This window comes from Python bivittatus, unplaced genomic scaffold (genome assembly GCF_059951505.1).
Source record: "Python bivittatus isolate LINGU-HERP-01145 unplaced genomic scaffold, Pbiv_v1 ctg000070_np1212, whole genome shotgun sequence".
Taxonomy (NCBI): domain Eukaryota; kingdom Metazoa; phylum Chordata; class Lepidosauria; order Squamata; family Pythonidae; genus Python; species Python bivittatus.
The window spans coordinates 29,889,305-30,033,483 of record NW_028277034.1 but is presented as its reverse complement, the minus strand read 5'-3'; the positions used below and the strand labels follow the sequence as shown (position 1 = coordinate 30,033,483).

Here is a 144,179-nt window from a genome sequence, read left to right as displayed (position 1 = left end):
GGGGCAAGAATGCTGTGGGGGCTCCACAAAGGTACTTCAGGAGAGAACAGCCTAGAAAGCTCATTCACAGAATGGGTGCTTAGTAACTGGCTCTGCCAACACAGTTGTCATTTGAGGGCTGTATCCTTCACACGCTCTCACAAATCCAATGTTCTTTGATAGTTTATCCCATTTAAGTCCATAACTTAAACCCAGAACCTAGAAATTACCACCACCCAGCAAGATCAGGTATGAGAACTTCATTTTTTAATCTTCAGATACATGACTATTTAATTAATAGCTGGTTAATTCTGGCTCATAAATGAAGATTCTGCTTCCACAAGTTATTCACTGGTGGATTAATATCAGCATTCTAAAGTATTCTTCAGCATCTGAGAATATTGTATAGTTATCTCTTGTGCTTCAGAGATCTCCAGCCATTTTGGAGCCAAGGGCAAACATCCTGAGTATCGCTACAGATTACCTGTCCTATCTCTTCATTGTATGGGAACACAAAATTGGGAATTCATTGTCAAACCATTTTAACTTTACACTAAAATTTAACAGTTTAGAAAACAAAAACCTATCCAAATTCCCCCAAACCCTACAGCCCCACTTCCCGCCCTGAAAACTAGCAGAGATTATTATGACTTTTGGTCCCTTCCCAAATATTCAGTGCAGTTCTTGCTTACTATAAGTACTATATTACTTAGTATAAATACTATATTACTTCTATTATGTAATGGGGTGATGTAAAACAAGAAATGCTAGCCCAAAAGATTAGAAGTTGAATGTTGGTATCTTGTGTATTTTCTTAGGTATAGAGAAGATGAGAAATTGCCAGAATTCATCAAAGAAAAGTTGCACTGTCTATCTTCCATTCTGGTAATGTTTACTAATCCAGTTGGCCCCCACTGACAAACTGTTTGGATATAAAAAATTAAAATTACTTAATGGTAATAAACTCCTTTTATACTAAAAAGAAGTAGACTTTCCTTAAAGAACCCAGATTGGTTTTTCCTAACTGGAGTTGATGTACAAGTGTTCTACTTTTAAAACATTAAAGCAAAATGACTTGCATTTCATGTAATTTATAGAAAATCCTGTAACCATCTTGTTTTTTCCTCACAAATGTATATATGTGCATGTTCTGTTTTTGGAGCTCTCAAGAAAAGAACACCTCTGCTATTACGATATATGCCTGTAAATACTTTGTATTTTATGCCATTTTCAGATATGAAGAGTACTGTTTTATGATTGTTTTATATTTTTGTAACTTTTTAATGAGATGTCCCTGCAAAAGTGTTAAAAAATAAATGCAGTGATAATTTAGATCCCTTGCTTTATTTAACAGATGTCTAGGTATGCACAGTGATATTAGTTTGCTAATAAAATTCTACATCTACAGTAGAATCCATAAGCTTTTGTACACTTGCATGCACTCCTAAGTAACAGGTTTACTTCATGGTTTGAATGTTGTATTATTTAATTGGGAAAAGAAACCTAATGTGGCTGAAATGTTCCTGGTGGTGTTCTTTTATAACTTACCTAACTCTAGATTTGTATTCTAGTGTAAAGAGAAATTGAAAGTTCAAATAGGAGTAATAGAACCTATACAGTAAAAAAGTTATTGAGCCAACAGAGGTATTGCCTTACTTCCTTTGCATTGGCAGAGAAAGCTAATATGAACAAAACAAATAATGCTGAAAGAATACACCCCCCCCCCCAACACACACACAACACTGAAAGAGTCCTGGAGAAAACAATCTGGGGTCTCAGTTGCAAAAGCTTCAAAATAAGGAGAAAGAACCCTAAGAGAATATGAACTAAGCAAACTTCATCACAGACCTTTATGAATTCACTACCTAGCAAATATGTGACAATATTTACTTTGTTCAGGTCTATTACGCTTAATCCTTGTTAAGCTAATCAATAATAGAAATAGAAACTATAAATATGTTTTTATATATATTTATAAAGAACCATACCCTATGATGTTGAGGAGATAGCACAGCATATTTCATGACATCAGATAAGATTAACTGCCATTTCTGTTCTCTAAAAACTTAATTTTTTAACCTGATTTTGTTGTGGAAACAGGAAGCATGAGGACTTCCATAAGTACTTTCAATTTTCTTCTTTGTAAAATGATTGTTTCACAAATTGCAAAATGAGTAATAGGAGAAGCTTAATCAATAGTTTCTTAAAGAATTTTACTGGGGCTATATTATGTTTTGATAAGAGAACCAGTTTGGTGTCGTGGTTAAGGCATCAGGCTAGAAATCAGACCACCATGAGTACTAGTCCCATTTTAGGCACAAAACCAGTTGGGTGGCCTTGGGCCAGTCATTCTCTCTCACCCCTAGGAAGCAGGCAATGGGAAACCAGCCTTGAGGGTGCAAAATAATCAGTGTTGACTCCTGGTGACTGCCTGGACTAATCCCTGCAGTTTTCTTGGCAAGATTTTGGAAGTGGTTTGCCGTTGCCTGCTTCTTACGGCTGAGGGAGAGAGATATATAGTGCTTTATAGTTTGAATCTCCAAGGTGCTTCAGAGTGGAGGAAAGCACTAGCATAGCAACTATCTGCTATACTTTGAAGCAACCTCATCTTTTTCTGGGATGACAGCTGCTCTAAAATGTTGCGAACATCTTTTGAAGATTAAACTTGAAATATTGTACAATCCTGGTTTTTACATTGTTCACTTGGTAGAGAGTTTTCATTACATTTCAGTGAAAAACATGCTAATGCTAATACTGTATGTAAAATATAAAGACTGTTTCATGTGCATGCATGTTATTTGATTATGCCTTGACTTGGAGATGAACAAAAACCAAAAAATAGAGGTGTGCACAAAATGGAAAATGGTTTTTCAAACTTCAAATACACACATTCTGCCAAACCATTTTGGATGGGTCAGCAGGAACTAATCTTTGAACATTTTTATTGTACCATGTTTTGGATGAAACAAAGCCAGCAGGGGCCTAGAGTGATTTTTATACACTGAATAAGCCAAGACTGGTGCATGTTGCCCTTTAGCAGTTCCCAGTGTTACATCTCAAAAGAATAATGGCTTGCCTCATAACCTTCCAGTGCCTTCCCTTCCCTGTTGCACTACAGATACCAATGTGCCAACATGGCATGTCCCATCTATCTTCCTGATGTGCTATCTTCCCAATGTTGTCCTTCCCTTTCCTACTTTCCTGATCTACCATTGCTATCTTTGACTTTTCCCCATTCTTATTACCCTCCCACCAAACACTTCAGCCCAGACATCCATGTTTTAGTATGTAGTTGGAATGAAACAGCTCTATTTCATTTTCATTTTGTTTCACAGCCAACTCGAATTTCATTTCAGAGACCAATCAACTGATACCAACTTTCTCAAACACAATTCATGAATTCACCATTTTTATACCCCTATCCAAAATCCTGATACAAAGTGTGCCAAGATACATTTGTGTGTTAAGAAAGGTCTGGAGGTGTGCCGCATCAGTGACACACAAGTAAATGACAGGAAGTGCTGTGCAACCAGAACCCCACCTTTGTGAAATCACCAGGGGTGGACTGCGTCCATTTCTTCTCTTGAGTCTCAGCAGCCTCTGACATCATGGAACTTCTGGTTTTGCGACCTGGAAGTCCTGCCTATGAGATGTACAACCGTGCAAGTTAGCACCTTGTCCGTGTGCTGTGAGATAAAAAAGGTTGAAAACTACTGCCTTGTATGTACCAAATAAAAGAAAGCCAAATCTAAATCAATTTGGTTTGACTATTTCACAAATAGGAAAAAAAGATAACTATTGAAGACTGGGCAATTACCATGTAAGTTTTTTTCAGTTTAATGTAATGAAGACATCTCACAATAAATTAAAGCTTTAGCCTGTTCAGGAAAGCAATGACTAAGATCCTTGGTGTAATGCTGGAAATCTCAAGTATCTATCTCAGTAGGCTCCAATTATTAAATCTGAGGATTCTACTATCTGTTAGTTCCAATCCTTATCTCTGTTACAAGTGCTGCATCAAAATTCTTTTTTTCAAACTTTTAATCTTACTTGAACCCTTTTTTAAAATATACAGTGAATGAATGGATAACCCCAAAATAAAATATGTGCAACAAAATAATTTATCAGGTAGTTTCTGCTATATTTTACTTAAAAAATACTCAGCAGTTAGGGTTTTAGAAAAGCCAGCCAATTATAAAATGCATAAACATTAACCATCTTCATAAAACTCTATTAAAATAAATAGCCTTTTAAAGTTCAGTTTGAAAAACAGTTTCAGTTAAGACATGATTCACAGAATCAAGGTACTTTAAGTACATCCAGTAAATATAATTAGAACTAGTGTCATCTCTTAAAACTATGCATCAAAACAATAGCATCTACTGAATTACAAACTCATTTCCAGTATTGTACTGATGTAAATCTGGTAATAGAAATACTATCAGCACCAGTGTATGATAATTCTATAGGCCACCTGTCAAAGATGCAGAATATTGAAAAGAGCAAGTAATGACTGAAGTAAAACAAGACTGATCAGAGATAGCTAAGAGCTCTGCTCTTGTAGCCTCTCATATCTGACTGAAAATGGAATAAGTCTCTTGTACACCACTTCAAGCAGTAAGAGAGAAAGAGCGACGATTCCACAGATAAAACCAAATGCCCAGCGGGGTCCTAAATAACTGTAGAGTTGGCTGACAAATACTGGGCCCAGGATACGTGCACCACTTCCACAAGCAGTTAGCCATCCCATATAAATACCCTAAAACAGATCAGAGGATTGTGTTCAGTGTTAATGACAGGTCTGAAATATTCAAAATAAATCTATTATTCTCCCATTTTGGCCACAGCAAACCATTATTATCATTATCATCATTATCACTGTTGTCAGTAGTAGTAGCAGTAGTATTTGGATTTATGAGGCGGCCTCATTTTCAAGCAACTCGAGGTGGTATATAGGATAAGTTAAAAACACAGTAGAATAATAAAAGAATAAAATATCAAATAACCAGTAAGGAAATACAAAATTTAAAATAGATTGTGGCATATTAATGGATTCACAAAACCTCTCAGCCCGGGGCCTGGTGGTAGAGCCAAGTCTCTATGGCCTTCCTAAAGCACAACAATATGTTTTTTAGTAAAATTGTTGCTGTCCCAAAAAATCTCCCTGCTCCTCATACACACAACATAATTCAGTAGCTCAGCTTTATTAAATATTTTGATAATCCTAGGAGACCAAAAAGTCCTTTGCTGAAATAAGACTATGCCAGGAAGCAATTCATAGCTGTATAGCACTAAAATTATATATGCCAAATGATTAAATATACTGCTGTTATGTAGTTTTATTGTTTAACCAAAGCATGACAAAAAACAGTTCCAAGTTCGACAATCTACCACTTACCAACTTATTTTCCAAAACTGTTAAACCTGTTAAGAAAATATCAGCCTAAATTTAAATCTCACCTGAGGTTTTGGCCCTAAAATTTTTGAATATAGAGTATATGACATCACATTACAGGCTGGATAACCCAGTCCTATTAGAATGTTGGAAGTGATATACTGGCCCAGATGGATTACTGGAGTATAACGACACCAAGATTGTATACTAGGACATCCTGTTGCTTCAGCCGTATTATTGGATGAAAATTCAATTTGTCTTGTCCACAAAAGCGCAAAACTTTCACCAAAGGTCTTTCTTGGAATAGAATTATTCTTTATGTCTGAAAACATAAATAAATATCATATATGGCCATAGATATATTTATCAAAGATCTTAAAATTATAATTCAAACACTGAAATTTATACCTGCCCACTGGATATTAGGTAACTGATTTCCCCAAGGTAACAAAACAAAGAATCCAACCAAGATAATCACTAAACCTCCACAGAGGATTGCACGTTCACCAGTCCTGTTGAATAATGAAAACTATAATTACAATACCCATATTTTATCCAAGTAAAAATATGTATATAATGCTAGATTTTGCATATCCAAAGCCTGGGGTCCTTTTTTAATAACATAATGGAATATTGCAAGGTAATAATTTAAGTATCAATGATATTACATAAATTGATTACTATTGAAGAAGTGCATTTATACACAGCCACTTGTAGTCTAGGACTTACCACTTTTTTGAAATCAGTTTTTTTTAAAAAAACAAACATTACAGTAAGACAGTGTAATTTGAACATATTACCTTTTAGAAAGTTCTTTAACTGCTAAAAATACAATCACTGATTCAATGCCAACAGCACCAAGGATTAAGCCATTGATAAACACTGCTTTTTTTCTGGTCCATGAATACATATCCATTGTTAATGGTGTAGCTATGCTAAAGAATAGAATAAAAGGCATATTAAATTTGGTCTATAGTAGAGAACTTTCTGAATTTCATATGTTCACCAACTATCCAGTTATAGCCAACATCTTTGGAACTTGATAAAAATCCATGAAGTATTTGTCCTTAACATAAAAAACAAGTGCTACAAATAGAAATGTGTCAAATTCAAAAGCATGTAAAGAAAGATATTGGTCCTTGAAAAAAAGTAATATTAAATAAATTTATTAAAATTATCTGAATGACTGTCTACTATTTCTGTGTCAACAATAAAAGACTGAATGGTTGGTATTATATTGAAAGTATTACTTATCCATTAATTATATTTCGACTTTCATATTATGTTTCCTGGCTATTTAAATAAGAGTAAAATGCAGAAGATTAATAAATAACAAAGTTTTTGGAATACAATTATAGCCAGAAGACTGCAAAAGAGATTATTGGCATTTTACAAAAAATACTACATATGTGAAGAAAAAGTAGCAAGGGAAAATTAATCATCTTCATAAAACTGTGAAGAAAAATTTCTGATTAGGAACATATGTCAATATATTTTAATATGTATGAATTAAATGACAAAGATCTTACCTGATTTTATAAGAGACATTCTGTCATTTGTTTTACAGCTAGGACAATATTACTTTATCCAGTTGGTCTATAAACTATTTTATAAAGTATTTACTTGGTAATTTCTCCCTGATCAATGCATATTGCTATCCTCCTGTCAGAATTTCTCCTAAAAATTCAACCTGTGATTTATTCTGAATTCCAAACATAAGATTAAGTACATATATCTTTACACTCCAAAAACACTTTTTTTCTGTAACTCTATATGGTGCTGTGTAAACACAAACAGCTTCTATATAAAGGTGTATTGCAACAAGCCTTTCATCTTCTTTAGAAGAAAATCTTTGGATGTCACATTAAGAGACAACTTCAGTTCTTATGTACACTTCGTGCTGTTGTAGAACTATAAAATCTGAATGAAACTTTGGAGGGTAAGGTATACTTACGTTTCAAAAACTGCAAAAATAAATAAGATAACAAAGAAAAGAAAGTTTGTTGATAGAACAGCAACATGGTCAATGTATCCTTGATTATCCTGAACCACTTCGTTATTTTCTGTATTAAAACAAAAATAAAGGCCCTCATAGTATCAATATAGATGGAATTATCAACGAGAGTTGATTATTTCGATTAATTTGAGAAAAGCTTAGTTCAAGCAAGGAAATCTTAAGATGCAATATGTGTAAGATTTATGGACACAAATGCAGTTCCTTTATTCCCCTGTTAATGGCAGAACAGTATAGTTTCCATTTCATCAGAACATGGAACTACAGCTGATCATTTCTATCCAGGAGAGAATCTAGCATTCACACTGCAGCTTTCCAGTTCTTTGCAACTTTTGCATGAAAAAAAGAGCAAAATGTCTGAGTTCATGAATCTTGTTAATCACCCTAACATAACCAATAAAAGTCAAGCTATGTATTCTCCCCTCCCATCTACCACAATAGAAGATGTCTGGGATTTGATAAACTAATTTTTCATTACACATGACTTATGTTTTGCTCTTCTTTAACTAACACAGAAAACTAAAAACTCTAAATTTCTGATCTATATGAAATTGGAACCTAGGGTTTAACCAATTCCAGAAGTCGTCTAATCTGGAAAGTGACTGATGTGATGAAAATTAAAGAAAAAGGAACAAAAGAAAAATTACAAAAAGAATGACTTCTGACTTCTTATACAGCAGATGTAAATGAATCATATGGTGACCTCTTACTCTTAAACTACATCTTAACATACATATTTTGTATAACCTATTATTTTGACTAATCATCAAATCCATAAATCATGATTTCATTTTTTTTCTGTCTCCTGCAAAAAGTCCAAAAGGGGCTTCCAATTGGCAATAAAATTAGTCAATGTTTTTTCTTTAAGCAAAACTGTCAATTTTGCCATCTCAGCTAACTCCATCATCTTCATAATCCATTCTTCCACTGTAGGTAATATCAAGTCTTTCCACCTTTGACCATATCAAAGTCTAGCTGCAGTTATCATATAAAGAAAGAAAGGTCCATGAGCTTTTTCCAATTGGAATTGAAAGTGACTGATGTCAGGAGGAATATACCTGCAGATTTAACACTCGTGTTTTGTTCTGTTGCCTGAACAAAAAGATTGGGCAGAAAGATTTTTCTTTCATTAAGAATCTAGAGGGATATGGAAGGATCAGGTACATTATTGTTCACCTTTTGCAGCATGGTCATTACTGTTAAATTTTTCTTTAGAATTTGGTACTTTAAGATGCTTCACCCTTTACAGTAGAATCTAGTATAAATTTAAACATTAATATTTACCTAGAAGTTGCACTGTAATAATGTTGACACAGGAATTGATACTCACTGCAGATATATACCTATACATGACCAACTGCAATTTCTAGTGCTTCCTTGGGAACCACCAAATCTAATAAAAGTGATTGAGTTTGTAGGTAGTTGCTCATGGAGACAGTTATCACCTGCATCCTTCACACAGTCTCATTTAACACTATTCCTAACTATTTACAGTCATGTGAAAAAGAAAGTACATACTGAAAAAGGAAGGTGTTGCAATGGCCCAGTCAAAGTCCAGACCTCAACCCGACTGAAATGCTGTGGCGGGACCTCAAGAGAGCTGTGCATAAACAAATGCCCGCAAACCTCAATGAACTGAAGCAATGTTGTAAAGAACAGTGGGCCAAAATTCCTCCACAACGATGTGAGAGACTGATAAAGTCATACAGAAGAGGATTACTTCAAGTTATTGCTGCTAAAGGTGGTTCTACCAGCTGTTGAATCATAAGGTGTACTTAGTTTTCCATGCATGACTTCTCCATTTTGGCTTTCTTTTTGTAAAATAAATGATGACATGGTGTAATATGTCATGTGTTGTTGTTCATCTGAGGTTGCATTTACCTAATGCAGTTCTCTAAACTGCTAAGGACCAGATGATTTTTATTATTTCCTGATATGTAAAACCATAGAACTCAAAGGAGGTGTACTTTCTTTTTCACACAACTGTATATTATCAAGTATATTAAAACATTTTATTTCAAATTACCTTCAACTTCAGTATTAATACTTTGTGGTCGTCCCATGTCATCCACATGATGCTCTCTAAAAATTAAGAGATTGTGCAAAAACAATAATTAACTATACCAAATAAACTTTCAGTATGGTAACATTTCAGTGTTGAAATAATGGTATCTGGCACAATTCTTTGTTAACTCAATTATGCAATGAATCTTGTTTTACGGATAAAGTCTTAGTCTATGTAAATAATGAGAATAGGAAATAAGCACTTGTATAATATGTTATTTTAGAGAAATTATGCTCATTGATAAGATTTAGTAATTTGAAACTAAGATCTCATGCAATATTGTTGATCAAGAAATACTAAAGAAATCTTCATTTACAAAATCCATAAATTACTCTTTTATTTCCTGGTTCATAATAAGAACTAAAGAAAAAAACTACATGGACTAAGGAGAAGAGAGATTTTATCCACAGATTGGAAATTTTTTTTTAAATGTGAACGTTCATAAGAAAGATCTTCCAATTACCTAAATACAGCAAATATCAGAACAATATTAATAATTCCTAGAAGACTTCCAAATAAAACTGGTGCTGTGTACATGTTCAGCTGGAGATAAATAATTTTCCATGAGATTCCTTTTTCCCCAATAAGTGAAAAGAGAGTCTGAAAAACTAATAGAAAATATAACAGTTTATGCAATAAGACTTTAACAGCATGTATGCTTGATACTAATTACAGAAAAATTATAGAAATTTTATTGTGGCACCTAAAAAATCTAAAAAGTAAATGAACAACAGAAAAAAATCAATTAGTAAAGTGTTCCGATGATAAAGAAAAATCCCAAATAACAAACTATATATCATTATTCTTTTAGTAGTATGTATGAATTTTTATCCTTGACATACATTGCATCAGCTTTTGTTTATCACTAAACTGTCTGCAAAAAAACTAAAAGAAAATTGAAGTCTGAAATCAAATTGGGAGTACATCCTTTTCCTTAGAACTAAAGCCCTCTTTATAATAGTTCAGTATTATTACTATAATGTTTTTCATATAGCAGATTAAAATTTAAGTATGTACACACAGATTAAGAAATGGGAGTGACTATTTCCAATTAGAATACAATGTTTCTATCTACAACTGAATAATGAGTCACTTGAAGAGAATGAGAATACAGTGTAGGCTGTACCTGGTCCCAGTATGAATCCCACTGCTTGGCAAGCACTAGTGTTTGCCATAGCATTAGTTCTTTCAGTAAGAGAGGTAGAACCGGCAATATATGAGCGAACTACTGCTACATTTCCTAAAAGGAAAACAAGATGATGTTTACCTGGCACTCCTAAGGCACTTATGCATTTTTAATCATATGCATAAACTAGCTAAAAGCCCAATAATATAGTATGCACAATCTTGGTCTTTTGTCTGCTCACCAAATCTATCTTCAATATACCTCATAACTACAGAAATTAAATATGCTAAAGAATATTTGTCCTGAAAGCAATTATTCAGAACTATCAAACAGCTTGGGAGAAACTTGAAACTAATCAGCAGAAATTATTAACCATGCTTCTTTCATAGCATCACTCAGGTCTGAAATCTAATTAGAGTAAATTACCTTTGAGCAACTGCAGTAACTTCTTCACATTTTTATTCATACGAGGAAAATCTCTAAAACTAATATAACTAGTGCTTTTAGGGTGGTGTCACAATGAATCTTTATTACTCTGGTGAGTCTGTTACTCAAAACACTGCACTTTGGGGTAATCACTCAGTTTATCTAATCCTACAGAAAGCCATGGCACAAACACTACTAAATGGGATACCGGGAAAATATGTATCAACAGCATTATACATTTACTCAAGAAGTTCTGAAAGCCAACTTGAGGTAGAAGGGACATTCTGGGCATTTGTAAGATTTTGATTCCTCTAACAAATAGCTGAACTTCCTTAAATACATAGAGCTATTAATCTAGCAAACTTTAATTTAGATATTTCTAAAATTACCTGCACCAAACCCCACCAGTGCTCGAGCAGCTAGCATGTAGTATTTGTTGTGTGAAGGGGGCAAATGGACATAGGCATAGAGGAAGTTGGCAGCTACTGAAATAGCAGTTGAAACCACAAGAGGTTCTCTTCTTGGCCTGCAATTAGACCACGTTCCAAAGAATGGAGAAGCTATCATTTGACCAATGCTGTATGAAGCAATAATCCAGCCCAGAAAACCTGGATCTGCAGTTTTATCTATCTATGGAAAAAAATAAACACAATTTCAACAACAGCATTTTATTAATCAGTATGACACCCTAATAAAAAATATTCAATTCTATCAGATATTGTCAAGCTACTAAAACATGGGCAAATGTTTATGAAGATGAACGTTTTAATTAGAGAACACAGAATATACTAAAAATTGCAGACTATTAATTGGTGAGTAATAATTAAGCTTATTAATAACTGATGGAAGAACGCTGTTAAAATAGTATGGAAACAGATTTTAAAATTAGCCTATGAAGTACTACCCTGACACATTCTAATATCCACAAAAATAATATTTTTAGCAGTATCAATATAAGGAGATAAGAATATACATTCCAAATTGTAAATGAATGGTTACTGAATAATTTATATAATATTTAGTGGTTGGTACAGAGTGTGGAAAGAATCAATGGCAAAAGATATTTAGAAAGGTTGGTGTCATCTTTCTATTTTCCTCTTTATTAGCTAGATTTATAAACACCCTTTGCTTCAGAAGGTAAAGGTGGCAATCAAAATATCATCTCTGTGGGGTAGGTTAGGGTGAGGATATTCATTGGCTCAAAGTCATCCAATGAGCTTCCATAACTTACAGTGGACCTTAACCTTTTTTTTTTTTTTTACAAAAATCAAATCAGAACCATAAATCACAAGATAAGACCCAGACAATAGTTGCAGTTCATCCTCCTCAATTAAAACCATTTCATTAGTAGGGGGGAAAACATGGAGGAATATAAGCACTTCCCTTCTTAGTATACTATTTATTTCATTTCTATACCACCCTTCCCAGCTCAGAGTAATTTAATTTTACATACATTAAAACAAAATAAATTAAGATTTACACAAAACATATTAAAACACTATCGTAAAAGTCAGACTGAAATAGGTCTTTGCAGAACTTCTGAAGGCCTCTAAAGATGGAATCCTGATATCAATAAGGGCTTTCTACAATCCAGGGGCAACAACTCATAAAGCTTCTTCTATGTTTCCACCAATAGATGAGCTTGCAGCACCTAAAATCTGATCCTTCCTTATGACCCTACTGGGTAGTGGTGCTCATGGAGAGAAAGACGTTCTCTTAGGTAGTCTGAACCCAAACTATTTAGGCATTTAAAGGTAATAGCTAACTAACTGAGTTAGCTGAGTTACTGAGTATTTAAGTACCTTAAAAAGTCTCTCTCTCTCTCTCTCTCTCTCTCTCGCTAGCATTGCAATAATCCAGTCTGGAGGTTTGTCAGCAATATAGCTACTCCCACCGTTGATGATCAAGAGTCAACAGTTTCTGGCTGACCAAGCCAAAACTTATAATCATTGGCTGCTCCAACCTTTCCTCTACAATATTTAAAATAGAAAACACAGCACTTATGGACACTGCAAACTACTGGATTGATTTTCACCCATGTTCCCCACAAAAATCCTAATGGTTAAATATAATGATATTTTGCATTTTAATTATTGTAAATAAACATCTTTTCATTTGGCTAAATGAACTTACAGAAATATCATCATATCATTATTTTTTTTTTTTTTTTTGGTGCCTTCGACTCAGTGTTGACTCCTGGCAACTGCCTGGATAAGTCCCTGCATTTTTCTTGGCAATGATTTTGGAAGTGGTTTGCCACTGCCTCCTTCCTAGGGCTGAGAGTGAGTGATGGCCCAAGGTCACTCAGCTGGCTTCGTGCCTAAGGCAGGACTAGAACTCAGTCTCCCAGTTTCTAGCCTGGCACCTTAATCACTACATCAAACTGGCTCACTATATAGTACAGTTTCCAGGTGCCTAAGTTAACATCATGTAAGTAAAAATTTAGGTGTTTAACAAACCTGTTGAAGATAGGGCCATATTGACATAATGACAATAGAGAAACCTGCAACACAGAGAACTGAAGTTTATTTTTCAATGAAGAGGAATTCAGTCAATGATAGGTGCATATGTGGAACTGCTGTACATGGAAGTATATTGCTGTGAAAAGTCTTTAACATAGTATATATGTTTAAAAGAGTCTCTTTTAATGAGACTCCAAAAAAGTCTTCATTATTTATCATCCATTATACAACATAATCCAGAAACTGGTCTGGTTTCCCAATCAGGTGGCAATGGTCAGGTCTTAGAAAAGTAGATGTACACTTAGAAGGTTCTTTGTACTGTTTCACCACAAACCACAGTATCAGGGAAAAGTCAGGGCAAATACACAAAGAAAGGATAGTTTATGAACGCTGACCACTTTTTTAAAAGTGAGGAAAATAATGGAATATCTTCCCCAACCAGATTCCAATACACGGAGAACTAGTCTACATGTTACAACAGATGCTCCACTGCATCACCTCCATACTATGGCCACAGGACATACTGGAAACAGAACCATGCTATTGATTCTGCTGATGACCACCTGCTTCAACTAGGCTTGATTCCACCTGGTCACTGTAATTTTAAGAACAAGTTCCTGAGTTTGCTTGTCGTGACAACTGTTTTTCCTTTGGTGTTAAATATTTTAATTTATAATGCTATAGTCCAGTATTATTTTGTTTTTACTGAATCCTACATAAATTACTCTGCGTATGTTTAACTTACAAATGAGCCAAGAATATTACATAAAGCAACAAACACAGTTTGCCATATAAGGAATTTCTATAAAATATTTTAATCAATAGCCAATGAAATAATGAAGATAAAGTAACAGAATAAAACAATGATGGCTGGTTAGCAAATTTTACAAACCAACACTGCTGAAGAACATTGTAAGGTACATTATTCGAATGGATCTCCATCGGCTGTTGTATTGTTGCAATGTCTCCACAGCATCCTTAGATCTGTAATAAACAATACTGTAATATTAATGAGATTAATATTAACATTTCAATTACTTGTTATTCTTTAATAAATTCTGTAAGGTAATTGGAAAAGTGTTAGGACAATCTGTTACTATATCTACATTTATTCCTATCTTGATATGATAGAAATCATTCTCTAATACATGTCATCATTTGTTGACAATTCCTTTACATTTTAGAATGGTCCAACTGGATAACTGCTATACAAATTATTACCGTATTTTTCCAACAATAAGACGACCCCGTGTGCAAGACGACCCCCACTTTTCCAACCCAAAATTAAGAAATCAATATTTTAAAGATAGTGCAGAACACATTTTTATTTAGTAATTAGTTAACATTTACCTGATACACTCGGTGGGAGGAGGTCCAAACCATCTCTCTGCAGCTCTATTTCCAGGCTCTCTTGCATAACTGATTACATTCAAGCACGAGTGAAACTGCTGATAGCTTGTCTCTGCAAACAGCCTTCCTCTAATTGGTTTGTTCAGTATCAGCTGACATCAGTTACATCAGGCTCGTGATTGGAGGAAGTCTGTTTGGGAGACAAGCTATTTCACATGTGATTGGAGGCTAGCAATAGGAGGAAGCCTCTCTGCAGAAACAAAGTATGGGCAGTTTTGCAACCACGCGATTCTCGGCTGACTTCCTTGAATAAGACACCCTTCAATTTTTAGGGTAAGGATTTTAGAAAAAAGTATCATCTTATAGTCGGAAAAATACGGTACATGCATACAAATCTGATATCAGAATGAATGTTGCATTATAACACCCCATCACATGCTAGGCATTTCTGTTAGTGCAGACTAGTAAAATCAGTTGTACGCTAACAAGGAAGCTAGCATGGAAAAGTACCAGCAACAACCTGGGGAAAAGCCTCAAATTTCAGGAGGCAAGCCCCCGCAGCTTGTCACGTGCTCAATCGAAGCACATGATCCCTTGTGTTTCATGTATTATCATATATGGTTATGGGCTTGTATTAGGTAGTGTGACGTATATATGCTTAACCCAGCCCTCTGATGTACTAACCCAGCCCTCTGATGTACTAACCCAGCCCTCTGATGTACTCAATAAAAGAGGTTTCCAGACTCCGGTCTGGGTGCTCTCATCCCCCTCGAAGGAGAATCAGTTTGGTGTCTTCTTTCCCCTCACTCGTGAGAGGCCCGCTGTAACTGCGTGAATGTTACAACTGGTGACCCCGACGTGATCCCCAATAACTGGGTAATCGTCCGTCGCCCTCCGCCTGAGACCTCCGATACTCACGCCCGGGAAAGGGCTCGATGCATCCCAGCCGCCTGCCGGCTCTCTCGTAGGTATCAGAGGCGGGTTGTCCAAGCCCCAGGTTGCGTACCTCCACAAACTTGGAAACCTTCTCAAGGCCCCTTCTCCCTCCGCCTGAGACCTCCGGTGCTTACGCCCGAGAACGGGCTCAACGCATCCCGGCCGCCTGCCGGCCCCCTCGTAAGTATGGGGGGTGGGTTGTCCAAGTCACAGATTGTGCACCTCCACGAACTTGGAAACCTTCTCAAGGCCTCTAACATTATTCTTTCTAATCGAGGCACCCCATTGCCTCCAATTAAGAAAAAAAGGCTAGCTGAACTGCTAAAATATGTCTGGCTCAAATGTCCGGTCTATCCTGAGGCCGGGTCAACAAAAGCCACATTGTGGAGAAAGATTTTGAAGTATTTAGATGAGCCACCAAAAGCTCCACAGCAAATTATTGTCTCCTGCCGTATTCTTTTAGAAGCTCTGGAAGTTTACGATGAGGAGCCGAGGATGGCTGCTGCTGAAATCACAGCGCCTTCTCTTTACGAGGGCCATTCACCATCGGCCCCCCCTCTCCCTCTAACATCAAAAGGAAAGGGATGAGGAATTTAGGGCCATTTGCCATCGCCCCCCCCCCCTCCCTCTAACAACAAAGGAAAGGGATGAGGAACTTTTCCCTCCTCCAGCAACTCCAACTGCCTGACCCCTGGTACGCGCCATGATAGAGGCTCGTGCTAGAGGGGAATTAGATTTGGAGGATATGCAATCTTGTGCTGCCTTCCCTGTCTCATATATTCCCGATCCCAACAACCCCAATAACCCTCCTACCCAAGTGTTTGCTCCTTTGTCTTATAAAGTTGTAAAGGATATTAAAACTGCTGTAACTACTTATGGCTTACAATCTCGCTATTCTATGGGCTTGTTTTTAACACTTGCAAATTCTTCTGACATGATGATTTCTGATTGGCAAATGCTGTGTAATATGATTTTAACTCCTGCTCAGTATGTTGTGTGGTGGTCAGAATATCAAAAACAAATTGCCCTTATTGTGCAGGATGGTTTCCCTGCAAATGTAACCAATGATCACTTGCTGGGACAAGGAATTTTTACAACTGCTGCCGCTCAAATCAACTCTCCAAGGGCTTCATTTCCCTTGGTTTCACAAGCAGCTGTATCTGCATTGTGGAAAGTTGATGATTCCTCAGCCACCCCCACACAATCCTTTTCAAAAATCATGCAGGGATCTACTGAAAATTATTCTGAATTTCTTAGCCGTTTCCAATTAGCCATTGAGCGTCAGATTGACAATGAGGACGCTCGTAATGAATTGTTATTAAAACTAGCCTATGAAAATGCAAATGCTGATTGTCTGGGTCTCTGTGTATTACAAAGAACCTCTCGTGCCTCAGTGCTCGGTTGGAAGTGATTTGTGTGTTTCCCCAATTATTTCCACGCTGTTGACCAGGGCTGTGTGTCTGTCTGCTCCAGCCGCACCTATCTGGAAATCCAGGTAGAAAGCAAAGGGGGCTGACAAGATCCGCGTGCCTCAACAGGCTGTGAGTGTGTGTGTGAGTGACCATAGGCTGAACCTGGGAGCAGCGTCTGTAACATACCCATTAGACTTGGCCACTTTGGAAACAGATCTGCGAGAAGCAAGGAAAGCTGTTGGAAATGTTGGAGAGGAAAGTAAAGAAAAGACTGTGGGGGAGGTGCGAATAATAAGAGATAGGTGGAAAAGAAGTGGGTGAGACAGCAGGAATAGGAATTTGTGGAGTAATCAGGGGCAGAGAGTAGGGTATGGAGAGGAGCGTGTGCAAGTGTGGCAAAAGCTGAAAGAAAACATGGAGAGATGGGATGGGGCTCCTACTAGAAGCTTGTAGGAGCAGGTGAAGCAGTTATAGAGAAGTCAGGGAGGAAAGCATGGATCAGAAGAGGAAGATGTAGGGAAAGTTAAGGAGAAAGAGCAGTTTTTTTTCTGCTCCAGCAGGAACTGAAGCTGGAAGGGGAGGATATGTGAATTGGAATCCCGAATGGCTTAAAAAACCTAGCAGAACTAAGAACAGATATAGCTAAAGTCTTAGAACAAACTGATGCTGTTTCCAAAGAATCCACAATTACATTAAACCAGGGGATCAAGTTATGGTGAAAAAAGGAAAACCAGGAGGAGCCCTGGGACCACGATGGAAGGGACCACATACAGTCCTTGATGTAATTTCACCCCATCTAGTGTACCTGGACACAAACAGATGGTGGCACTGTTCCCAAGTTAAGCCTGTGTAACTTGTGTAAATAGGCTAGGTTATTTTTCTTTTCTATTCCCTTTTTTTTTTGTTCCCCCCCCCCTTTCTTTGTTTTCCTTTGCTTTTTGTTTGTTTGTTTGTTTTTGTCCCCCCACCCTTTTGATTTTATCCACAGGATCCAAGCATGAAGATCTACAGTACATCCAAATTCTCCTGCTGGGACAATGCCTAGAAGCTCTGCAGCACAGTTCTAACAACAATTTTTTTGTAGAACTGGCACAAACAGCTATGAACAGCTCAGCTTTTGCGTAGGGTGACTTTTGGCAGTGGGAGGAATCACATCTACCTGTTTCTTTGGAATACCCTCCAGCCTAGAGACATTAAGAGATGTTACTGCTTTAAAGAATTTCACTAATGACTTGTGGGAGGGAATGTTTTTCACTTTGGATCTTCTCCAGAACCTGAACCATGGACAAACTAGAGGAGAATGACCCTGAATCTTTCAGGTGTAACCAATGAAGAAGTGACTGATATTAGTCCTCCAAAACCGTGTAGCTATTGACTAAGAGCAGGACAAGGCTGCAAATCCTTTCAATGTTTTTGTTGTTTTAACCTTGTAGGGCATTATTTTGATACACAATTTTATACTCTATATATACACAATTTTATATATTTTATATATGCTTCACATAATGTATAACCATACCTGTAACAGTGCACTCTATTTTATTTCTAAAGGGTTAACTTGCTTTTGCTTTGTAAAGAGCACTGGTTTCTTCCTCCCCCTTATCTCTTTGCTGAATGCCCGATTGTCTTCTAATAAGCAATTAGCCGAGTACAAGCTCAATGTTGTATCAAGCTTTTCGCAACAGTTGTGAGGCCCTGCATTCCAGAGAGAGATAAGAAAAATCTTGTATGCCATTCCCTTGGTAACCAGAAGAAAAGTTACATTTAAGTTCACCTTCCTAAGAACCACCTTTCACTTGTTCAGACCGTCCCAAAAATCCCTTGTATGAGGGGATGTATTATCTGATTATAGATTTAAATGTCTATAAAGCCTCTGATGTTTGTGTTGTGAGGTGTGATTCCATCAACATTTTTTGTTAATGTGTTGATTGGGGTCACCCAGCTGTGTCTTGATCAAACTACATTTGCTATTCATCAGAAGTCTTACATTGAGACAAAACTAGCCAAGCTTAAAAATTCTAGCCTCTCACATTTCCCAAGATCCAGAGGGATGGAGCTGGTCATGGCTCACATCTTGGTTACCAGACTTTGGATCTTGGGGAAGGAAAATTGTTCAGACCTTGTTGTTTGTATTATTTGTTTTTATATTAATTTCTTCAATCTTTCAATGTGTTAAAATTGTTTTCTGGAAATATTGTATTTCCATGTCAACTGGACAGCAAACCTATTGGCAAGAATACCTTAAAAAACCTGTAATGCTCTGAGTGGGTGATGAGTGAACCCCATTTTGTGGCATCTCCTGTTTAACTCGATGCCAAGGGGAGGAATAGGTCAGACTTGGTGGCTTCCGTCCCTCTAGCTAGTGCCTGGCAGCCTGGTTGGGAAGGACGTGGGTAAGTGTGTGTGTGTGGCCTTGAAGGAAGAGTGCTGCTTCTATGCTGACCATTCTGGAATTGTTCAAGAATCCATGACCAAACTGAGAGAGGGCCTGAATGCTCGCAGGCGAGAGCGCGAAGACCAACAAGGATGGTTTGAGGGATGGTTTAATCTCTCCCCGTGGCTCACAACCTTGGTTAGCACTCTCGCTGGACTATAGCGAGTACAGTTATAGCATGTACAGTTGGTCCTTGTGTCCTTAATAGGCTTATAAGATTTTTTCAGGACAGACTGGGTACCATAGAAGCACAGGTCAACATGGTCTGCACTCATAAATACCTGCCTCTCCCAACCACGGAACCAGTGGCACCTGAACAGCTTTTTTGCAAACCTCAACTCACCTTTATCAGTGATGAGGAGGAAGCTGCTCTTTAAAATAATAAAAACAGAGGAGATGTTGCATTATAACACCCCATCACATGCTAGGCATTTCTGTTAGTGCAGACTAGTAAAATCAGTTGTACGCTAACAAGGAAGCTAGCATGGAAAAGTACCAGCAACAACCTGGGGAAAAGCCTCAAATTTCAGGAGGCAAGCCCCCGCAGCTTGTCACGTGCTCAATCGAAGCACATGATCCCTTGTGTTTCATGTATTATCATATATGGTTATGGGCTTGTATTAGGTAGTGTGACGTATATATGCTTAACCCAGCCCTCTGATGTACTAACCCAGCCCTCTGATGTACTAACCCAGCCCTCTGATGTACTCAATAAAAGAGGTTTCCAGACTCCGGTCTGGGCGCTCTCATCCCCCTCGAAGGAGAATCAGTTTGGTGTCTTCTTTCCCCTCACTCGTGAGAGGCCCGCTGTAACTGCGTGAATGTTACAAATGAATTTCAACATGGACAAACACTAAGTCCTAAATTTGGGTAGAAAAGATCAAAGTCATGAGCATAGGATGTGGGGGATCAGTACATCCGATGTATTGGACAGTAGTTTATGCACAAAGGATCTAAAGATGATGCAGTAAATGCTGAGAGGCCAAGGTTGGCTTGGATGTAGATGTCAGTTCCTTTCCCCAGATGTATTTAGACCTCCAGCTACCCCAACTGAGAGCAAAGTAAGCTGTCAGCTTTGTATGGTGTTTGTATGATTTGGGGAGTGGGAGCAGCAGGATATCTGGAACTAGGGGCACTGAGTGCTAGGAAGATGCATCCCAGAGAACTGGTTGAGTTATCTGGAGGTGAGATGGGATCCTTTGACCTGGAAAAAGGATGCAGAAGTTGAGGTTCTGGTGTGTTGAGGAGAGAGGGAGGGCAGTAACTTCATGGTAGTGAGGGAACAGAGAGAAACATGGGAGAGGCTTTTAACACTGACGAGATAGGCCAGGACAAGAAACACAGGCATGCATGGGTCCCCTGTATGAAGCAAGGGGATGACCCAGTCAGAGTTTGTAAGTTGGGTGGCTATATAAACTAATTAAAGATAAACAAATAAATGCAATCCTAGGCTGCATACACAAAAGTATAGTCGCAAGATCAAGAATCATAATTCCTCTCTATTTTGCATTGGGCAGACAGCATCTACAATACTGTGCCTAGTTTGGGGTACAGTACTGTGCTTTAAGAATGATAAGGGTCATAAGAGGGTTGGACCAAATGACCACCATGTGACCTTCCAACCTTTAGATGATATAAGTCACTATGACTCAAATGGAAATCTCCAAAAACTAATGGGAGAGCATTCCCAGAAATTCCTGTTATTGACCTCATGGTGGCCATTCTTAAGACCAATTCCATTTTAGAGCCTATGAAGTAGAACTCATCAGGAGACTGAAACCTTTTCTTATGGACAAGCTAGCTAGCAAGCTATACAGTTCAGTAATATCCACATCACGCTTAAATGCTGTTCCATTTTTGGTCCTAAGAAATTGTCTCTCAGAGTTTCTTTCACCTTTTCTCTCCTTTCCCAATATCTAAGTTCTTATTGTCTTTTTCAGGAAAATGCTCCACATATCTGAAGAAGGTGACCATGAGCCACAAATGCTTGTTTGATAATAAACATGTCTAAGATGCCATGCAATTCTTTCTCCAAAAGATTAACCGAGTTATCCCTCTAGGGACACAAAAATAAAAAATGTGCAATTCAATAAAATCAAACCTTATGCAATAAACACTATAAAACACTATTCAACATTATCATACAGTACTCTAAGAACCCAAGAGACCTGAAAAACATTAAAAAAACCATTAAAATATCTGTTTTGATTAAAGTACACACACCCCATTTAAAAATACACAAAAATAGCTTATCATGGCCTTCATACATAAATGTCTTATTAACCATGCAACTGACAATAGGTCAAAAATCTGTTAAGATTTTTAACACAGATATATGTATGTATGTATGTATATAATAGATTTTAAAACAGATAGGATATCACCGTCAGCGGTATTGGTATCTTATACTCTGTTCATTTAGCTATTTCGTAACACGTATTTTAACCTCAGCTTGAAAGCTAGGTTCCACTACCAGCGATTAGGCCTCTCCTTCTTATTCTTCTCCTACAGGCCAAGGGGGGCAGCTTACGACTGCAGTTGTGTTTAAACTACAACTTCCAGAATCTTCATCGTGAGACAACCTGAGTTGGGCTACTGGGAATTTCAGGTCAATCACTTCTGGAGTACAGGAGGATCCCCCGCTCCTTAAGGCCGAAAGGGGCGCCCCTAGCAAATAAGACCTAAGGCGCAGTCGCCCCCGTGCACCTTTCGTCTCCGTCCAAAAGAGGCTGCTCCCACTCCTCAGTTGCGGACTCCACAACAGCAGCAGCCATGGCCAGCTTCTAAGCCTCCGAGCTCGAACTTCCCACACCCGCGAGAGCCGCACCTACGTACTTCCTCTGACGAGAAAGAGAGGGCGAGGAAACATCTGAGCCCTTAATCCTGCTTTCTTCCTAGAGGATGCATGAGCAGACTACCACGTGGCCAACAGTGAACACAATAAAAGGGAAGATCAAAGCGAGAAGGGGGGCAATTCTGGTCACGTGACAGCCGAGCAACTGGTGCAGGTGGGGACCTCCGTCTCATCCCTCGCCTTTAAAACCGTCGTTGCGGTGGTGGCGCTTCTCGCGAGAGGGGAAAAAACGGGAAGCGACGACCTTTGGAGTGTTTCTCCACCCCCTCTCATTCAGTCGGGCGGGACGTTGAATCGCGCGGGTCTGGCAGTGCAGATGGTGAAAGGAGAGTGCAGAGCAAGGGCGTTACGAAAAGCTGCTCCTCTGGACTTCTGGTTTTTCAGTAGGTTCACTCTTTTCTCCGAAGGGGAGGGTGGCATGACGGCTTCCGAGGTTGTGGCCCCTTAAGGTCGTGATCGTGAGAAATAGAGGAGCCAGTCACCTCTGCTTAAAAAACTGAATAGCGAATAAACAACAGGGCGAGTTTTACATAGAGAGGAGGCTGTCCACGATGATAGTCCCTTTCCCAAGCCGCCTGGAGGAAGAGGGTGGACTGCAAATAGGCCAAACTAACTTTTAGGCGGTTGTTTAATTTTACGCCAAATCTCTCCTGTGCTTCTTCGTGAGGCAGACGGCAGCTCTTTGCACGCTGACTTGGGAATGGGCCTATCACGGGCCATGAGGTCAACGGGGGGAGTTGAATTGGATTGTGCTGTATAATGTGATGGCTTATGGGTTTGAACTCTTGCAGTATTGGCGCTTGCTGAAGCGTGTTGGTGACTTGGTTCAGAATGTACTTCATGGACAGTACAAGTTGGCACCTCTGTGTATGCTGTACAAAGCTTTATTTTTGCCCATTGGAGCTCCATTTGAATAAAGTAATGATAGTACTATCATGAATGAATTAGCTCAAGTAATCTTTTAGTGCTACTTGAACAAGCTATCTAAGTTTGCTTTAACAAGTAATTTAATGGTGCTTATATCACATGTACATCTAAAAATGCAAGATTTACTCTGAGGATGTCTTATTGATGATGCTACTTAGATAGCATACTGTCTCACAGTAAATCATTTCCTAAATAATCTGAACAGCATTTGGAATTTCTCATTATTTGAACCAACAGATACAATGAACATACTTAACAGGATTGAACTATCAAGATTGACAGGTAGGAGCAAACAGTGTGATTGTATAAAATGTACTTTAGAATTATCAGCTACTACCTGAGAACCTTGTGAGAAACATGTCTTTGGATGTGTAGTTTCTCTACAGAAAAATGAGGATCTTTCTTTCTGTTATAAATAATACTGTTTGTCATGTTGTTTTCAAGGTTGCTACACTATATTCCTCATTTTAGATTGCCATTTTTTTTTCAAATAGAATTACACCTCAGTATAGGACTATTGATGTATTGTTTATGTAATGGCTATCAAACTGCTTATGGCAATATATATCATTCTTAGCTATGTTACTTTCTTTTCAATGTAATAATGTTGTGTACTACTTCAATATAACTATGCCTTAGACATTAAGAGCATTTTATTATTATGAATAATTTTTGTAGACCATCAATCAAGAAAGTTACATATATTTTACAAGTACTGCAAGTACATCAGGCAAATACAAGACAAAGAACTTAGACACACACACACACACACACACGCACACACACACATATATATAAATATTAAATATATATATTTAAAGTTGCTTTTATATATTTAGATTTGCAGCACAATACAGTGCATGCCTAGTAAGTCCCATTTGTCTTAGTACTGTGGTCACATAAGGATGTATGCACTGACATTTGGGACAGAAACCATTAATTCTTATTGGAGTTTGCTTACACAGTGTGACTCAACTATTCTCATAGTCCGTTGGCTCCTGTTAATTCTAAGATTTTCTTTGCAGAGTCCTGAGAACTACCTCTGGAATAGATTTTGAGTGTGTGTTAAGGGCTTCAGTGGAGAGAGAAAATTACCCTGTTAGTATAAGTATTCTATTGAATTCTGCCTTAGGAATTTGAAAGGGATTTCCCATAACAATATTTTGACTTTTTGGGAGAAAGTTTTTTATCAAGTATCAGGGATAAATGTGATATTTACAGGAGATTAACTTTGACTGGCTATGCAGAACTTGTACTCTTGGAACCAGAATTAACCAGCCTTCTCAGATACAGAAATACATTTTGAATAATACATAATGAACTTAAAATATCTTACAAGTAATCCTCAACTTACGACCATTTGTTCAGCAACTGTTCAAAGTTACAACGGAATGGTGGTTATGACTGGTCCATGTTGTTCCAGCTATCCCAGCATTCCGCGGTCACGTGACCATGATGATCTGGATACTTGGCAACCAGTTCACACTTATGACCTGTTGCAGTGCCCTGCAGTCAAGTGATTGCTATTTTCAACCTTCCCTGCTGGCTTTCCCAGAAAGTTAATGGGGGAGCTGGCAGGGAAGATCACTGGGTTGAGTCTCCCCCACCTGCACACCCTTCCCCAGCTCCTCTGCACTTGTACTGACCATACATGCACCACCGTCCACCCTCCCTTAACCTCCCCCACCACTTATGCACCCTGCACACCTCCCCAAGCCTTGCCCTGCCTCCCTCACGCCCCTAGGCACTGTCCCTGAGCCTTGCCGTGCCTCCCTCCCACACCCTCCCCAACCCTCACTGTGCCACCCTCCCCAGCCCTCACCGTGCCTCCCTCACACCTTTGCACATCCACTCATGCCCTCACTCACCCAGTGGCATTCACTTGCCTGCCTGCTGGCCTGCTTGCAGACTGCCTGGGACTTACAACTTCCTGCTGGCTTCTCCACTGACTTGGCTGTGGGAAGCCAGCAGGAAGTTGCCTTGCCTAATGACTGAGATTTGGTTAATGACGGTAACCGGGACTGCAGGAATTGCGGTCACTAAGCAATGCGGTTGTGCTTTACGATCGCTTAGTGATGAAAATTCCAATCCCAATTGCTGTTGTAAGTTGAGGACTATCTGTATTATTGAATCTTAAAACCTTTCAATTCTTCATCTGATATTGTATATTTGATAAAACAATTAAATTATAAGTTTAATTATGTCAGATTTTCAAAGTTGTCGATTAGAAGCAGGGAAGGGTTGTTCAAATTCATCAAAGAGTAAACCATTTCACTTTGGTAAAATGAGAAAGGAAATTCCACTAGTGAAATATTAACTAAGCAATTACATTATATCAAAGGATAAAATAGTGTGATGGAATGGAATTATGAAGGCCAGACTCAGGAAGAAAAACATTTTCTTTCATCTCCTGAGGCGCAAGGGAGAGAGAAAAGGATGAGACTGGCACCTCCCTGAGGAATTCACAATGTTGTGGCTGGCATTACTTGGGAGCTGGGGTTTCAATCTGGGAAGATTCTTTCTAGAGGTTGTAGCTAATAAACATTGCTGGACTGAATTTACATGGTCTCTTGGAGTTCCTTGGGCTAGGCCTGACAAATAGCTTGTTATTGTTTGCTTTGCCTGATAAGCATAGATGAACACCTTACTGGTATATATATTTAGCTAAAAGAAAAAGTTCCTCCCACTCATTAAAATAGTGCACTTTAGTTATATAATGAAGAAATGTAACTAGTATTAAAATTAACTTTGGTTTAAGAACTGTAAATCTTAATAACTTAAAGCTTAAGAACTATTCCAAAATTAAATGAGAATTATTTTCTCACTTTTCTCTTGTTTTAAAAAAAAAACATATTCATTAATGTTATTTTGAATGTAAGTGGTTTTAGACAAATAGAATTTGTCTACAGCTTAAATTGAGTTGGGTAATGTTAATCTTGAATTGAAAAATGAGCTACGTAGATATGCATTGTGCTGATTTTGTTATAGCTTCGTTCACATTTTGATTTTTATTGTAGAGGACAAGTCAGGCAGCATATGTTTAATAATTATTATTACAGTGTAATGTGAATGGATTATTGTTTGTATTATGGAACCTTCATTAACTCTCTTTTTCCCTCTGGGGGAGATGGGCAGCATACAAATTTAATTAATAAATAAATAAATAAATCTTGCAATTTTTAAAGTGTACCATAAGTGCTTTAAGATACTCATCTACCTAGGTAGATTAATTCAAAAGTTCGTATAGCTGCCAAAATCTGTGTTAATTCTCAGTACAGGTAGTCCTTGCTTAATGACCATTTGTTCAGTTCGAAGTTACAGTGGTGCTGAATGAATGGTAATTACGACCGGTCCTTGAAGTTGCAGCCGTTGCAGCACCCTGCAAGTCATGTGATCAAAATTCAGACGCTTGGCAGCCCATTCACATTTAGAACTTCAAGGTGCGCTTCAATTCTCACCATCCTCCTGTCTCCCCCCCATCAATGCCCTTTTGGCCTCCCTCACTCCTCTGCCCCCAGCTGACCTTCATTGTCTTCTTCCGCTTTTGTAGAAGTCTGCCCGGCTGAGACAGCAGCTGGCCCTTTGCGGGGCATCCATGGTGCCACCTCACAAAGGGCCAGCAGCTGCCTCAGCCAGGTCCATCTCGTCAGCAGCAGGGGGAGTTGGAAGTGAGCACAGCAGGACAGGAAAAACCTCAACGAGGACTGCTGGTCACGTGATGTTTTGCCTAATGACCACTTCACTTAATGATGGAAATTCTGGTCCCAATTAGGATTGTTAACCTAGAACTACTTGTAAACAGTTTTCATCTAGTTTTGGAAAATCTGGAGTGATTCACTGTTCATTTAATATTTCTCTGTTAAACACTACTGTAAGGAGATACTAATTACAAAGTGAGAGAAGTATTTTGCACATCAAAATTTCAGTTAATAATAAAAAATATAAAGCATATGAATTTCTAAACCAATTCTTAAAAAAACCCAGCAACTGCCTAGCATTTTTTACTTATCCCTCTTGTAAACAGAAACCATTTTCAGTCATATTGCTAAAATCTTGTTTTACAGTCTTTTGGGAGCTTTTGAAGCAGGGCCTCTCAAGGCCCAAGTGTATTCCCTATTCATATTAATTAATTAATTAATTAATTTTATTTTATTAAATTTCTCCGCCGCCCATCTCCCCCCAATGGGGGATACTGGGCGACTTACAAAAAACATTAAAACCATAAATATATATAAAATAATACATCTAAAATTTAAAAACAGTACTAAAAAAGGAAAATCCAAGAAGATGGAAAATATTAATATTTATGAACTAACCCATCTATGGGAAACAAAAATTCTTGTAGCTTCTCCTATTGTTATAACATATTTTCTATCTGCCACTGTTTGAACTGTTGGGGGGGGGTTCAACTTGTCAATCCACTAGGATTCCGTTCCTAAAATTAGTGGGCTCTGTTGGTACAGTATGTTGCGTATGCAACAGCAAGCGCTACTCTTTTAACTATCTGTATCATACTCATTGTTACTAATATTAAGTTTGTCAAGCAAAACTGATAAATTGCTGTGCAGAGAATGAAGTATATAATTTACATTGTCATAATTATATTTGGCCTTATTCGTTTATCAGCGTTTGAAATTCCAGGTCTTTGGGAACTTCAAAGGAAGGGAGAATTGAAGCCAAAAGGATTGTCTCTATCCTCTCCACATCTGACTGTAAACATTGTTCTGTTTTAGCTACTCTGCACTTTTCCCAAGGAGCTGGAACTTCATGTGCTGGTTTCCATAGAAAAGTAATTTTGAAGTAATCCCCCAAGAAGTAATCCCCAAGAAGCTAGATGATATGCTAGGGAAAGACAAACAACTTGATCTTATGTGAGTTATACCTAAATGCTAGTAAAAGTTACTACCTAATTCCATTCTTGTACTGTTATTACCAACTTCATGAGTAACTCTTACTGTAAGTACAGGGCCAAGTCCCTGCTGTTTTGGCAACATATTTAGAAGTGGCTTGCCAATCCTTCTTCCTAGGATTGAAAAGGTGTGATTGGTCAAATTCACCCAGATGGCTCCCATGCCTAAGGCAGTACTAGAACTCGTGATATCCCATGAGGGGTCAGTCTCTTTAACAGCTGTACGAAACTGGTTCATCTCTTTCTTGTATAAATATTTTTTTTCAGTGTTCATACATCATTAACTTTTGCTTTTCTTGTTGACAAAGCTATACAGTTTAAGTTCATGTAAATAAATCAATATACTTTTATTGATATGAATATTTATATTTTTTTCTAGATGTGTTTTGCTAATGGGTGTGAGCAAGCTAGATGTCTTATATAGGCGTCTACTTCTCACTAAGCTTTTCATTCAAGGATGGGGAAGACCAGAAGACTTAAAAAGGTAGTTATAAACAGTATTCTAAAGGTAAATATTTGATGTGTCCACTCCAAAGCATTTTTGGTGCTCTTAGTTGAGGCAAATTGTGCAATCATATTATACAAATATAAAGGACAATACAGTAGTTCAAATTGAGCAAGAAAGTGAATTTTGGCAAAGTTTCTATAGTAGAGCTCATTCCATGTAACAGCAATAGGGAGTTTGTGAAATAGAAGTAATACCAGTCCTGATACAGTCAATTTCATACTGTTATAATTACATACTTATTTATAGTATGTAGTCTTTTTTGTTCATAATGTCTGCAACTAATTCCTATTTTTAACAGAATATTTGAATTCAGAAAGATTATTGGAAACAGGGAAAAATGTCAAAATCTTGTTCCAAGGGACTATCCTGTGCACATTAATAAGGTACTGAAAATGAATCATTATAAATGGATTGGTTTTGATTATTTATAACTGTTTAATTCAAAACAGAAGTATTGAGGGCTGACAATAAATATACAGAGAGAAAAAAACTTGTATTTGATAAGGTATACATTGTTAGCAATCTAGATTTATACATTTTGGAAAAATTCACTAGAGTCATCTGTAGTTTTATCTTCTCTTATATTTCTTCCATCTCATGGGAAGTACCCCTTGCTATTATCAATGGACAAGATGCTAGAAGGCAACATAATTTGCATCGACCTTAAACTTTGCTGGAAATAAATTAATTTCAAAATGACATCAGTTTAACATAAAATATCTGCCGTATGTACAGATTGATATTGATGCAGGTAGTCCTTGGTTAACGACGGTAATTGGGATTGGAATTTCTGTCACTAAGCGGTGCAGTTGTAAAGCACAATGTCACATGACCACATCACTTAGTGACTGCAATCCCCGCAGTCTTCATTGCTGTCATTAAGCAAGGTTTGCAGGTCCTTAAGTGAGGACTTCCTCGTAACTTCTTGCTGGCTTCCAACAACCAAAGTCACTGGGAAAGCTGACAGGAAGTTGCAAGTTCCAGGCAACTTGCAGGCAGGCAGGTAGGTAAGTGGCTGCTGCTGGGTGGAGGAGGGCCTGTGGGGGTGCACAGGTAGCTAGTGTGGCATGGTGCAAGCACAGCAAGCCTTGGTATGGTTGATGCAGGTGGCTGAGGGTGCACGAGGGGCGGTGCAAGTGCAGTGAGGCTTGGGGTGGCTGTTGCTGGGTGGGGGAGACATACCCGAGTGACCTGCGACCTTCCCTGCCAACTTCCCCATTGACTTTGCTTGTGGGAAGGTTGCAAATGGCAATCACATGACTGCAGGAGTGCTGGGATGGCCAGAATTTTGAGGACCAGTTGTAAATACCACTTGTTCAGCGCCATCCTAACTTTGAACGGTTGCTGAACAAGTGGTTGTTAACTGAGGACTACCTGTACTGACTTTTAAAACAGAAAGACTGTGCTATATTGGACTGCCAGGAGTCAACACTGACTTGAAGGCACACACACAACGTGAACTTAAATTTCTCATTAGGTTACTTAGGAGAAATAATGGCCTATAATAAATAATAAAACAAATATGATGTTTAGTAGGGTTTTAAAAATGCAATTTGCAAGCTTACACTACTATGGGAATTCACTCTTAATATTAGAAACTTGGAGCAGCGTTAATCTACATAAAATTCATTCTTTTGGCATAGTAGATCTTTACAGGAAAATTTATACCTATAAAGCTGACAAATTTTGCAAAACCAAAAAGTGCTAGAGTAGTTCTAAAGTCATATTTATTTAGTTTTAAGAAACTGCTGAAGATGAGTGGAGTTGTGATTATGAATTTCTTCACTCACTATAGCTATTGAATTTATTTTGGAACACTAATTAAACAATGTTAAAGTCAACTATGACAAAAAAGCTATTATTTATATTTGTATATCTCAGATTTGATTAAGTTACTAGGAGCAGTCCTTGCTTATATATAAAGCATGAATACTCCCAAACCTGTAGTGCTTATGGCTGTTGTCTTTCTATTCCTATGTGGCTATTCAACAGATACTCTGAACTGGCCAATCCAGATTTTAGCAGGAAAATATTCCGTTCTTAGAAGCCAGCAGTACGCATTTATTTATTAGCTGTTGGTTAGGATGATTATGGATGTACATCTGGTTAAGAATGTTGAAATTTTATTCATGAAAATTTTGAAGGTAGAAGGACTTCCTTTCCATCCAAGTTTCTCTCACCCCTACCCAAGGTAATGAAATGCTATATGGACTTGAGCTTAATCACCAGCTAAAGCTAGGAAGGTTTCTCCTGCTTCTAAATTGGTGGAGATGGGGCTTGCTTGTGAAAGGGTGAGAGAAACTGGCAGAAAATAACCCTGAGTGGATTCATACCTTGAGCTAAAGCAGCATACCATCAAAATGTGGCTTAGTTGGTTTGTCTTAACGAGTTGTATATTAATATTTGGTAAACTCTAGTTAAACAAATACTTGCATAGCTCAGTGTATTAACGCAGCATAGCTTTTGTGAACAGTACTCTGTTTAGCAGAACTTGCATTTTTTCCATGAAAACTTTGATAGTGACTGTAAAAATATAATGCTGTATAGGTTGAGGAGCAATCAGACTGCAAGATCCTTGATGGACACTTCATTTCTCCTTTGGCACATTATGTTCCTGATATCATGCCATCAGAATCAATTACTGCAAGGTAAAAATAAACATATATTGTAAGCTATAGAATTTATCATAGTCCATAAATTATGGACTAAATATACTGATAAAGTGATACAAATGCACACACATTGTGAAACATATATGAGAATTTGTCTATTTAATTTGAATAGTTTTTAATTATGTCTTTTCCTTTCATAGGTTTCAATTTATAGTACCAAAGAGATGGAACAGCAAGTACAAACCTGTTTGCATTCATTTAGCAGGCACTGGAGATCATGTAAGCTTCAGTGTTGTTTAGTAAAGGTTTCTTAATACAGTTACATTGGTACTATTTAATTTAGCTTTATTTGACCACGTCTTTTCAGTACTTTTGGAGACGACGAACTTTAATGGCCCGTCCAATGATCAAAGAGGCCTGTATGGCTTCATTATTGTTAGAAAACCCCTATTATATCCTTTTATTTGAGTATTACATACCTTTGAATACAGAGGAGAGAGAAAGTGTTATCTAGTGACCTACTGAATTCAAATAACAATATAGTAATAGAATTGCATCAAAATGTGTGAAACATAAATCTGTTTGATTCTGATATAGATAAGTAGTTTGAACATTCACTGAAATATAGAAACTATAGGCTGTAGTAATCTACTGGAGTTTGGGAGTCTTGTACTGACATTTTGCAGCCCACCCTCATGGCAAATCCCCACACTTGGTTTTTTAAATTTGTAAATTTAGGAAATGATTTAAGTGGTTCTAGCCTACTGAGTTAGCATTTGCTGCATTAAGTAAATGTGTATTCTTAAAGTAACTGTTTTAATGATTGGTTTATTTGATTTAAAGTAAAGAAATAGAAATGTTAAAGAATGTTTCAGAATAGTTCACATTACTTCCTTTAACTTGCATCTGTCTATACATGGATACAGAAAACCTAAGGATCAGTTGTAAGTATTGTAATTGCATCACAGTTTGCTAATTATACTTCCATTTTTGCCAATAACAGCTTTTAATAATGCGCAGAGATGTCTGTTCTTAATTCTAATGCATCTTTGTGTGCCTTCTATCATTTTGTGATCATGTTATGGAAAAACATGTCAAGGCATTGTAATGCATAATACAAATATTGCATTCATCCATTCAGAGATCAAACACTATTGAAGGTTGACTAGGAAATGATTTGGGAAACATTTTCATTTTGAATATTTTCTGCCAGAATGCTAATCTGTGATTCTTCAGATCCTAACTCTCATTAGGCCCAGTCAGCATAGTTAATAAGTCATACTTGATAGAAAACATGCTGTAGCATCAGAGACACTGATTCTGCTTTAATCTATTGCCCTAAATGAATTTATTCTCAGCAGCTGAATATTACATGGTTCAAAAATGTGGGTACTGCATTTCACAGTAAATATTAAAGATGGTTGTTCTTCAGATGATTCCTTTCTCTGCCTACTGAATAAACAGCGGTAACTTAGAGAAATTCAGAAGTAATCTGTTCTCTAAATAGAATCCTGCAAGAATTATTTCTGTGGAGTCTTTGGGGTTCTCTGAGCTTGGTTGTTTTCTTGCAAACATTACCTAGTCGGGTAATGAAACATTTACAAAAAACAACCAAGCTCAGAGTACCCAAGGACTCCACAGTTCAACCCTGAGCTACACATATTCTCTTCTAATTATTTCTGTGCTTTCCTGGATTCTGCTGGATTCTGTTCAGACACCAAATGTATCCACCGTTAGGACCTAGAAGAGGTACAGTTAAACTTACTGCTCCTATAGTCAACAAAGGTGCTATATTGTTGCTTAGAAAAGTATAGTAATTTACCTGGGAAAGCAGGACAAAAGTTGTTCAAATTGTAGCACATTAATACTGTACTTTTAGTTTATATGTGGTTAAAGTCCATAGTGTTTTCTTTTGGCATGTACAACTACTGTGTCAATATGGTATATTGTTTTCTTTATCTAAATGAAGAAAGAACAAATTTATTGTCCATCAGTAGTAATTATTGTTTAAATGGCTTTCTTGTGCTGACTGGTCTAGGTAAGTATTATTGCTTTAACTGATCACATTTTACCATGTTTGAGTAAGAAACAATCAGATATGGTATTTCAAAGGAGCAGCTGTTGGGTGTATTTGCAGCTAAATAATAGATAGCAAGGTCATGTCATCTGAATACAACCATAGTCTGTTAGCTTTCCCTGCCCAAGAGTTTTTAGCATACTGTCTTTTAACCTGTTTTAATAAAACAGATACGTTAATATACTTGAACTTGCTGTTAATATATTTCTTTAAACAAGTAAGTTTGCATTTCTTTCCTTGGGAGGAAAGAAGATCCTGTCTAAAAAACGTCTCTGACCTGTTTGTGATGGGAGGCGCTCTTGTACTAGAATCAGCAGCTCTTTTGCATTGGCTGGAAAAAGAAGGATATGGACCTCTAGGGATGACTGGCATATCCATGGGAGGACATGTAAGAGCTTAAATGTTTAATTACTAATAATGTAATTGAAGTAGATGGTAGCACCCAGCTGAACTTGGCTGATCACAAAAAAGGCCAGATCCAATTACTACTGGCATGGAGACTACTTGGAAATCCAAGACTGTAGACTAGATTAGAAAAACACAAAAAATCCCAGAAGAAGACCATTTAAAATCACTTCTGTTCTAACCAAAAAAAAGGTGGGAAGGTAACATATAGTTATGTATGTATGTATAATCACTAGAAGTTGACCTTCGCTCAAGGGGAACTTGATTCTTAGTAGTACTTGTGTTCTTTAGTGCCATACTACATGTATTGTACTTAAAATGGGAAACATCCAGCATAATGCCATTCTCCCCTAAAACCTGACTTGTAACACATCAGATTGAGAGATGTGTGAGGAATGAGGTGGCTTTGTAGACTAATTCTAATCAAAGCAGTTTAAAAGGTAAAGAGCATTGACCACCACCAACAACAAACAGTTTTATATGGCACATTTGCAGTTACAGTGGTACCTCTACTTACGAACGCCCCTACTTACGAACATTTCAAGATACAATCAGCTCCGGCCCCAAAAATTTACCTCTACTTACAAACTCACCTCGACTTACGAGCCATTTTTCCGCCCGTGCCACGTGGTCCGCGGCCATTTTCCTGCCCGTTCCACGTAGTCCACGGCCATTTTCCGCCCGTTCCACGTAGTCCACGGCCATTTTCCCGCCTGTTCCACGTGGTCCGCGGCCATTTTCCGCCCATTCCACGTGGTCCATGGCCATTTTTCCGCCCGTTCCACGTGGTCCGTGGCCATTTTTCCGCCCAACACATGGTCCACGGCCATTTTTTCCGCCTCTGACGCGTGGTCCGCAGATGCCGGAATGGATTAATGGTAATTACATTGAACCTTATGGGAAAATTTACTTCGACTTGCGACCAACTCGACTTGCGATCAGAGTCACGGAACGGATTAAGTTCGTAAGTAGAGGTACCACTGTATATTACCAGAGCCTGTAATTATGATTGTTTTATATAATAGCAAGTAATAAAACAGTTTCACATGGGATAGGAAGATTCATAATTATGTATCTTTTAAAATCTTTTTTTCAAATTAAAGTGAATGTAATTTGTACAGTATTTGACTTTCTCAGGGAAATACAAATTAAACTTTCAACTTGGCCAGTAATAACTGTCTTGCTGTGGTGTGAACATTACATGGGGCAGCCTTATTCAGGTTGTCTAGGTGTCCCTAGGATATATACATCATCAAATGTCCTAAATTTAAATGAAATTCTATTCATATGTGATCTTACATAAACTTTCTTATGGATCTCATTTAGTAAGGATATTTGGAAAGCAAGTGTAAGGCTTTTCTCTTAATATATTTGAGGAATACAAACTTTTTCTTCAATAGATAAGAGTGCATATTTTATAAGAATATGTATTTCATATAATTTCAGATACTATGTTATATCCATTGCTCTACTTTTCTTTGATAAGCATTAATACAAAAGATGTTCAAATCCTATTGCTTGTCTTCATCTGAGATATGTGTAGCTGAAATTTAAAAATATATTATATGGCAGTTTTTCATATCAATTAATGGAAAACATTTTGTGTTTTGGTTTGTGCTCATGGGAAAAATTATCCTCTTTTACAGATGGCATCATTAGCAGTATCAAATTGGCCTAAACCATTACCATTAGTTCCTTGTCTCTCCTGGTCTACAGCGTCTGGTGTTTTTACTACGGTAATGCATTTTTAGTTAGCAAATAATTATGTAAATTCTTTGAAAGTACCTCTCTTTGAAATATTAAAGCAACCATGTCTTTTTCCAGAATCACTGGGTGCTTTATAAACTGCTACAAGCTGTCTCCATTGCATGTCCACCCAGCCAGTTTGTTTTACTAGGTGGCTGCTTTACTGTTGCAAAGAGGTGCATGATGTGCACTATTATGTACCAATAAAAGAAAATATATGTAGCTCAGGGTTAAACTGTAGTCCTTGGGGTTCTCTGAGTTCTTTTCTTGCAGTTGTTTCGTGTCCCAAATAGATAACATCTTCAGTGCTAGAAAGGAGCGGGGTTTGCTCCCTGTTTATATATAGTAGCTTCTAACTATAGCACTTCCATGCATAGAACCAAAAATATGGATCCAGTATGTAGGCAACACTTTTATCATAATAAAAAAGGAACAACTAGAGAAGACACATGAAACAATCAACAACATCTTCAAAGGAATAACATTCACAAGGGAAGAAGAAAACAACAACACACTACCCTTCCTGGATATCCACATCAGAAAGGAAATGATGGCAAAATAGAGACACAGGTCTATTGAAAAACAACCCACACTAACCAAGTGCTTCATTACCAAAGTAACAATCCAACTTCCCACAAGAGGAGCTGTGTAAGAACGTTATTCAGACCAGCACAAACACACTGTAGTAACCCAGAACAGCAGAAAAAGGAAACAAACCACCTATACAACATCTTCCAATAAAATGGATACCCACACAACTTCCATCAAAAAGTGCCTGACCACTCAACCCACTACAGCACAACCAACACAAGCTATGAAAAGGATAACAGTGCCATACATCATAAACAACCAACAGACTATTACAACCACATGGCATCACCATACCACACAAACCAACTAAAGCCCTCCAAAATATCTTAAGTAAACCAAAAGACCCAGTAGCCCAAGAAGAAAAAACAGGAGTCATCTACAACATATAGTGTAAGGACTATGACAGCCCCTATGTAGGACAGACAAGCAGAAGACTAGCAGAGTGCATCCATGAACACTAACTAGCGGTCAGACGACACAATGAAAACCTTAATCTCACGACAGATGTACAAACTCAACCATAGTTTCAAGTGGGAAACTGTCAGCATCTTAGACCAAACTAAATCCAAAACTGCAAGGAAATTCCTGGAAGTTTGGTATTCAGACAGGTCAGCCATCAACAGGCACATAGAGAAACAGCATTTACACACCATTTAAAAGAGACAATAAAAAGGAAACAAAAAGACTGGAACAGCAATCAACACCCAGATAAGCAGGGATTAACACCAGGATCAACACCAGACAAGCGGTAAACAATATCCTAATCAAGGAACTACCAACTTAGACAAACAAGCAATAAAGAACAGCCTTATCTAGGAACTACCAAGGAAAAAACAACACCGCACCAACAGTGACAGGGCAAGCTATTATATATAAACAGGGAGCAAACCCCACTCCTAGCACTGAAGATGTTGCTTAGTCGTATAACAAAAAGTCTGCAAGAAAATGACCAAGCTCAGAGAACCCCAAGAACTCTACAGCATTACTGCAGAGTTCTGCATTACTGCATTATTGATGTATAATGTCTGTGTGATGTTTTAAACCTTGAATATTATCAGAGCGCTATGTTATGATAAAAAGACTAGCCAATAACGTGTTTTTTAATTGTAACATGGAAATAGGTTCGTTTTTCTTGTGATTATGATGCAATTTTACAAATGTTTAGATCTTTTTAAAATATTTTAAAAACCCTGCCCAAATCCTCCATTTTAAAATTGATTTGTTGCTTAGAAGTCATATGAACCCATTGATGCTTTCCTTTGCTATTGAATCCAGGAAAACATTTGCAGAGTGATGGAAATTTAACAAGTAAAACCCTGGCATAATTAAAACTGATTTTTAAATAGTTCATGTACTGTATAATCCATTGTGCTTTCTCTTTAATTTCAGGGTGTGTTGAGCAAGGCAGTGAACTGGAGAGAACTAGAGAAACAGTATTACACTCAGAGTGTTTATGAAGAAGAAATAATTCAAATGCTTGAATATTGTGGAGTGAGTATAAATTAATTTTGTAACTATAACTCCCGCACTAATTTCTGAGAGCTATTTAATGCCATAGTAGTTAAAACTTTAACAAAAACTCTTTTATATCACTTGGTTTGCATTAGTCTTCTATGAAATTATTTTTCACAGTTATGTGTAATAACCATCCAAATAGTTTTTCTTAAACTTTGAAAATCTCTGAGATATTCAGCTACAATTTTCAAAGTCAGAAAAGGGGGATTATATATCTTAATAGAATTACCCTAACCCTAATCAGAAAACATTTGAATTGTCTTACTAAAAATAACTTGTGCTTATATTATTGGAATTGCTAAACATCTGACAAATCTTTAGTAAATTAAATACAGTGGTACCTCAGGATACGAACGCCTCTACTAACAAACTTTTCGGGTTACGACCAGCTCCAGCCGCAAAAAATTACCTCGATGTGCGAACTCCGCCTCGGGGTATGGTCATTTTTCCGCCCTGACACATGGTCCGCAGCCATTTTTCCGCCCCGACACATGGTCCGCAGCCATTTTTCCGCCCCTGACACGTGGTCCGTGGCCATTTTTCTGCCCGACACGTGGTCCGCGGCCATTTTCCCACCCTGCCGCACGGCGCCACGCCGTTTTCCCACCCCGCCGCACAGCACCCTGCCGTTTTCCCGCCCCTGACACATGGTCCGCGGACGCCAGAACGGATTAACGGTAATTACATTGAACCTTATGGGAAAATTTGCTTCGGGGTGCGACCAAATTTGGAGGGGGGAACGGATTAACCGGATTTACATTGAACCCTATGGGGAAATTTGCGTCGGGTTACAACCAACTCGGGATATGCCCAGAGTCACGGAACGGATTAAGTTCGTATCCCGAGGTACCACTGTACTGTTGTGAGTAGTTTACAGGTTAAAATAATGGAGGAGAAGCCACATAAAAATTCTCAATTCTTTTCCTATAGCGGTTTCTTTAAACTTCAGATAGAATTGGCCCACCCTGCATGAAGTATCAGGGAGATCAGGATGTTTGGGATCTGGAGAATGACATTTTCAGTAGCAGCCCCTTCCCTCTGCAACTCCTTGCCCCCTGATGTGATCTTACTCTGATGGCTTTCCATAAAATGATGAAGACAGTCTGCTTTAGGAGGCATTTGTATAAAATGATCAGCCCATTGGTGGCAACAGTTTCTGTTGCAGTTTCTATTAATAACAGGTGTTTGATATTTTTCATTGCTTATTATATTATGGATATTTTAAGGGTGTTTTATTGTATTGTAAGCTGCCTAGAGTTGCAAGAAGTTGCATATAAATAATTTTAAATAAATACTGCTATGTAAAATTATAAAGAGGAGCAGGATATTGCAAGTTACTTGGAAAGGATAGCTTAACATCATCTTCAAATCCATCTGCTGGTCAAACTAATTAGTTGCCACTAAAAGGGCATGTTGCTAAAGGTTGCTATCACAGACCACATTGTTTCCATTTCCATTTATTTGTATAAAAAGTTCTGGTATGGAATCTATCTTATATGAAAATATTTATGTAGCAGAAATTACTAATCATCTTGTCTATTATCATGGGATTACATATTCCAACAGTGAGCAGAACTGTGCACTTTATACTTTGATGTTCTATTAACACATCTTACCCTTGGTATATCTTTTTCTAAAGAGAAATTAATTGAACGTGGTGGGAACAAATGCTAGAATGGTATACAGTAAAAAGAAAAAAAAACTTTTTTGAAACTATGTTAATATCCTAAATGCTGGATTTTTATTTTGTTTTGCTAATATTAATAATTTTTAGAACACTCTTTCTAGGAAGTTTTTGGCTGTCTATAAACCATAGGCAACTAATTATTGCACTTCAGCAAAAATACTCCAAGACGTGTTTATGTGGATTCAATTCTGCTTTTATGCTGACAACAGTTAGTAAGAGAAATGTTTTTGAATCCATTTTTAACCTTTAATTGTGTAAAGGTATTGATATCATATATCATTGTTGCAGTTTAATAAAGTCATTCCTAAGTTTCTTATCATAAAGTTAGCTACTCTGTTTTCACACTGGGTTCTAATGAGAAAATAACCCAAAACGTAAGAGTATGTTTGTGCTTTTTTGTGATCATTACTCATATTGAAATAATCAGAGTGTTTCTCTTTTATTCCTAAAGGATGACATATAAACATGGTGATAACATGTACAGTAAACCCTCAACTTAACAGACCTTAGTTTGGTAGACTTCAAATGAACAGACAAAATCTGTTTTGGACATTGGTGGTGGCTGAGAGGTAATATCCTCCAAAGATCAGGGAGTAGGAAGATGTGATATGCCATGCTAGGAACTGCTGGGCGGGGGCTTGGTACGCACTAGACTTATCGTAACAGTTGCTACTGATAGGGTTAAAATATACCTTCAGTTTAATGGACACTTTTCCCTATTAGTTTGTTAAATTGAGGGTTTCCTGTATTTCTGATAAGGACTTATAAATTGTATACTTCTTGAAACTTAACAAATTAAGAGAGACAAATCATACTTCCAAGGGGAGCGTTTCCATAAAGCAGTGACTGCCTGGACTAATTGTCTTAACCTCCTATTGGAGCAACCCAGAGCAGACAGCTCTTTGATGTTTGCAGAATCATACTTGTTATTATTTTTAATAATAAAGAAAAAGAAAGCAAAACATAATAACAATGATGGAGATACATATATGGATATGTATCTCCATCTTTATTATCATTGTGTTTTGCAGAATCATTTTTGACAAAGTGTTCACTGATCCATCCCAATGCCATACTAGATAGGTCTCTCTAGATGATAACCAATACTGTGAACTGGACCAGAAAGCTACTGGTAATTAATGCATTGACCACAATAATGGCGTTCCCTGGCTAATAGCCTGACTGCTCCCTTCTGTACCAGCTGCAGTTTTCAAGACATCTGCAAAGGCAGTCCCACACTTTGTGCGCAGCAGTAATCCAGATACAAAGTGATCAAAGCATGAATCCCTGTCAGTGGGCAGATATGTATTTGGAAATGTATCAGCACTATTTTCAGTAATAATTTAGAAAAAAAACTAAATGACTGGTACGAGTTACCAACATTTCTCATAATATATGGCAGGGAGAACACACTTTGGGGTGAGTCTCTAGACTATTCATCTGTAGCAAAGCTTCTGAAGACTTCCTTTTGCTTGGTTTATTTTAGGGTGTAATTAAACAGAACTGACAGTATGGGGAAATTTCCCTATATATTATATTATAGTGCTAGCAATTTATCAGTATTCTATGGTATTGTTTTGTGTACACATGTTTTGGTAGGTCATTCTAGTAGAAAGTAAATTGTTTTTAATGGAGGTAAATAGAGGAATATTAATACAGTATTCTATTAATACATAGAATAGAGGAATATTAATACATATTTTAATACTTTGTCTTAATATTAATAATATTAATATTAATAATAAGCCTCTACTTTGAGGCTTGTTTAAAAATGAAAATTTAAGATAGGAATTTAATAAATAAATATCCATCTAGCACATGTTCTGGACATGTTTTCAGTTAAAATACAACAGCAATCATATAGAATAATTCATTATCTTAAGAGATCAATCTATTTTTACACATTTTAAAACATCAAGATTTGATTGAAAAGAATATATTGAAAAATATGCCAAAGCGCTTCAGTTTGATAAATATTTTTATTCAGACAGATTCATTCAAGATGGGGCAAGACTTTGTTAAAAATTCTCCAAGCAGTGTGGACAGCTTGAGTAATCTGGATCTCAACTCCGGTATTCTGAACTTGGATATCAGAGGCAAAGTTCTTTCTTCAGAAGTGGGTCACTGCCTTAGTACTAACAGAAGTAATCTAAGTACCTCAGCAGAAGGATTGTTGGTGCAAGATGCACCCAAAATGCAGTGCATAAACCAGACATTTTCAACCAGCAGCAGTAGTACTAACTTTTCCAATGAACAAAAGGACCTGATAAGTGGAAAAAGTGAGAGTTTACAAAGGGAATCCTTAAGATTCATGAAAGGAGTAATGGATGAATGTACCCATGTTGCTAATTTTTCAGGTATATACTAATTTTAGTGTGTTTTAGATTTTCTGTCCTTTATTAATTTGTAATCCTATTTAATAATTCTCCATCTTAGAACACTGTTCATAATTTTTATTATACTTTTTTTCCTAAGTTGTCTTTTCTATATGTGCACACCTACTAAACTTGAATTTTGCTCTTATATTCTTTATATTTATTTCTTTAAAACAACAAACGTAGATGATGTAAGAGATTTTTTTAATGTATATATAAGTGGAGTTTCTTTGAAGTATTACATATCTGCTAACCATCTAATTCAATACTCTGCATTGTAATGCAAGATATAGATAAGATTCATTTATATAATCTGAAGAGAAACCAGAGCATACCATTCAGTTTTTATTATATACTGGTCTGACTGCAATGAAGATTTCTTCTTCTAGATAAGATTGAATGCAGGTTGAATTTCAGCTTTGCAGTTTTATTAAACAATTAAGCAATTTAGAAAGTACAAGGCAGATTTGGGCTAGAACTTAGTACAAAGGCAGATTTGGGCTAGAGCTAGGGAAAGACAATACTGAGTGGATAGTATACTGGAAGCAGAGTCAGGACCCTATTAGTTCTAATACTGCAAAGCTGAGATCACCAACAGTTTGCTGTTTTAATTTGATTAATCAGGGCAGCAAAATCTCAACAAGCTATGCAACTGACTGTACAGTGTATTGAAATGATGGAACACATTTTTTTTCTGGGTTAGGGCATCTGAATGGCACATAGGCCATACTCCAAAAACCAGTAGTAGGACAAGCTGCTGTTTGAAAGTAATAAAGATTTGATTTGATATGCAGTTATTGAGGCTATATTGCCACTTGCTGAAGAATTTATAAATGTTAATTATGTTGTAATGCAAGAAACATTTCTAACATGCTATTAAATCTAAAGTTAATAAATTTATCTTCAAAGAAGTTGTTGTTCTCAGTTCCAGTTGACCCCACACTGATCATAGTTGTTCAAGCTAAGGAAGATGCCTATATTCCAAGAACTGGGGTGCGTAGCCTTCAAGAAATTTGGCCAGGATGTGAAATCAGATACTTGGATGGAGGTCATGTTAGTGCTTATCTCTTCAAACAAGGATTGTTCAGGTTAGTCATTCAGCATAAGCATTGAAAATCATGTGTAGCTGCTGTTAAAAATCATTTAAATTATTTGTATACTGCCTATTTAAACATGCAAAATCAGTGTAACATAACATAACATCACAACATACTACATAATCAGGTAATAATACCATTAAAAACAATTCATTACAAAAGAAACTCCACAGAGCATTAATGGCTTGAGAAGGCCACAGAAAACAATATACTTTTTTAACACCTTATACACATCCGTGTAAGGACTTTGCATACTACAAAGCATGTGCCCTCCCAAAGAAAGCCTGCTTGAATCCCCATGAATTGGCAATCTGTAAGTCATGGTGCAGAGAGTAGGACTTCCCCAAGGATCAGTAGGGTCTAAAAGTCTGATGTGACTGAAAATGGTCTTTTAGGTTTTAGCTTCTATACTCAAATAGTTATGCATTTGCTGGAAATACTCTGAAACTAAAAGGCTTAAGAATATAAATAATTTTTCTAATTCCAAAATAAAAGTAGACCTTTCTGAGAAGATTATTCCAAGCCAGGGGTTCTTACTGAAAGAAAAGCTGTTCCTTTTTGTTATTTTGTCATACTGGACTTCTGATCTTGGCAGACTCAGGAATGTATTGGAAGACTGTTCCTTCTGATACTCTGAGTGCAGCCTGTGTAGTAATTAGGGGTGTGTTAAATGTTGCATCCCAAAGACAAAATTTTACTGGGAGCTTTGGAAGATTCATTTTCCCCTTCCGGATTTGACCATTCTGGGAGCACTCTAGTTCTTTTCTAAAACACTTTGAGAAAAGTGCTGAACCGTTTTTGGCTTGGCCAGATTGCTGTGGTCCAGAGGAAGAACAGAATGTTCTGAAGTCCCATATAATTTTCATCTTGCAAATGGAATGTTTTGGGTATATTCAGAAGGAATTTTATTGAAGCCAGGATTTTGAATTGGGCCCAGAAATCAGCTGGTAGCTAGTGATGATGTACTAGTATGCTACTTCTAGTAAAATACTTCTAGTATTTTGTTCTAATTGAAGTTTCTGGAGTATCTTGCAGGGCAGCTATTTAAATAGGAAGTTAGTAGCCAGCCTATTCAGGTAAGGTCAAAATTGGCTTCTGGTGATAGATCTAGTTTTATAGGCATCTAAGTTTCATTCCTTAGGAATAATAAATTTACCCATTAATGTAACCTTAATCTTGGTATGACTGAGGTTTAGCTTATTGGTCTCATTTACTCCATTACTGTAGCCAAATGTAATTTCCCACCAAGTAGTTAAGCATAATGCATTTATTTATAATAACATTTGTTGTTTATCTAGCCAATCACTGAGTTTCTCAAGTAGGCATTTGGTATATATTTACTAATAACATTTGAAAGACAAATTTGTTAGAACTTAGATTAGATTTATCACCCTTCTTAAAGATTTGGACTGTTATAGGGCAGCATCAGCCTTTGGGCATCTGAATAAAATAGTCTTATCTTTGTAAAGAGGGAGGCTTTTATGGAAGTCCACCAATCTGTATTTGTTTTTATTCTGCAGGGATCAAATCTCTAACTGCTTTACCATTTCTTAATTGGGCTATAATTATGGTTAAAATTGGCAGCCAATCAGGGGGAATTTATAGTTAGTTTCAAGGGTAGGGCTCACTTGAGCTGGTACTTAATATATTAAAGTACACAAACCATTTTGTGGGTAGAATTATAATTTGCATGTGAGAATCTGCTGCGTTGCGTTGGCTATGAACTATGAAGTTGCAGTTTACAGTAACAGCAATCACAATCTTCAAATTGAATTTTATAATGTAAAATAATATAAAGCTTTATTGAATTGATATCTGAATGATATTAGTATAATTAATTTTCTTTTTTCTTTTAGGCAAGCCATATATGATGCATTTGAACGTTTTGTTCAGAAATATGTCACATAGTCCTCTTCTGTTGAATTTTTCCATGTACTCTCACTCTCTTGTGTGGATCCTCATATCAACTTCATGAATTGAACAAAGCTATCATTGGTTCACTTAAGCCATCTACCCAACGGCTTATTCAACAGTAATTCATTAATAAGAATGTAATCAAATGTAACTTTTTAAAGTTGGATTTGTTGCTGCTAAAGTAATTTTAGCAAAATTTGTTAATACTGGTGTCTTAAATCGGCAAAATATGTTTTAATTAAAAATTAATACGATTTGGAAAGTTCATACACCCATAGAAGAGAAATCAATACAGTATTGACAACTCTTTAAATTTCAACTGGTTTAGTTCTTTTTGCTCCACTATTTTACTAGAATCTAAAGAAATAGGAGTATTGTGTTACAGCAATATAATACTAGCTCGTAAAGGAAAAAAATAATATAAATTAGGCTTAACATATTGAAAGTTTTTTCTCCCTGAAACTGTTAAGATACTCTGTATTCTAGACTGAATTGTGATCACGTGCAGACACAATATACAGACTTAATGTTTTTTCTACTTCAACTTGATAAGTAAATTTGGTGTACTTACTAATTTTCCTGTAGCCTATTATTGGTTTCATTACTGTATTCATTTTAAGTAATTGATAGCAATAATCTGTGCCTTAAAAAAAGACAGGAAAAAGATGTGCATCTACTGTTCAATTGGTTGAACAAGAACTGAAATAAAGTATGGAGTTTAATGGTTTAATAAATACATTTTTTATTTTTTTTTTAAACTACTATACAGTTTGCACTAACCAAAGAGGTTATGCTACAGTTGCTTGTTTCTATTGATTTATGAAATTTTGCAGTAGCTTGCTTATGAGAATTCAGCATTCTTTCATTGCAGATTATTTCTGCAAAACCTTAAAGTTTTACCATTGGAATTGTAAGTGTATTGATAACCATGTACAACAGGTTTTTCCTGACTCTTCCCAACTAAAATTTCCTGTTTTGTCCCCTAACCACTTTTAATAGTTCCTCTTGAGTAGAATGGGATGCAGTGTTCAAGATTGCAGGAGAATGAAACAATGGCCAGAATGCAGGGTGTTTGCCTTGGGCTAGCAGAAGTGTGTTTCTACTAGTGCAAGACATTTTTGGACCTAAGCCATTTTATAAACTGAACCCTCCCTCCCTCCCTCCCTCCCTCCCCAGTTTGTTGTAGTAGTTAAGGCACTAGGCTAGAAACTGGGAGATTGTGAGTTCTAGTTCTGCCTTAGGCATAAAGCCAACTGGGTGACCTTGGGCCAGTCATTCTCTCAGCTCTAGGAAGAAGGCAGTGGCAAACTACTTCTTAAAATTTGCCAAGAAAACTGCCCGGTCTAGTCCAGGAGCCAGTTGGTATAGTGATTAAGGCACCAGGCTAGAAACCAGGAGACTGAGAGTTCTAGTCCCACCTTGGGCATGAAGCCAACTGGATGACTTTGGGCCAGTCACTGTCTCTCAGTACTAGGAAGGAGGCAATGGCAAACCACTTGTGAAAACATTATCAAGAAAACGAGGAATTTGTCCAGGCAGTCACCAGGAGTCAACACTGACTTGAAGGCACAAAAACCAACTAGTCCAGGCAGTTGTCAGGAGTCAAAGGCACACAAAAAAAATCTAATAAAGATTGAAAACAATTTTGTACAATATTTAAAATGAAGATAAACAGTTGAAGTGCAGCTCACATGAGCAACATTAGATAAACAAGTAATAGAAAAAGTCAACTTAAATATAGATGCTCTGTTTAAAAGATCAGATTAAAATTGATGCACTTGGCAAATACCCTTTGCTTTGACTGCAGCCAGATTGTATCTCATTAAAGCTATACTTAACCCTCTGATCTATGAGTAAATCCAATTGCACTCAGTGGAAAAAATCATAGTCATGAGTTTATGTCAACTATCTTTGAAGAGTGAAAATCTAAAAATGTTTCTGGTTTTGTTTCGGTGATCTGGAAATAGAAGGGATTTTTATCACCCCATTGCCATGATCAGATAAGCCCCGATCCAGTTACAATTATTAGCCACCCATGATCTCTGTGGAACTGGAGGACATATTTGGATAGTTGAGATGCCTAATCTCCAAGGAAGTGGATAGGATGCTGGCTAGGTTGTCTCCTGCTGCTTGTTCTTTGAGCCCCTACCTGTCCTTGCTATTGTGAGGAGCAAATGAAGAAGTAACCCCTTGGATCCTGGAGATTGTCAAGGCTTCCTTGCAGGAGAGGGAATTACCAGCAGTCATGAAGGAGGCTGTGTTGTGCCCTCTCTGAAAAGGCCATCCTTGAGGGTTTGGATAATTATCATCCAATCTCCCTTTTTTAGGGTTGGCTGTTGAGACATAGTGACAGATGGTAACACCCTAGAAGTAGTAGATTATATGAACCCTTTTCACTCAGGGTTCAGACCTGAGTACGGGACAGAGACTGCATTGGTCATTCTTTTGGATCAGGATCTAGAAGAGGGTGGCACACTCCTCTTGGTCCTGTTAGATCTCTTGGCAGTTTGGGTACCACTGAATGTGGCCTACAGTAATTGGGGACTGGAAGCACTGTTTTGTAATGGTTCCTTTCCCTCAGTGGGCAGTTTCAGTTGGGGGGGAGATGTGAGATCATGGAGGCTTCTGCAATGTGGGATACCACCGGAATTGGTCCTGTCTCCTCTACTCTTTAACATCTACATGAAACTGCTGGTCCACGTCATCTGACAATTTGGAATATAGCGTCATCAGGATCCAATGATACTAAATATTGTATCACCACCCCAGGCTATGGAGGAGGGGTTGTAAGGGTCTGAATGGAAGAGAAGAGATTGAAGCTGAACCCACGTAGGATGGAGTTGCTATCTCCATTGACACCAGAAGGGCAAGCACTGCCCATGAAGGAGCAGGTTTGCAATTGAGGGATCCTTCTGGACTCATAGCTCCTGCTTGAACAACAGGTAGAGGCTGTGGCTAGAGAAGCCTTTGCCCAGTTTCAGCTGGTGTACCAACTGCAACCTTACGTTATGCAAGAGGACCTAGTTACTGTATCTCACACTCACATTACCACTTAAGACTACTATAATGTGCTGTATATGAAGCTGGTCTTAAAGACTACTAGAAAATTGCAGCTAGTCTAGAATACAGCAGCCTGCGTGCTCACTGGCTGTCAGCACTGGGAGCATATAAGCCCAATTTTGCAGGTTCTGCATAAGTTGCCAGTAAGTTTCTGGGTACAATCTAAAGTGTGCTCATCTATATAACCTTCACGGCTTGGTACCTGTAGGACCACTTGTTCCAACTGGAATCAACCCAATCCCTTAGATCCTTTAAGGATAAATAATTTTTGGTCACATACTTCCAAGAAGGGAGAGTAGCCAAAGCTAGAAGATGAACAATTATGATGCTGTGAACGTACTGTTGAACTTTTACATTTGTTGTTACATAAAGTGGAAGCTGCTGAGAGTTGTTAGGTTGTAATGGAGCATTACTGTAGGGACTAGTCCAGGCAGTTGCCAGAAATCAACACTGACTCGAAGGCACCCCCCCCCCTCAAAAATTAAAAAACATCATTAAAGATGCTAAGCATAAAAATGAAGTTTTCCTAATTTTTCAGCTAACATTTAAAACTGAAAGGTTGTTTCAAATAGAACTTAATTCCAGAAGTCTACATTGTTATAATAATGTCTTGCTTTTAAAAAGTACTTTGTTTTTTTGAGAAACTTACTTTTCTGATTAGTTGTGGAAATCTTGCCAAATATTCTGGTTACTTCCTCTTTTAAAAATGTTCCTTTCACTCATCTAGAGCACTAGTACCATTGTATACTGATTAGGCTGAAAGTTTAAATGCCATCTGCCACAGAAGGTAAGCCATCAAAACTGTAATTTTCATAGTAATATTATTGCTATGCCACTAACAAATGTTTTGATAGAAGCAGACACATATTTTTATGATATATTTAAGTATCAGTTAAGTGAATTAATTCTGAATATAACCATGACCACATGCTTCATCTTAATAAAATCTTGTAAAACAGCCAAACTCCAAGTGTAAAAGTTGGGTCCTATTCTTCAAGAACTGTTAAATATCTTTTCATGATTATATAGTTTTACTATGTTTGAATATAGCATACTTTAGCCTAGCGCTTGACTGTTTAAAACATTAGTACTACTTAAATGAAAATGAGTTTTAAGAAGTTGTATAATTTGTTTGAATTTTATATTTTCCAATGAAGATCTTACAAATGTCTGACATAACAGTACACAGAATGTCTTCATATATTCATTCATCTAACAATCTGGCCTAATGATGAAAGTACCTGAATTAGATGATCAAAGTAAGCCTAATCATGAATTTACTGGGTTCAGTAAATTTTGAAATGGCAGCATTTTATATTAAAATGTTTGATTTTCAAACTGTTTCCTGTTTGTGGACCATATTGTATTCTTAGTATAAATACAGTATGGTACATTCTGAAACAACTATGTGACACTTATAGTTAATAAGTGACTTGTTTTATAGGCTTCATATAATGGATTACAGTATTGATAAAAATGTTTTAAGTTAGTTTCTAATCATATAGGAATACATCATCTAAAATGTGTTGAAGTAAATTTGTCCAACTTCTTAAAATCCTATAGAAGAAGAGGGTGACAAGGAAGCTGAACTACATTTTTATCTTCAACCCATCACGATTATTGGATCAGCATACAAGAAATGGAAAAAGGATCAGATCAGAAAGGAATAGTACACACAGGTAGCCAGAACGGTAGAGCTCATATCAAGAAAGTAAAAGCTCAGAATAAACTTAATGTTAGCAAGGGATGCTAAGAATAACAAAAGGTCTGCTTTAGATACAGTGGGGCAAAAAAGGATTTAGTCAGCCACCAATTGTGCAAGTTCTCCCACTTAAAAAGATGAGAGAGGCCTGTAATTTTCATCATAGGTATACCTCAACTATGAGAGACAAAATGGGGAAAAAAAATCCAGAAAATCACATTGTCTGATTTTTAAAGAATTTATTTGCAAATCATGGTGGAAAATAAGTATTTGGTCAATATCAAAAGTTCATCTCAGTACTTTGTTATATATCCTTTGTTGGCAATGACAGAGGTCAAATGTTTTCTGTAAGTCTTCACAAGGTTTTCACACAGTTGCTGGTATTTTGGCCCATTCCTCCATGCAGATCTCCTCTAGAGCAGTGATGTTTTGGGGCTGTCGCTGGGCAACACGGACTTTCAACTCCCTCCAAAGGTTTTCCATGGGGTTGAGATCTGGAGACTGGCTAGGCCACTCCAGGACCTTGAAATGCTTCTTACGAAGCCACTCCTTCGTTGCCCGGAAGGTGTGTTTGGGATCATTGTCATGCTGAAAGACCCAGCCACGTTTCATCTACAATGCCCTTGCTGATGGAAGGAGGTGTTCACTCAAAATCTCACAATACATGGCCCCATTCATTCTTTCCTTTACACGGATCAGTCATCCTGGTCCCTTTGCAGAAAAACAGCCCCAAAGCATGATGTTTCCACCCCCATGCTTCACAGTAGGTATGGTGTTCTTTGGATGTAACTCAGCATTCTCTCTCCTCCAAACACGAGGAGTTGAGTTTAGACCAAAACGTTCTACTTTAGTTTCATCTGACCATATGACATTCTCCCAATCCTCTTCTGGATCATCCAAATGCTCTCTAGCAAACTTCAGATGGGCCCGGACATGTACTGGCTTAAGCAGGGGGACACATCTGGCACTGCAGGATTTGAGTCCCTGGCGGCGTAGTGTGTTACTGATGGTAGCCTTTGTTACTTTGGTCCCAACTCTCTGCAGGTCATTCACTAGGTCCCCCGTGTGGTTCTGGGATTTTTGCTCACCGTTCTTGTGATCATTTTGACCCCACGGGGTGAGATCTTGCGTGGAGCCCCAGATCAAGGGAGATTATCAGTGGTCTTGTATGTCTTCCATTTTCTAATTATTGATCCCACAATTGATTTCTTCACACCAAGCTGCTTGCCTATTGCAGATTCAGTCTTCCCAGCCTGGTGCAGGTCTACAATTTTGTTTCTGGTGTCCTTCAACAGCTCTTTGGTCTTGGCCATAGTAAGTTTGGAATGTGACTGTTTGAGGTTGTGGACAGGTGTCTTTGATACTGATAACAAGGTCAAACAGGTGCCATTACTACAGGTAACAAGTGGAGGACTTCTTAAAGAAGTAGTTACAGGTCTGTGAGAGCCAGACATCTTGCTTGTTTGTAGGTGACCAAATACTTATTTTCCACCATGATTTGCAAATACATTCTTTAAAAATCAGACAATGTGATTTTCTGGATTTTTTTCCCCATTTTGTCTCTCATAGTTGAGGTATACCTATGATGAAAATTACAGGCCTCATCTTTTTAAGTGGGAGAACTTGCACAATTGGTGGCTGACTAAATACTTTTTTGCCCCACTGTATGACAGTAACAGAAAAAGAATCAGAAACCAGCTGTTCAATTAAAAAAAAAAGCAACTAACAAAAAGTTGGAGCTGGTCAACTCTAGTCTTCTCCAATTTAAAAAACAAACCTGTTCCACCAGAAAAAAGCAAAGAGCATTATGAAAGGGCAGGACTGAACTTGAAAGTGATAAAAACATGGCTAGGAAATACTTTTTTTTTTTTTAACTTTGAGTTTAAATCACCAAGACTAGATGAATTGCATTCTAAGGTATTGAAGGAACGAGATGATCATCTGGCTGAACTACCATGATCCTAGAGAGAAAATGAGAGCATTTGTCCCTGTGTTCAAAAACTGGGGACAGGAAAATCCAGCAAATAGTCCCGCCAGTCTGACATTCTAAAGCAGATCATTAAAAAAGATGTATGTGTAAGTACCTTGAAAACTGTAATCACCGGAAGTCATAGATTTCACTGTTTCATCAGGTTACTTCTATAACAGATCGTAGGAATGTTACAGATCTTTATATCAACTGGGCATTACTTGAGAAAGCACCCCATGATATTCTGATTCGAAAGCAGTTAAGCGTTGGCAAAATAGCATGAACTGACACCTAACTGGTTCATAAATCGTACTAAAAGAGTGGTCATCGATAGTTCCTCATCACTGGAGAGAGGTATTGAAGATGGGAGTCCTAGAGCCATATTTTCCAAGGCTGCTTGCCTGGACAAATTACAGCTTCCTCCTCAGCATCTCCCACTCAGAAGTCTTTGGGCGAGAAATACTCTTCCTTCCTTTTGATTAAATTCTCCACCACCTCAGCGGGGGGGGGGGGGGGGGGAAGTGAGATGAAAAATAAGGACGCAGCCCACTCTCCACTGCTGACCGTTGTGATGTCACAAAGCATCGAAGAGCTTGAAGACTCCGCCTCTTCATAGCGATCGCTTTGCTTACTAGTTCTTCGCCTTCCCCCCTCCTTTTATTCCCTCCTGTGCTCTATCCCCGCCCCTTTCCCACCCACCCTGCCCCTCCCCCGGCGCGAGGTAGCACGCACGCGACAGCTGTGACGGACTTAACCAGGCCCTCGAAAACTGACTCTCTCAACCACCCCCTCCTCGTCGGGAACCCTAGATTTTTCCCCGCGTGCGACGCGCTGTCTCTCTCTTCCTCCCCGCCACGGGGCGGCGGCGGTTGAACCACCCCCTGAGGTGTATGAACAACGCCGCCCCCGGAGGCCGCTGTTCAGGCGGGGGGGGGGCGCTTCCCCTCCAGCCTCAGCCCCCGTGGGGCGGGCAAGGCCCCCAGCACGGGGTTCCTCTTAGCTTCGCTCCGATCTTTCAGCGCCCTGCTTCTCTCCCTACTGCAGCCCAACAGGGAACGGAGGGGGAGAAGTGTGCGGGACAGAGCGGCAGCTCCCTCTCGGCATGTCAGCGGCTGCCCCGCAGCCACCATTTCGGGGTGCGGAGAAGAGTAATGGTGGGGCCTGGTTACTCGAAGAGAACCATCGGGAGCAGCTCCTGCTTTCTTCCGGCCAAGTAACCGAAGCTTCCCGGGAAAGTGACTCCGCCGAGGGTTTGCACTTGCAACGACAGCAAGAGGACGACGAAGACAACGACAAGTGGCAACAGGGGAGGCCGCAGCCATCTCATGTGGTCGAGGCCCCACCGCCTAAGGAGAATCCCTGGACGCGTTGGAAACCTCCCCCCAACTCTGGTAGTTTATCTCCTTCCAGCGCTTCCGCGGGCGGCGGATTTTCTTCGAAGGATCCGGGTGAGAAGGGCCGCTGCAGGTGGCGGGGAGCGGGTGGCGTTAAATGGAAGAAGTTGTCAAATTTAGTAGCAGCGCTTTCATCTTTTTTTTGGAGGTGGGGGTGTTGGAATGACAGTCGTGCGGCGCTTCTAGCGGCGAATCACTCTCAAGTTTCTTTAAAGCTCCCCCCTCCCTTCCTCTTCAGTATTGACCCCAAGTGACACGAGCTATGGAGAAAAGGCGTGGGCTCGTTTGCCGAGCAGACCTGAAGGAGTTCTGCTGTTCGAAATTGCATATGCAGTCAGATTAGGAAAGTGAGCGTGAGGGGGTGTGGTGTATTTTGGAGTTATGTGAGAATGAAGAGGAGAAGGTCTAACTGGTAACAAAACCTCTAGAATGTATAGTTGATATTTGGAGAGCAATCACGGAGATGTGAAGTACTTAACGGGTCGTCTAGTTAATTGTTTCTTAAACATCTCAAGAGAACAGAACACCAAACATTTTTAATGTGGAACACCTGTGACTATTTCTTTTAAAAAATTGATATGAAAAGCATTTTAATAATTTAGATTTCTTCTTACATTTAATACATTAGTTGTAAATCTTAATGATATCTGTGGGGTTACTGGCATGTGGTGATGTATTTCATTCATTATTACAGTTGGCATAATTTCAGCCTATTTCAGTATTCGGTGTTGTAGTTACTGAAGGATGCTTTTCACTGAAAACATATTCTCTGAACTTTAATTCAGATTTTAATAATATTTACTGAATATCTGCATATTAATGGCAACAGAGTGAATGAGCTTGCAAAACATTTTTAAGTTGTTAGAGGAACATTGATGTTCTGCAGAATGAACCTTAAGAAATACTTAAATCTATAAATAACTAGATTTTCGATGGTTGCTGAGACCAGTGGTTATAATGAAGTATGCTTAAGATGTTGGAATAATAGCAGGAAAGTCCAGGTTCTAGTCTACGCTGAATCATGGAAGCTTGCTGGATGACTTTGAGCTAGCCATTGTCTCAGCCCAACAGGTTCTATATTTTATTTTTAGGTGATACATGTTTCTTGATCCATTTGATATTAGAATGTTTCTAATTCCTCCTTGTATTATAAAGCCACAGATTTTTCATGAAAGCATAGAATTATATAGTTGGAAGCAACCACTAGGAATCTAGTTCAACCTCTGCATTGCACAGAAAAATCAATTAAACCATGCTCCCAAGGTGGCTCTCCAGAAACGGAGACCCCACAGTCTCCCCTATTGTGCAGATCTAAGAGTCCAGAAGTTTTTCCTTATATTTAAACAAAATCTAAGTAGCTCTAACTTATACCCATTATTTTTTTGTCCTGGTTTTTGTGGCCATGTAAAATAGCTTCTGATCATTTTCCCTGCGGCACCCTTTTATGTACCTGAATACTGACATAATGTCTCCCTTTGCTCTTTTCTCCAGACTGAACATTCCAACCTCCTTCAGTCTGTCCTCATAGGGCATATCCTCAAGTCCCTGTATTGTCTTGTCACTCTCTTCTGAACCTATTCTTACCTGTCAATATCATTCTGGAAATGGAATACTCAATACTCCAGGTGTGGTCTTGCCAATGCAGAGTAAAAGGGAATAATGACTTCATGTGTCTTAGATACAGTGCTTCTTCTAATGCAGTCCAGAATTGCATTAGATTTCCTAGTGTTAGTCTCACCCTGCTTGTTCATGTTCAGCCTCTTGTGAATGACTACACCCAAGTTCTTTGCTGATTTAGTACTGTACCTCCAAGCTATGAATCCTCTATTTGTGTGTGCTATGTTTTTTTCTCCCTAAATGTAATACTTTATACTTCTTCCTGTTGAAGAACATTGTGTTCTTCTCAACCTAGTCTTCTAACCTATCAAGATTAAACTACAATCTCATTCTGTTATCCTGGGTTTTGACCAAACCTCCCAGTGTTATGTCATCCACAAATTTAATAACCAGCCCCTCAATCCTGTTACCCAGGTTGTTAATAAAAATGTTGAATACTGAATAAGACAGATTCCTGTAGGACCCTGCTGGTTATTACTCTCCAAGTTGATGCTGACTCTGTGTGCAATTAGTCAGCCAGTTGTGGATCCATCTTACTGAAATGCTATCCAAACTACACTAATAGCTTGTCAGTGAGAAGGTCATGTGGAACCTTGTCCAAAGCCTTGCTGTAATCAAGGTAGTTTATAATCACAGCATCTCTCTTATCCATAGATTAGTTATCCTGTCAAAAGAGGAAATTTGTCTCACATTATCTATTTTTGACAATGCCATGTTGTCTGGTAACAATATTGTCTTTGAGATGCTTATAAATGGCTTGCTTTATTGCTTGTTCCGACATATTTCCAAGGGTCATTGCTAAGCTCACTGGTCAATAATTACTGGGATCCTCTTCTTTTCCCTTTCTTGAAAAGGTGGACCACATTTGCTGCGCTCTGATAATTTCCTACTTCTTTAGGACTCCTCAAAGAAAATTAACAGAAATCCTGACAGCTCTTCAACCAGTTCCTTTAGTATTCTGAGATATATTACATTTGGCCTGTGTCTTGAAATCATTCAAATTAGTTAGAAGATCCTTTACTATGTTCTTACTGGTCTGCACCTTCTCCTGTTGTGTTTCTTCTCAGTTTGTACTACTCAAATAGCCATTTCTTTTGGATGTAAACACAAAGGCAAAATGGGAGTTGAGTTCTTCTGCTTTCTCTTGATAATCTGTTAAGATTGCTTGATTTGCAGTAAGCAGTGAGCCCACATTATCTTTGTCTTCCTTGTGTGTTGGCATATTTAGCTTCTTGCTGGATTTTCCCTTCTTGCTGGATTTTCCCTCTCTTGCTAGCCTTAGTTCATTTTCTCCCTTCATCCCTACATTTCTGGTTTGAAACTTTGTAGACTTGGAACCCTTCCTTTCATTTCTAGTAAACTTTCTTCTTTAGTCTCAGTTTCTTCAGAATCTGCCTCTTCAACCATATTGGCTCTTTAGGCATTTCCTAGTTTTATTTAATGTGCATTTATTAGTATATGATAGAACACAATATACCATGTAAGAACATCAGAAAATTCATGATGGAACCCTGTTAAGTTTAATTTAATTTAGTATTCTGTTCTACTTTGGCCAGCATTCAAAGACATATTGTAGCATCACACTAGCTGGTGTTTTCATCCATTGTATTCCCCAAATTCTTTTCTGGGCAGTCAACCTGTTTTTTGTTTGTTCATTATTTCAATTTATATGGCCACCCATCTCAAATTCATGACTCTGGGTGGCTAACAACAGTTAAAAACACAAAACTATAAAAATAATACATAGTCAGCTGAGGTCTAAAAGAAAGAAAAAAACAGAACCACCAACAACAATTCCATTGGACAGGCTTTGCCACACATTCAGATCCCCAAGCTTGGTGACAAAACCATATCTTCAAGGTGTTGTGAAGGGCCAGCAGGATTGGGGCCAATCTAATCTCTGAGGGGATAATGTTCCACAAGGCAGGTGCCCACAACAGAAAAGGTGCTCTTCTTGGTTCCTGGCAGATGACATTCTTTAATAGAGACCTCGAGCATGCCTCCCCTACCAGACCTAATGGGACAGGTTGACATAACCGGAGAGAGGCAGTCCCTCAAATAACCTCGCCCTTGCCATGAAGGGTTCAAAAGTCATTATCGGCACCTTGAATTGAATCCAAAAGCATACTGCCAACCAGTCCAGTTCATAGAGCAGAGGTATAATGTGCACTGATCAAGGAGCACATGTAACTGCCTGTGCCACTGCATTCAGTACCAGCTTCTGGATGCTATTCAGGGGCAGCCCCATGTACAGCACATTGAAGTAGTTCATTTAGCAGGGAATCAAGGCATGAGTGACTGTGAGGAGAGTGTCCTGGTTCTTAACATGAAGTTTATTTATTTATCTAATTTATATAGCTGCCCATCGCCCAAAGCCAGTGACTCTGGGTGGTGTACAACAGAACTAAAACAATTAATAAATACCTAAAATCATTAAAGTTGCACAAAGGCCCTCCTGGTCATTGATGCCACCTGTTCCCCAAACAGGAGCCATGAGTCCAAAAAGCCCCTCAAATTGCACAAAAGTTCTGTTTGGGATAGTGCAACCCCATCCAGAACAAGAGATGGAAAGTCCCCAGAACCAGGGGGATCTAATACCCAAAGTTATTTGGTCTTGCTAGGGTTGAGCTGAAGCCTACTGTTCCCCATCCAACCCCCACTGCCTCCTGATACTGAGACAGAACCTCCACAGCATCACTTGAGTGGCTAGGGGTGGAGATGTAAAGCTGGATATCATCAGCATACTGATGGTACCTCAACCCATGCCATTGGATGACCTCACCCAACAACTTTATATAGATTTTAAGTAGGAGCAGAGAGATTACCAAGCCCTGCAAAACCCTGCACAGCAACAGCTGAGGGTTGGACCTCTCCCCCCAATCATCACGGACTGGAACTGACCCTGGAAGAAGGAAGAAAACCAGCACAATGTCACCCATTCCCAGCTTCCACCCCTGCAGCCAACCCTAAGGATACCATAAACGATGCTGCCAGCAAATCAGAAGGAGCAACGTTGGATGCACCATTCCTATCCCGCTCCTGCCAGAGGTCAGCAGTAAGTGTGATCACTGCTGTTTCAATCCCATACCTAGGCCTGAAACCTGACTGAAAGGGGTCCAGATAATCCACTTCCAGGATTCTCTGGAGCTGCTAACAACCACCTTCACTACAACCTTCCCTAAAAAGGGAAAGTTGGAAACAGGGGAAAAGTTGTCCAATACAGTTCATGGCTTATTGAGAAGGGGGCAAAACACTTCCTCTTTAAGAGATGGGGGACACCCCCTCTCTCAAGAAAAAAGAAAAAAATCACCACTGCCAGAACCCAACCAGGTGTCTCTCTGTGGGAGGCATTACCAAGCAGGAGGAACGTGGATATAATACACAGGTGGCTGACCTAAGATGAAAACCTGGTCCACTTCATCAGGACCAACAGGATCAAGGTCCTCACCCAGCAAAACTAAGCCCCAGTTTGCTACTCTGTTAAGTCTTCTTTTTTTGTGGGGGAGGGAATTGCAATGTAGATTGACCTTTCCCAATCCTGTGGGCCACTGTATGATTCTCCAGATTTGCTGACATAGCTTAATTAGAACCTTTACTGATTCTTAGTTTATTGCTTGCCATATTTCAGTGAGTATACCATCAGTTCCTGTAGTCTTCTAACTTGATAATGACTGCAGTGCTGATCTAACTTCATCTTCTAGTACTAGAGGTTCTTGTAAGTAGGACATACTTTTAAGATATCTTGGATGTTGGCATATCCGGTGTATAGTGTTTCAATATTCTCCTTCCATCTTCTTTTGATATCCTTTGAATCATTTACTATCTGTCCATTGGTGTCCTTTAGCATACCAATTTGAAGTTGGAACATTCTTCTGAGTTCAGAGATCTTTTAAGACTTTTCTTTTTTTTCTAGCCTGTTTCCATCTTCAGTGTCTTTACAGATGTTGTAATACTGCTTCGTGTCTCTTCTCTCTGAAACTCTTTGTTAAATTCCTTTCTGAGATTTTTATCTTTCTTGGCTTTGGCTTCTCTTCTCTTCTTTAGCTTAACTTGAATCTTGCACATTAACAGTTTGTGATCTGTTCCGCAGTCAGCACCTAGCCATCTCTGATGCTATAATTGAACTTCTCTACCTCCTTTTAGTAATAATATAGTTAATTTGATTTCTGTATATTCCATCAGATGATGTCCATATATATAGGCATTGTTGGTTTGTTTGAAGACAGTGTTAGCTATGGAGAAATAATTGGAGTGGCAGAAATTGATAAGTCAGTCTCCTACTTCATTTCTGTTTCCTAAGCCATACAATCCAAAAGTTAAACAAGTTAAAAGTCCAATACTAGCATTGAGGTGTGTCTCTTATTATATGTTTCCATTGAAAAAAATGTGTATTTTGCAATTTAATTTTTTGTTCTTTAACCAAGTACCAGTGACAAAGAACATTTTTTTAGCCAGTAAGTTCTAACTTGCTTGGGATTTTTTAGAGAAAGTAATTTAGATAGGAAAATTTTTGTTTTGCTTCAGAAAAGTTCTCATCAATAACATATACTGTACATTTCTTGTAAATATTTGCTAGTGTTATTATTTGAAAAAGCATATTCATAACTGTATTTGCAATTGTTATCTTTTCATTATTTATCAACAGTTGAAACAGGGTTTTTAATAAAAAATAAGAACTTAAGTTTTCTTACTTCCTCTTATCTCAAGTGATTCCCAGACATCTGAAATTGTTTGTGAGGTACCTGTTGGTTGTAGTGGCACTGAATGGCAGTGGGAGCAACAATTTCTTCTGGTTTTTTAGGGATTTTTCTATTCTCTTTATACCACATCTAGCAAAAACTTTAATCTTTAGAAGATGGCTTTGAGGGGTACTACACCCACTCGTTGTTTAGGGACTACCTCAGTTAGTGTCCATTCGCAAATATGACAGTAATAAAAATTCATTTTTCAATCAGTGCACGCATTTATTACCAAATTTCATATGCCTGACAATGCACGCCAGAGTGAGAGTAACACTGGCATAGCTGTAAAAGAACTTTATCTGAATGAGACAGCAGCAACCAGTGATCTTCGCATCATCTCTGTCTCTGTCTCTGAGTTATATGTTCACTTAGTGACCATTTCTCTTAACAATCCGGTTGTTAAAATGGAACTCAGTTGCTAAATGAGGACAGGGTGTACTGAGACAAGGAAACAAAGGATAATCTCATGTTAAACGGTTCTGTATGCATCTCTCTGGAGACAATCTGTTATTTTTACCTATTGTTTCTAATAACCTAATTTTAGTGCTTTCATTAATTAAGATTGCTGGACACCTGTACTTTGTAATACATTTATTTGTTCCCTCTTGAAATACTTTCATAATTCAATTCCACAAAGGCTGTGGGATAATTACCTGTACGTCTTTATGCAGAACCAAGTCTTGGTGCATGTATTCTTAGTTAAGTATGTAGAACAGACTTCCTCAACCTGATGTCCTCTAGGTATGTTGGAACTTAACTGTTGAAACTTTCACTTAGCTTGCCTATGGGGACATGATGGGGAAACAGATATATAAGGTTGCAGCCTTAGGTTTTAAGTTCAATAAAATGTATGTTGGTGTGGGTAAAAGTCTTATAAAACTACTGTTAACTATTTATAAGCATTGTATTTTAGATTTTTAAAGAAACTGTTAATTTTCAAGCATGTTAGTAAACTACTTAAAAATAAATTGTGTGCAAATAATTTGATATTAATACCTGCTAAATATACAGTGCTACTCAACTGAATCTCTAAATCAGACTTCAGTGATTTAACGACTTTTCCTTCATTTTAGAACTGCAGAGTTCTACTAAAGTCATAAAAGCAGGAAAATTGAAGATAAAGAAACCCAGTAAGGTACATACCAAGATACAATATCAGTTCAATATTCTGTTAACAAAGTTTCAATTATTATTGTGCGCATAATTATATCCTGATTTTGTTGTATGAAATGTAGACTATTATCCTGAACAGACTATTATTTTTAATTACAAAAGAATCTAAAAAGATTTAAGTGTATAAGACAAGATTTACATTTAGGAAAATGGCTAATATTGGTGAGAATATATGAATATTTTTGTCATAGTTAAGTGTTAGAATTGTTTTAAACCATTTATTGATTGGTCCTTTTAAAAAAGGATTACATCCAGAAGTTAGTTTGATTAGAAGTATGCTTAGGGAAAATAGAGACATATTAGAATGATCTTTATGCACAGTTAGGTATATTCCAAAATATGTGTCAGCCTGGTTAAATTGAACAAGTCATTCACTACCTGAAATGCTTCTTTAAAGATCATCAGTAAGACTTTTAATCTAGTACAGAATAAGGATGTGCATGGAATGGAAAATGTGTGTTATTCTGAATTTGGAACAAAGCAGTTTCAGTCAAAATGTTCTGTTGAAATGTTTTGAGATAACTAAATTCTGGTAGCACAAAACTTGAAATGTATTTATTTACTAATAGTTGTATGCCGACTCCTTGTACAACTGTAGGTGGCTTATAATATCCACTGATTAAAACAAGCTATTCCAAAGTGAGGAACTACTTTTGAAAGTACTAGTTTCTGGGTCCCAGCACTCCTCTTGGATGGACTTCTACAACGTCTTCTTCCAGATTGATTACATAGGGAAAGACAGATTCTACCTGGAGAAAACAATTCCCAAATAACATAATTGTTCTGTGTTCTGACACTGCAAAATTTTTGAAGTGCTCTGGCAAGTTGATTATTCCACTATTTTTTGTTCTGGTATGCAAAGTAACAATTCATGCAGACTGTTACTTACCAGCCAACCTCTATAGATATTGATCTTAAAACTTTTATGAAAGCAATTACATTCTCAAAAGACAAACAGATTCTCATTAGCAGTTATCAGGATTTTTCATCCTCCTTAATAGAAAAATCTTTTTCAGTTCTTTAAAGTGCTCAGCCAAAATATTAAAGCTTAAAAAAAACCCTAATCTCATCAACATTCTTTTCAATTAGTACCTACTTGCCTAGAGATGAACAAGCCAACCTATCTGGTAGGTACAAATTATACTGACAATGTTTCTTCCATTTTAGCCAGGTAATAGCCAAAAATTATGGTCCCTGTATTTCTTCCATTCCTATGCAGCATTTTTTTAAAAAAATTACCCCTCCACCTTTTTCTCTGTACATGGTAGCAGACTGTCTACTTCACATACTTACTAAGTTCAAACAATAGGCCGTTCTTCTTTGTCACAGGCAAAGGCTACTGTGTTCAAGTCTTGCATGAACTAATAGAACATTATAGTGCAACACAAAAACACAACACAGGCTGTACAATCTGTCAACAAGACCATTCTGCAGGTTTATTCACAGGACAAAGAAACAATCATGCCCAGTGAACCAACACAAGAGTCTTTGCATTTCAAATAAAACTTACATCTCATTCATAGTCACGCAGTTTTTATCACCAGACTAAGAAACTAATGCCATATAGGCCAAGACTACTTTTATTGTAACAGCTATAGTGACAGAATCTTGCAAATCTGAATGTGCTTCCCCTCTCCCTTCTTTTATATTTCTGTGAACTAGGGAAGGGCCTGTCTCAGAACTTTTACTCAAATTAGTTTTCTTGGAATGGACTCAAGCTACGCTCGTCTGATTTTTGCCTAGTAGTGGCTATTCCTCCTGTCCTTCAGGGACATTCCCTATTCCCTCTGCAATCTTTAATTTGCACCCACAAAGGACATGAAACCAATTGTCTCCCCTTGCTATGTTCCATTGCTTGGGAACAGGTATCTTGAGATTGCTGGAGATGGAGCTTGGTCAGTAACTGGGACTTTATGTGAGGAATGCTCTTATGCATAATTCGGTGAGGTAATATCCCCAAAGAGATTGAGGATGAGCAAGTAATCCACACTATATTAATCCAATTTATATGGCCTCCCATCTATCGAAGGAAACTCTGGGCAGTGAACAAAATAAAAATAAAACATTCCAGTAAAACCAAAAAACCCAAATCAAGGTTCAGTGAAATCTCAATAACCACAAATCTCTTGAATCCATCCCTGAGGCACAGATGTATGCTTGAATATCATCAACATACTGATGATACTTCACCCCATGCCAATGGATCACCTCACCAGTGATTTCTAGGGCTAGATATCTCCCCCCATAACAACACCAGCTGGAACTGATTTTGGAGAATATAGAGCCACTAAAGAATAGTTCCTTCCACTCCCAGTCCCTTCAGCCAACCCAGAAGAATACAATGAGTGATGGTATTGAAAGCTGTTAAGAAGGGCCAGGTGAATATACTACCCCCATCCTAGGTCTGCTGCAGGTCATCTAGAACAATCAAAGCCATCCTAGTACCATATCCTGGCCTGAAACCTGACTGCCATGGGATGACATAATCTACTTCATCCAGTGGGTGGAAGGCTTTGGAGCTGAAGGCATGCCACTTTCTCAACAACCTTCCCAAAAAAGGGAAAGTTGGCGACTGGACAAAAATTGTCCAGTACTGCCAGGTCCAGTGATAATCTCTTAAGTAGATGGTCTCATTGATTGTTGCTATAATTGCTGGGCTATGTAAATCTTGGTTGATTAGCAGTTTTCACCTACTGACAGTCTTCTGGACTGTTTGGTTTCAGCCCGGGTCATTTACTGGTCTTCACACCACCAAGGCCATATTCCTTTGTTCTTTGTTTGCTTTCTTGCTTTGTTTGCTTCTTTTTTCATCCCATCCCCCACTTTCCTGAGATCCTTGTCAGGTTGCTATCTTCAGATAGGATCCATAATATTTATAATACAGCTTCAAATATCAACATAAACATAGTCCAGAAGCCAATCAATGCAAGTTAACACAGAGATAAGTATGTTAGAGAAGACAGAATAACTTTGGTTTATTGAACTTTGTCCCAGAAGCATTAGTAGAGTGCAAACATATACCAAATCTTAACAAACCAGCTCAAAACAATTTAGATTTTGATTTTTAAATGAACTTTAAAGACCCTGCATAGTACAGTAGGCTTTGTCTTTATAATCTCAGCAACTTTAGTAATATTTTTGTAGGAAACAATAATATGCACACCCAACTTTTTTGACTTATCTGCTTTCTTAATGCACGTATGGCTCCCTTCTGCACATTCATACACATGCTGAGCCCTTGTGAACTAAATGCAGCCCATTTAAATATGTGAACTCTGACTTCTATGTAGGAAATTTAAAATCAACTTTTTTTCTCTTTCTCTCTGCTATGGGAAATGAATTCATGACTCATGCCTTTTGTTTACTGCTTTGAAATGTAATCATGGCTTGCTCCTTTTGTGATTATGATTCAATTACATCTGTCCAAGAAATGTACATAAATCACCTCTGGGCTATTTTAAATAAGAAATAAAATAAACTTTGTTCTTACTTCCTGGTGGTTTACTTCAGGTAAACTGCTGTTACCTGAAGCTGTGTATCTAATACTTTAAATCTTTTTTTTAAACACTTATTTGTAGCAACAAATGAAAAACAACAAGAATAAACCCAATAACCTATTAGGCAGACTAGTAGGTAGTAAACTCTCTTCTCTTCTCTCATGGTGCTTAATTGCGCTCACAATGCTTCATTATCAGTTCATTCCATCCAGTCTAAATCAATAGCAAGAATGTGTCTGGTCCCCTGATGCTGGACTGTTAAGGTAACATTTTGAAAAAAGGCAACCAGATCACAAACAGAAAACTGCCTCATCAGCTGTATTCAGAACAGTCAGAAAACTCAGAACTTCAGAATGGTTAAACTTCGTTTTGGTGTATTTGATTCTGGTCTAATAAACACTTTTTTTTCTTGTCAAGAAATAAGAATGATGCAAATAGTTAACATAATTTTATGTGATTCACAACTACATGTGATTTTTATGGACTTGGCTGCCACTGCTACCATAGCATTATTTTTCAGATTTATTTGTTTTTATTTATATATCAAATTTATCATCACCCATCTCGTTGAAATGACTCTGGGTGGTTTACAAAACAATTATTATATATAATAATAATATATATTATATATAATAATAATAATAAATTATTATAATAGTATTGATAAATTTAGAAGAGCTAATCTAATCTTGCCCCCCCCCCAAATTGATGTAGAAACTATGTGAATTCGTGCTTTTTTAAAAAAGCTGTTTCTATTTTTAAGTATTGCTTCAGTTCTGTTCTTAAATTCCATATTGTCTCCTTTCCTTCTTAGATATACAGGTGAAACTCGAAAAATTAGAATATCGTGCAAATGTTCATTTATTTCAGTAAGGCAACTCAAAAGGTGAAACCAATATATGAGATAGACGCATTACATGCAAAGCGAGATATGTCAAGCCTTACTTTGGTATAATTGTGATGATTATGGCGTACAGCGTATGAAAACTCCAAATTCACAATCTCAGAAAATTAGAATATTACATGACATCAATAACACAAGGATTGGAAATAGAACAATATCGGACCTCTGCAAAGTATAAGCATGCATATGTACTCAGTACTTGGTTTGGGCCCCTTTTGCAGCAATAATTGCTGCAATGCGGCATGGCATGGATGCTATCAGCCTGTGGCACTGCTGAGGTATTATGGAAGACCAGGATGCTTCAATAGCGGCCTTCAGCTCCGCTGCATTGTTCGGTCTCATGTCCCTCATCTTTCTCTTGGCAATGCCCCATAGATTCTCTATGGGGTTCAGGTCAGGCGAGTTTGCTGGCCAATCAAGCACAGTAATCCCATGGTTATTGAACCAGGTTTTGGTACTTTTGGCAGTGTGGGCAGGTGCCAAGTCCTGCTGGAAAATGAAGTCAGCATCCCCATAAAGCTCGTCTGCGGAAGGAAGCATGAAGTGCATCAAAATCTCCTGGTAGACGGCTGCGTTGACCCTGGACTTAATGAACCACAGTGGACCAACACCAGCAGATGACACGGCTCCCCAAATCAACACAGACTGTGGAAACTTCACACTGGACTTCAAGCATCGTGCATTGTGTGCCTCTCCATTCTTCCTCCAGACTCTGGGTCCTTGGTTCCCAAATGAGATGCAAAAGTTGTTCTCATCAGAAAAGAGGACTTTGGACCACTGGGCAACAGACCAGTTCTTTTTTTCGGTAGCCCAGGTAAGACACTTCTGACGTTTGTTGTTCAGGAGCGGCTTGACAAGAGGAATACGACATTTGAAGCCCATGTCCAGGATCCGTCTGTGTGTGGTGGCTCTTGATGCACTAATTCCAGCCTCAGTCCACTCCTTGTGAAAGTCCCCAACACTTTTGAATGGCCTTTTCCTGACAATCCTCTCCAGGCTGCGGTCATCCCTGCTGCTTGTGCACCTTTTTCTTCCACACTTTTCCCTTCCACATAACTTTCTATTGATGTGCTTTGATACAGCACTTTGGGAACATCCAACTTCTTTTGCAATTACCTTTTGGGGCTTTCCCTCCTTATGGAGGGTGTCAGTGATGGTTTTCTGCACAACTGTCAGGTCAACAGTCTTTCCCATGATTGTGATTCCTACTGAACCAGCCTGAGAGACCATTTAAAGGCTCAGGAACCCTTTGCAGGTGTTATGGATTCATTAGCTGATTAGAGTGGGACACTTTGAGCCTAGAATATTGAACCTTTTCACACTATTCTAATTTTCTGAGATTGTGAATTTGGGGTTTTCATAAGCTGTATGCCATAATCATCACAATTATACCAAAGTAAGGCTTGACATATCTCGCTTTGCATGTAATGCGTCTCTCTCATATATTGGTTTCACCTTTTGAGTTGCCTTACTGAAATAAATGAACATTTGCACGATATTCTAATTTTTCGAGTTTCACCTGTATGTTTTTAAAGGTAAGCAATCCTACAGAATAAGGCAACATTAAGTTTTTATAGCTCCAATAATTAATTAAAAATAGGTGCAGGGATTGGGAAATATTGACTTATAGGTAGTCCTTGCTTAATGACTGCTCTGTTTAGCAGCCATTCAAAGTTACAACAGTGCTGAAAAAGTAACTTTACAACCAGTCCTTGCACTTAGGACCATCACAGCATCCTTGCAGTCACATGGTCGAGATTCAGGTGCTTTGTAATCAGCAGGCATTTATGATCATTGCAGCGTCCTGTGGTCATGTGATCGCCGTTCACGTGCTTCAAAGCCAGCTTCTGGCAAGAAGAGTCAATGAGCCGGCAGCAAAATAGCAAGTTATGGTCATGTAATGTCTCACTTAACAACCATGGCCGATTTGCTTAATGACTGTGTTGCTTAGCAATGAAGTTGCCAGTCCCAAATGTGGTCATTAAGTGAAGACTACTTATATTTGGTCTGTTCATTTTGGTCATCCTGCTGTAATAGTCAAAACAATTATTAATGATCTTGTTGTTATCAGCAATCTAGTTGCTGTAGTATAATTTCATTGACAAATGTGAATACTTTCCTGCTTCCTTTTAAACAAATACTGTATAGACGGTAAGTTGTTTTTGTTATTGCTGCAGGCAGATGATTTCAGTGATGCAACAAACTGGCCAACACCAAGTGAAATTGCAAGCTCTGAGGTAAGTACACTTCTGAAAAAAATGCACCACAGGCTCAGTTTTCTGTGTCCTTTTAGAAGGTGTTATTTCTCTACACTTCTAGCAGAGCGCAAGAACACACGCTACATTTTGCTCTTCTCAGCATTCTGCTGGTGGTCCTTCCTGTCTAGACTGCTCATAGTTTTATTTCTCTAGTTGATCACAGAAGTGTTGGGTCTTCTACTTTCAGTAGGTTGTGGCAGGCACCTGACAGCTAAAATGCTCTATGTGCTATTTATTTTTTAAACTCTTAAATGGCAGTAGTAATACTTACTTCCACATAGGTGGCTTTCTTTTTTTTCTTTTTTTCCTGTACCATACTGTGACCTCTAGTTGCTAACCTTGGCCAATAATAGTCAGAGCTCTCTGTCATCATTTTGCAGCCAACTTCTAAGTGCTAACCTTGGCCACTAGAGTTCTCTTAGCAAGAGAGCTGAAATATCTGTTTTAGAAGTGAACATGAATGGGTGGGAATTTACTAGTTTGGAAAATACAGTGCCCTACAATGTCTATGGATCTTGTTCATGCCATGATATCCAAAGAAAAGAAAAATACTGCTCACAGAAAGTTTATACCTAAAATAGGTTTGAAAAAACAATAATTGGGTCTTTGTGCAAATTGCCTTTTGGTAAATAAGGGAAATAAGGTCATTTGGTAAATAAGGGAGGAAGTAGAGATGGAAGAAAATAGGATTTTTTAAAAACATGATGATTAATTTTAGAAGGTAAAAATATGTGAATATGCTGAATATTGAGTTCTTATATCTTTTAATATTTTGTTACAGTGTAAAAATATAAATAATCAGAATAAAAAAGCTCCAATCAAAAAAGAGAAAGAAGAAAAGAATGAAAGGAAAAGTACCAATAAAATAAAGGAAAACCTGGAGATAAATCCAGATATTCCCGGAGAAAATGTTAGTGAAGATGAGGGTCAGATTAACAATCAAAAGAAAAAAGGTTAGTCTGGACTAAATTTTATCTATAGCTTTTAAGTATGGTAGCTATGTTGAAAGAAACGTATTGTGTATCCACTTGCCATTTTTAGCATCTTATCAATGTTATTAATGAAACAAACATATTGCTGTTTTAGTGGTGGTGGTTATGTTTTGTGTGCACAAAGAATACCTTAGTTTAGAATTTAGCAAATCTTTAATAAAAATTCTAAATGGACAGAAGCTTTATACCTAAAGAAATTTACAGTGCCATTTATAAAACAAGCTACAGGATTGAATTCAAAATATTTTTTCTACTTTTAGAAAGGTTGTTTCTGAAAATTGAACTAAAATTGTTTATTACTATCAGCTGCATTGTATCGATTAAAACTGTGCCCGCATACATCTCTTTTCTTAATCTTTACACATTTTGGCAGGAAAAAAAATTAATTGTAATAAAATCAAGGGGGTTCTAATCTACTCAATTGAATGCAAGCCCTTCAATTAAAAATAGCTTGTTCCTTTTGTTATCTTTAATACATTTATAAAAAATGGGTTTTCTTTAGCAGAAAAAAGTCTGCTGAAGATTTTTTTTTGCATATTTTGAGTGCTTGTATTTGAAAACAAGGATGAAGAATGGTTCTCTCTACCTCCTGTTTTTGCTTCCAAAACAGTATAATTCTTGATCTTTAAAAGTGACTAGGACATTTTTTAAGATTGCTCTTGCATGTATGTGCACTTACCTGTTACATAACTGGAGGGATTTGTTATAACATACTCCATCCCCTATGGGATGGTGGCAAAAGACTTAGCAGCTACCACTTTTCCTTTTCTTGTTGGTGTTTTCTGAGTTCAGGTTTGGAAGGCAAAAGGAGTATTTACAGTTATTACAAATTAACTGTATTTGCTTTTTATACTGAATGCATGAACTCAGGAGGTTTATTTGTGATTGGAGTAGGAGAGGTGTATGTTTTAAAACAATTCCTTTTAATGTTACAGTTGCATTCACATTTGCTTTTGAACTGAAAATTATTCATATGCTTGGATTTACCTGTAGTATAGTAGACATGGATAGAGAACTGCAGATTATTCTAACTGAAACTTGAATTATCAAGGTGCTTTAATAATAAATTAAAATTGTATTTTGATTGAAGAATTTTTCCGAGGTACAAGATTCCACACTGTGGAAAGAATGAGAAACTTTATTTATTTATTTATTTTTCTAATAGGGGAGTTATTGTCCTGGCTAGAATATTGTTACATTTCTTCCTCTCTCTGTATATGTTGTTGTTGCTGTTTAGTCGTTAAGTCGTGTCCGACTCTTCGTGACCCCATGAACCATATTGCGCCAGGCCTTCCGGTCCTTCACTGCCTCCCTTAGTTTGCTCAGTTTCATGCTCATTGCTTCAGTGATGCTATCTAACCATCTCATCCTCTGCCGTCCTCTTCTCCTTTTGCCTTCAATCTTTCCCAGCATCAGGGTCTTCTCCAAAGAGATCTCTCTTCGCATTAGGTGACCAAAGTATCTGAGCTTGAGCTTCATTATCGATCCTTCCAATGAGCAATCAGGGTTGATTTCCTTTAAGATTGACTGGTTTGACCTCCTAGCAGTCCAGGGGACTCTCAAGAGTCTTCTCCAGCACCACAGTTCAAAGGCATCAATTCTTTGGCGCTCAGCCTTCTTTATGGTCCAGCTCTCATAGCCATACATTACTACTGGAAAAACCATAGCTTTGACTATGTGGATCTTTGTCGGCAAGGTGACGTCTCTGCTTTTTAATATGCTATCTAGGCTTGCCATGGCTTTCCTCCCAAGGAGCAAGCGTCTTTTAATTTCATGGCTGCAATCTCCGTCTGCGGTGATCTTGGAGCCCAAATAAATGAAGTCTGTTACTGCTTCCATTTCTACCCCTTCTATTTGCCAGGAATTGATGGGTCCAGATGCCATGATCTTAGTTTTTTTAATGTTGAGTTTCAAGCCAGCTTTCGCACTCTCCTCTTTCACACTCATCAAGAGGCTCTTTAGTTCTTCTTCACTTTCTGCCATTAGGGTGGTATCGCCTGCATATCTGAGGTTGTTGATGATTCTCCCTGCAATCTTAATTCCGGCTTGTGATTCTTCCAGCCTGGCATTTCTCATGATGTACTCTGCATATAGGTTAAATAAGCAGGGTGACAGTATACAGCCTTGTCGTACACCTTTCCCTATTTTGAACCAATCGGCTGTTCCATGACCGGTTCTAACTGTTGCTTCTTGGCCCCCATACAGATTTCTCAGGAGACAGGTAAGGTGGTCTGGTACTCCCATCTCTTTAAGAATTTGCCACAGTTTGTTGTGATCCACACAATCAAAGGCTTTTGCATAGTCAATGAAGCAGAAGTAGATATTTTTCTGGAACTCTCGTGCTTTCTCCATGATCCAGCGAATGTTGGCGATTTGATCTCTAGTTCCTCTGCCTCTTCGAAACCCAGCTTGTACATCCAGTAGTTCTCGGTTCATGTATTGCTGAAGCCTAGCTTGTAGGATTTTGAGCATAACCTTGCTAGCATGTGAAATGAGTGCAATTGTGCGATAGTTTGAGCATTCTTTGGCATTGCCCTTCTTTGGAATTGGAACATAAACTAACCTTTTCCAATCCCGTGGCCACTGTTGCGTTTTCCAAACTTGCTGGCATATTGAGTGCAGCACTTTAACACCATCGTCTTTTAGTATTTTAAATAACTCAGCTGGAATACTGTCATCTCCACTAGCTTTGTTGTTAGCAATGCTTCCTAAGGCCCACTTGACTTCACTCTCTAGGATGTCTGGCTCAAGGTCAGTGATCACACCAGTGTGGACATCAGGGACATTAAGATCTTTCTTGTATAGTTCTTCTGTGTATTCTTGCCACCTCTTCTTAATCTCTTCTGCTTCTGTTAGGTCCCTGCCTTTTTTGTCCTTTATCATGCCCATCTTTGCACTAAACGTTCCTTTGATATCTCCAATTTTCTTGAAGAGATCTCTAGTCTTCCCCATTCTATTGTTTTCCTCGATTTCTTTGCATTGTTCATTTAAGAAGGCCTTCTTCTCTCTCCTTGCTATTCTCTGGAAATCTGCATTCAGTTGCTTATATCTTTCCCTTTCACCCTTGCTTTTCGCATTCCTTCTTTCCACAGCTATTTGTAAAGCCTCATCAGACAGCCATTTTGCTTTCTTGCATTTCTTTTTCTTTGGGATGGTTTTAGTTGCTGCCTCCTGTACAATGTTACGGACCTCCGTCCATAGTTCTTCAGGCACTCTGTCTACCAAATCTAATCCTCTAAATCTATTCATCACCTTCACTGTGTACTCACAAGGAATATGATCTAAGTCATACCTGAGCGGTCTAGTGGTTTTCCCTCCATTCTTCATTTTAAGCCTAAATTTTGCAGTAAGAAGCTCATGATCTGAGCCACAGTCAGCTCCTGGTCTTGTTTTTGCTGTCTGTATAGAGCTTCTCCATCTTTGGCTGCAAAGTATATAATCAATCTGGTTTCGGTATTGACCATCTGGTGATGTCCATGTGTAGAGTCGTCTCTTGTGTTGTTGGAAAAGAGTGTTTGCTATGACTAGCTTGTTCTTTTGACAAAACTCTATTAGCCTTTGCCCTGCTTCATTTTGTGCTCCAAGGCCAAATTTGCCTGTTATTCCGATTACTCCTTGGCTTCCTACTTTAGCATTCCAATCCCCTATGATGAAAAGGACATCTTTTTTTGGTGCTAGTTCTAGAAGATGTTGTAGGTCTTCATAGAAGCGGTCAACCTCAGCTTCTTCAACATCAGTGGTTGGGGCATAGACTTGGATGACTGTGATATTGAATGGTTTGCCTTGGATACGCACTGAGATCATTCTGTCATTTTTGAGGTTGTACCCCATTACTGCCTTTCCGACTCTCTTATTGACTATGAGTGCAACTCCATTTCTTCTAAGGGTTTCTTGCCCACAGTAGTAGATATAATGGTCACCCGAATTAAATTCACCCATTCCCGTCCATTTCAGTTCGCTGATTCCCAAGATGTCGATGTTCAGTCTTGTCATCTCATGTTTGACCACATCCAGCTTGCCTTGGTTCATAGATCTTACGTTCCAGGTACCTATACAATATTGTTCTTTACAGCATCGGACCTTCTTTTCGCTTCCAGATACATCCACAGCTGAACGTCCTTTTGGCTTTGGCCCAGCCGCTTCACTCTTTCTGGAGCTACTTGGAATTGCCCTCCGCTCTTCCCCAGTAGCATATTGGACACCTTCCGACCTGAGGGGCTCATCTTCCGGCGTCATATCTTTTAGCCTTTTAACATTGTCCATGGGGTTTTCTTGGCAAGGATACTGGAGTGGGTTGCCATTTCCTTCTCCAGTGGACCACATTTTGTCAGAACTCTCTGTCATGACCTGTCCGTCTTGGGTGGCCCTGCACGGTATAGCTCATGGCTTCACTGAGTTATGCAAGCCCCTTCGCCACGACAAGGCAGTGATCCATGAAGGGGCTCTCTGTATATACTAGAATTTAATTGCAACTAATATTTTAGAAATGATTATATTAGATTTATATGCTTAACAGCATTATACTTTTATATTTTATATTTGAAGGTAACAAGCATAAATGGGTGCCACTTCATTTAGATGATATGAAGCCAGATAACCAAGATAGACCAGGATCTCGGAACAGTTCAAGATCTCAGCCAGAAACTAGCAAGCTTGTGCCTCACAACAACAGACGCAATGAGGCAAGAACTAGTATGTCATTTAAAATTCTGGTGGTTTATCTTGCATATGTTGTTGATGTCTGAATATGGAAACTTTAGTTGTATAACTGCAGGACTTTATTCTTCTGTTTCCAAAAGGCTGGCGAAGGGATAGGGAAAAGCGAGAAGATCATGATGAAGTTTCTAGCGTGAGAAGCGAAGGTGGCAGCATTCGAGGATTTTACAGAGGTCGAGGGAGAGGCAGGGGAAGAGGAAGAGGACGTGGAAGAGGAAATCCTCGAAGTATGGAAATAGAAAATTATTAAGAAAGAATGGTATTGAACATACTAAATTGCAAAACTATCCATAGTTATATGGGTTGCTTACAACATAATGCCAAGTCATGGTTTCTTATGTGAATTAGTTTTATAAATTATAATTTAATAGTAAACAACTTGAAATGGGCTTAGAGTTTTAATTTGTGGGCAGACTGAGAGGTACTGGCTCATATGTAACAAGCAACTATAATATGTTGCTTAATATGATGTGAGAGGAAATTTGAAATTTGCAAGTGTCCTTTAAGAGAGTTTATTCTAATAATATCTCAAGATTCTACTAGACAACTTGTGACCCATTGGATCATCATTTCAGAGATACTTCCTTACCTAAACAGAGAAACAGAATGAGCAGGGGCAAAAAGGTAGTAGGAGTGTGAGTGACTTATGACTTGCTGCTGGCTTCCCCATTGACTTTGCTTTAGGAAGCTGGCAGGAAGTGTCGGAAATTTTCCTCCCTCCTTCCCTCCCTCCCTCCCCCTCCCTTCCCTCCCCCCTTCCTTCTTTCCCTCCCTCCCTCCTTCCTTTTGACATATAATATAGGTTTGCACCATTTGCCTCCTCTCACAACCCTCAGGAGAGCCCCGATGAAGCCTTCTCCTCCTCCTCCTCCTCAGCTGATGTACGGAACTGCCCACCACTTTGCTGGGGGGGGCGGAACCAAGGGAGCTGTGGACTGTGAGGAAAACTGCACCCCTGTTCCCCATTCCATCATGTCCCCAAGGGCCCCCTCCCTTGAGGGAGGAAGAAGGCTCAACTGTCGGCACCCCGCAGCCAGCCCTACCTCGCCAGTAGGCATCCGAGTCACTCCCTCATCCTTCCCTCAACACCCACTGCCATTAAGAGATTTCAAATTTCTGCCTCAGTTCCAAAGCAGCCAATCGCTGCTTGCCTGTCGGGCCTTGCTGCCAGCCAATTGGACACAGGAGGCAGGAAAGAGATTGGGGATATGCCCATGATGATCACGTGATCTGGGCTGACTGCAACGGCGCAGCAGCACAGCAGTGCTGAAGAGGCCACAATTTCCCCAAATTTCAATCCCACTGGAGTAATGGGTCCTGGATTTTGAACACATTCTATAAATTAGCCCATTTGAGGTACCTTGGTTCAAAAATTGTTGCCCTATGACATACCATTTTGCCCAGTTGAAGGTTACAGACACTAGAGTTTTAGTAGTACATAGATTTTTCTGTCAGAATGTCTAATTTGCTACTTTCTACTTATTCCCAGACTCCCATACAGAATCTGAAAAAGGACTGTGGAACATTTCACTTGAGGAGAGGGATATAAAAGCCAAGAACACATCAAAAGTAAATCAGTTAAAACATAGTGGACACTAGGCCAATAATAATAACAGCATTAATGACAACAACAACAACAACAATAAAACTCTTTAGAAATGAAGAATTGAATATAAAAATGATATTCCCCAGAGATTCATACTGCTCCTACCCTTCTTACCTTTTGTAAACTGCTTAAGACCTAGTTGTTCTCCTAGGCCCTGGACTAGAATGGAGGTCAAGTGCCTTTAATTGGTTATTGGATGTTTGGCTTTTGGGGTTTTGGTTCCAGTTAGCTGTGTTCTTTTTTTCATTATGGTATTTCATTTTCTTTTAATTTTTATCTGTAAGCTACTCAGAGTCACTTTGGAATCAGATGGTTACAAAATTGAAATAATAAATAAATAATAAAATAATTCTACATTGCATTTTAAAGGAATAACTTTATTCTTTTTTTTTTTTTTTTTGTGCCTTTGAGTCAGTGTTGACTCCTGGAAACTGCCTGGGCAAGTCCCTGCAGTTTTCTTGGAAAGATTTCAGGAGTGGTTTGCCACTGCCTCCTTCCTAGAATGTGATTGGCTCATGATCACCCAGCTGGCTTTATGCCTAGGGCCGGACTAGAACTCATGATCTCCTGGTTTCTAGCCTGGCTTCTGAACCACTACACCAAACAGGCTTTCTTACTCTTCTTATTGAGATTTTTAAAAATACAAGCTATCGCAAAATAAACAAAAATTATTAAAAAATATGAAAATATGGTGGTCAGTACAATTTCGTAACACTTCCTCCAGCGCAAATAACTTCAAATACAGAAGTAGAGGAAATATGTTAACAGATTTTTTTACTGTATTTCTATCACACCATTTTTGTTTGAGACTCAAGCATACATAGTGCTCCCTCATATTTTCCACACTAGCAACAACCCTGTAAAGTAGGTTGGGCTGAGAGAGAGAGAGTGACTGACCCACACCTAGGAATATATGAACTATGCAAAAGCAGTATTGTTAAAACAGGATATAATAGTTACCAGAATTAATAGATTAAGTAAACAGTTGCGATCAAACTTTGGGTCTTTTCTCCAGTCTACCTAACTTAAGCTTTCTTAGGTAATCTGTAGTAAGGAATTTTGTTAAAAACGTCCCTAGTAAAGTACAGTTGTATTTATATCTCCTTCGTTTAATTCCAAGCAGGAACCTCTTTAGCTTTTCCTATCTTCATTTAGGACAGACTTGTCTTTCTTCTAGTTTCTGTTCCACTTAAGCCTCTATAAAATCCACATTTATGTTTCTTCTTTTATATTTTATATTTTTTATATTTCTTATTTTTAAAAATTACCCTATTTTTAGACACACTATTGCTTCTCTTTCTTAAAGCCTTTCTTCTGAGGATCCAGTGGGCAAATTGAGTCAGCAAACCTGCTCACAAAAAAGCAGTATATTGATACAATTAAAAGCAACTTACACTACTTTCTTTGCCTGCTAATATCATTCTGACAGAACACTGCTCTGTTAACTCAGTGATGTGCCCAATAGCTGTCATGGTGGGGGAGCTCAATCTGCTCAGCTGAACCATGCTTATTAGTGACAAGTCAGGCTGAATCCATCTACAGTGAGTGATCATTTTCATGGCATAATACTTTGAAGTTGATGCCATATTCTAAGAGCCTTGATGATGATGATTGTAGCAGCCATGATAATCAAAGAATAGCTATGATCAAGAGCAATTTTAGCTGGAAAAAAAATAAAGGATATCTTGGACAAGTGCACTTATTTTGCTTCATTTGCTAAGTTTCTTCCGATTGGGCAGGAGGTTCCTTCATAGCAAAACCTCTTTCCCATCTGTTCCCTGCCTTTTTTTTCAGAATTTTTTGCAAAAAAAAAAAAAAATACTGTTGAGATTTTGTGTTTAAGAAAGAAGATCTGCTCCCATATATAGACCAGGTTCATTACTCCTTTTTAAATAAGGAAAAATACTACATGGTATCAGAAGTCGTTCTTTGATAATATGACTGAATCCCCTGGTTCATATTACTCTTCTGAGGAAAAAATGTTTCTGAAAACCAAGCTATCTTTATCCAGTATACAGGAGGAGAACCTTTCAGAGATCACCTTAATGATCAACAGATGCTTATCTGGAACCTTTACTCTCAGTCTCCCACATCACCTGTTTTTCAGTATTGGAATACAACACAATGTAATGGTTCTTATGCACATAGCTCAAGTACTAGAATGTGGATTTCATTTCTAGAATTATCTTGCCCCCATTTTTCTGGGACTCTTTCATAAGGCCCTGTCTTTTGCTTTCTTAAAAGGAAGATAAATGCAGTTAGATATGTTTTCCATTTTTAATGAACAAAGAACCCATTTTCAGCCAGAGAGAAGAAACAACCGATCCCAGATTTCCCAACAGGAGTAATTTTTTTCTAGCTACAAACATTATCTCAGTGTTCAGAGGAGTAGGCATCATCTGTTTTCCCTTGGAGGTAAGACTCCACCTGTTTAATCTACTTGGGAAGCTTCAGTGTCATACCAACCAGTACTTCAAACTACCAGATACCAATCAAGTTTGGATATGGTATTAGTATTTATAGTATACATTCCACTGATCTTCTTGTTCTTCTGAGACTCATATTAGGCCATCACACTATCAGAGAAATGAGAGTTTGATCCAGTTGTTTTGATCCAAAAATTGTCAAGTGTACATTCAGTCTATGTAGGCCTAAAGAAGGGGAGCTTCTAGCATCTCTAAATCAAATTGAGACCTGCAGCTCATTTTGATTGCTTAGAACAATATGGGCTTTAGTGAATTATCTCAAAAACTTATCAGATTTCTTCCATGCTACCATCATTGTGTCTGAGGGATTTGTTTTCTTCTCTCCAGAGAGAAACAGAAAAACCCAATAATCAACAGTGGATCTCTCTTACGTTGTGAATATAATGATCTTGTGCACTGAGATTTATCTGTGTTTTTACATGTATCTAAACAATATTTACAGTGCTATTGAATGCCCTTTCAAGTAGACAGAGAATCATTTCTGTATAAGATAGAGTCATTTTCATGCCCCAAATCTGGCGTTCTTAATTGTTGATCATTCTACACAATCTTTCCAAGGGCCTCAAGATTTCAGATCAAAAAATAGTGATCACAGAGGCCTGTCTTTGAAACTAAGACCCACATTACTTCTGGTGAGCACAGAAACAGAACAGAAACCTTAGCCCTACTATAATGGGATATGAACAACTAACTGACTTAATCATTCTTTGTAGCTATTACATCAGACAGAAAAGTATCTATATTTCTGATTGTTCTCAAAAAACAGAGTGATCCTCAGAACCAAGATTTTGGTCATATCCCATTTTAGAATATTTTGATACCTCCATTTTCCAAAAGTCTTACAAATTAATTTTTCATTGCTATTGCCTAAATATATCCTGTTTTTCCAAGCTTGGGTGTTTTTCCTGGTGTAGGCTAAATGTCAGAAGAGCACTTAATGGGTGACTTAATCATATCAGTCCACTCTATTCTTAATCTGAGTAAGAAATCACATTTCCTCTAGTTTCAAATCTTAATGCCTAATCATACCTCTACACATAGCTACTCACTGCATACAAACCTTTCAGAATAGCTACTGTATATTTTGCACAAATTATCAGTAACAAAAAGTTGCTACAAAGCACCATAGTAATTGAAGATAAATTTTACAAAACATAGTAAAAAATGACAATTTGCCTCTGGAGAGGTAGCCTTTTGAAGGATGGTGCTTCAGTGTATCATCTTTATTTCTTATGGCAGCCTTCCTGCAACTAGGAGACACTGTCTGTACAAAACAGAAGATTAGAAGTTTGAGACTTGCCACAAACGATCATTGTTGATATACAAAGGAATCCAATGTCCACTTTTTCTCTGCCCAGAAGTCTTGATTTTCCTCCCCACCTGTTAAATATCAACATGAACTTTCTTCTACTACAAGCCAAGTCATGAAACTGCATTGAGTCATATACATTTAGAGAATTTAGTAAAAGAATCTAAGCAGCTAGTTCTTGCCCTCTGAGAATAAGAGGAATTGTCATTCATTGTTGGATATGTATGTATGTATGTATGTATGTATTGATTTGTTACGTGCCATCAAGTCATCAACTCTTAGCGAAAGAAAGAAAGAAAGAAAGAAAGAAAGAAAGAAAGAAAGAAAGAAAGAAAGAAAGAAAGAAAGAATCTTTACATTAGTACAAATGTTCTGTCCCTGCATGTTGACTAAAAAAAATTAGTGTTCAAGAGTGCATTTACTTATTTACTTTTTTTCTTCTGCCAATTCCAAAGTGAACCATGACTATTCATGTGGCTACCGAGAACAATATAGTGAAAGAACTGATCAGCCATTTCAACCAGATCTCAGCACTAGTATGATGTATTACTATGATGATGGAACAGGAGTGCAGATGTATTCTGTGGATGAAACGTTGCTTAAAGAATATATTAAACGCCAAATGTAAGTAAATTACTTAATCCAAGTGCTACAGTGGGGTGGGAAAGTCAAACTTTAAACTGTCTTTCACTTGAAAACCTTGGCTTTTTAATGTACCAGTGGCATTGTTTGGAAATCATTGTTTATTCCTTTGCTCATGTTCAAGCATTTTCACTGTGAACTTTTAAGAACGATGAATCCTGGAACTTTTCATGCTATGACTCTAGTTCTGCAATTTTGGTGTTTTACTTTATGTACTACAATGTGGCAAGTTCGTATGTCTATGACACCTTTGTAATTGTGAGATTATCATGATGTGAGACAATTTTCCAAAGAGTTTGTGGTGGTTTGGTATTGTATTGTTATTGTATTGTATTGTATTGCATTGTATTTGAATTGAAGTAAAACAGGATATTTTATGATGGCTAATTACAATCCAATAATATACAAATAAAAGTAGGAAAAAAATCTAGAAGCCCAATTATCTCAAAAACCAATAGTGAAGAAAATCCTGAATATGTAATGAAGCAGCACCATATGCACTGGCAGATTGCTTTTTCACTGACCTGTTATTGGTGGTTTTTATTACCCTTGCATTCAGTGCATCTTACTGTACTCTTGCTTTCTTTGTTAAAGTTGATGCAAAAAAATCAAGGAAAGAAACTTATCTGTAACGGCAGAAAGCATCTCACAAGAGGCTATCCATTTCAAATAGTATTACATATTTTTCTGATTCTTGCTGCCAGGCCTTGAGAAACCTGACAGTGGAAATACAGTTCTCTGTCAGGATAATCAGCTGGTGCCACTGCCTCAGACAAGTGAGGGAGGAAAATGCAGACAATTTTTCATTGTGATCAAATTTTTGAACTTGCAGGGTAGAACCCAGATTTTCTAAGATATGAAATAATTATGTCCCTATGTGAGGCTCAGCAAAATGTGCAGTCTAGTATTGATCACATCTTCAATTTCTGTGGTGAATAATAAGATTTTTTGAGATTTCAAAAATCTTTGTAGGAGCTGAATTATTCATAAGAAACCTTACTTGGATTGGAATTTCTGAGTCTTAGTATGGGATATATCTTTGAAATGATTTATCAGTTTATTTATTTATTTTATTTATTTAATAGATTTGTCCCCGCCCATCTCCCCACAACAGGGGACTCTGGGCGGCTTACAACAAACTAAAATCAGAAATACAATTAAAAGTTATAAAAACCAGATATTACAAAGTTTATAAGATTGGTATTTTTCTCTCTTCCAAAATGATCTTGAAAGGTCTTGTAATTTTCTCATTGGATTCTAAATGTAGTTGTAGGTTTATGCTGTAATCTTTTAATTTTCTAAATTATCCAAAGCTAGAGTATCAGAATTTCTTCAATTTATAGTTAATAGAACCTATAGCTTTCTTTAAAAAGTGAGGGGGAAGAGAGCTAAGCTCCAGAATAAATTAGCATATTCATAACCTAGATTCCTATATTGCTTACTACAGTTTTAATTGTATTACTGGCTTTTCAGGGATCTTTCTCCAAAGAACTCTTTGAATTTTTAAATTTTTATTCAGCTAAAGAACTTCAGAGAAAAAATAATAATTTGGGTATATATTTAGATGAACATACAGTACTGTGCAAAAGTTTTAGGCAGGTGTGAAAAAATGCTGTAAAGTAAGAATGCTTCCAAAAATATATATTCAAAAACTGTGTGCAAGTGTACCTAGAAGAATTGATGCTGTTTTGAAGGCAAAGGGTGGTCATACCAAATATTGATTTGATTTGGATTTCTCTTCTGTTCGCTCACTTTGCATTTTGTAAATTGATAAACATAAACAATTACAATATATATTTTTGAAAGCACTCTTACTTTACAGCATTTTTTCACACCTGCCTAAAACTTTTGCACAGTACTATATATTGCCATTAAAACTTGTTCTTTTTTTTTTTTTTTTTGTCTGCGCTCAGTCATTGCTGACCCTGCAGTGACTGATTGGACGAGTCCTTGCAGTTTTCAAGGCAACTGTTTTTCGGAAGTGGTTTGCCAGAGCCTCCTTCCTAGGGCAGAGCCCAGCTGGCGAGCGCAGGAGGTGGGGTTTCCGTTGCTTCGCGCCCTTTTTGGGCGCGCAGGGTTTTTCGCACTTACCAGCAACTGCTCCCAACTCCTTTTTTGCAAGGCGCCGCCAGCATTTTTCCTCTCACCGGAGTGAGAGTCCCCATTTATCTACTCACGTAAGTTTTCGAACTGTTGGGTTGACAGGAACTGGGGAGGAAACAGGAGCTCACCCTGTTTAACACGAAGGCTGGACTCGAACCGCTGAAGCGTCGACCGTTTCTGGCCGGCAACTTTCAGCATCATTAAGCCGCTGCGCCACCGCATCCCCCAAAAAACTTGTTCTAGTTTCATCTCAATAAAACCAGTTCCTTACATTTTGCCAAGAAGAATTTTGAAAGAATAATTGTAGAAAAAGCACTGTATTGTTATATTTTTAAAAAAGATACAAAAGACCACACCATCTGTGGAATATTCATTTTTGGATCTTCAGTGAGTTAGTATGCATATATGTTTTAGGGAGACACCATCTTTGACCTTCAGAACTCTGAAAATCTTCCAAAGTTATTGATGGTTTTATTATGTTCAGCCTAAGGTCTAGTTTTATTACGTTTCCTAACTTTAGTTACTGTTGTTATATTTTTCTTCAACTAAAGAAAAAATATTTTTCTAAAGCTATAAAAACGTTGAGGTCATTTCTTTCAGTTTTGTAGTATGGGACTAACTTTTTTCTAAATAGAATCAATATAATTACTTATATGTAAGATTAAACTACATGCATATTTTTACAACACTTAAGTACATTTATGATTTCTGTGCATAAAAAAATGCAGCAGGTTGTCAGTATTCAGGTTCAGTAATTCATCTATTATCTGTCTCTTAGTTTCCTTTGAGCTTGCTTAAATTTGCACATTTGAAAAATTAATCACCTTCTGCACATAGAACATGCTTCTCTTCTTGAGGAAAAGTTTTTTTTTCCTAATCAACATTATGCATGTTGCATTTTTATTAAATTGCATAGTAGGAAAATCCTGATTATTCTTTAACATTTTAGAAACTCATAGTCACATTCTATGAGATTAATTTCTTGATGAATATGAATGATCATTGCTTATTCATTATATGGAATTCTCCAATTGTCATTACTTTGACTTTTTCAACCTTAATTATGTTTTAGAGTGGAGAATCTGCTTGTATCACTTTTAGACAACCACTTGTGTCTCTTTCCATCCTTTTGAATTATCTGTAGAACTTTTTGATACTTGAAGAGTATCATTTGTACGCTTTGAAGATATTATCTTGTCATATAAACTATATGTATTTCAATGTTTTTGAGATAGTATAAAACAGCATGTCAAATAAAATATTGTACTTCTTTACTTCAACATTTAGTCATTCTTGTAATAACGTAATCTTTTTAAAATTCAGACTAGAAGCATAAAAGTGGTAATAATACTAACTTCAAGATAGTTGAAGAAAGAACCTAAATAAATATTAAATACCCAGCCTTAATAATGATATTGCCATATTCACTCATGAATATTAACATTAAATGACTACTATACATGTTATAATATTAATATATTTTCATTTTTGAATTTGATTGATTTTGATTCATCAAGTGGTATCAACCGCATAGATGGACCTTCTCCAGTAATAATCTGCTACTGCTATAATAGAATACATCCACCTTGCTCCTTCCATCTCTTTCTTCTGTTTTCTTCCACCTTTCACAACATTACTGCCTTCTTAAGAGAGCTAGATCTTTGCATAATGTGTCCAAAATATTATAATTAGAGCCTGATCATTTATACCTCAAATGAGAACTCTGGGTTGATTTATTTGATGATCCATTTGTTTGTTTTCTTGGCTGTCCAAGGTATTCTCAGGAGCCTTCTCCAACATCAGAGTTGAAAAGCATCAATACTCTTTCCATCCTGCTTCACTCTGTTTTGAAACCTGAAAGAGGCCACATTATGTCAGACCTGTTTACTCACATGTATAGTTTGTTAGCCACAGATAAGAGGCATATTCTAAATCCCTACAATTTGCCTACTATATTGAAACATTCAGATTCCATATCGTATTGTCTGGGCCCTTGTATTATTGTCACTTATATTTCATGTATAGTTTTATTGTTCGCTAATAATCTGATAAGTATTTATTGTAAATGAGAACTATGAATCAGCTTTCAGAGGACAAGGGTCCCGCAAACATATATTTTGTGCTAACCTAAACATTTTTAATTGTTTTTTTAGCGAGTATTATTTTAGTGTAGAAAACTTGGAAAGAGACTTCTTCTTGAGGAGAAAGATGGACCAGCAAGGATTCTTGCCTATATCTTTGATTGCAAGCTTCCATCGTGTGCAGGCTCTCACTACAAATGTAAATTTAATATTAGAGGTAAATCAGATTTTTGTTTCTTCTAAATAGTAATAAATGTATGCTATATTTATAGCTTTAAAAATCACCTTGAATTTGTAGTATTGCACATATGTACCTTAACAAAACATATTTTTTTTAATTTAGGAGCTATTCTTTAGAATTGCAATTTGCATTTAAAATATATAGATTTAATTAATGAATAAAACTATTATTTTCTGATAATAGTGCTTCACGCTCTATTTTTTATAAAATCCTGCTTAAGTAAAGAAATGTCAAGCCTAATTAGTCCAATATCCAAGTTAAAAGAAAAAAAAATGAAATACTCTTAAAATGTGTCATTGATTGTTTACCACATTAGTTCTTAATTTTCATTGTGCAGGTAGTCCTTGCTTACCGACCACTCGTTCAGCAACCAGCGGTCACATGATTGCGATTTGGGTGCTTGGCAACCAGCTTGTACTTACAATTGTTGCAGTATCCCGCAGTCATGTGATTGCCCTTTGTGACCTTCCCTACCAGCTTCCCACAAGCAAAGTCAATGGGGAAGCCAGCAGGGAAGGATGCAAGTCTCTCTGGTAAGTTTCCCCCACCTTCCTGTGCACCCTCCTTTCCTGTGCTCACACACTCACACCCAAGCCCTCCTTCCCTGGGCCTCCCTGCATTCACATGCACTTCCCTGCACTCACACATACACACACACACACACACTATGCTTCCTTCTTCCCTCCCTCCCTGTGCTCGCATGCATGCACCACACATTCTCCTTCCCTCGGCCTCCGTGTGCTCATATGCCCTCCTTCCTTTGGCCCCCCTGTGCTCTTACACACTCACTTGTTCCCTTCTTCCCTGGACTTCCCTGTGCTCACTCACACACATACCCTGCACCCTCCTTCCGTCAGCCTCCCTGCGTTTGCATGCACACACCCACACCCTCCTCCCCTGGGCCTCCCTGCATTTGCATGCATGAGCCTGCAGCACCCCCTCCCCAACTTGCATGCAGCCTGCGTTGGGCTTCCCAGGGTCTCCCCCGCACCCCTGTGGCACCCCCATGCTTCTTGCCTGGAATTCCCGCCACTTCCCACTTAACGACCCACATGTCTTGGGTTTATGATGGCAACCGGGACTTCCTGGATTGCCACTGCTAAACTATATGGTCATGTGACATCACGCTTTACAATTGCATCATTTAGTGATGGCAATCCTGGTCCCACTTGTCATCATAACTCAAAAACTACCTGTAGAAACCAGGAGTGAGACAAGTACATATTTTATTTAGAAGGGAATTTGCCAAAGCATATATCAAGTATTAGTTAGAGTTCAGGGAAAGGTCAGCTATTTCCAAATGAAAATTTGTTTAACAGATTTCTGCAAAATTCGGAAAATCAGGACATCCTGAGAAGTTAAACAAACCATCATGAAAAAGTCATTCTTGACTTCAAAGAATATTTGTCAAAACAGAAGTTCAGTAACTTGTGTTTAACCTATTCTCTGTGTATAAAAGGTAAGGTCCTAGTGTTAAGCAACATTGTATTTTATTTCCATACAGGTTAACTAATATGTTTATTTGTATTGCATAGGCCTTAAAGGACAGTACTGAAATAGAAATAGTAGATCAGAAGATGAGGAAAAGGATAGAACCAGAAAAATGGCCGATTCCAGGGCCCTCTCCACGTAGTCTTCCACAGACAGACTTTTCTCAGCTTATTAACTGCCCAGAGTTCATACCAGGCCAAATTTTTGGTTCACATACAGGTAAGATATTTTTACTTTCTGTCAAATTGTGATTTAAGGTTCTGCATATATGCAGACACAAAGATATCCCATTTTTTATGCAAATGGCCAGCCATAATTTATTGTTGTCCATTACTGCTTGAATTTTGAATTTACTTCCATTTTTTTTCTTCACTTCTGTTCTTGAAGAAATGGGAAGTGGAATATATATCTAAACTTGTGAGTTATAATCTCTTGCCTTTTATCTCTATATAAAAGAGGCAATGTCCGAAGACTTAAAACTTCAAGCTTTCTGAGAACTTTCTCTCTCCTTTTTTAATGCTATTGTCCTTGGCTTCAAGAGAAAAATAAACATACTTTCAACTGTACTCAATTGTACATTGTTTCCACAGAGTTCTGGTTGATGAACCTTGAGGCCTCTTTAAGTATTGTGATATACAATATGCAGTTATTATATGAGCTTTTGTGTAGAATTAGGGTAGCAGAAAGGGAAGAAAGCACTGGACTTCTTCTTTGCAAATAACCAGTCGGACTAATATCCCCAGCTAGAGTAATTCTTCTTCCCACATTTTAGTTTCTGAGCAGAACCTGGAACTAAATTATTTATTTATATGCCACCCACTTCTGAAGGTTCTAAGTGGTTAACAATCAGAAACACCACAAAAACGAACCCTTCCTACAAAAAATAAACCCACCCAAAAAGAATAGCAAAAAATCCCAACAATATCATAATGGATGAAGTAAAACAAAAGAAGAAAGGATCAGGAGCAGAGAGATGTTGTTTCCATGCTGCATCCTTTGATTCTAATGTATAAAACTTAATCCTCCCAGTACTCTTCTTGTGAGATAGATGTTTGGTTTTCAGCAACAGCTCAAGGAGGAAAGCTAAATCAAACTGAGTAGTGGGGTCTCAATGAAACAGTAATCTCATCTTGTGATTTTAACGAAGGCATCTCAGTGCTAAGCAGCCATCAGTCTCCTTGTCATTGTAAAGCCATTAAGAAAATGTCATTGTCAAAAAAATCTTGAAAATGTGCTTCGTATTCTTAGCTGTTTTCCAGATGATATTACATAGTATCTGTTTTGCATTGAGTTGAGTCATGGGAAGACTGTTCAGGCAGGACGCTGATGGCAGCTTAGGCAAACAGATTGAGAGAGGAGTTTGAGGGATGAATTAAAAATGGGTTGCCTTTCAGAACTTCCCACTTCTATTCCCAAACATAATTCCCCCAAAGCCCCCTCAAGCTAGGCAGAAAAAAAATTACCCCAAGTCCCTGTTTCTGCCTGACAAAAATTTTCCCATCCCTGTTTCTCTAAGATAAATACCTCAACTTAAATTCAACTCCTGGTGACTATAAGGGTGCATCATTTAGTTAGCTTGACAGCAATAAGGAAATGGTTTGCCACTGCAATATCTGAGGACATTTTCCAACTTTCCAGTTTAGTCTGTAGTCCTGAAATTCCCAGGTGGTCTCTCAGCCACATACTACTCGGCCCTGACCCTGTTTAGCATCCCAGCCCAGATAAGATCATTGAGTTACTGCCTCCTAATGAGCCTTACTTTGTGTATTGTTTGGGAAAATAATGATTTATATCACATCTTTCTAATCTGATGTTAAAAATCTAAAATCTAGACTAAAAATAACACAAATTTAGATTTAAATCATGTAACAAAGAAAAGCTGGGTAAAAGAAGGGGCTTTATACATATTTCAATGGAAGAATGAGGGCCACATACTATTCTTGAAGGAATGTGTTCCCTAGCCTGAGAATAGTACAAGAGAAGACATAACTGATGCCCTAGAAAAATGGATGATTGAGAGACAGTATATTTTCAAATGAGCCTGTCCTGCAGATCTTAGTAGCAGCATACTGTACTTCAAAATGTTTTGTCTAAGTCAGGAATAAACAGTTGTAATTGTTTCAAGAGCTGTACCAGTCTTTGTGCAACATGTTGAAGGATACACACAAAATGTGGGTATTGCTAGGATCAAAAGTGGGCCTGATTTTCATAGAATGCAAGGGTTTAAGAAGTGAAATAGGTTAATTATGCCTACAGTCCTCTCCATACTACCACCCACCCACCGCTAATGAGTGCAGATATTTGGCCCTGTCCAAATAGTTCCAGGATGGGATATGAATAGGTTACACTGTTTGCACTGCTGGCCCAGTCACTTATATGGAAGGAATACTATCTTGGACAGGATTTTTTAAATGTGACATTTTTTTTATCAAAAATATAATTTGTATTATTTTATGGAAGCACAAAGATCAAGATTACTGTGTGTCTTTTGTAGATAGTTGAAACAGATATTGTATACTATATATTGGTTTATTTGGCTAGTGGTTTTATACTTCCACAACACACTATTTGATACATGCTCAGGACTAGAATATAATCTACATCACTGTATAATGTTCAGTATGTCAGTTTAGATTGTATCTGTTCTTGTGAGATACAAAGCAGGAGAAGACTTCAGTATTCATTTGGTTTTACCCTTGGTGCCATTATTTGATGTATAAAGCAATTAAAACTGAATTTATACAATCATCACATATCTCTTAAACTTTAAAGAGATTTTGCACCAGGTGAAGAAATAATTTATAGAAAGAAAGAAAAAATGTAAATTTCACAAAAGAAATAGGTTGACTGATAATAAAAATGGGCTGATCTTTCCAAGCACAGAAAAATATTTCTCCATTTTAGAATCTGCACCAAATTCTCCAAGAATAGGGAGTCTAAATACTAAGAAAAGCATTGAAACAAGCAGTCTTGAAGTAATGTCCAAAGGATTATCTACAAGCCTCCCAGATTTGGACTCTGAACCTTGGATAGAAGTTAAAAAAAGACATCGTCCCTCCTTAGCTAAGCCAAAGGTAAGGCTTAAAGTATTAGTTTTAATGATTGTGTCTGTGTGTCTGTGTGTGTAATGGAAGGCATGTGCAAGAAGGATACTGGAATGGAAGATCAAGGCTATCAGGAGGGAGGGAGTACATTCCAGGAGAGGGTACAGGGCAAGCGCTTTCTCAGCCCGCAGCAGGACCGTGAGAAGAAGAAGCTGAGGCTAGCCCTTCCCTAGAGGCTCATGGGGTATATCCACTAGTTGCTTTGGCATAGGTTTAGTCTGGCGAGATTCTGTCTTTAGGGCGTAAGCTAATAAAGGAACTATACTGTACTGGACTGCCTCATCATTGTTCTTGGGCTGGGCCTGACTGTGTGTGTGTGTGTGTGTGTGTTAAAAAAAAAATCTCCTGGGAATTTAGGAAAAGTCTAGGGGAAATTAGGGACATTTAAACATGGCTTCCAAATAAGGTTTCCATGCATTGATATTTCTGATTAATTTTGTCAACTTTGTCTAAACATCTAACTATGGTTGACTCATTGAAAAAAACATAGAGATACTGTGCTTGTGGATTTAATAACTACAGTGGAATCTCGGGTTACGAACGCCTCTGTTAACGAACTTTTCGGGTTACGACCAGCTCCGGCCGCAAAAATTTACCTCGATTTGCGAACTCCGCCTTGGGATATGAGCAGGATACGAGCAGGATCCTGTGACATGGTCCGCGGCCATTTTTCCACCCCTGACACGTGGTCCGCGGCCATTTTTCCGCCCCTGACACGTGGTATGCGGCCATTTTCTGCCCCGACACGTGGTCCACGGCCATTTTTCCGCCCCTGACACATGGTCCGCGGCCATTTTCCGCCCCTGACACATGGTCGTAGGGAGGGGGACTCTCCCTCCAAGCAAGAGCCGCCTCCCTGTCCTCCACGCCAGAACGGATTAACGGTAATTACATTGAACCTTATGGGAAAATTTCCTTCGGGTTGCGACCAATTCGGGGTGCGACCAGAGTCACGGAACGAATTAAATTCATAACCTGAGGTTCCACTGTAATAGGGGTAGGGGGAGATAAAAAATATCAAAGGAAGATCAGTTTTGACAATACCAGCATGAAATAATGAATTATACACACACAGAGATACATATACACATACATATATACATACATACATATAAATAAATAAATAAATAAAAATTCCCCTCTCACCTCTATGGGTGGTATGTGTCTTCCTCAGTCTCGGGTCCTTTACCAGAGGCTTGGGAGTTTGTGGGTTCTGCGCAGTATCATAGCTGTTCCTGGCACTGCGCTCTTCTAGCCAGAGGGCTCTGATGATGTTCCTGGGATCTGTTGGAGCCACTCTCCCAGCTTAGGAGTCACAGCTCCGGGTGCTCCTACCACCACTGGGACCACTTTGGTCTTTACTTTCCATATTCTCTCTAGTTCCTCCTTCAGGCACTGGTACTTCTCCAGCTTCTCATACTCCTTCTTCCTGATGTTGCTGTCACTTGATACCGCTATGTCTATCAACACCACTGTCTTCTGGTCCTTGTCTACTACTAGAATATCTGCTTGACTGGCCAATAACTGCCTGTCTGTCCAGATCTGGAAGTGCCACAGGATCTTAGCCCTGTTATTCTGCATGACCTTCTGTGGAATCTCCTATCTGGATTTGGGAGGGTCTAGCCCATATACTGTGCAGCTGCTTGAGTACACAGTGCCAGCTACTTGGTTGTGTCGTTCAGTGTATGCTGTTCCTGCCTGCATCTTACACCTTGCCACTATGTGTTGGACTGTTTCTGAGGCCTCTCTGCACAGTCTGCACCTTGGGTCCTGTCTAGTGTGGTAGACCCCTGTTTCTATGGATCTGGTGCTTAGTGCCTGTTCTTGTGCTGCTATGATCAATGCCTCAGTGCTGTCTTTTAGTCCAGCCCTGTTCAGCCACTGGTAGGATTTCTCATTTTCAGCTGCCTCAGCTACCTGTTGATGCTACCTCCCATGCAAGGTCTTGTCTTGCCATGGTTTTTCTTCTGCTTGAACTTCCTACCACATCTGCTGCTGTCTCAGGCACTTTCTCAGCAGCTCATCTTTGGGTGCTTCTGCATATTCTGAGTTTCACCCAGGACAGTGCCTTTGACACTCACCAGACCCTGCCCACCCTCTTTCCAGTTGGTATATAGTCTCTGGGTGTTGGACTTGGAGTGGAAACCTCTGTACATTGTGAGGAACGTCTGGGTCTTCACAACAGCAGCCTCCATTCCTGCTTTGGCCGGCTTACTATACTGGCAGGGTATCTGATGACGGGCAGGGCATACATGTTGATGGTGTGGATTTTGTTCTTCCAACTGACCTGTTTTATTCTTTCATGGTACTTGGATGTTGCTGTCTTCCTTGCCTCCTCATTGTGGTTCCCATGAAACTGTGGGATACCAAGGTACTTGTAGCTAGTCTGTATGTCCACTATGTGGCCCACTGGTAGTTCCACCCCATCAGTCTTAACTACCTTCCCTCTCTTTACTACCATCCGGCCACACTTCTCATCTGAATGACATCCCAGTGTCCTCACTGTAGATCTGTGTCAGGTGGATCAGTGGGTCGATGTCTCATTCACTTTTAGCATACAGCTTGATGTCATCCATGTAGAGGAGGTGATTGATGGCAGTTCCACTCTTGAACTTGTATCCCTATCCAGTCCTTGTCTGGCTGAGGGGGTTCAAGTCTATGCAGAACAGCAGTGGGGACAGTGCATCACCTTGGTATATGCCACACTTGATGGCCACTTGTGTGAGCTGTCTTGAGATAACTTCCAGTGCTTTCCTCCATAGTCCCATTGAGTTCTTGAGGAAGATCCTTAGTGTCCTGTTGACTTTGTATAGCACCAGACATTCACAGATCCATATGTGTGGCATTGAGTCATAGACTTTGCTGTAGTCAATCCAGGCTGTGCTCAAATTGGTCTCTCTAGACCTTGAGTCTTGGGGGACTGCTCTGTCTATGAGCAGCTGGTGTCTTGAGCCTCTACTGTTGTTCCCAGTGCCCTTCTGAGCTGTGCTCATGTACTAGCCCATGTGGTTCTGTAGCTTGGTGGCTATGATGCCTGATAGGACTTTCCATGTTGTGGGGAGGCAGGTTATTGGCTGGTAGTTGGATGGTGCTGTTCCCTTGTGGAGGTCTTTCATGATCAGCACTGTCCTTCCTTGTGTTAGCCAGTCTGGGTGGGAGCCTGCTGCTAACAGCTGGTTCACCTGTGGTGCTAGCCGTTCATGCTGTTAGTTTCTTTAGCCAGTAGATCATGTCTGGGCCAGGTACTGTCCAGCTCTTCATGTTCTTGACCTGCTGTTGGATGTCTGCTACTGTGATGGTGACTGGCACCTGTTCTTGGAGATTGTTGTGGTCTGCTTTCAGGTCCTGCAGCCACTTTGTGCTGGTGTTACCTGTCTTCTTTCTCCCATACGTTCTTCCAGTACTGTTCAGTTTCTGCTGTTGGTGGCTCTGCTGTTACTGTACTGTTCACTGCAGTTGGGAGGACATCTTGGATGATTCTTTGGAAAACAAGGCATTTATCTTCTTGGCCTCTACTTTTCTAGTGTATCTCCTTTGCTTGGTAGCCAGTGCTATGAGCCTTTGTTTAGCAGTCTCTAGGTCTTCAGATGGAGTCAGGCCCTTGTATTTTTTCCGTAGCCAAGTCTTATTTTTAATTTCCACATTCTTCTGTAGTTCCACTGGCTGACCAACTTCTCTCTGAGTTGCCTTGATCTTAGCCTCCAACCTCATTTTCCAGGGGGGGTATGTACTGCTGTTCTTCTTGATTGTGTAGCCAAGCATCTCCAGGATTACAGCGGCTGTAGCATATACCAGTTCATTGGTTTGAGTTATGGTGGTAGTAGGGATTGTTGTGAGGGCTTTATTGGCATCTTTTAGCATACTATCTGATGATACTTCTCCACTGAGCCTTGGTAATCAGTTTCGAGGGTTGACTCGTGCTAGTTTATCCATGATCTTCTGTCTCATATCAGCTGCTGTGCCTTGTAATGGAGGGATTGGCAGTGACATTCCAGCTTCTGGTGTTGGCTGCATATCCAGTTGTTCTTCTGGGTCTTCTTGAGTCCAGGATGTAATGTGTAGTTGGTCTATCTCAAGTTGTGAGAGCAGCTTCCTTTTCACTATGTTGAAGCATTGGGTAACTAGCTGTTTCTCAGTTAGTGTGAATGTATGTCTTCTGTTCATCCCTAGTTCCCTCATACATTTCATATATCCCCTTTCATTAGGTCTACTGTTGTAGTAGCATTCCATCAATTCCAGGTTCTCTTTCTTGTCTTGTCCATGTATGGTTTGTTCCAGTAGCCCACTTATTGTCAGATTATTGTGGTTTCCCAACATCTGGCATGGATCTTGTTAATCTGGGTGACATCCAAGCTGGCATGACTCTCTTAGTTTGTGTCACTCTCAATTCCGAGGTAGGCAGATGAAGCATTAAGGGGTCTTTGATCAGAAACCCTACTGGTAAGATAGGTACCAGCTAGGATTCAAATCCTGGTCTTCCACATCAAAGGGCGGCATTCTAACCACTATGTTATCCAACCACTATTTATTTATTATATATACTTACCCACTTATGGCTAGCCTGATCATTCATTGCTGGTGTTCTTTGAATAGACTCTAGAAAGAACCGTGCTTTACTGCTTCTTCTCTAGCCATTGACTGGCCAGTTTTGTCATCCCTTTGATTCTTGGAAAGAAGTGTCTTACATAAATGCATCTAGCATCTCTGGACAGCAACTGCACATCATATGCTAATGGCAGTTTTGGGAAAAGAGGAGAATAATATGTAGAATATACTGGCTACAGTACTGATATATTTAAGCCCATTGAATTCATTAATTTGTACATTGTGTTCTGTTCGATTTTATGAAGCATGAATGCTAAGATTGCTGTTTCTGCTTTTAATTGATCTGTTCCATTGTCTCTCCATGTAAATATTTTCTCTTTACTTTTGCAAGAATAATAAAATGCTTCTGCTTTTTTCAGGAATCTGTGTCTACACGTGAGGAAATGATGAATCAACAACAACAACAACTTTCTTCTGAACAACAAGAACAGGAAGAGCTTGATTTTTTGTTTGATGAAGAGATGGAACAAATAGAAGGCAGGAAAAATACATTCACAGAGTGGTCAGAAAGTGATTCAGATTATGAAATTGATGATCAAGATTTAAATAAAATTTTGATTGTGACACAGACCCCACCGTATATGAGAAAACATCCTGGAGGAGATCGAACTGGCAACCATGTGTCACGTGCAAAAATTACATCGGAACTTGCCAAAGTTATTAATGATGGATTATACTATTATGAACAGGATTTGTGGATGGAGCAAGGTGAAAATGATTGTATTGCTATGAAGGTAATTACAAGTTTGAGCTATGAACATAATGTAATTTAATTAATATGATTGTTGCCATAACTCTTTAGCATAGACCTGGATGAAAATAAATGTGAAGAATCTGTAGCAGACAAATTCTATCCACAGTTGAAGTCTGGGAAGGAGGCTGTTTCAAAATCAAAGTAATGAAAGTTCAGTCATATGATTGTCTCTTGAAACTGAGGGGAGGATTAAAGCACACCTTTGAATTTTTTTTCTTTCAAATAGTCATATAAATTATGTGTTCATTATATACTAGTTCATTGACAGTAATATATTTTGGTTATTCAAATATGTATTTTGTTCAGAGCTAGGATAAGCAGGTATGGGAGAAATGAGAACTTTGTAACATTGCTTTTTCTTGGATAATTAGGAAGGTCAGGCCTTTGCCTAAGCTGTACTCTTAATCCTCCAGTTTGAGTAGCTTGCTTGATGAGAAGGATGATTTTATATTCAGGGCATAGGATATAAATTTGGAAAAGCTGATTTAAGTTTTCATTATGAGTACCATAATGCTCTCTGTTGCCAGGTACAATAATTATTTCATATTTTAAATTTATTTAAATTTAAATTTATTCTGTAGAAAATACTTTAAATAATATTATCAATATTAAAATATTGTTTATGCTCCATTTTTCCTCTGGGCTGTTATTCTTATTACAGTAATTTTTACCCATTTCAGCAAGAAGTTGAAAATTTTAAGAAGTTACATCTCATCAGCAAAGAAGAATTTGACAATCTTACTCCTGAACATGTAATGGATTCAAATCAGGATGATCCTCCTGGTCCTTCAAAATCACAAGGTATATATCTCTGATGTTACCAAAAAAAAATTACACTATCAAGTGTATACACCATATGATAAAACCTGGCTGAAATTTTCATCTTTTCTCCAGTATTCACATGGTGTTCCAGATGCTAATCAGTTTTTATTCAATTACAAGACCTTTCTGTATATATGTATTTAGAATATATACATGGAATGGATCTTGATTGAGTATCCCATATAACAATTGGCTTTGTTTTGGTTTTCTTTTTTTTCTTTTTTTGGTTTTCTTTACTTTGAAGTGTTAAAACGCATTAGAATTTTCCAGAAGCCTGTTGCTACTGGGCAAAACAATGTTTCATTATGAGACAGTGTAGGAGGAAAGCCGTGTTAGTCTATGGTGGCAAAAAATCAGGAGTTGAACAGTACCTTTTCCAGCTACAAATTTTATGAAAAGGCATAAGCTTTCATGAGCTGCATCTCAGTTCATCAGATAAATAGAATATTTCATGGTAGTACATAATTAGAGGACATGAATGTGAAGTAATGTGTGTATGTGTTTTATAATCTCCTTTGTCTACTTTATTTTGTTCTTTTTAAATTTAAACCCATTGTTTCCATCTACAATGTCTGGCAATTTATATTAATACACACATGAAAAAAAAAAGCTAGAATACATAAAGGAAGACAGGAGTATGCAAAATTAGAGAAGAATAGATAAAAATAGATCCAGTGAAATAGAACAGTGCTAATGTGACCCGAGTAAGATAAAAGTTAAGTACTTACTGTACAACTATTAATCATATGGTCTTGCTAATTAGATGTAACTGAAGAGCTGGCTTGTCAGTTGTTTGGTGTCCCAGAAATACCTCCAACAACAATGGCTCGCTCACTGCCTACAGCTGTTCCTGAATCTCCTGGAGTTCACCCTACCAGAACACCTAAAACACCTCGTACCCCAAGACTGCAAGATCCTAACAAAATACCAAGATTCTATCCTGTCGTTAAAGAAGCAAGAACTATTGATGTTGGGGTAACTAAAACCAAAATATATTTCTGGGTCATAATAAATTATTGCTCTTATTGCCAGAGAACACAGCTTTTGAAACACAAGCTTCATTCCTTGCTAGGTCAAAGCTGCTAAATCTCTTTTGAAATGCATTGTCAGCTTCTTGTTAAGGCTAGTAGTTGAGTAGTCAGCCATAACCAACTTTATGACCTCATAATGCATATGATGTGTAATGTGAAATTTTATGAAACTGGACTTTAATTAGACTGTGATTCTTCAGAAAAGTGGCTCCAGTCACATCAGGAAAATATAATGGTATATTTTATTTTAGACACGAAGGAAAAGAAAAACACGGCATAGTACCAACCCTCCTTTAGAAAGTCATGTTGGCTGGGTAATGGATTCCAAGGATCACAGACCAAGAACATCTTCTATAAGGTAGAAATAATTTTTAATGTACTAATAGTCTTTACTTTTGTGTGTTCTTTTAATCAGTGGGGAAGTTACATTTAATTACTTGGTCTTACAAAATAAGAAAAAGTGGAAGATGGGCTAGAGACTTTCCTAAAAGCCATGTATACTCATAAATATACTCAAGAATTCATCCTTGGATATTGCTGGAAATAAGTTTGGGTGTTATTTTCCAAGTTGAATCTGCAGCAGTTGTAAAACTAGCAGAAATGAAACTTAATATTTGTTTGTATCCTTTCCACCCTTCATTTGAAGTGTCCTTAGAAGAGTGGATGTTTGTACTGTTAGGTGTACAAACAGGATAAGATTTCTTTGTTTGTTTTTTACAATATATCTTTTTTATTTCTAAAATGCTTATCATGGCAGCAGAGGGTTGATTATTGCATTGATCACATATGGTCCCATGGGCATTCCACAAGACACTGTAAAAAAGAAAGCATGAAGAAGAGTTCCATAATGCTGTGTGCACTCAGGACATTTTAAAAATGGAAGAGAAATAGATATTAAACACCCTTTAATCACCTTGCACATTTAAGTAAGTGCCAACACCTCACCCCACCTACTACTTCTATACATTTTTCATAACTTATATCAATTGTTAAGATAAAGGAATTAAAAAAAACCCCAATAAAACTGTACACCACTTGCTGGATAAAAAAAAATTGCCAAAGTAAAAATTAAGTTTCCACAAAACCCCAATATTTATATTTGATATTTGTAGCATAGAATTATAATTTACAATTGCTTCCAGTTATAAATTACGCAAGAAGAATGTGAACCATAACTGAGAATAGTGTTCATCTGCTGATAGCTATTTTGTTATGAAATAGCTATGGATGTTGCATGTTCTAAAGTTTCCCCATATCAAAATCATTAAATGGAAAGCAAGCATGTTGTGAGAGAGGAAAAAATATACCTCATTTAACCATGTTCCTGAAGATAGTAGCTTTCTATGTTCTAGAATTTTTTTGGCACAGGTAAGCATTCACATAAACTCATAACATATATGTATGCTCATTCTGAAGGTTCACTTTAACCTACATTTTGTGAAATGACTACTATTAATGTTAGAAGCTGAAACAGTCTGCTTAAGTAAGCTACCTACAGCGTTACAAAAGACATCCCTGGAGAAATCTGAGACTTGTTTGTTTCATTTTATGTAGCAGTTCAAATGCATCACCACTAGAAGGTGCTCCGCTATCAGGAAGTTATGGATGTACCCCTCATTCACTTCCCAAATTTCAACATCCTTCTCATGAACTTCTGAAGGAAAATGGTTTTACTCAGCAAGTATACCACAAATATCGTCGTAGATGCCTAAATGGTAAAAATCTAATATTCTTTGTCATTTTTAATTGGAAGTAAGAACTTAAACAATGTTGAATTCTTATTTCCAAGAACTGCAGCATGTTCATTTCAACAAAATGTAAAATGCACTAGGTGAATAAACATTAATTTCTACCTAGCTCTTCAGTATGTTTTAGTGTTCCTTTTTCTGTTAATCTCTCAATACTACTGAGATTTCTTTTTTTAATTTTTAACTAATCACATGGGAAAAAATATTTATTTATTTATTTATTTTTCAAATTTATATAGCCACCCATCTCACAAACAAGTGACTCTGGGCAGTGTACAGCAAAGCTAAAAAAGAGTTAAATTAATAAATAGTAAAACAATTATCATCATTATTATAAAAACATTAAAAAACTATAAAAGACAAAGCTAAAAAAGAAGAAATATAGATGAAGAGATGTTAATAATAGGGAAGCCACCTCAGTATTTCACCAATCCCTGGGTCCCCAGGCCTGATGGCACAACCAGGTTTTGAGGGCCCTTCAGAAGATCAAAAGTGATGAAGCCAGCCTTACTTCAGGGGAAAGGATATTCCACAAAGTGGGCACTAGGGCAGAAAAGGCCCATCGCCTAGGGCCCACCAAATGTAGCTCCCTAGCTGATGGGACCCTCAGCATACTTTCTTGGCTGGAACTAGTAGGACAGGCAGATGTGATCAGGGAGAGGTCCCTCAGATAACCTGGTCCCATGCCATGCAGGTCAAAACCAGCACCTTGAATTGGACCCAAAAGCAAACTGGCAGCCAATGCAACTCACAGAGCAATAATATGTGCTCTTCTAGGAGCATATATAACTGCCCATGCTGTCACATTCTGCATCAGTTGAAGCTTCCGGATATTCTTCAAGGTCAGCACTATGTAAAGCACATTACAGAAATCTAACCAGGAGATGACCAGGGCATGAGTGACCATGAATAGAGCCCCTCGATCTAGGAATGGGCACAACTGGCACACAATACGAAGTTGTGCAAAGGCACAACTCTGAAAATTAACTCTTCGAGCAGGAGTCCTAAGTCTAGAAGGACCCCCAGATTGCACACAGGGTCTGTTTGGGGCAGTACCACCCCATCCAGCATCAAAGATGCCATAGTCCTAGAACCAACCAGCAGGCCCCAAAACCTGAAGTCACTCAGTCTTACTAGGGTTCAGTTGAAGCGTGTTGTTCCTCATTCAGACCCTCACGGCCTCTAGACACTGACAGAAGATGTCCACAGCATCACTTAGTTCGCCAAAGGCAGAGATGTATAATTGGGTATCTGATGATATCTCATCCCATGATGATGGATGAGCTCACCTAGCAGCCTCATGTAGATGTTGAACAGAGGCAGAGAAAGCACTGACTCCTGCGGAACCCCACATAGTAGGGGCCAAGGGTGGGATTTCTTATTCCCAATCACCACCAACCAGAACTGACCCTGGAGAAAGGAGGTGTACAGTACAACACTGTGCCACCCATCCCCAATCCTCTGAGTCTATCTAGAAGGATACCACGGCCAATGGTATTAAAAGCCACTGAAAGGTGGGCAAGGATGGATGCACAGCCCCATCCTGCCCATGCCAGAGATCATCCAAAAGCACAACCAATGCCTTTTCTGTCCCATATCCTGGTCTGAATCCTGACTGAAAAGGATCCAGATAATCTGCTACGCAGAATGAAAGAACAAGTTCATTGGTGTTTTGTATGGAGCGATCAATCACAAGCTTTGAATTACTGACCTTCTTGGAAGAATGGAGTAATATTAATTTTAACACACTCATAGATAAATGTGATATATGATTTTAACATTCAGATAATTATTTTCAAATTATTAGCTAGGTTGCTGCCTTTATAATATATTTTACTATAAATTGTCTGTTCATCAACTAGAGGAAATATAATTCTGAACAGGTTATCTCATTGCTGTTTTTTTCTCTTGTCTCTAGAAAGGAAACGGTTGGGAATTGGCCAGTCTCAAGAAATGAACACACTTTTTCGTTTCTGGTCCTTCTTTCTCAGAGACCACTTTAATAAGAAAATGTATGAAGAATTCAGACAACTAGCTCTAGATGATGCAAAAGAACACTATAGGTAATGCTAGATGTTTTGTTGTTTTCTAAAATCAGATACAGTTCATAATTGCTTTTAGAACAGTATTAGTACTGGTGTGGTGCTTTTGAAAGAGTGGTATTGTAAAATAGAGTAGTTCTTTCAGCAGAGAAAAGTAACAGGAATTATTTTCAACCATGACACAAGCTAAAGTTAATTGCTGAATATTAGGAAGAAACAATGATCTGATAGACAATTGAAAGTTACATGGGGTCTAATCCTGCTCCGTTTTCCTTATTGGCTAGCATTTTTAAAAAAATGTAAACAAGTGTATCTCAAAGGATAAATATGTTAAAGAACTTGCCTTGCTTTGAGCAAACAATAACAAACTGAAGCATATCCTTGTTCTGAGTCTTCTTTTCAGGCTTAATTGTGTTAAACAACCTAAGAACTAGTCTAAATGGCCAGGATCCATTTTTCTCTTTTGTAAGAAAGATCGCTGAGGTATTTTGGAGAAGTGGATACACAGGAAATGAAACAGTCATCCCTTGTTTATGACTGGAAGCTGGAAATGTATTGCCTCCCAATTTGAATGTTCTATTTAGCTCCTATGGCCGAGTGTTTATAAACACATTGTCTATAAGTTTGTCCAGTTTTCTTTTAAATCTTAAATTGGGAATTTCAGATGTTAATTATTCACTATATGAAAATTATTCCTCTTGTCTTGTCTGCTTGCTTAGTGCCATTAAATTACCCTCAGATGTTAGCATTTTAACATGTTAGAGAGATTTTTTTTCTCTATATATTTTAATGCCATTTATAATCTTTACTGTTCCTGCTCACTCATTGTCATGTTTTTTAAACAAAGATTCTTCAATTTCTGGATAATACTATTTTTTTTTCTTTTTGAATTCACTAGTAGTATAACTTTTAGAAATACAGTGGGGCAAAAAAGTATTTAGTCAGCCACCAATTGTGCAAGTTCTCCCACTTAAAAAGATGAGAGAGGCCTGTAATTTTCATCATAGGTATACCTCAACTATGAGAGACAAAATGGGGAAAAAAATCCAGAAAATCACATTGTCTGATTTTTAAAGAATGTATTTGCAAATCATGGTGGAAAATAAGTATTTGGTCACCTACAAACAAGCAAGATGTCTGGCTCTCACAGACCTGTAACTACTTCTTTAAGAAGTCCTCCACTCGTTACCTGTAGTAATGGCACCTGTTTGACCTTGTTATCAGTATCAAAGACACCTGTCCACAACCTCAAACAGTCACATTCCAAACTTACTATGGCCAAGACCAAAGAGCTGTTGAAGGACACCAGAAACAAAATTGTAGACCTGCACCAGGCTGGGAAGACTGAATCTGCAATAGGCAAGCAGCTTGGTGTGAAGAAATCAATTGTGGGATCAATAATTAGAAAATGGAAGACATACAAGACCACTGATAATCTCCCTTGATCTGGGGCTCCACGCAAGATCTCACCCCGTGGGGTCAAAATGATCACAAGAACGGTGAGCAAAAATCCCAGAACCACACGGGGGGACCTAGTGAATGACCTGCAGAGAGTTGGGACCAAAGTAACAAAGGCTACCATCAGTAACACACTACGCCGCCAGGGACTCAAATCCTGCAGTGCCAGATGTGTCCCCCTGCTTAAGCCAGTACATGTCCGGGCCCATCTGAAGTTTGCTAGAGAGCATTTGGATGATCCAGAAGAGGATTGGGAGAATGTCATATGGTCAGATGAAACTAAAGTAGAACGTTTTGGTCTAAACTCAACTCCTCGTGTTTGGAGGAGAGAGAATGCTGAGTTACATCCAAAGAACACCATACCTACTGTGAAGCATGGGGGTGGAAACATCATGCTTTGGGGCTGTTTTTCTGCAAAGGGACCAGGATGACTGATCCGTGTAAAGGAAAGAATGAATGGGGCCATGTATTGTGAGATTTTGAGTGAACACCTCCTTCCATCAGCAAGGGCATTGAAGATGAAACGTGGCTGGGTCTTTCAGCATGACAATGATCCCAAACACACCTCCTGGGCAACGAAGGAGTGGCTTCGTAAGAAGCATTTCAAGGTCCTGGAGTGGCCTAGCCAGTCTCCAGATCTCAACCCCATGGAAAACCTTTGGAGGGAGTTGAAAGTCCGTGTTGCCCAGCAACAGCCCCAAAACACCACTGCTCTAGAGATCTGCATGGAGGAATGGGCCAAAATACCAGCAACAGTGCGTGAAAACCTTGTGAAGACTTACAGAAAACGTTTGACCTCTGTCATTGCCAACAAAGGATATATAACAAAGTACTGAGATGAACTTTTGATATTGACCAAATACTTATTTTCCACCATGATTTGCAAATAAATTCTTTAAAAATCAGACAATGTGATTTTCTGGATTTTTTTCCCCATTTTGTCTCTCATAGTTGAGGTATACCTATGATGAAAATTACAGGCCTCTCTCATCTTTTTAAGTGGGAGAACTTGCACAATTGGTGGCTGACTAAATGCTTTTTTGCCCCACTGTAGGTTGACAGACTGGTATATGATATTCCTAATAAAAAGTAACATTATACTTTTATATAAAGGCATTCTAAGGCTAATTATTTTTTTTTAGTCCCTAATATGTAACAGTAGCTTTTTTGCTACTGTTGTACATTAAATTGATGTTTGCATCAAATTATTCAAGATTTTAATTAATGGGTTCAGAACTCTACTATTAATATACTTTAAGTCTTGATTCTCCAGCCTAATATGCATCACTTTATACTTATTTTTAATCTAATTTGCTGCAAATTTGATAAATTATTTCCAAGCCCTATATCAGACCCTGAACAATTTAAATGTCACAGATTCCAAGGTGATTCTAAGGATCCCAGTGCTTTTTTCACTCCATTTTGAAAACTCAGTTCACTGATTCCCACATTCTGTTTTTCTTTAGTTCTTCAGCTGTTTAATTTTAATGCTGACTTGTTACCATTGCTCACCTGTTGCTTTGGCACATAGAAATAATACCATATGTACCAACAAACTGATTTTAATGAATCCATCTGCCAGGAACTGATACAGAACTCCTGCCATTTTTATCTCTCTCCTTTTTTGAATATGAGAGGATAACACCTGTCTATGTTTAGTGTTATGTATGTAAAGAATACGTCTACTCTCAGTTGTCAAAATTCTTCCCCAAAAGTCATGTTGTAACTTATCTGGAGTTCACCTTTTTCTTCTTGATTTATTTCCTCTCAGTTCCTATACATCTTTTTTCTTAACTCAGAGGGTTAAAAATCCACTAGCTTCTTTTGAAAGCTCTCATCCTGTAAGCATCTTTGACTATTAGTATCATAGTCAAAAGAATATATTTTGTCAAATTTTTGAATGCAAATGATATGCTAATTTTATGTGTTTGTGATAATGCTTTTCTTATCTTGTTTTGCTATCTATTTCCCTCTGTTTTTGCTTCACTTTTTTATTCTGATACATCTTTTTAAATTTGAATTTACTTCAAACTGAAGCTTTCTGAAGTTATGTAATTCTTCCCCAGACGTTAAATTATTTGTTCGTTCAGTGGTCTGGTTTGCACATAATACTAAGTCAAAGGTAGTTTAACCATAGTTTACTGAGCAAGCTATAATACCTGCTTTGCACATACAGTAGTTCTAAGGCACTGTGAGGGTCCATAATGCTAAATCATGTTGTGATTTGTTTGGGGTACAACATTATATATATGAACAGAACCTAGGAGAACCAAGAACCAAGAAACAGCAGGACATCTCCTACTTTTTTTTGCAAGAAAGGAATTAAGATGGCAGTTACCGTATTTTTCCATCTATAAGACGATACTTTTTTTCTAAAATCGTTACACTAAAAATTGAAGGGCATCTTATGCAAGGAAGTAAGCCGAGGAGAGAACCGTGCGGTTGCGAAACTGCCCATACTTTGCCTCTGCAAACAGGCTTCCTCCAATCACAGGCCTTATGTAACTGATGTCAGCTGATGCTGAACAAACCAATTGGAGGAAGTCTGTTTGCAGAGACAAGCTATCGGCAGTTTCACTTGTGATTGAATATAATCAGTTATGCAAAAGAACATGGAAATAGAGCTGCAGAGACACCGTTTGGACCTCCTCCCACTGAGTGTATCATGTAAATGTTACCTAATTACTAAATAAAAATGTGTTCTGCTTTATCTTTAAAATATTGATTTCTTAATTTTGGGTTGGAAAAGTGGGGGTCATCTTATACATGGGGGCGTCTGATAGATGGAAAAATACGGTATTTATGCTCTGATAAAAAGCTGAGTTATATTCTTTTGTATACTGCTTGAAGAGTAGAATTTAGTAGGTTGTAGTGTTTGATTTACTTAGCGAGACTGGAAAAAATGTGTTGGTCATTTTCAAGTTTGCTCTATCCTAGAACTCATCAACTTATACCATGGCTGTTGAGCTTTTGTTCAGGGATTTATCAAAATCAAAGTCCCAAATATAAAATATGCTTGTTATCTTACACAGTGGCTAAGAATGAATGGTAAAAAAACATACTTTGGGGGGGGGGAAATATTAATTCTTCTTCAATAAGCCTTTTTTCTCTTATGTTAAATAACTAAATTAAACTGTAGGTTAATTGTATATTAAAAAAATTAAGCAGGATACATATTAAACCAATTGGCCTTTGATTTTCATTCCCCCAAATCCTTTTTCATAAAATGATTGAGTTTCCCCACCAAAATACTAATAATAATCATGTTATGTAATTTTATTAGAAAATCTGTTTCCTACATGAGCTTTGTGAAAAGCTTTAGGTATACATATTTAAGCCTGGTGATTTGCTACAATTTTGTCTTACAATTTCTCTTTGATCTAGTCCTTCAGAATTAAAATGAGGGATTCTTCAGACTTTGTCCTCAGTGAATGCAAACAACTCACTAGTTCTCCTTTCTTCCTTCAATAAACTTTTATCTAATGAACAAAACAGTTTCTCTAGTTGGCTGTTGCTACCAATCTATTTAAGATATTTATTGTTGATCTAAATGTTTAGAACAACAATTTACAAATAAAACTCAGCAAATATTTCAAGTTTTGTGTTATAAGATCTTCAAATTTAGTAAATCTCTAAGTATCCCCCTTGTTTCTGCAGTTCTTTTAATACTATACTACTGATCTGAAGATTTTGAAACCAGTCAAGTACACAAGACCATTGTGAAGTAAAATTCTGAAGAGATTTTATATTTGTCTTAATAATAAAATCTTGCAGTCTGTACAGATTATTATCTCTCTGCTGTGTACATTTATGTTTTCCTCTTCATAAAAATAAACATTTAAGAATGAAGGGGAAATACACCTGAACTGATTATTTTTGTGTATTTTCCTAGAGTTTCAATATACTGCTTGTTATCGCATGATAGTTTGTTTCTATTTCTATCCAGAGATATTTATTCAGGCCATCTGGAAGTCCTGCTCCTCCATAATGTGGCCAGACAATAAGCAGATACAATCCAGTCCATGATCCAAGTTAGGCAGTTTAGTAATACAATTTGAGATTTGCAGCTCACCTCATTTGTTCAAGCCTATCAATTAGCCTCATTCTTTCAAGCCAGGATTTTTAATTTAATCCTTGGTTTTTTATTTGACCACATGTAATTCATTACTTGTTTATGCCTGTCATTTAATACCTTGTTTTCAATATGTATTGGAATAATTTGGAACCAAAAGTTAAGTCTTCGTAGCATATTCATTTTAATGGCTGCAGTTCTTTCTAACCAAGACAATTTCAGCTTTCCCCATCTTGAAATATCTATTATATTTTTACAAATCTGTGAATAGTTAGTTTTAAATAGGTCTTTTATTATTTTTGTCAAATAAATTCCTGGATACTTGATACTTTGTTGCAGTAATATTGAACCCTGTTATTAAGTGCAAATTTTGTTTTTCATTCACTTTTAAGTTCCATGTCAGCATTTGAGTGTTATCTTTTTATATACAGTGCATTCAGAAAGTATTCAGACCCCCTTCACTTTTTTCAATTTTGTTATGTTGCAGCCTGATACTACAATCGTTCAAATTTTTTTTTTCTCATTAATCTACACTCAGTACCCCGTAATGACAAAGTGAAAACAGAATTTTAGAAATGTCTGTAAATTTATTAAAAAGAAAAAACTGAAATATCACATGTACTTAAGTATTCAGATCCTTTACTCAGTACTTTGTTGAAGCACCGTTGGCAGCAATTACAGCTGGGAGTCCTTTTCTGTATGACATGACAAGCTTTGCACACCTGGATTGGGGGATTTTCTGCCATTCTTCTTCGCAAATCCTCTCAAGCTTAATCAGGTTGGATGGGGACCATCGGTGGACAGCCATTTTCAGGTCTCTCCAGAGATGTTCAATAGGGTTCAAATCAGGGCTCTGGCTGGGCCACTCTGGGACATTCACAGAGTTGTCCCTAAGCCATTCCTTTGTTGTCTTGGCTGTTTGCGTAGGATCGCTGTCATGTTGGAAGGTGAACCTTCAGCCCAGTCTGAGGTCATGAGCACTGTGGAACAGGTTTTCATTGAGGATATCTCTGTACTTTGCTCCATTCAACTTTCCCTCAACTCTGACCAATCTCCCAGTCCCTGCTGCTGAAAAACATCCCCACAGCATGATGCTGCCACCACCATGCTTCACTGTTGGGATAGTATTGGGCAGGTAATGAGTGGTGCCTGGTTTCCTCCAGACATAATGTTTAGAATTGAGGCCAAACAGTTCAACCTTGGTTTCATCAGACCAGAGAATCTTGTTCCTCACAGTCTGAGAGTCTTTCAGGTGCTTTTTTGCAAACTCCAAGCAGGCTTTCATGTGTTTTGCACTAAGGAGAGGCTTCCATCTAGCCACTCTGCCATAAAGCCCAGATCGGTGGAGGGCTGCAGTGATGGTTGCCCTTCTGGAACTTTGTCCCATCTCCACACAGGATCTCTGGAGCTCAGTCAGAGTGACCATCAGGTTCTTGGTCACCTCTCTTACTAAAGCTCTTCTCCCCCAATTGCTCAGTTTGGCTAGGCAACCAGCTCTTGGAAGAGTCCTGGTTGTGCCAAATTTCTTCCATTTGAGAATCATGGAGGCCATTGTGCTCTTGGGAACCTTCAGTGCAGCAGAAATTTTTTTGTAGCCTTCCTCAGATCTGTGCCTTGCAATAATCCTGTCTCTGAGCTCTGCAGGCAGTTCTGTTGGCCTCATGGCTTTTGCTCTGATACAGTATGCATTGTCAGCTGTGAGGCCTTCTATAGAGAGGTGTGTGCCTTTCCAAATCATGTCCAACCAATTTAATTTACCACAGGTGGACTCCACTCAAGGTGTAGAAACAGCTCAGCAACAATCAAGAGGCACCTGAGCTAAATTTCAAGTGTTGTTGCAAAGGGTCTGAATACTTATGCCAATGTGATATTTCAGTTTTTCCTTTTTCATACATTTGCAAACATTTCTAAAATTCTGTTTTCACTTTGTCATTATGGGGTACTGAGTGTAGATTAATGAGAAAAAAATGAATTTGTACGATTGTATTATCGGGCTGCAACATAACAAAATTGAAAAAAGTGAAGGGAGTCTGAATACTTTCCAAATGCACTGTATATTTATATATTATTTTAAATACACATATGTGCATAGGCAAATACATTACAGCAGAGTGAAACAGCTTGATACCTATATCTACTCCCTAACATGTGGGCAGGCATACTATTTCTAATAATTATAGCAGAGAAATAGTGAAAGATAGAGATTGGGGAAATGGTGTTTTTGATTATAAATCTAAAATGCATAAAAAGCCTCAAGCTAATCAAGAACATAAAAACACTGTTGTATAAAATAGGTACAGCAGAAATTAAATTGAGGATCAATTATTATTAAATTACTGCAGGACTACATCCAATTCAGGGGGTAAAAAGTCTCTCAGTGGTAATAAAACCAACACAGCCATTGGTCAAAAAACCAACTTGGTAGGCATCATATTTAGGAGTAAATTTGTGTGAAACACTGAAAGTGGGAAAAAGAAGCCTACCCTGTACCATGTATAGGGCCAGGATTTTGATTCAACAAACACTTTTCAGGGTGTCAACCTTTCTTTTTGAATGAACAAGATAAATGGATCGTTCTACTCATAAGGCAAGAAGACACCTTAAAAGAAAATGGTAACTTTAGTCCTGAGAAAAGCACCAAAGTACAATGGAGATCCTGACCTAATGCTAGATCAGGATGTATGATCTTGAAGACTAAGCAATTTCTGAATCAGTCTTTGATCTGAACTAAAAGTAAAAAATGAGCTGAGGCCCCAAACTTAAAAAGAGACAACTAATGCTGGTGCCTAAAAGTAGTTATAGAACTCAAAAAAAGTATAGATACAATTTTAAAAGAAGAATTAATGGCTTTCAGGATGGCTGAAAATGGATAATAACAAAATAATATTAGTATATTCTGGAAGTAAGAAGGGAAAATTCATTATTTTCTACCTTGAACAAAGATATTGGGGTAATCTTAGTGGGAAAGTACAAGGCACAACTACACTTCCAATTTGAGCTCTCAGATAACACTGCTCCCAGCCTTGTGGTTCATCATCCAAATACCCTTATTTTTTCTCTTTCATCCAGTATTACTGAATAAAGAGACTTGACTTGTTTCCTCTAACAAAGTTAGTGATTATTGCTGCTTTCTGAGATGTCCGTTTAGAACAAACGGGGCAAAGGTCATCAGCCACTGTTGCAGTGTGGCAAAAAGGTAAAAACCACCATGTTTCCTGGAAAAAAGACTATGTCGTAGCTGGAAATATGTGCCAGAAATGATGGATCTCTACTTCTAGATTTCCACCCTGCAATGTTTCAGGAAATGAAGGCTAGAGAAGTAATATTAGTTGAATGTCATTCAATTTGGGCAGGCAAAAGTATTGCTGTAGACACTTCCTGGGAAAGACTGGGGGGGAGGTTTACATCCGGCGGCTCCTGCATTGCCAACTGCTGCACTGGAACAGCCTATGTCAGATATCCAAGTGCCTTTTAATGAAGCTAAGATGGAGACCTTTAAGTGCTGATTTACAATCTCTCTAATTTGTGTTTCCCCATTGTGTATTTGAATCTTCAGTGATGCAAACTGGTTGTCTAGTTGCCTGTCTTCGAGGGGTGATGGAGATAAACTCATATTAGTACTACTTTTGCAGCCTTCTGTATAGGGCACAGAGACCAAGTTAATTAGTGGGGCAGCTGTCTTGTGCACTGTGGTTAAAGTTTGCATAAGATCCTCTAACTTCTTCAACAGATCTTCCTGTTCACAGCTTGACATGGCTTTAGAGGTGTCAATTCTGCCTCCAGTGGTTCAGCTGCAATCTGTCGTCCTCTCTCTGCCTGAAATTGCTAATCCAAATAAGCTTCTCCCAAGGACAGGGCTGGTTTGTTATCTTTACAACTGGCAGCAGCCACTCCTTGATTCTTACTTAAATGCTGGCAGCATCTTGATGTAGTGACCCAAAAAGTGGTGAGATCTGTGTCTCACAAAATACACGCCTTGAAATTACTAGGAAAGTGGCTTGCAAAGGCTTCATTTTAAAAAGCATACTTGGAATGATAGACAGTTTGAATGTCAGTAGGATTTGCTTATAGCCCATCTTACTCAGAAGCTTCTCTACCAAGTGTAAGTCAGTTGCATAGTAATGACATTGAAGTAACTGACTTAGGGAATAATGTGTTGCTTTCTTTGAACCCCACCTTCCACTGTTGAGTCTATTAAGGGTGATTTATAGGTAAATCTGATTAGTTTGCAACTTATGGTTGTTTTGATTTCGATTTTCAACCCTTCCATATCTCAAAATTGAAGGGCAGGTTTTTGGGGGGTTCTCTTTTTTCAGTAGATTCAGCTACAGAGTCTTTACTTTGGGTTACACCAGCTTGATCATTTTTGGATTCAGAGCTTTCTGCTTCAGCCATCTGAGTTAATTTATTGTAAAAGAACTGAGTAAATATATCAAGGGACTCTTTTAATGAATCCACTTTCACTTTTATTTCTGTTAAATAATCAAAAATTGTTAGAACAGTCTGCGCCATCAGTAAGCTACAGTAAACTGCAAGATCTGTAGTCTCATGTTTAGAAATCTCTTCCTGACAGTGTTTTGTAGTAAATGGTGCAACCGAACATGATGTAGCTACTTCAGAAGAGGAAACTGTTATGTCTAAGGGGCCCAGGGAATTGGGTTCCCTGCTGTTGTAAACGGGGTGGTCCACTACACTTCCATCTTGTAAGTCCCAGTTCAACACCTCATATCTATTTGGAGTGTACCAGGGGCTTGGATTATTAATAATGCTAATACTGGTCCTGTCGTTACTTACATTATCTTCAGTCGCCTTCTTTTTACATTCTATAAGGTCATCTATTTTTTAATGCTTGGATGGTTTAAATGATGTTTGCATGCCAGAATTCATTCTTTGTCATTTCTTCCTCTTTCCCATGCCATAATCTTCTCTTGATGGTAAAGTATAAACAGTTCACACACAGTTTGTTTGGAAATTAGTCGTATACAGTTGTGCACAAGGACCAGTAATTAATAAAAGATTAGTCTGATATTATAGAAGTAAAAATTTAAAAATTGTCAGAGCACTATAATAACTAGATGCTTTCACTTCTTCATCTTGGGTCAGAATGAGTGTTGTCTTCATCTGAATACTTGACATGCAGCCAAACTGTTATACATATTCCACTGATAATCCTAAAGAATTCTTTGACAGACTAAGCATAACTACAGCATCATCAGCATATAATTTCAATGTATGTTGTTGATTTATGAATTAAACTCCTGCAGTTTTGTTGAGATATTTTCCTTGCCAATGGCTCTAATGCCAATAAAAATGTCAAAGGAGAAAGATGGCAAGCTTTTCTTGTTCCTTATAAATACTGTGTATTGTTATGATAAAAAAAAAACTTATTAACTTGGATCCTTGCTCTTTATAGACTTTTTCACCATTGCAAGCATGAAGGACTATACCAAGTTATCAAAACCCTTCTCTGCACCAACATTAATTTTCTGATTTATCCATAACATTCAAAATACATGTTGTCTCTTATGTATCCTTTCAGAACAAATCCAGTCTAATCAGAATGTATCAATTCAGTTAAAAAACCTTTTATTCTCATTGCAAGTATTGCTATAAATAGCTGGTAATGCACATTCAGTAAGGAAATAGATCTATATAGGTGGGTCAGATCATTTCTGCCTTGTAAATCAAAGAGATAAAAGCTTATTTCCATGACAAAGGAAGTTCTTCCAATTCCTGAATCTCATTAATTATCTCAGTTAATGGTTTAACCAAAACTCTTATAATACATTGCAGAAATACCATCAGGTCCTGGAGCTTTATTCAACTTCAGTTTTTGTTATTGCTTCTTTGGTTCCATCTACAGTTATAGGATAGTTAAGAACTTTTTGTTGATTTATACATTTTATAAGTAATGTTTTGTTTAGATATTCTTTAGTCTTTTCCAGATCAGATGTCTACTTACTATGAAATTTAGAGTAATAATTAACAAATTGTCCATATTCTTCTTCATTATAAAAACATGTCAGGCTCCATCTCAGATGGAAACAATCTTCTTTTGTCTTGTTCCTTATACAGTTGGTAAGCCAGCAATTTATATGACTTATTACCTTTTTTAAAATATTTCTGTTTAACAAAAATCCATTTCTTAAAAGTCTCATTTATTTCCATTAAATCTAGTTGATTATGAATTACTTTTATCTTTTGTTCTAAGTCTAAAATTGAGCTAGTTTGTGCCTTGATTTTAATTATCGTATAAGGCTATAAGCAGTATAGCCTTCTGTTTCTGTATACAGGTAGTCCTCAACTTACGACCATTCATTTGGTGACTGTTTGAAGTTACAGTGGTGCTGAAAAGAGTGACTTGCGACCGGTCCTCACACTTACAACCATTGCAGTGTCTCTGTGGTCATGTGATCAAAATTCAGGTGCTTGGCAACTTGCATGTATTTTGACAGTTGCAGCAGCCCAGGGTCATGTAATCGCCATTTGTGACCTTCCCAGGGGGCTTCTGACAAGCAAAATTAATGGGGGAAGTCAGATTCGCTTAATGACCATGTGATTTGCTTAACGGCTGCAGCAAAAAAGTTCATAAAATTGGGTTGGAATCACTTAACAACCGCATCACTTACCAATGGAAGTTCTGGTCCCAATTGTGGTTGTAAGTTGAGGACTACCTGTAGCTTTCTTTTTATTTGATGCCAGATAGATAAATAGATAGATAGATAAATGTTTTGGTAGCATTCCATGCTATGGGTAAAGAACATCATAAGTTATTGGAAGAAGCTCTTTAGTTCCTGATGACATTTCAACTTAAGTCCTCTTTTAATAATAAAAGTTCATTAATGCTCTACCTTTTCAATCCAGAAGTTGTTTAATTTACTGGGTTATGGGTTACTGGGTAAGTAGGAGCTTTCACTTCCACACCTATAAAGTTGGTTAACGATGAATTAGAAATCAGATACTTGTTTTATGAACAGATTAGTAATAAGAATATTCTCTCTATATATCTCTATTCTCTCTCTTATATCTCTGTGCATCCAAAAGCAAAGGTAGTGACATATAGTCTAAGACATTTTGAGGGAGTTCACCAATATTCCTTTTAAGTAAAGTAGATTTATCCATGTATGGAGAGAGAACCCCATTCCTATCCCCAAGAATTAGAATATCTACCCCTTCAATTTCAAGAAGTGATTGGAAAAAAAATTCATAAAATTTTATTTTATTGTCAATTAGAGCATAGACTGAGGAAATTATTTTTTCCAGATTCATTTTGGAAATAGTATTATATATCTCCCTTCCTTGTCTCGTATTTGTTTTTCCAAATTCTATTGCCAGTTTTTCATGTATATAGCTACTCCATTTTTTTCATCTGTCCAAGAATTTTAAGAATTCAATTAAATCTTATCTGAGATATTTGTATTCCAACAGATTTATATTATCACTTTTGATGTTTGTCTTTTGAAGACATATAATATGGGCCTTTTTTTAGCTTTAATATTTTTTTTCTTTTCAATGAACTGTTTAGCCCATTCATATTAGTTGAAAATATTTTAACTGGGTCTGTAATATCAGTTCTTGAATTCATTTATGAAGAAGTAGCAGCTGCTTGGTTCAGTTTTTGAAATCTGTCCTTGGCCTTTATTCTCCTGTTCTGCTACAGTTAAGTATTAGAGCATTTTGGTAATATCATCAGTGGAGTGCACAAAGCTTTGGCACTATCTATAAAGTCATCTAGAGAAAATGGAGTAGCCCAGCTGTATTAATCTTTCTGTCCCAAAGAAAGTTGTCACAAATCTCAAATTTCTCTTCTTCGAAAGTATGTCTAGAAGTACAGCTGGTAGAATCTCGATTATTGTATCTCCAGATTTTAAGGAGTATTGCTCCCTTTTAGTGTCAGTATTTCCTCCTTTATCTTAAAATACGTACATAAATTTTACATGTAAGTCATGTGGCAGTTTTCTCCTTCATGCTGCCCAGGAATTTATTCTATAAATTTCATGAATTTCCAAAGTTTGGCCATGTCCAAATCAAGATAAGTCTTAAGTAAGTTTTCCATTTCTCTTTTTAAATCTTCTTTACCAAAGTCCTCAGGTATGTCTCTAAATTTTAAGTTGTTTTTACTTAGTTCTGTTTCACCATTTCTAATTTAGCTTTCAGCTTAGAATCAAGAATCATAGGAAATCCTGATTTCACATCTCTTATTATTTCAATCATTTTTTCCCCCATGGGACTGGAATTGATTTCAGTAATTGGTTGGTATTAGTTATTTTAATTAGGAAATCTAGGAAAGATAGGGTATTGTTTTGTTCTTTTTCCACTGGGAATTTTATTGTTGGATTTTGTTAAATTAAGTCTTGCAGGAACTATTCCAAACCTTGTTCTTTGTGATCCCAAAGTACAAATGCCATGTTCATCAACATATTTAGCTACAAGATTGGTTTCTTTGTGGCTGTTACAGGTCCTTCATGAACAAGTTATATAATATTGGTAATCTCACAGTCATGCCATCTGTTTGTAGTGTTTGTTCCCATATTTGAAAATTGTAGCATTTATGCAGCAGGTAGTTATTTCAGTGATCTGTCTTAGTTCTGTGTAGCTTTTGAGTATATTGTATATTTTTCACTCAGATTTGTAGGTATTTTAATGCTTCATTTGTTGGGATACTCATAAAGAGATTGGCAACATAACAGCTGATTGTGTGTGTGTATTGCTAACATTGGATTTTTTTTTCTTTCCATAAATCCTTTGCTGTCAAAGGATTTGCTTTTTATGATCAGTTCCTGGAAGTGTATTTCATATATAGACTAGGAATTTCACCATTGGATAGCCTGTTTGAACAACTAGTCATAGTGGAACCATTGCTTTGTGGATTTTTGGAAGACCACAGAGAAGTGGAGGCTTATAATTGTCATTGATTTTTGCCAATCTTTTAATACTGACTTTTTAAATAAACAATGTGATTTCTTCCTGACATCAGTCTGCCATTTAGACTGAAGATGGTTCTGCAAAAAGTGGAGCCAATGACTACAGTGGAATGAAGGGCCGGTGAGTAGACTGGCTCTTCAATAATTCCTCTCCGGACAAGGAGAGGACTTGAGATCACCACAAGTGCTCCAGACAGTTACTCCTTGTGAGGAGACCACAAGATAGCAGTCTCCAGTGGGTTTAGAGCTCTGGGAAACAAGAGAATAGCCATCTTGCTCAAACTGCAGTTGGCGCCTTTTGCATACTTCCTTTTCTAATCACTTTTGGAAATTGCTTGTTAACTGCTTTTCAGCTATTAGGAACCTTTGGATCGACAAGTTTTACAGTGCCAGGTAAGTTTCCTCCAATCCTTAGCAAAAGAAGTTTTAAAAACAAGTTTAAGGATTTAATGTGTGTGTGTGTGTGTGTGTGTGTGTGTGTGTGTAATATATATGAATAAACAGTGAAAGGATGATTAAAACTTTGATTTTAGAAAGTCACAAATGGACTAAGAGTCCAGATAAATTTGAAATAAGATTTTAGGATTTATTATTAAAAAATCCTTCCCATGGGAAAATTATTTTGTTTTGAATTCTTTTTTAAAAAAACATAATAAGTTAAGACTTTAAAATTAAACACAAGAGGGAACTAGAAGGAACTAAAGATTACAGTTGAAGGAGAAGAACACTTAAACTCAACGTACAAATACAGAATGAAGCAAAAATATTTTAACATTGGACATATTAAAGGATATTTTTGAACAGTGGTCCCAGAAGTTAATTTTAAGAGTACCTGCCTCCATAGATAGACTGTGTTTAGATGGTGTTATGGAAAAGGAACAAGTTTTACCTGACAAGATTGAGATTCATCTGAAAATCGATTTAAAAATGACAGGCTACAAGGATAATATGGGAAAAGATGGTACACTGGGCATTCAGAAGAAACTGGCTGATGTCTTAATAATTAAAAGGGGTATACAAATAAGAAACAAAGAGAATGTCCTGGATAATTTTCCTATGTTGGATTTACAAAAGAGGCCTGTAAAAGCTTTAAAGAGTTTTTTGAGAAGGGACAAAGAAAAAATGAAAAGAAATCAAGTTCTAGGAGACTATTTGAAGGGACTAAAGATCAAGATTGTTAGAAGTAAAAGGAAGAAATATAAAGTAGTTTTGTTATATCAAGGTTAAAATAGATATGTTGTTACCTCTGGTAACCCTTCATGGACTTTTGTTACATCAGGACTGAAATTATGAGGCTTTAAAGATTTGTTTATAGATAAGAGATATGGAAAGAAGAAATCATTTGTTGTATTTTAATAGGAGGTGATAAGTTACTAAAATTGTTTATACTTGTGATGAAAACGGAAGTCATTTATATATTTCTTTTCCTTTACTTTCTTTACTATTCTTTACTATATTTCTATATTCTTATGTTTTCTTTTCTATTTTTCTATTTTTTTCTTTTTCTCTTTTCTGCTTCTATTTTTTCTTTTCTGCACCTTCTGTTTTTTCTTTTTATTCTTTTACTTTTTTTTAGTTTGTATTAGTTTTTATTGTTGTAATTGTAATTTTTAATAAAATTACTATAAAAAATTGATTTCTTCCCCAAAGTCAAGCTTTCTTTCTCTAGTCTTCTTTTGCTCTCATACCTAATTTGATTTGTGATAGTTGGAAATTACTTAAAACCACTCTACAGAAATGGAGCCCTACTAATTTGTCTCTTTATGCAGTTGCATAGAATTGTTTTAGAAGTTTCCTGTTCTGAAGCTAAATGTTACTTTGTTGACACTTTTCATTTGCATAAATTAATTTGATAACAAACTATTCAAAATTCTTATTCTGTTTCACTGTGCTTTACTTCTGACACCAGCCTTAATGACCAGGTCAGAATAGGTTTTCTGTATGAGTTACAACTGTCATGAAACACATAGGATTGTTTTTGGTTTTTGTTTTGTTATATATAAAGCCATTTTAAAGGTATCTATTTAATCAATGTCTAGTCTCTGATTAGTATACTTTTCAGTTGGGATACAAAGAGGTGCCTTTCTGAGAGGCAAGTTGCTATACTGAATCTTCTTATTCTTTCACTTCTCTGTGAGGGAAAGTGTCATGGGGATTACAGAAGCAAAATTTACCATATTATGAAAGTTGTGAGGCTAAAAAATTGCCAGGAAATATCATACTTTAACATTGTATAAACAGCACAGATAAAAATAACTACTGTATATGTTTTTCTGCACTTGTCTGCATTGTAACAAAGAATAACTACATGGGCATGATCATGAAGTCACTAGGAGTCAAATTTGTTTGTTTATTTGTCCCTTGTTTTATAGGTACGGCCTGGAATGCTTGTTCCGTTTTTATAGTTATGGGCTGGAAAAGAAATTCAGGCAAGAGATCTTCAAAGATTTCCAAGAAGAAACAAAAAGAGATTATGAATCTGGTAATGCATTTTTATACTTCTCTCATAATATTGTTTAACTTCATGCTTTATATTTTTATATGCTTAACCTGTTCTATTTTAGGCCAACTTTACGGGCTAGAAAAATTTTGGGCTTATCTGAAGTATTCGCAGTCTAAAACTCCACCTATTGATCCCAAACTTCAGGAATACTTGTTGAATTTTAAAAGATTGGAAGACTTCAGAGTTGATGTAAGTGTTCACAGTCTCTCAAACAAATTAATGTAAATAAAATGTAAGAGTGATTTTTTTTTTAAAGGAGAAGGACCAATACCAGTGAATCACTATTAAGCATACCTATAATCCATCCAGAACAAATGTGTATGCCTTAAATATCAGAGACTACAAGAACAAAGAATGGCTTAGCATGTACAAAGAATAAATTCTTGATATTTTCTCATAGTGACACTAGACTAACCCTTCAGTTGTTTCTGATAAATATAAAATATTCAAAATATTGACAACTTAAAAAATAATACCATAATGAGTTTTTACAGAACATTCTGGTAGATTATAATAAGATGCCCATTTTCTGTTTTAGCCTCCCATTAGTGAAGAATCTGGGAGAAAAAGGCATTTACCTGGTGAGGAAAGTGATCATCGCAGACATCAGTCCAACGCTTCTTCCAAGATCCTTGCTGGTAATTCCACAGCTGTGTCTCAGGCGTGGGTCCCAATAAATTTTCCCACTACAAATACTGTACAGGAGTTGAATAACAGCATACACCAGAACAGTACTGCCACAAAATCAAGACGCGATATACCTGAGCAGTAGACTTTCAGTAAGCTTGAACCTTGAGATCAACTCCTAATGCCAGTATTTTAGCTCAAGGATCTTCAGGGAGAGCTATTTTAAAGCTTGATTAAAAACAAATGTATAGGAAAACAAAGAATCGCATCTGCTTTCTGACAAGATTAAGTTCCAATTAATTCCCCTTGATCAATTATATTGGGTTCAGGGATCATGAGAGAGATCCTAGGGAAATACCTTTTAGTCTCAGTGTTGCTATCCCCAAGTTACTGTTTATAGGGGGAGCATTCCAACAGTATATACTTTGGAATACCTTACAAATAGCTCATATTTTTTGAAGAAGCTATGTACTTGTGTAATTTAGGAATGTTTTATCATCAGGTTTTCCATCATTATTTCTACTTATAAAAGCCAAAAAAAGAAGACATTTTTAATTGAGAGACGTACATAATACATGCATTTAAATTGATAAATGCATTTTTTTTTCTTTTTCAATGTAGCACATACCCATCCAATGCCTAGTTCTGAAATTTGTTTTGCTTTCTGTTTCTTTTATTTCAGGCTTTTGAGTTGAGTATGGAGTTTTTAAGTTGGGCAACAGTCTGTTTGGTTTTAAGGATTTTTTTTAATGCCGGTTCTTATTTGTACTTAAGCAAAGTAGTTTGCAAAGAGGATGGGTTATGACTGTATTGTCATAAACTTAGTAAATTTTATATGTAAGTTTAAGAAAAAGGATAAAAAGGCAAATAGGTCTCTAATCATCCTCCAGTTTGAAGAAATATTTGTATTTTTCTGTTCAATTTCTCTATTGTGTAAGTGACTTGCATTTCTAGGAGAGATTATTTAAGCCATTTAATTGTATTTTAATATTTGACAGTTTTAATTTAAAAGGGATTTAGAATGTACTTAGTCTAAAAAAATTAATGTCAAGATGGCTTTAAATATAGTTAAAATTCCTTGCTCTACTAAGACCAACTGTACTGTAATTGGCCAAAGTGTCACTTTCTTTAAATGTAAATGATTCATTGAATAGACGTTATTTACATCAGGAGGTGAAAATTAACAAGAAGCATCCCTGAAATAACTAATTGTAGTTATTGTGATTTAAATACTTAGAATAAGGGAATGGAAATCCTTCTTCCATAAAGTGGAAGAAGTGGTAGGAATAGGTGCATTTTTATTATATACAACAAAACAGATACTTAGCAGTCTTCAGGTTACTTTCACAAATAAAGCCTAATACTGTTGATGCCTTATTGCTGGGAAATACCCTAAGTGATCCAACATGTAGATTGAATGGATTTCTATGCTGGAAACTGTATGAAGTCCATTACATATTTCTGATATATTGCCTTGAGAATCTGAATTTAACAATTATGAATATATGTGCATATTTGATATCAAGATAAGTGGATTTCCCAGTCATTTCTAAATGCAGACTAGCCTTTAAGAACTGCTGTATTTTTTGAAGACACTAGGAATTGATGATACCAGTTTTATATAGCATCTTTTTCAGTTTGCTTAAGTTCTACAACTCAAATCTCTGTTCAATCTATGCCACCTCCTCCATGAAAATGATGCAGATGTAAATTTGGATTTAAACTGTATATAAAAGAAATATATTTACATTCATTTCTTTAAATCAAATGTGTGCATATTAGCTTTTAGTATGCATTCTTTGTGGTATATTTGCAGATTTTATAAAAATACAAAAAAAAAACAAAACTATGGTGTAGTATGTGTTCTTAAGCAGTTTTGTTTAACTTAGTGCGATAAATTTTTACTACTCTGAACTGAAATTCCTGGGACTGTTTATAGCAATAAACTGAACAAATGTTGACTAGGAACTTGAAATGTGGACCTAAAATAACTTTAGTTATGAAAATGCATTCTTACATTGTTTATTGAAGCTATATTATATTGCAGAATTTCATATATTTAGCAGGCACTAAAGTTCAGGGTAGTTGCTAATAAAGGAAAACTCAGGTTTTTTATGAATAATCGGGTTATATGTGGTGATAGATGTAGAAATTTAAAGTTCATGGCACTTTTTGCTGTGTAATTACAAAAATTACTTGGAGATGGAATATGCATTTCAATCTTCCTGATTTCTGTCATGATGGTATTCCTGGATGTTAACATCTGACACATTTGGCCTTCAGCTGCTGCTGCTTAATGCCAGGTCGGTTAACAACAAGGCCCCGCTCATATGTGACTTGATCACTGAGGAGGGGGCAGACCTGGCATGCACTACTGAGACCTGGCTGGGCCCGAGGGGGGAGTGCCCCTCTCGGAAATGTGCCCAGCTGGGTTCTCGGTGTGGCACCAGCCGAGAGGCCAGGGCAGGGGAGGAGGGGTGGCTGTTGTGATCCGGGAATCTCTAGTGGCCTTCAGGGGCATTGCTCCACAAGTTTCTGGCTGTGAGACATTGTTTATTAGGTTGGGTGCCCGTGTACAGTTGGGAGTTCTGCTATTGTACCAGACTACCTGCTGCGTGGCAGCCTCCCTGCCTGAGCTGCTGGAGGCCATCTCGGGGCTGGTGGTGGAGTTCCCCAGGCTTATGGTTCTGGGGGACTTCAACCTGCCGTCCCTGGGGCGGTCTTTGGAGGTGGCTTGGGAGTTCATGGCTACCAGGGCAACCATGGGTCTGTCTCAAATTGTGCGGGACCCAACCTGGGACAGTGGCCAAATGGCGGATTTGGTTTTCTTGTCGGAGCAATGGCAAAGTGATCTGAGGGGAGATCTACAGTTTTCCCTGTTGTCATGGTCAGATCACGTCCTGGTGACCCTGAGTTTCTCCTATACCACCCCCCTCTGCAGGGAGGCCGGACCCATGCGATTGGTTCACCCCCTCTCCCCTATGACTACAACCTGTCCCACCTGATCACACAGAGAGGGCATGCTTCGGACCCCCTCAGTGAAAGAACTTCAACTGGCGGGGTCCAGAAGGTGGGCCTTCTCTGTGGTAGCCCCTGCTCTTTGGAACATCCTACCCCCGGAGGTGCGATTAGCCCCCACACTCCTGGCCTTCCAAAAGGCTTTGAAGACCTGGTTCTGCCACCTGGCCTGGGGTGGGGTGAGAATACCTCAAGCATGGGGATGGCTAGCCCCATAGAGGCCTTCTGCCTTCAGCCTCAGATTTTTCATCCTCTTGGTCTCTCCTTCTTTTTAGTAATGTTTTAAATTAAGGTTTTATGTGTTTATATATTTTATGTTTTAATTGTTTGTTGTGAATCGCCCAGAGTTCCCCCATTGGGGGGAGATGGGTGGTTGAAAAATTAAATAAATAAATAAACAAACAAATAAATAAAATTTTCCAGTTGGTAGAAGGTCATATAATAATTAATGAAACAGGGTTATTAAATGTTTACAGAAAGCTTGCACAATTTGTGGCTTCTAGTCCCGTTAATCCTCTGTTGTACACTTTTAAAGGCTGATAGGATTTGTACATGGTCAGAGGAATTGTAAGTGACTAGATCATGAAAGAGAACCTATGGCCCTCCAGATATTTTTGAACTATAACTCTTATAGCTCCAAAGGTGAAGACTACTGATAGTTCAGCAGCATCTGGTAGGCTATAAATTCTTCCATTACTGCACTAGATGGGTTGCACATTGTCCAGGTCAGTTATGTATCCTATTGGCAGGATTATTCATATGTGTTTCTCCAGAATTTCAAATTGTAAAAATTGAAACTCTGAAGTTGAAGTATACAAACTAAATTTGTTCTTAATTACATTTTTAGAATCACATAAATATTGGCTTGATTTTGAGTAACAAAACTTATGTTTTGTGTTATGTCATCCAAATGATAATGTGAGTGAAGAGCCGTTTGTAAGTATACTCCTGCACTGAGTATTACAAATTTTGAAAATTCACAGCTCTTATTCAGATGTTACCAAGGTTCTAGAATTACTTTTCCTTCCTCTGCTGTATCCTTCACTGTGGCTTGGATTCAGACAGGTGCTTTGTGCATAAGAGTTTAGGTGTGTAGATGCTATTTTCCCACATCCAGACTACAAAATCTTATTGCTGACTTTTTAAAAAATAAGAATGTACATCTGACCTTTGACTCAAAATTCTAGTGGTGCTTTATAAAAATTTCATACTGTATAGCAAGAGGGAGAACTATATTAAAAGTAATATGAAAGCATACCACACACAAAGACAAAACAGATCAAACTGAATTTACAAGGTGCAATGAAATAAAAGGTTATTTACCCAGAGGACAGCATTCCACATTAGAATACCATTAAGAAGGCTCTTTTTAACTATATTTCTCTAAGATGAAAACTATGTGGATAGACAATCTTTAGATAACTTGGTTCCAAAATGTTGAAAATACTGTTCACCTGGCCAGATGTCGCTATCTGTCTTGTATGGGATAAACACAAGTTTATTGGCCCTTATTCAGTCTAATACTGTGTGTTCAAACAGTATTTAAAACATTTGCACTTGCTTTGATTATATAAAAAAAGATAAATGGAGGTAGATAATGTCTATATAGTAATGGCATTCTAACCTTTTCAGTAACAATGTGTGGAGGACTGTCATGCATTGGCAAGAAGGCAATTCTTTTATTAACCAGGAGCACTTATTTAAATAGACAATCCAACCCATTAACTTTCAAGTTCACATAACTGAGACACTACTTTCTCTTTTTGCTATATGTCAGTCTGCAAATCTGAATGAAATGAAAATTCTAATATTGCAGAAATGTAATACATGGAATGCTGTCTGTATAAGACAAGCTTTTTTACACATAATTTAAACATAAAGTATAACATAGTAAAAACATAGTTTTTAGTTTAACTTGCTATGCCCTTATCTATTACTTCCTTCATGTTCAGCAGGAAAGTACACGCAATCACAAGAAGATAATCCTGATTTTTTCCCTTCTTTTGGCAGTTTGCAATCTGTTGGCTAACATCAGAGAACAAGGGTAGGTTGTAGTTGTACAGCTATCTAGCTTCTTAACAATTACATGCTTGGAGATTAAAATTAAAATTTAAAAAAAAATCTGACTGCATAAAAAAAAAAAAGAATGGGATTCACCCTGCTTTTTAAATTGGCATTTATGTGACTGTCATCCCAGCAGTCCATGGCCCCAAAAGGCCCCTACAAAAGAGATCAGCCTGCAGTTTTTAGACTTGGATGGGTTAGAGGTTCTAAGGTGTAAATGGATACTTTAAGTCTAGTAAAGACTTAAAACATCACTTGAAACACAAAAGATCCTAAATGTCCCCCAAAATTTCCTAGTTGTAAGGGTGTTAAAAGGTAACATGGAAGATTTATTTTGCAGCTTAGTCCATCCCAAAATCACGGAGCAATCTGACCGGAAATGTTGGCCCCCACCCACTCCAGTAACATGTCACCAGTCATGTCCCTTACAACCCCTCAGACAAGGCACAAAAAGAAAAAAAATGCAGTCACCTGGCTAGAAATGGTTGCCTCTGCCCATCTGCTCATTAAAAGTACCTACTAGCATCACAAGAACTGCTTTATTGAGAATCCCTCTGAGTGGGGGTAGAGTGGGAAAAGAAATAGGTATTGGTACCTTTGTCTCTGTAGATCTCTTAAGACAGTCTTGTGCACTACAGAAGTTACTACATACTACCCACTACTATATAGTGGATTGGTAGGTAAGATATATTTTTATATCTTATTTATATCATCATATTTTTATTATATATAATTCTTCAATAATGGCTCATTCCACTGCATTTCTGTGTGCTCACTATAGAAGAGGGAACATAATTTGAAATCAACTTTATTTCTGTATTGGGTAGAGAGGGTTGAAGTGCTCAAATCTTTCCTCTAGCAAAATGTTCATGTGACACATATTCAATTAATATCCCTGATTATCACGCAAAATCTTAAATGCAAGGCTGTGCTAGATACACATACAGTCGTGTGAAAAAGAAAGTACACCCCCTTTGAGTTCTATGGTTTTACGTATCAGGACATAATAAAAATCATCTGGTCCTTAGCAATTCTCAGAAGGAGGTAAATACAACCTTAGATGAACAACAACACATAATATATTACACTATGTCATCATTTATTTTACAAAAAGAAAGCAAAAATGGAGAAGTCATGTGTGAAAAACACCTTATGATTCAATAGCTTGTAAAACCAACTTTAGCAGCAATAACTTGAAATAATCCTTTTCTGTATGACTTTATCAGTCTCTCACATCGTTGTGGAGGAATTTTGGCCCACTCTTCTTTACAACGTTGCTTCAGTTCATTGAGGTTTGTGGGCATTTGTTTATGCACAGCTCTCTTGAGGTCCCACCACAGCATTTCAATTGGGTTGAGGTCTGGACATAGACTGTGCCATTGCAACACCTTGATTCTTTTCTTTTTCAGCCATTCTGTTGTAGATTTGCTGGTGTGCTTGGGATCATTGTCCTGTTGCATGACCCAGTGTCGGCCAAGCTTTAGCTGTTGGACAGATGGCCTCCCATTTGACTCTAGAATACTTTGGTATACAGAGGAGTTCACAGTCGACTCAATGACTACAAGGTGCCCAGGTCCTGTGGCTGCAAAACAAGCCCAAATCATCACCCCTCCACCATCATGCTTGATGGCTGGTATGAGATGTTTGTGCTGATATGCTGTGTTTGATTTTCGCCAAATGTGAAACTCTGCATTATGGCCAAAACATCTCCACTATGGCCTTGTCTATCCAAAGGACAGTGTTCCAGAAGTCTTGTGATTCGTTCAGGTGCAACTTTGCAAACCTAAGCCGTGCTGCCATGTTCTTTTTCGAGAGAAGAGGCTTTCTCATGGCAACCCTTCCAAACAAACCTTACTTGTTCAATCTTTTTCTAATTGTACTGTCATGAACTTTAACATTTAACATGCTGAGGCCTGTAGAGTCTGAGATTTGCACAGACCTATGTTGTTTGCCAGTTGCATATTCCTGAACCAGGAGGCCCTTCTCATGATCATTCATACCTTGGTTACCTCAGGTGTGGACTACTGTAATGTGCTCTGCATGGGGCTGTCCTTGAAGACCACTTGGAAACTTAAGCTGATCCAGAAGTGGCAGCAACAAGAGTTATGGGCATGCCACAGAAGGCATGCCAACCCCACTTTGCAAACTGCACTGGTTATCAGTAGGATTACAGGTGCAATTCAAGGTGCTGGCTATCATCTACAAAGCCATATACAGCACAGGGTCTAGTTGTTTTGAGAAACCATTTCTCTCTTGTGGTCTCTACCCACTCTTAAGATTTGACTTGGCATGTTCTGCATCCCATCTGCTGAACATGACCAGTGGGACCCAGGATGTCTTTTCTGTCACAGCTTTGCCTTGGAAATTTGAATGGTCCCAATCCTGCTATCCTTTAATAAGACCTGGCCTTTTCCCCAGGCTTTTAGTATGGGATGTGGGCTGTGAGAGTTTTTATTTCTGGGATGGTCATCTTGCTTTTTTCATTGGCTTGATTTTCTATTTCTTTGATTTTAAATTTGTACATCACCCAGTCATTGAAATTGGGCAGCTTTAGAAATGTGAAATAGTTCAACTTCCAGGTTTCCTCTTATGACTCCCTTTGCTCTTAAAACTCAAGAATTATGAAAAGCTGCTTTTCTAAGGGAAAACTAGCAGTACTTTTGTACTCTTACACTTTTTAGACTACATCAATTTTTAACTAATTCTGTGGCAATGTGACATGTGGAAGAAACATGCATAGTGGCTAGAGCACTGAGGGTCTTCATTCAGAGATGCTAAGCAAAGTGAAGCCTGTTTGTAACAAAACTACTGTCAATACATTTTAAAGGCATAACTTACAATCTTCTACTTGCTTATTCATATGCGTAGATACTCAAACATATTAAAGTGGGCAAAACAGTGTGAAGAGTGGTTTCAAAACAACCCCAAATCTCATTAACAGAAAAAAGATACAATTTCTACCTCAAATGAGGGCAAGATTTCCTTACAGTACTGCTTCCCTATAAGGAAATTAAAATGAGAAGTACAACACACTAACAGTGTATCTACGGAACACTTTATTTTTTTTAAAAAAAACACAAATTGTTCATTTCTCAAAACAGACTGCATAATTTCAATTATAGAATAAAATTTTGGAGTGGAAGAGTTATATCTGGCTCATCAATGGAGGTGTAGACATTAAAATTAGTAAATGCAACAAAATGTTCACATCAAAATAAAAAGGGGGGGGGGGACAGCATTTTTCTAGACACTTTAAATCACCATTTACAGACCAACCTGAGCCAAGGCCAGAACTATTTGGTCATTTTGGACAAGTATTTTTCACATTTTTGTGGAAGGTACTCTAACAGATGTACTGAAGATCATATTTCCCTCTTGCCAGACTCACTGCTGTTTTACTGCATGCTTTTCCTTCTTAATGTTGGATGCCACAACTGGCTTAGTAGTCTGATTAGTCTGCAAAAGCCTGGAAGAAAATTTAAGTTCCATTTCTGAATGTACTTCCTATATCAAAAAATAAAGAAGTTACGCAATTAATAGACTAGGAAAAGAGAATGACAAATTCCATGAAATCTAGTAACCAAAGCATTTCCAGATGTATGTTCTATGCAGATATATGCCACTGTTTTTATTCACTGAAACTGTCACATTTTGCGTATTACAAATGATGAAATTATTAAAAAATAGCTGGCCAACGGTTTATTTAATAGCAGTGCAAAAATATTAAGTCATTTTCTTTTTTCTTTTTTTTCCTGAAACATATAGAGTCCTAGCCACCAATACTAGCTTTACAGCATCTACATAAAGTCTGACAGCACATTTGGTATTTTACATGCTTTATTAAAATTGTATTCATATTTACAGTATCTGCAGGAACCATCCTCCCATTTTTTGCACTCGAGCACCCACACCCATGCATACCCTCATTTCACAATGATATGAGGTTTGGCTCCTCACCTTTAAGGAGCTCCCTGGGGATGGAAAAAGGACTAATTGAGCTTATTTAAAAAGCAAAAGGAGAATGCATTTGGCCATTACACTGTTAAAAGTTTGCATGTGTATGTATATAGACACACATACACATTATTTATTGATGTGTGTGTGTGTGTGTGTGTATATACACACAAAACACTGTATGTTTTTATATACAAAATGTCATCAATTGTTCCAGTTAACTGACTGTTCTAGCCAATCTTCGATGCTGCTTTTAGTGACTCATGTTATATTTTGGGTTTTCCTTTAAAACAATTCAAGTCTAAGTGAAATAAGGCACAATTATTTGATTTGATTCAGGGGAAAGACAAGCATAGAAGGCAGGTTTCAGATGATAACTTCTGCAAATAAATTTTCCTCTATCCTTCAGGAGAATCTTATCTGAAACCATGTAATCTGCAGAGATCTGAAGTAGTTTTCTGTCATAGAAACCAATGGCCCACAAACTAGTCTGAGCATTCCCATTTATTATGTTTCAGCCACTATGTTAACTATGGATTCCTTAAAAGAACAAGGTTTTCCATTTAGCACTCAAAGAGTAGAAATTACACGTGAAACATGTAAGCCGGTAAATAACAAACTTCAAAGGCTTCAACATGCTGCAAGAAATTGCTTTCTTTGCATTTTAAATCCCTGGCCCCCATTTCATTAATGAAGCCTTTCCAGACATAGATATACTGCAACAACAACAAAAAAAAAAAAAGGAAAAAGGAAAAAGAATAAATGTTTGGCAGCCCAAAGAATGCCTAGTAATCAAATCAAATCTTCATCAGGAAAGGATCATATACAAAATGTATTGAATTATTTTCTGTAGCAGTTGAATTGTACCCAAAGGGCATTCTTTGATGGGGAATAAAAGATTGCAGTTCCAAAGGCCCCTGACTTTGGTGATTTACAAAGTTCAATCTTGTTTAGTGTGATCCTTGGTATCTTCTTCATCTGTATATTCTGATGGTTCCTCTCCTGGCTTTAGAAGTCTACCTACATAGTCATATTTTTCTGGAAAAGACATATATGAATTACAAATACAATAAATTACAAAAAAGTGTATTACAGTACATATATTTAAAAACAAGCTTATATCACATTAGTCTTATTAAGTAAGTTTACTGTTTTGAAGCCAAAAATTCCCATCAAACATACTGATATCATAAATATGCAAGTTAATTTCCTGGCCGTTTTGTTACTGTTTTCTTGAAATAATGCATCTCTTCTTATATTGCAAAGGCACTCTTAAAATGAAAAAGGCATATGTTCCCAAGACATGTGATCTTCATATCTTTTGTCACCATAAAGAAAATGTTACATGTTCACCTTTAATAACCCCACACGAGAAGCAATACTGGGATTTAAGGTGAGCTAGTGGGCCTAGTACAGAAGCTTCCGGCTCCTCTTTAAGGAATAAATTGAGATTGCACAGGCCTCTGAACTAAAGTGACTCAAATACAAAGATAAGAATATACTGCTATCTCTGAAAGCTTTCAAAAAGCAGATCTTTGAGATGTAAGATAACATAATTTGGGAAGTGTCCCACTTCTCTGTTATCACTTTCAAATGGCCACTTTTGTCACTACAAGCTCCAGTGTAGGAACCTCCCAGCTCATGAAAATGAGGGGCAAAGATCCTAAGGCAAAAAACAAACAAACAAAAAAGATTCCTATCTTACATGCAGCTGTGACAAGCATTTCTGCTACATCTCATTTCCTCTTTTGATGTGTGGGTTTGGGTTTTTTGTACCTGACAATGGAAATCTAGTAAAGTTACCCATTATTTCTTCCCACAATATTCTTAAACTACTCTATTGTATTTTAGAAACAGAAGTCACTACTATTGTACTAAGATGTCTATATGCTATTTGAAAAATACATTTAAAAGCACTAAGAGGTATTTCTATGGCTCATTTTCCATTTGATCAAAAGAAATCTCTCAATTAAAATAATTACCTTTAAACTGCATTTCCCATTCCCTAACACTTTCCATTTGCACAGCATTTAAGTCCGATAGATCATCATATTCATCTCTGAGTGCATCTTTATCTAGACAGAAAGTTGCTAGTCCCCTTGAGGCATCTCTGCCAGCAAATATTCCATAAGGGCCTTCTGAAAACAGAAAAAAAAAATACATTTATAAAACTACATGTATTTAATTGTACAATGTTCATTCTTATCTATTCAGAATGACTAAAGCTTTCTTTACAATAATTAAGTTTGAACAATCAGTCTATTAGATCTAAAGATTTAATCTACTTGAATACTCATATGTTCAATTACTTACTTTAATTCCAGAAAATATTTTTAGAAAGATTGACAAATGTTAACCAAACCATCATTTACTGCAATCATATGAGATGCTGTCAGCTATACACTTCTTTTTCAGGCTTCTAAATATAAAATTCTATTTTACCTGGGCATAATACCACTTAATGGGATTTGGTCAATCTAACAACAAACATGAACTTTCCTCTACAAAATTGATAAAGTAACAGAGTATACATGCTAGCAAAGCAGCTTCATTAACTGATTATATAAAGCAATATCCTACACAGATTTTGCACCAAAATTTTGTTAAAAGATGTTGAATATATTTATATCAATGCATTTAGCATTTTAATTTAGGCACAATCCATAAAAATTGAAATGAGAAATCATATTCCTTGAAAATTTAGGGTGCTTGTCTGTCTTTAAAGAAACTAATGAACTTAGCAGCCCAACTAATATTTATCTGCAATTTGGGGGTTATACAATATGGAATCTCTAAGTACCTACTAAAAAAAATGTACAGAATTTCAGGACATTTGGGAACAAGCTTTATGTTTTTAATGAACAAACTCTGACCGCTTATTATATGCTTATATTTAAACAGGCTACATAGGGTATTAGTGTATCACTGAATTGCAGTAGCTCAGTATTATAGAATGCACTTGGACACTAGGCTGACTAAATAATATATGCATACATGAATGTGTATTTATTTGTAACTTTGAGTCAGTGTTTGCGCCTGGTGACTACCTAGACTAGTCCCTGCAGTTTTCTTGGCAAGATTTTTGGAAGTGATTTGCCATTGCCTTCCTCCTAGGACTGAGAGAGGATGACTGGCACAAGGTCACCCAGTTGGCTTTATGCCTAAGGCAGGACTAGAACTCATGGTCTCCCAGTTTCTAACCTAGTGCCTTAACCACTACACCAAATTGGCTGGCTGGCTGGCTGGCTCATTCATTCATTCATTCGTGTGTACACACAAATGATTTGAACTAAAATGTGAAATGCAAAAAATGTATATCTATTTTCTGAAAATATTTTGTCTATAATATTGAACAGAGTTTGTTTTATAGTGTATTAGCTTCTTTCGAAGAGACCCTTCTGCAAACCTAATGCTAAATGTGTGCTAAACAATCACAGAACAAATAATGTTAGGATTTATGTATCAATAAGGGAGCTAACATTTAACTCTACTAGCTCTTGGTTTAAAAAAAAGCATAACTGGTGAAATATAAAATTAAGATACAGACCCCAGGTGTAAGATGCTCAACGTTGCACATATAGATCATAAAACTTTTCAATGGATGTTCTCAGTTGATAAGGCAATTAAGAGATCTCTTGCAATCCCCAATGATTTTTACACAAGCATAAAGATTGAGATAATCTTATTATCGAGCAATTGCTTCGGGAATTATAAGGTCATTCATGTACAGAAAGCAGAACCATATCCAACCTGTAAATATATATTTGCAACACATAACCAAGTTTTGAAAAATGAATCTCCGAAACATTTGCCCATATTAAAATGCTAGGACTTCAGAAAATACTTGAGTATTTTTTTCTCTCTCTTTTTTTTTGGCATTATGGCCAAGTACTATAGTGATATTTTTTAAGAACACAACACAGCAACATTAGTTTTAGTTTTACACACTTCATTCCCACATTATATTTAAACTTCATACTGAGAAGGAATTCTAGTTTCTGAAAAAGAAAAAAAAAAACCTGAGGATGAAATTTTATCCCTACTTCTAGTTCTGCAACATGAACACAATACTCCTATCAATTATTTTTTAAAAAAATCAGCTGTATTTTTGGTACCAACTTTCTAGTACTCCCATCATCTAGCTGAAGTTGCCATTGCCTTGCGAAAAGTTATAGTAAAGTTTAAATTATTGTAAACTATTTCATCTAAATAAATCTGTAACCTAGAGGTTCTCAAACACCCATGGGAGCACAGTTTTTTAAGATAAACAGTCCTGAGCAGGCAAAACTGAAACTGCTCAAATCTGAAGCAAATTTTGAAAGAATGGTTAAACCTGTGGGTATAGCCATCTACCACAACCATCTGCCAGGCCGAACAATTTTATTTATTTTTTTACTTATTTAATACTTTATTTACTATTAGTTTTATTCATGAAGGTGGCCATACAAATTCATTTTAAGGTGTCACAGTATTGCAAAGTTTGAAAATCCTTGCTATAATCTAAAAGAGCAAATATGTTTATTAAAATTGAAAAGCAGTAACCTTGTATGAAAGAAGCTGTAACTGTTTATAATGTCACAGAAATGTGATGTTATCCATATTGTCATTTTCTGAAACTGTTAAATTTTCCAAATCTAGGGGGTAAGTTCGTTACAGAACACACCATGGTAGTTTGGTTAGAGATTAATACAGAATGCAAAATATGCAATGGCCAAAATTTTACAATATAAAAGGTAGACAACATAACAATATCCTGTTTCTTTAATTGTGTGTAAATAGTAGTCTTAAGTCACCCCAATTCAGATCAATACTGCAGGGCTAAGAAGTTTCTTTTCTACCATTTTTCCCCTGAAAAACCTCTCCCACAACTACACAGCTCTTCATTAAGGAAATAATTGGGAGCAAAGGAGAGACACCCATAACTGTCAGACTATCCATACCTTTTTCATTTTTGAAACATACAAAAAAACCTTAGCATCAGAAGGGAATGAAGCATGCTGAAATTCATACAAATTTGTCTCTGTAATTTAAAAAAATCCTTTTTTGACAAGCACATGATGTCCCTCCACCTTCCAACACAGTAAGCTACCAAACTCTGTATCAGAGGCAGAGTTGTCAGAACATTTTGAGTTAGAGACAAAGGACATTAGGAACTTCTGTCTTGCTTTAACTGATTTACACCTTCCTTAATACTTTATGTCAATGTCAGGTTCAATCTACTGGTTCAAATTCATTCGACAGCCCCTTTTTACAAACAAAAATTATAAACTAATGTTAATTTGGTCCTTAGTCTAAAGAAAATAAACCAACTGACCCACCGCACAACTAGTGTGCTAGCCAATGCTTTTGGAAATACTTATAGCACTTGCCCAACCAGAAACATTAAGGTTTCAGTTGGAGGACTGAACAAAATGTCACATACAAAGCACCCGTGATCCTACTGAATTTTAAACATGTTTGCATTTTAAGGCTTCCTTGATTTCCTTTCAAAACCATGTATTTTCCTTTTTGATTCTTGGAAAAAAAAATTCTAAAATTTGGTATGCAAAAACCTCAATTGCATCATAGATTAGGGGAAAAAAATTGAAATGGCCTAGGAACATCTTAGAGGTTCAGCATTCATAAACAAATTTTTTTCCCCTGTATGAAACCTAAATTTTGTGCTCTCCTCAACACTTGGGACCTCAACTTGAATGAACTCACAAAACATAAGAGGAACATGTGAAACTTCCCAAGTGATTAGTTTATTGTTAAAAAAAAAAAAATGAATTCTATGCAATGTGAAATGGTAAAAATCAGAATAAAATATTTATACATTTTTTAAAAATAGCCCTTTCAGCTCAGTCTCATGTGAAGGATTCTTTCTTCTACTTATATCAATGGAACCGAGAAGAAGCTACCTTTGGTTGAATCATATTATATGTCTCTGTACAATGGGTTTACATAGTCTCCAATTATATTGTTTTCAGTGATTATTTGTTATTCTGATATTCAGTTAAGCTGTAGAAGATTAAAAATCTGTTTATAATAACTCACAAGGATTTATAGTCTAACAACAGTTTTACAATGTGTTGACATAAAATAAGAATATAAACCACTTTTCAATAAAAGTGTCAGTATACATTAGTCCAGTGTATGAGAGCATTCTTTTCCTTAGCTTATCTATCAACGCTAAAATTCTATAGGTTTGAATATCATCAGTTAAAATCTGCATGTGGTGACTTTGCCAAAGCAAACATAACTCCTGGCCTTGAAATTGGCATGGCAGAGCTTACAGGATTTTGGAAGGGAATGCCATCTGTGTTGTATTCCTAAACATTAATTGAAAACAAGTTTAGATTTAAGACAGAGAGAACATGGTGCTAAACTCTTCAAAAAACTAGCTTTTAATATTTCACTCCCCTTACAATTCCACTTACAGAAGGAACAGGCAACCTTATTTATTCATTCATTCATCCATCCCTCCCTCCCTCCCAAATTTGGTCACCACCCATCTCACTAGGAAGTGACTCTGGGCAGTAACAGCAAAGATAGCCAATTTTCTTCAGCAGATTCTGAATTTTCATTTTTAAAAAATTGGCTTTTGAGGAACATTTAGGGTAAGGCCAACAAATTGATACAATAATTGGAGTTTTTAGAGTTGCTGTCTCATGGCAGTTCAAGAAACAAGATCAATGCATTAAGGCTCACAGAAGCTTGATGTACTTATTTTGACCCTTACTGTAGTTGAAAAAAAGAATGAAAAATCAGCATGATCTAGAAATTTTCTGAAGACCACAAAATGGATGCTGGAGGGATATATGCAGCTCACAGGCCTTGCACTTCTGTTTTGAAGTGTGCTCTTCTTTTCACAACCACTCCTTTTTGAACCTTTAATCCATTCTTCTAGCATAAGCTGAAGAGATTTTAAAGGTGTATCTTCTTCCATCTTTTCTCAGAAATTTTGGGGGACGCGGTGGCACAGTGGCTTAATGACGCTGGAGTTTGCCGGCCAGAAATGGTCGACTCTCCAATGGTTCAAGCCCAGCTCCGTGTGACGGAAGTGAGCTCCTGTCACTTCATCCCTAGCTCCTGCCCACCTAGCAGTTCGAAAGTATACCATTTACGAGTAGATAAATAGGTACCCCCATTTCGGTGGGGGGAAACACTGGCAGCACAGGGAACAGAAATCAGCGCTGGACCTGCCTGGACGTGATCGGTGAAAGGACTGGTGGAGAAAGAGAAGAATTCCCAGATAAGCCGACCTCCCTAGGAATGCTGCTGGCCAGCTGGTGCAAAGCTAGCTCGCCCTCTTGTGGTGCACCAGTGGAATAAATGAACTAGCAACTGCTGGCGCCAGAACATCTACCATGTATAAAAAACAATATAGACTGCCTGGCATTGTATGCCATATGCTAAATAAATAAATAAATCAGAAATTGTACTTTTTAAATCTGTTTCCTATGTCACATTGAACCTTTATTATTTAATATTATTACACATCATCATCACTATTTCCTGAATTTTCTACTATTCACAGAGAACTTGGAAAACAGGTATGCTTGCCAGTAATACATGACTGATTTTTAAGTGAGATAGAATTAGTATGTAATTGGTTTCTGGGAAATCCTAATGTGACACAAGAAAAAATAGATCTTCCTTTTTTTAGTTTTCTGCACCTGCTACAAAACTTAGGAAAAAGAAAGGGTCTGCGAAAACGTGGAAGAAGGGAAATGTACAAAATTTCTTTCTAACTACTATTAGGAATAGCTTAACCTGAAGGTATAAAAAACAAAATCTTAGCTTCAAACATTAAGACAACAATGTATTGCAATGTATTAAGGGAGTCGCTTTTTTAAAAAAAACTTCTATACTGAAAGGAAGACTCCTAATTATCACACTGTATACTAAACACTATCTGCAAATATAATAGAGTGGCTTTTTTATATAGCCAGACCAGTACTTCAGAGACAAACAACACCAAGCTTATGGATACTACTACCCACAAATAGTTTTATTTATTTTTATTATATCTCCTAGACTCCCTGCATTACATTTTTAAATTTTTAATTTAACAAAATTAAATGGAACCCGATATGCTGTAGAACACTAGTATCAAGTGTGTGTGTATGTGTGTGTAGACTGTTTCTGGGCTTCACAGACACTACAGGCATTCTTTGTAAATTAAAAAAAAAGAAAAAACGGTTGCTATCCATTGCTTTGGGGGTGGGCATGACCATCTTCTCAGAAAAAAAAGACAAAACTGGAAAAGTAAGGAACATCCCAAAGAGTGAAAGGGGTTGTAAACAACTTTATCAACATGCCTTCTTGGAAAGAGATGTTTCGTGACTGTCAACTTAGTCCAAGGCAATCCACATCCAAGTCATGCATGCTATCAAAATTCTAAATGTGCCCATTGCCCCAAAATGTTGCACGCTCTGCACTATATTAGATTGAGGTGGGGTGGGGATGCTTCCAACCATTCATCAAAACATGTATTGATTGACATATGTAAGAAATAATTAAACTAAAAGGTGAAGAAACAAAGTCCATATGCATCTCAAATGCAAGCCAGCTGTAATCCCAAACACTACAGGAAAACTTGATAGGTGAACAAGAAATGCTCTCTTGATGAATCTCTTGTATGTACATGCAATTTACAAATATAGTGCTAGGTATGTTTACTTCTACTTTTTTGCATATGTTTCTCAATCAGGTCTTCATCTTTCCTCTGATCAAGTACCTGATTACTTCATTATATAATACTTTCTATTACTGAAGAAAATATTATGAAGAAAAGTAATATGAAATGTTAAGCTCCATACTAGTCCTTCTTTTCCACTTCATTCACCTATATTTATATTTCAACAGATTGCCAGTTTATTTATAAGCCAATTCCACTTCAAAACCAAACTATGATGAATCAAAAGAATTAGAAAAAGAAACCATCTGGGCAACCTGATAACTAGTCAGATTATTTTTTTTTTTCCATTTGTAACTTATCTTGCCCTATTGATGCTAAATCAAAAAGAGTTCCAATCCAGCCAAACCCAAACATTTTTCAGTCCCTAGGAATTCAGTAGGAGCCTAAGGTATAAACATGAATATAGCTAAAATCAACAGAACTGAAAAATGTACACATTTAGATATTCTATGTCCAATATGGGATGAGTGATATCTTGCTTACCAATCCTATTTTGCCCCTGGATTTAGTGGATTTAGAATTGACATTGCTACCATTTATTTCAATCTCAGATCCAAAAACCTATTCTTCAACATATGCCATATTCAAACAAAGATCAAAGATGTACTTATATTTTGAGATGGTAGAGTTTTGTTTGAAGCCTGTGATATCAGAATATCATATACAGATACATTTAGTTTCCCATCAGGGATAGAAAGTTGACAACCTTGAATAGGTACAGGTAGTCCTCGTTTAGCAACTACAATCGGGACCAGCAACTTGGTTGTTAAGCGAACTGTGCTTATGATTTTACTTCAGCTTTTCTTTGCTTTACAGTGTCAGAAGGACATGACCCCAAACAGCCAGGTGAGCCCAAGTGGCAGGGTAGGTTTCTGGAACTTGACTCACAAGGAAGCCAGGTAGAAGGGTAAATCTTATAGCCCTTTTTCCCCAGGCCCCCGCCCTTTGGAATGTTCACCCTGGCACTGGGATAATTAACAAGAGAATTAATGTTTGTATTTACATTCATTGGAAAGGAAGAAATTACAAGAGAGTAAGCAGGCACACAATGGGGAATAGACATCAAAACAAATGCACTAGCAGCAGCAGCAGTTTGTCTAGCAGTGTGTAGGAGGTCTGAAACTGATTAGGGTCTTGTCAGTTACAGGCAGCAGCTGCCAGCCCAGGTTTCTAATCAACTAATTAAGGTCACAGAGCTGTGCTTATTAACTTGGCCTTAGCACTTTTTAGGGACTGCTGTGCTGCAGAGAAAAGCAGCTGAGGAAGATAGCTTTGTTTAAGCAATCTCTGCTCTGCCAGGGGGAGAAAAGGGGAAAAAAAGTTCATGCACAGGACAATGTGTACTGACTGACTGTAATGCCAAACACATGATTGAGAGAGGGATGCTGCAAAGTTCACAAATGCAGGCACTGGTCACAAAGTTATTTTTTTACCACTGTCATAACTACAAACAGTTGCTGTGCAAGGCAGTTGCTAAATGAAGATACGATCTTTGTTTATAGTACATTCTAAAGTGCCTTCTATAGTACATTCTGAAGCACAACAGATGTAATGCTATTCTTGAGGAGGGCAGAATTCAGAAGTCTTTCCTCAAGAAGCCATTCACAATTACAATATATTGTTTCGGGACAAATCTGATTCACTAAGTCCATGCCCACTTGGCTCCTTCAGGTGGCTGGAAAAAGGATATGAGGCTGGATTTGGGAGGAGATAAGCAGCTCTTTGAATCAAGGAAGGTGTAGCCTGCCTTGAAAGAGGAAGTAGTGCACTCCCTCCTGAAGGGGTCATCTCTTGGCCTAACCCATCTATTACTCAGTGGCACATAGAACCCAGATGTGCCTTCTATTTTGCAGCACCTATTCTATTTTGCAGCACCTAATCCTGCCAGCCTTTAAAAAGGTCCTAAAGTCCTGGTTCTTCCCTCAGGTGCTGGGCCAGGGAGTTATATGAGCTTGCTGGAACTGTGTTTGGGCCACAACACAATATGCTTTACGTTACTATGTTTTATCTTTATCATTTTCCTGCACTGAAATTTTCAACCAGTAAGCCATCCAGAGTTGCTTAACAAGTTAGCAGCCATATAAATTTAATAAACCACACTGGACAATTTTATCCAATTTCTTCCTTTGCAAGAAGATTTTTAAAGGTGGTGAGGATTCAGCTTCAGAGAATCCTAGAGGAAATATATTATCTAGACCCCTTTTACTCAAGGTTCAGCCCAAGCATGGGACAGGAACAGCATTGGCTGTCCTGGTTCATGACCTCTACCAGGACTTGAAGAATGCACTCCTGGACCTACTGGACTTCTCAGCATCATTTGATACCATCAACCATAGTATCCTGCTGGACATTTTATGATGAATGAGAGTAAAGGGCACTATTTTGTGGTGGTTCTCCTACCTGAATGGATGGTACCAACTGCTTGGAAGAAGAGTGGATCAAGCCCTTGGCTCCTTCACCGAGGGATGTCACAGAACTTAGCGTGCTCTCTCTCATGAGTTTCAATAACTACATGAAACTGCTGGGAGAGTGACATACCATCAATATATTGATGATTACTACATATTGCTATCCCAAACTGAGACAGATATGCTGTAGAGGTCCTAACTCAGTTTGGAGGCTGTAAGGATTTAGATAGTCAAAACAAGGTCAGACACCTCCATGTAGGACAGAATTGTTGTTTACATGTAAATCAATCTGTTTTGATCGCAATCACTATTTTGGCTCTAGACACTGTTGCATTCCCCCTAAAAGAGTAGGACTGCAACTTGGGGGACTTCCTGGAATTGTGGGTACTGCTTAAACAACAATTGGAAGCTGTGGCCAGGAGGGCCTTTGCCCAGTTAGGCTGATGTGCCAGATGTGGCGCCTTTTCTGGTAGGGATTCCCTTGAAACAGTGCCTCATATCCTCATCACTTCGAGGCTAGTGTACTGCCTTCTTCATGGCCCTGCCCTTGAAGACAATTCAGAAACAGCAATTAGTTCAGAACACAACATTCATCAGTAATGACACCTATGCTGAGGCCACTACACTGATTGGCAGTAGGCTTTCAATTCTAACTCAAGATGCTGGTTTTAACCTTTAAAGCCTTATATAGCTTGGCACCTATATACTTGCAGGACTCTCTCCCAGCCAGAATCTTTACCGCTCTGTTGTTTATATTCCCAAAGGACTGGAAACCATTATATTTCAAAAAGACTTTTAGGAAAGACAATATATTTGGGGCACATTATTTTGGGTTCTCTGTAATGTTTATAATTTTGAGTAAACTGTCTTAAATATAAGAATTAGTACAGAAATGTTGTAATTGATAAAGCTGTTATTTGGATTACTTTATAACTAGTTGTAAAAGTAATGTTACATATCCAATATTTACAACACTGATGAACACACTAACTTCTACTGTGTACAACTATATTGTGATAAGTGTTCATCATACAGAGTAAACTATAAAACTGAGGGAAAAGGCTTGTTTTAAAACCCGGCCCAGGGGTACAGTAATTTGCTGCAAAATATTATTCTTATGTCCTTCCTGAATTAATCCAAATATCTATGTGAGCAAGATCTAGTGGCCCAAGAACTATGTTAACTTCTTGAATCCACTAGGGCAAGCTGCACATAAGCAACTTGAAATATATTAAAAGAATTCTAATGGGTTAAACTGGCATCTCAACTACTTTTAGCTGGCTTTTAAATTTTATTTACAATATAAGTAAATAACTACTTGAGGCAGCCACCATCTTAAACAGCACCCACAATTTTTTTTCGCAAAGAATGTTTTTTAATATAGCAGCCACTACAACTCATTTTGCATTGTCTAACGATAAAGGAATTTTAGTAGTGCCCATATGCATATTGTATAAAGTATAATAGCTTTTAAAAATATTTTAAAACTATAACATGACTAAATAAAGTTATGATCCTAAGTATATGCAAAGATAGTTGAACTATTTACTTTTTTTACCTACAATTAAAACACACATACCTAAATTAGGAGTGGCTTGACTTGTGCCATATGTTTTCTTTCACTATAGACTACACATTTCATTACATATCTCTGTGATTCCTATTACAATTTTGTACTATTCATTCACAATAAAATAGATTTTAACTATCAAGTCCATTGAAATATACACAAGAGATTAATTTCTACAGATGTTACAAACTGGAATGGAAATTATCAATACTACAATTCCACACTACCTTAAAAATACATTGTTTATTTTAATTGAAAGCTAGGGATTTCCCCCCCTGTACTGAGAACTATGTGCAGCTATTAGTAAAAAGCTATGGTAAGATCAAGACTGCCTATTCATATTCAACACAAAACAATAAGCTGGACTATGGCTATAATTCCAACTGTTGAAATGTCTTGCATAATAAGATGACAAGGCAGCCTTAAAGAAATGGCATCCTAACATTGCTACCCAAAACTTTGATCAGATTCAGAGACTTCTTTCTGCAAAGAACATCTGCCTCCAGCTATTCACACAGATGGATAAAGGAATGTCCATACCTTTTTTACCTGCCTCTACTGGGCTCGCACAAGCCTGAAATGTGGCTGGCCAGCTTGTGTGAATCCAGGCAATTAAACTAGTAAATCCTGGTTCAGTTAACCACAAATTGGCTTAATCGGTGAACTAGTTGAGACACTGTCCTCCCTTCTCCCAAAGGCCTTCCTACGCCAGCCATACTAAGACACATTATGGCCCCAGCCACGTTGAGTCAGGAAGAAAGGGGCAACCCTGTTTTCTCCCCTCACCGGGCCCGTAGAACTTGCTGCCTTTGGTCACATCGAAGACTTTGCCGTTGACGGCCAGAAGGATGCGCGGCAGCCGCGCACCGTCGTATTCGCGTAGCTGCTCCAGAGTGAAGTCCCGCCGCTTCATGCGGGGCAAGGAGTGGGCCTGGCTCTGTTGCGCCGCGCCCCCCGCTCCGATCCTTTTGCCCCAGCGCTTGTAGACCTGATAGGCCAAAAGCGTCACGATTACCAAGGTCAAGATTAATAGCATGTCGAGCCAGCTTCCCCCGAGCCAGCTTCCGGTAGCGGCACCCGCCGTCTCCGGCGGACCAACGCCGCCGCCGCCGCCGCCGCCTTGCTCCGTCCTTAGCTTCCCAATCCCATCGTCCGCCATCACTGCCCAGCCAGCGCCTGCCTGAAAGGAACCGCTCCGCCCCAGTCGGGGAGGGGGGAGGAAGGCGGAGGCGGGGCACCCTCTGTGTTTTCCATGTCTTGCTTCGATTGGTTACGGTTAAGAACACGTCACCCAACACTAGCTCGCGCCCAGCAGAAACGAATAAGAAACAGGTGCACGCGGCTACCCAACGGCTGAATTCCACCTTAGGGAAAGCTTCGTTTGAGAGGGTGGGAGAAGAGAAATCATGACGTGCAACAACGCGCCTGCGCCCGTCCTCCCTTTCCCCCGCCCCCGCCCCGCTCCATTATACTGTTCAGTCTTCGCAAATCCTTTCCTCTCCAGTTGCAGTCGGTCTGGGGCTTGGTGCGTGGTCGGAGCTGCTGAAATGTAGGCGTGCTCGACTCTGACGTTGCTGCGGGCTGAGCTCGGATACCTCGAGTGCTTTTAGTGTATCATCATTACTATAAATACACTTCAGCTCCCGCACTGCAGCATAAAGCAGGACGGCACATAGCTGCTTATTTGGAGAAGGATTTTCGGGGCGGCGTTTCAATCTCCTTTCTCCAGTGGAGAAGATGCACAATTTCTTTCGTAAGTCTCTGCCCTACCCAACCTGGTGCCCTCCGGATGTTTTGGACCTCAACATGTATAATCTTCGGTCGAGTTGGCCAGGGTTGTGGCTGTTGATCTCGTTTGTTAATAATTTAGTGTACTGCCTAAAAGCTGCAGCTGCTGTAAGAGAAAAGAAATAATGAAACAGGTCTTGTTTGCAGACTTAAAACTTAAAACTTTTTTTTCTACACGTTGTGATCTCTACCTTAATACCTTGGATTGCCTCTCCAATGCTGAATTCGAATTTTAATGCGACGGATTGGAAAAATAGTTGAAGATATGGATAATCGTATCACCGAATTAGTTTAACTCTTTTTTTGTTTTTGCTCTCCCTGCTTTTTGAAGTGCAGATTCTAGCACAGGACAGCTTCTGCCCAGGAAAAAGGTGGTGTAGCCCTGTGTACTCCATGAATGGAAGGAAATGCCACGAGAACTGCCAGTACAAGATCATGCTCATGTTGCTGATACATCAGCCACATATCACACCATTCACAGCAAGCACCAAGTATTTCTTAATATCCCCAATTCACTCATAGTTAACCACAATTTCCAAAGACTTTTCATTAACACTTGCTAAAAGGTGTATCTGTTGCTGCATAAAAGCATCTAAGAGAATTCAAAGATTTTTTTCCAAGTTATGTTTGAAGATTACTTCACACTTGATCTCATGCTAAACGGGTAACTATCTATGCATAAACACCGTGTATGCCTTCATGTAAACCATTAGTTTATTAAAAATAATTTTATACTGCTTTACATTCTCATAGAAAGTATATTTTTAATGTATCAAAAATATTTTAAAATCTTTTTAAAAACAATAAAACCATATTTAAAAATTAGTGATCAGTTTACAGGAAAAGAATTGTAGCCATCCCATAGACTCATTATATACAATTTCCAATAAATTCATAGATAGCTAATTTGAATATTGTACATCAAGTTTTGCTGTAGGATTTTTGGTCAACTACAGCTTGAGCTAAAGGACTCATGTGAGAACATGCAGTATGTAGCCCATTCAGAAAGGGATATAGGACTGCAGCCTGGCACAAACTGAGACACCAAGGATGAGACCAGATATTACAAACTGACAGCATCTTGTGTGCTGCTTGGCTTTTAGAAGATGTAATGTGGAATTGGCAAGCATATTATCTGCTGACCTTCTGGCAACTTGACATGGTTGTATTGTTTGCTTTTTTGGTTTATTTTACACCGCTTAGAATCACAGTGTTCAAGCCTGGCGATCATATAAATTCTTTCCTTAAATAAAAAAATAACCACTTATTAGTTATTGTTTGGCAAGCTTATACATATATATATATATATTGAAATTAACAATAGCAGATAATGTCAAACTCCAGAGCTCTGTGCCTTCTAATTATTATGTGCCATCAAGTCATTATTGACTCTTAGCAACTGATCTGTCCCTAACCTGGTCTTTCAGATCTTCCAATGGTGCACTCATCGCTACTGTAACTGAATCCATCTATCTTGGTGCTTGTCATCCTCTTCTCTTTCTTTCTACCTTTCCCAGCACTAGAGCCTTCTCCAGAGATCTAGGTCTTTGCATAATGTCTCCAAAGTAGGATAATTTGAGCCTGGTTATTTGTGCCTCAAGTGACAAATATGGGTTGATTTGTTAGATGTTCCATCACCAAAGTTCAAAAACGTCAATACTCTTCTTCAAAGCCCAATTTTCACAGGGAATACCATTACAGGTAGTCCTCACTTACCAACCGCAGTTGGGATCAGCAACTGTCACTAAGCGACCCAGTCAATAAGTGAAATGTCACATGACTGCTCCAGATTTATTATGTCAATTCCGCTGCAGTCATTAAACAAATCAGTGCAGGTCATTAAGCATGACATCATGTGACTGACTTGCAACTTCTTACCGGCTTCCCCATCGACTTTGCTTGTTGGAAGCTGGCTATGAAAGTTGCAAATGGCGATCATGTGACTGCAGGATGCTGTGACTGTTGTAAATGCATACCAGTTGCCAAACGCCTGAATTGTGATCACATAGTTGCGAGGATGCTGCGATGGCCACAAGTTTGAGTACTGGTTGTAAACCCACTTTTTCAGCGCTGTTGTAACTTTGAATGGTTTTTGAATGAGGCAGTTGGTAAGTGTTGACTACCTGTGCTTGCATGATTCCAGTCTTTGTAGGTATAGACACATCATGACATTTGAATATTTTTTCCAAAGCCTTCATGGCTGTGCTATAATTGCTAGTCTACAGTGTATTTATTTCTTGACTGCTTGTTCCTTTAGTATTGATGGTTGATCTTAAAAGGCAGAAGCTCTCCACCACTTCAGCATCTTCATTATCAGCTCTAAGGCTGGTTGTTCTACCTGTTGTCATTAGTTTGGTATTTTTTATATTTAAAATTATATTTAAAATTTAGTCCCATTTTTTCACTGTGCTCCTTGACTTTTACTACTAGAGCTTGCACATCCTTTGCATTTTCAGCTATCAGAGTAGTGTCATCAGCATAGCACAGGTTATTTATGTTCCTCCACTTTTAAAACCACACTCATCTTCTTCCAGTCCAGCTTCCCTTAATGTGGCTTTTAATAGTAAAGCATAAAACCATATAAAGTGTCTAGCCTAGGGATAAATATATTAGCATTTTTAAATATTTTATCAACGCTTCCAACTATACTTCTCTAAGAAAAATTATGCTTTAACATTGCAAATCAAGCAAGTGAGAAATCCTAGATATTACAAGCAAACTTCTTGGTCTTTTAGCAATAGCTTGCACAGTTCAGTTATTTAGTTGAGCTTTATACATTAGGCATAACAAATTCTGGTAAGAAAATGGGGTGGGTGGGTTATATAATATATGTATAATACTAAATTGGACTCTCATGATCTATGTGTGTCTTTTGACTAACACATTGGCACCTTGATAACAGCATTCTGTCAGGATTTAATATTTATCCATACACGTTTCATCAACTAGAGGCATAAATAAAGAAGTGCCATTAATTGCAACTGACAAAGTCAGTTCTTTTGCTAGAAAAACATTAGAAAACATGTTTAATCAATTGCTTCTCAAATGATTCTTTAGCATTGATGACAGGTGAGGCTATATGATATGCACAGTGGCTGAAGGTAAGATATGAATAATAATTGCAGATCAATGTAATGACAGCTAAAGCATGTCAGTTTCCCTGGTAGTTTCCTTGAAGAGACTTCTGTTAAAAGTTATGCCACAAAATAAATTAAAATAAAAATAAATAAAAATCTACTATTAGTTTGTATAGATATTTGTTATTAATAAATCAATTTGATATGCAGATGCTAAGGGATGAGTTGAATAAAGAATTGGAGGTTTCTGTATTGCCTAGACAATGGGAGAGTGTCTTAACGTCTATAGCAAGAGTGTCAATGGATCTTAAACTACGACTCATACAACAAAAAATAATATTTAGAATTTATAGGACTCCATTACGTCTGTATAGAAAAGAATTGTCAAAAACAGCATTTTGTTGGAGATGTAATAAGGACAATGCCTCTTTAAAGCATATGTTCTTACAATGTCCTATATTTACTAAAATTTGGGAGAAAGTAGTGGACTATATAAATATGATTGTGCGACAAAAGCTAAAATTTTCAGAGGATAATATTCTTTTGAACTATATACCTAGTGCATGGAATCTGACAACCAGACAACGTAAATGGATTCTCCATACCCTTACTTTGACCAAAAGACTGATATTGCAAAATTGGAAAGATAAATGTATGGCCCCATTTAGTCAATGGATTGAAGACCTGATTGCACTTGCCACTTATGAGCAGATTTCCTATAGACGTAGACTTTGTATGGACAAGTATAATGAAATATGGGACTCGTTTATACAAAATACACTGGGTTAAAAAAAAAACAGCAGCAGGATAGTCATATATTAGAAATATAGATGTACTTGAATAATATTTGTAGTAGATAAGCATATATAGAATTGTAATTGTGTACCATTATATATTTACTTTTTTTGTTGTTATATTCACTTTTATGTTAAAGCACTTTTATGTTTTTTTCCTTTTTTGTAATTAATAAAAAATTAATAAAAATAAAATAAATTTGTTTGATTCACATATATCTTGGTTCACATCAAGAATTCAGATATATTAGCATCAAGCAAGCATGATGATACATGAAAACTAGTGATTTCTGCTTGGGTTATCCTGATAGCAAAAATAAGCAAAAGGATCTCA

At 37.6% G+C, this 144,179-nt stretch overlaps 5 protein-coding genes across 16 annotated transcripts in view; 3 read left to right on the top strand and 2 right to left on the bottom strand.

Moving 5' to 3' along the window:
• PLK4 (polo like kinase 4) overlaps positions 1 to 1,369 on the top strand; it is a 23,519-nt gene extending 22,150 nt beyond the window's left edge. The window contains exon 16 of the mRNA XM_007441750.4: positions 798 to 1,369. Within this exon, the coding sequence (XP_007441812.1) occupies positions 798 to 897 (100 nt within the window). The 3' untranslated portion in view covers positions 898 to 1,369. The remainder of the gene's footprint in view (positions 1 to 797) is intronic.
• Positions 766 to 22,573, bottom strand: MFSD8 (major facilitator superfamily domain containing 8). Of its 7 annotated transcripts, none has more exons than XR_015794572.1 (13): positions 22,306 to 22,436; positions 14,360 to 14,451; positions 13,465 to 13,508; positions 11,395 to 11,635; positions 10,580 to 10,693; positions 9,917 to 10,061; positions 9,415 to 9,470; positions 7,329 to 7,437; positions 6,175 to 6,309; positions 5,783 to 5,886; positions 5,440 to 5,696; positions 3,521 to 4,738; positions 766 to 901 (listed from the first exon to the last, which is right to left on the bottom strand). XR_015794572.1 is itself a non-coding variant. In XM_088132861.1 (13 exons), exons 3-13 carry the CDS (start codon positions 14,388 to 14,390, stop codon positions 4,523 to 4,525), a joined length of 1,452 nt encoding a protein of 483 aa, XP_087988987.1. In that variant the 5' UTR covers positions 14,391 to 14,451; positions 14,818 to 15,023; positions 22,435 to 22,556; the 3' UTR covers positions 1,372 to 4,522. The 7 variants fall into 7 exon arrangements, 6 of the variants coding, with proteins under 6 accessions (XP_087988987.1, XP_087988986.1, XP_087988988.1 ...); XM_088132861.1 differs by lacking the exon at positions 766 to 901 and adding an exon at positions 14,818 to 15,023 and having other exon boundaries at positions 1,372 to 4,738; positions 22,435 to 22,556; XM_088132860.1 differs by lacking the exon at positions 766 to 901 and having other exon boundaries at positions 1,372 to 4,738; positions 22,435 to 22,573.
• ABHD18 (abhydrolase domain containing 18) lies at positions 22,469 to 45,935 on the top strand. 5 transcript variants are annotated; one of them, XM_088132865.1, is made up of 15 exons: positions 22,698 to 22,836; positions 23,618 to 23,662; positions 24,406 to 24,478; positions 28,669 to 28,773; positions 29,096 to 29,180; positions 31,345 to 31,445; positions 31,610 to 31,688; positions 31,777 to 31,863; positions 32,328 to 32,353; positions 33,736 to 33,874; positions 35,538 to 35,627; positions 37,618 to 37,719; positions 41,418 to 41,787; positions 42,731 to 42,893; positions 44,759 to 45,934. In XM_088132865.1, exons 4-15 carry the CDS (start codon positions 28,682 to 28,684, stop codon positions 44,808 to 44,810), a joined length of 1,386 nt encoding a protein of 461 aa, XP_087988991.1. In that variant the 5' UTR covers positions 22,698 to 22,836; positions 23,618 to 23,662; positions 24,406 to 24,478; positions 28,669 to 28,681; the 3' UTR covers positions 44,811 to 45,934. The 5 variants fall into 5 exon arrangements, with proteins under 5 accessions (XP_087988992.1, XP_087988990.1, XP_087988991.1 ...); XM_088132863.1 differs by lacking the exon at positions 24,406 to 24,478 and having other exon boundaries at positions 44,759 to 45,933; XM_088132866.1 differs by lacking the exons at positions 22,698 to 22,836; positions 23,618 to 23,662; positions 24,406 to 24,478 and adding an exon at positions 22,469 to 22,607.
• A 6,319-nt stretch (positions 45,936 to 52,254) lies between these two features.
• On the top strand, positions 52,255 to 119,848 carry LARP1B (La ribonucleoprotein 1B). Of its 2 annotated transcripts, none has more exons than XM_088132857.1 (19): positions 52,255 to 52,995; positions 60,374 to 60,435; positions 67,052 to 67,111; positions 67,914 to 68,085; positions 72,670 to 72,816; positions 72,924 to 73,067; positions 78,697 to 78,865; positions 83,140 to 83,284; positions 84,844 to 85,018; positions 87,704 to 87,873; positions 92,868 to 93,242; positions 93,943 to 94,063; positions 94,929 to 95,059; positions 95,367 to 95,473; positions 96,670 to 96,830; positions 98,782 to 98,926; positions 115,732 to 115,841; positions 115,924 to 116,051; positions 116,401 to 119,848. In XM_088132857.1, the coding sequence occupies exons 1-19, from the start codon at positions 52,650 to 52,652 to the stop codon at positions 116,632 to 116,634; spliced, it is 3,102 nt and encodes a 1,033-aa protein (XP_087988983.1). In that variant the 5' UTR covers positions 52,255 to 52,649; the 3' UTR covers positions 116,635 to 119,848. The 2 variants fall into 2 exon arrangements, with proteins under 2 accessions (XP_087988983.1, XP_087988982.1); XM_088132856.1 differs by having other exon boundaries at positions 94,848 to 95,059; positions 116,401 to 119,845.
• Positions 119,849 to 124,588: 4,740 nt separating this feature from the next.
• On the bottom strand, positions 124,589 to 139,656 carry PGRMC2 (progesterone receptor membrane component 2). Its single transcript, XM_007435862.4, has 3 exons — positions 138,973 to 139,656; positions 127,508 to 127,663; positions 124,589 to 126,563 (listed from the first exon to the last, which is right to left on the bottom strand). Exons 1-3 carry the CDS (start codon positions 139,343 to 139,345, stop codon positions 126,466 to 126,468), a joined length of 627 nt encoding a protein of 208 aa, XP_007435924.2. The 5' UTR covers positions 139,346 to 139,656; the 3' UTR covers positions 124,589 to 126,465.
• Positions 139,657 to 144,179: the final 4,523 nt, after the last annotated feature.

Bases quoted from the DNA above. Each gene is read 5' to 3' on its own strand.
- MFSD8 (XM_088132858.1), bottom strand. From the start codon at position 22,373: ATGGCTGCTGCTGTTGTGGAGTCCGCAACTGAGGAGTGGGAGCAGCCT. The intron at 13,509-14,359 runs GTTTGTAAAATT...TCTGTGTTGCAG, and splicing joins AATGTTCTTCAGCAGTGTTG to GTTTCTCTATTGTCATTATG. The intron at 5,697-5,782 runs GTATAAATTTCA...TTATGTTTTCAG, and splicing joins ACCTAATATCCAGTGGGCAG to ACATAAAGAATAATTCTATT.
- ABHD18 (XM_088132866.1), top strand. From the start codon at position 28,682: ATGGGTGTGAGCAAGCTAGATGTCTTATATAGGCGTCTACTTCTCACT. The intron at 31,446-31,609 runs GTAAAAATAAAC...TTCCTTTCATAG, and splicing joins TCAGAATCAATTACTGCAAG to GTTTCAATTTATAGTACCAA. The intron at 31,689-31,776 runs GTAAGCTTCAGT...ACGTCTTTTCAG, and splicing joins TAGCAGGCACTGGAGATCAT to TACTTTTGGAGACGACGAAC.
- LARP1B (XM_088132856.1), top strand. From the start codon at position 52,650: ATGTCAGCGGCTGCCCCGCAGCCACCATTTCGGGGTGCGGAGAAGAGT. The intron at 60,436-67,051 runs GTACATACCAAG...TTATTGCTGCAG, and splicing joins AGATAAAGAAACCCAGTAAG to GCAGATGATTTCAGTGATGC. The intron at 67,112-67,913 runs GTAAGTACACTT...ATTTTGTTACAG, and splicing joins GTGAAATTGCAAGCTCTGAG to TGTAAAAATATAAATAATCA.
- PGRMC2 (XM_007435862.4), bottom strand. From the start codon at position 139,345: ATGGCGGACGATGGGATTGGGAAGCTAAGGACGGAGCAAGGCGGCGGC. The intron at 127,664-138,972 runs GTGAGGGGAGAA...TTCTGTTTTCAG, and splicing joins CAGCAAGTTCTACGGGCCCG to AAGGCCCTTATGGAATATTT. The intron at 126,564-127,507 runs GTAATTATTTTA...TGTCTTTTCCAG, and splicing joins ATGGGAAATGCAGTTTAAAG to AAAAATATGACTATGTAGGT.